Raw genomic sequence first — 143,060 nt, forward strand, 5'->3', positions numbered from 1 at the left:
AACATCCTGGTTTCTTCTGCTTCAGAAACGCAACTTAATTTCTCTTACCCCATTGCTCCCAAAACTCAGTGTCAGCAACCCAGGCTGTTTTGGCAAGCTGGGAAAAGCAGGTCTGGGCAGCTCCACCTTCTCCCTCCCCCTCTCCCCCCCCCCCCCCCCCCCCCGCCCCCCCATGCCCTAATCCTGATATCACTGCAAGGCTCCACCTCCAGAAATCTGGGCCCTGCAGCCCCGCCTGGAGGAAGCCCAACCAAACTGGTCAGCCTGGCCTGGCCTCCACTGGAAGCTTGCAGGCCTTTATCTCCACTGTGACTAAATTTGGATCTCAAACTCCAGACAATCAGCCTGGGAATTCCTGAAGAATTCCAGCAAGGGCTAGCTGTTTTCATCGGTTTTTGCAGAGAAGGGAGATCATTTTTCCGGGTAACAAGTTTAAATGAAAAGTCATAATTCCTCGTTAGAGAAAATTTAGAAAACGTGGTGGGGGAAAGTCAAATAATACCACTATCCAGACACAGCCCCCCTGGAGATTTTGCTTCTTTCCTGTTGGTCATTCCAATGCACAGTCAGGTTTGGGGGCTGTTGGTTGTTGTTTTTAATTCCATGAGATCAGAGTGTATGCACAACTTTATATCTTGATTTTCCCACCATATTTTGACATAACACGTTCCCGTGTTATAAACTCCTTGCCGAGTGCCAGATGCTGTGCCTAGCATATCACCAGCGTGGTCTCAATAACTCCCACCCATCCTCAAATCAGGAGCTCTTCTTATTCTTGCTTTGCAGATAAGGAAACTGAGGCACAGAGACCTTAAGGGTCTTGCCCAATGTCATGGTGAGGACGAGGCTGTCTAGCTTCACATGTATACTAGTAACTGGATCCACATGTATATCATGGTTCATTCAACGTTTCTCAGAGAAAAGCTGGGTTGTTCCTGCCTGCCCCACACTCAGTCCTCGCTGTGCAAATTTCCCACGGAGACTGCGATTCCCAATTCAGTTCTAGGGTAGCAGCGAGGGAGTTGAGCGCATGTCCTAGGTGGCCAATCAGACCGCTGTATTTCCCTGGCCTCTGTGATTGGCTCAGGAAGGGACACGTGATCCAGGTGGGCCCACGCAGGGGAGGCTATGGATTGCGTCTGCGCGCTGTGGCTAGCTGCGTCGAGAGCCTGCCTGAGGGTGGCTCTGGAGGGCGGGGCGAGAAGGGGGAGAGACCTGCTCCGGCGTTTTAGATTCTGGATCCAGTTGTACCTGAAGTGGGTTCTTGGGTTCATGATACTGGACTTTTGAGTTAGCTGAGCTTTTTAATCCCTTTAAACCAGTTCGAGTTTGGTTTCTGTCACTCGCAACCAAGAGTTCTGGCGAGGTCACTCTGGCTGTTGGAAGTTAGGGTGGCTTATGTAATTTTTTATCATTATAAATACTGCTGCAATGAGTATCTTTACATACAGAGCTTATCCTTGATTAGAATTCTTTCCCTGTGATATTTTCACAAAATTAGGTGGCAAAAGGATCAAACATTTTCAGGACTCTATGGGCGTTGTGCAAGATGTTTCCTCAAGGTTGGCAATGCTTTGCATCCCTCACCTTCACTCCCCAACGGTATGTGCAGTTGTGATTTTTAAAATTGAGTACTGAAGAAACTTCCTTTTTTAACAAGCCAAAGTTGTATTTGTTTTTTAAACAGAAAAATTATGTTAATATAAAACAGATAAAAATAGACAAAACCCAAAACACACAACAGGCAAAGCACAACACACGGGACCAGTGCAAACCCTTCCCCAACCACACCCCCAAGTTTTAAAACCTTTATTACAGATTCCCAAAGATTAGATTGTGTTGGAGAAGTCACAGTATTGAATCAGAAAAATAAGAATAAGAGACATTTTTAAAAAGGTCTGTACACAGGTAGTGGGGGGATGGGATGAGAGACGTACACTTTATCACTCCTACATCAAAAACATAATGCAGAAGGGTTTAAGTGATTAGCACATATTTCTAGAACACTACCATGTATGCTAGTCCCTTGCCCACTTTTTAACGTTGCTTCTAAAAAGGATAAAAAGTGCACAGACACTTTCATAAGGCACAGACAGATTGTTGTACAAGTCATTTCATTAGGGCTTGGAAAAGACACACAGTTAAATACTGAGAAATGCCAGGAGGCCACGTGTTCCTGAGCGGGCGTCCCTCTGCCAAAACTGGGGCAGAGATGGGATCGAGCAGGGGGAGGTTATTGCCTCTCATTCTCCAAGATTTTGTGCAAGCCCATTCTCAACTGGAACTGACGGGGTTGTCTGGGGACTCGGGGATTGATTCCAGCATCCCGTCCCGCCTGAAAGGAGCAGGTAGGCCTCTCCCCACATGTCTCCCTGGCGGGACTTGAAGGTAATCATCAAGCAGTGGAACCTTTGAGGGTTCTGCCCAAGGCCATTTTGGCGGCAGCTCACTGACTGCAAGGTGCCTGGCATTTCTAATGCGGCGGAGGCTTCTGGGAGCATGCAGGAGGTTCTGGGTCAGGAGAGCAGTCGTGGGCACTCACCAGGATAAATCCCCAAAGGCAACAACAGAATGGCCAAGAAACCCCAAAGGATTCCGTCCCCAGTGTCTTATTATCCTGTTAATGCCTCTCCTCTCAGCTCTTCATTCCCAGCACCCCACACCTGGTAGGCGCTCAGCAGATGTTTGTTGAATGACTGTGTGTGTGTGTGTGTGTGTGTGTGTGAGTGTGATGTTTTACCAACCCCCTGAGCACTCATAACTTGATTTCTGATTCCTTCAGTAACCTTTAATGAGTACCTACTACGTGCTAGTATAGGCCCCAACACCAGAGGGATCAAATAAAAGTTTACACAACTGTCCATCTCCTGCTCTGGACAATCTGCTTCCTGCAGGCTTTGTCTTTAGTCCCAATTCCCAACACCGCGTCCAGAAGAGGCCATGCTGATGAGTGGGTGTTGAGCAAAGTGTTGCTGCACTTAGGGGAGCAGCTGCCCTGTGAGGCTAAATCCCAGAAGACTCCCAGTTCTGGGAATGGACTAGAAAAAGGAGGTTGTTTTGACTTGGAAATGGCCCAGCTTCTCTGATGGCTCAAAATAGGCACAAGGCCACAACGAACGAGTGTCTTCTGGTCTCCCCCTTCTTACCCCTGGAATCCCTGCTTGAGGGGGTGGTGGTGCTGAGGCCCAGGAAGGTGGCAGAACAAGGCGCTCGTTTGCTCTCCCAAGCTGCCTCACGTGTGTGCTCCTGTGTAACAAAAGGAGGCCTTCAGGTTGGACCCGGGACCTCATGGAGCTCAGCTCTGCCAGGAAAAGGTGGGCAGTGGGAAGATGAGCCTGAAAGGAGGGACACGTGTCCTTCCAGAGTATGGGTGGCAGAGCAACCACAGCCTAGAGCTGGAACTCTCCATACAGGTGCGGGTGCCCAGGCTCTCCCCAGGAACTGCCCAGAGAAGTTTCAAAAAAGATAACTCAAGGCAGTCTCAAGCTCTCGGGGGCTGGGGCCAGGCAGTGGAGAGTGTGGGAGTCAGCACCAGATACTCCTATGTTTGAGTCCCAGCCCCGCCACCTAGTGAGTTTGATCCCAAGTCACTTCATTCATAGGGCCTTGGCTCCCTTATCCATCAGGTGGGCACAACCCTGCGTCTCATCAGTCCTAAGTTGCACAGTTTTTCCACATTTCAAGTCTCTGACTAGAATGAATTGTATAGCTGTGACATCTTGCAGTGAGAATTGGCAGCCTTTTTTTCCCCCTTAGCAGTACATAAAATGGTGTATTTTATAATCAGTGGTGTTTTCGATACGCCTCAATGGGGTAACAAGACCTGCCTCACAGAATTAACGCATGAAGATGCCTCGCTAGCCCAATGCCAAGGCACATAACGATGTGAAAGAAAAAAGTGGGGTTCCCTTTCCTCTTTCTTCTGCCATGTGAGGGCCATGTGAGCAGCTAGTTCCTTTATAGCACTGAATAAAACAGTTTAGAGCATCAGGAAATGTCTGGTTTTTAGAAGATAAACACCCCCTTAATTCCTCTTGGAAACAGGGAGTCTATTTATAGCAGCTGCAGAGCAAGTTAAACAGGCCACTAGCTCTCCTTTTGTTCCAGGTAACAGGTCACCAGGAGCATGGCCTGCTCCACCTCAGGTCCAGGCCCTCGGTCACTGGTTTCCTGACGGTGGCTGTACATGACCCTGGCTGGAACCCAGGGGAGATAGTCAGGAAAGGCAAGTGGCAGGAAAGACAAGCTGCCTCCTGCTAGCTTCTGAGACCACCAGAGCTTGTGAATGGCTCAATCCAGTCAGGGGCATTGCTGCCTGGAGAACCAGTCCCGTAGGGGAGGTCATGAGTCCTCTCCCACATGGCCTGTGCCCACATCACCCATGGGGGAAATGGAAGGCTCCTGCAGGCCAAATTCAGCTGGGCACTGAGTGCTGCCTAGCCTCCCCAGCTCTTATACTGGCAAACTCTGGGGTTCCAGTAGCTCCCCCAAAACTTTCATCACAAAAGTAAAATGTGGGCATGTTTCCCAGACTCACTAGGGGGAAAATAACCAATTAGGGGTTCTTGCAGGAGTAAGAGTGGGCGTTCTGAAGTTGAGATCAGGTCAGAACACTATGACCACTTCCGGGCAGAGAAGCAGGGGGCCCAAGACCTAGAGCATCACGAAGACCACCTGGGCTCATAGGATTTGATTTGACAAGGGCCCAACTGGGGTGGGCTCTGGGTCCCCAGAGCCCCAGCAAACATGTGTCATATGAATGCAAAAACTCCCTGGATGTTCTTTCCCAGCCATCATCTGCTCAGCAGATGAACAGATTAGGAATTGTGATAAAAACGATACCCATTCTTTGCAGGGTGTCTTGGACTTTTTACACGTTATACTGGGCCTCCCAGAGGTTCTGCAGTGGGCAGGTACTGGGCTTCATCTTGGACGGATCGGTAACTGAGAATCAGAGACGCCCAGGGGCTTCCTGAAAGATACAGCACAAGACCGGGCAGAGGTTGGGCCCAGAACTGGGGACAAAAAGGGAAGAGAGGCCCCGGGCCGGCCCATCAGCCCAGAGATGGTCTGGGAGTCTGCAGAGATGGGCCTAGGCAGGGTGAGGGGGGTGGGGGACAGGGGAAATGCCTGCAAAGAGTCCTGGGAAGGGGGAAGAGTCTCGATGTCAGCATTTCAATATCTAAGCTATTAGTTAACATCTTAATGGTCAATTAACATCTTAGTAATCAGCAGCAAAAGAGAAGCTGAGAGTCAGAACTGGTTGCAAGTCTTTTCCTCCTCCCACTTCACCAGCAGGTTGCCCTGGTGATGCCAACAGCTGCTGGTGAATGCCAGGCCCGGGGAGTCACAGCAGGAAATGTGGAGAGCTGTCTGGGAGATGGACTGGCCTTTCCAATTCCAGGTGAGTCCTCTGCCTCCAGGATTCTTTCCCTCCCCCAGGCAAAGAGAACCTGCTGCTTGTCTTCTCCTTGGTGACAGCAAGGGGTGGACCACCAGGTGAAAAGCATCTAGGGACCAAGTCAAGGTGCACTGTGCTTATTATTAGGTTGTCCGGGGTGAAGGGGGTGAAGAGGGTGAAGAGGGTGAAAAGGCTTCTGGGGATGACACCACCCAGAGCTCTCAGTGGGCCATAGCACCCATCAAAACTCCCCTCCAGGACCGAGGAAGAAACTAAAAAAGCAAATTGTTCTTTTATGTTCTCCACCCACCTTCCCCCCCAAGGCCTTGCTGCTTTGGAGCTGTAAACAATGAGCTATTTTTGCCTTCCTTTAGAAAATCTGAGTGTCCCTTTTCTATACCATCCAAGGGAGTTCTGTTTAGGTGCAGGCTTCATACATTCAAAACCAGCTGACGTGACAGCCCCAGAAAGTGAACAATTTCTAGTCACGCTACCGTCTGGGCTCTGGATTGCACATTCCTTAGTGTTAAATAACCTCCTAGAGCCAGGATCCCTGGATAAATACCTACGCGTTCTCTCTCACTCATTCTCTCACACATTCCCTCTCTTCTCTGTCCACTCCCTCCCCTCACCCTCTCTCACACACACTCAGCCCAACCCCAGCAAAAAGCATTGCACAGAGAATGCTGCTTCCCAGCTGAGAGGTCACCGAGGGACAGGGTGGTCTGCTAGGCAGTTCCTGAGCTTGCTCGTGGGACGGCCTTTTTGGGGGCAAAGCACTTTTGAGCCAGAAGCAGCCCTTGCCTGGGCTCAGACCCCCAGGGCCTCATCTCCATGACTGTCACGCCTTGCCCACTATTGGAGAGTGGCAGACGGGATGGCCACTGCCCTTGGATTCCTTGGCGGCCATGGTGGTTGCCTGGCCCAGGGGCCTTCAGAAAGGTGACCTTGCTCTGGCCAAGGCCCACTGGCAGGCCAGGCTACGGCCTGTAGATCTTAATGACATCCTTGATGGGCCTCCGGCAGATGGGACAGCAGGCCCGGGCCTGCCTCTTGAGCCGCAGGCCGCAGCTGTGGCATAGGCACATATGTCCACACGTGTAGATGACTGTGTCCACTTCACCGTCAAAGCACACTGTGCATTCACCATTCTTGCTGCCTGCCGGCTCTGGTGGGGAGAACACGGGAGACACTGGGGGGCTCAGCGGGGAGCTGGGTGCCGTCACTGTAGAAAGGGAGAACAAGACAGACCTCAGTAATGTGGTTTTCAGGTGGGCTCTGCTGGGGTAACCCCAGGAAGGCAGCGCTTATATGGCCGAACTTGTGGGGAAACAATTTTGTGAGATACCAATTTGGGGTTTTTCTTCTGGGCTTTGTTCCCATTCCTTCCTTCCTTCCCCCAGGAAGCAAGTCCCATCATTAGCCTTTGGGATACCAGAGCTCGATTTCTCCTCCCTCCAGGTGAATGTACAGCTGAGACAGGAGAGGATGCAGGGAAGAGGAGGGGGAAAGGTGGCCATCCTTGCTTAGCCTCAGGAAGGCTCTGGCCCAGCTGAAGGAGCCGGGCCGGCTGCCAGCCCCTACCCCCTCTAGGGCTTATACCTCCTTACCCAGGGATGACTCAGATGCTGAGGAGGACTGGTTGACACTGAAGGCCATATCAGAATCACTATCATCCTGGGAGCCGCTGAGGGACCCTGATGGAGACGTGGTCGCAGGGCTGGACTGCAGGGTGCCTGAGACCAAAGAGACTCCATCAGGGGCAGTGTGTGTGTGGGGGGGGTGAGCCCTGTTCTGCCAGTCCCTGGCTCCTCACTCTTGCACCTTACCTTCCCCATCTGTCTAGTGGGGGGATAAGAGTTACCTCCCAGGGTTCTGCTAAGGACTAATGGAATCATACATGTGTGGTGGACATCTGTTCTTTGCCTGCCCAGCCTCCATTCCTGTCTATTTCAGAAACAGTACCAGGATTTTGTTTTGAAGCATTTACTTCACCCTCACTCACATGATTCAGGCCAGGCCAATAAGATCTCCCACCCCTGCGTCTCAATGATGATTCAGTTAAGGCTACCTAACCCAACTAAGGTCAAAGAGGCCTTCACTAAAACACTACAGGTGTTGGGAAGCAAGGCGCCCACCCATTGGGAGGTAAGCCTGGCACTGTAGAGCCTGCCTGAGAGTGAAGCCAAGAGAGGAAAGTGAGCTTTGGGATGGGATCCCGATTACATGCCTTCAACACCTACATCCGGCTGTTGCTGAATCCATCCAATACATTCCCAGACTTTTGAGGTATGTGTAACCATACATTTCCCTTCTGGTACAGGGCACATTGAGTGGGGTTTTGTCACTTGCAACTACAAGATTTCTGCCCAGTAGTGTTCGACACAAATGAGTTTTCTTCCTTGCATTCACAGCTATTGAATGCAATAGCTATTCTTCAGATAATAATGGGTTATTTTTTAGGTGAGACAGATGTTCCTTCCCTTACCCTAACTGAGGATGAATGGACAGATAATGCAGTGCTGGGGCTGCTGTCAGGTAGAAATCAGGAGGGCAAACCCCTGGCCTCCAAAAGCAGTTGTGTCCATTCTACCTTCTCTTCCTGACCACTCAGGGGCTCATCCTGGTTCCTCTAGAGGTGCTGGGGAGGAGGGCAAGAAAGACTGACTCTAGGCTTAGTTCTTGCCAAAGCCCCAGTGGGAACTTAGGCAAACTCATCGCAGGGTAAATGATGACTACGGTCATCCCTTAAACCAACAAATGATGACCACTGTTTCCTCGTTCTTCCTCTTCCTACAAACAGCAGTCATTGTTAATACAACTTATTAATCATGCTGTAGGTGGCAGGCACCTGCTGAAAGCATTATATGCACCTCATCATTTCATCCTCATGACAATGCCAGCATGCAGGTAACTACTCCCTCCCTACACAGAAGGAAATCGAGGCTCAGAGAGGGTCTGTGATTTGCCCAACATCTTCATGGCTGACCAACTATGTGCCTGGGAGAGTCAATCTCTTTGTGCTTCAGTTTTCTTATCTGGAGATGGGATAATGATATTGGTTTCATAGAAGCATCAGGAGTGTAAAACTGAACGAGAAAGCACAAAATGTTCACCGTTTCTGTTACCCTTTGGACCTACTTCTTGAATCATGAAAACGGAGCTGTGCTCTCTGGGAACCTTCCCTGGCCACCACCCCTGTTTCACCAAGTGGGAGAAAAGCCCCTCAGCGGTGGCATACATCACACAGTGCAGCTCTCCATTCAGCTGTGTCTCTAAGCTCCTCCTATGCATGGCCTGCGTCCTGTCCTCTGCCATGCCCCATCCTGGAGCCCAGGGCCTGGCCCACAGCTGGTGGGTGCTCGGTGTCCATTTGTGGCATGAATGAAGGCAAGAATCATTTAAAAGTAAGATGGCTCAAGCCTCCCTTCCATTTTCTGTGGGCAGTGTTATTCTTATAGCCCCTTTTAAGTATAGTTGTATTCACTTTTTCTCCTACACTTAATATGCATTACGTAGGTAAAAGACAAGTAAGTGATATAATAGAATAACAGAAAGAAAAATTGTACCGGTCATTTACCGACTGCATAAAGCCTTCCAGGCCCTGACCCCAGCGGGAACTTAGGTCGGTGGGGGCAGAGTGGGGACTGGGGCGCGGGGGGGGGGGAGGGGGAGAGGGCAGCCACATGGACATCCCTGGCGCACTGTCAGAACCGCATTTCGGGGCCGCCCTACTGAATCAAGAGACTAGGTGGAGGCAGGAGGGCGCTAATGCACGCTCCAGTCTGGGCCCCTGCGGTGGCTAGAGCTGCCCAGCGGTACCCTCGGGCTCCCGGGGAAACCCCGCGCACGCGCGGTCGGTCGGGAAACTCACCGAGGAGGCGCAGCTGGCCCGCGGCGCCGCCGCGCACGGCGAAGAAGGCCCAGAGCGCCTGCGTGGTGTCGACGCACAGCAGGCGGCCGCGCGGGCGCCCGTTGACGCCCAGGAGCACGTCGCCGCCGGGCCGCAGCGTGAAGCTGAGCGCGTCGCCGCCGTTCGGTACGGGCCCGGCGCGCGCCACGACCCAGTACTCCTTTCGGTCGAGCAGCGCGTCGGGGTCGGCCGGCAGCTCGGCGGGCCGGAGCCCGCCCGGGTCGCACGACGTGATGCCGAAGGCTACCGCGCCGGGCGCCGCCAGCCCCGGGCGGCCCACCTCCACGAAGAGGCTCTCGCCGGGTCGCAGCGGGCGCTCGGAGAAGACGAGCGTGCGGCCGCCGTCGGGCCGCGGGGCGCAGGCCACTTTGCGGTCGGCGGACAGGCTCACGTCGGGTCCGCGCGTCGCGTGGAAGCGCAGGTCAGCCTCGAGCAGCGCCGGCGACGACGCGGGCCGCGGGCGCTCGCGGGGCCCGCACGGGATGGCGGCGGCCGAGGCGTCGGCGGGCGGCGGTCCCGGGGCGCGGCCCAGCGCCAGGTGGCCCAGCTTGGCCACCACTTGGTTGTTCTCGAGCTCGTTGTTGTCGAAGTTGGCGGCGTCGTGGCTGCTGGGCGGCAGGCAGGCGCTGAAGCGGGCCTGGCTGAGGCGCGCGGGCGTCAGCGTGTCGGCGAACGCGCTCTCTGCGCCGGGGCGGAAGGGGGGCGGTGAGAGTGCGGGCCGTCAGCGGGGAGTCCCCCCCCCCCCCCGCCGCCCACAGGCCTCGGTCCCCTCCCCCCCCCCCCCGGCCCCCGCACGGCCCCTCACTTTTCTAGTTCACGTGTGTACTGACTTAAGAACCACAGGTGCACGGAATCTGATTAAGCATAACCCTTTTGACTTTGGGATGGGCAGATACAGCCCTTCCTCCGTTTTTCCCTTCTTCGCTCTTTTTTATTCCTCCCTCCTTCCTTGCCGCATTCCAGAGGTTTTCACGTTTTGGAAAATCTGAAACCCCTGTGTTGTCGGCCTCCCCAACTAGAACATAAGCTCCAAGAAAAAGTGAATGCTTTTGCTCTTTATTTGTGGCCTTTTGTGACAGGTGCTACTTTAAGCTCCTTTCACGTGTTATCTCAGTCCTCACACAGCCTGTGAGGTATGTTCCGTTATTACCAGCCATCTAGCAAAGAAGGGAGGTGAGGCACAGAGGGGTTAAGGAATGTGACCAAGGGTCACGCAGCAACTGTGGCAAAGCCACAACAAGAACCCTGGCTCCTCAGCATATGCTGACTCTGAAGGAAGGCAGCACGGAGCCCAATGCCTAGGTGGTGCACAAACATGGAATGTGTAAGAGATGGCCTCATTTTATAGGACAGAAAACTTAAGAGTTTTAAGTCAAAGTCCTGAAAATATTTTTGAATAATTTTTAGTGATAGGGAAAAATGTTCGCCATACTACATATTATATAGTTAAGTAAAAGGAACAAAAGTAGTGTTTCGTTTAGGTAATACAGGTCTTTATACTTTGGTAAATTACTTGTTGATTGTCTCCCCAACTAGAATGGGAGCCCTTGCCTGTCTGTTCACCAACACAGTTGTCAGGGCTTAGCAGATTGCTGGGCAAAGAACCTTCACTGTTTATTGGATGAATCAATGAATGAATGAGGTCTCTGAAAGACACGGATGACCACTCTGAATAACAAATCAGGAGAAGAAAGAAACAGTCATTAAAGTATTGTGAAGTTCTTGTTTTAGTGATGAAAATATTCTCATTAACCATGATAGGTAAAGCAAGAAAGAGTGTTTTTCAAACTTCTCTAACCAGCCCCCTCTGGCTAAGATTTGTTAAATGTTACCATTCTGTAGTTTATATCATGGAAAAAAGGATTTCTTTCTCTTTAGTTTTCCAAACATAAAATTAAGTCATAATAATGAAGATGATTTTTCAAAAAGCATGCCATAGTCCCTAGTGAGAATCTGTTATGTTACTCCCTACCCCACCTGTAAAAATCTACAGGTTTTATAAACTAGCCATCCAAGTTCAGACCATGGTTCATAGACCTGTTTGTGTAGCCTACTGGTGTGTTAACTAATACTTCTACGATAAATATGTATACCACAAAGTTTTATCACCAGAAAACCTGTATTTTAAAAAACTGTTTTCAATTATTAATGTGGCAAAACACCCATTATATAGCATTAAGTGAACAAAAGAAGATCTAAAAGTGAATATATTATTTGATTCTAACTGTGTGGGAAATGTATGTATAGGGTGCATAGAAAAAGTACAGAAAGGATATACATAACAATCTGATGCTGGTTATCTCTGGATGGAAATTTGCTTTTTATAAAGTTTGTAGATTTTTCATTTTTCTCTAATGAACATGTATTGGTTTCGTAATCAGTAAAACAAAGGCATATGTGAAAATCTAAAGTATTTTTTTTGAAAAGGTATTTTAGATAGTGGATGTTTCTGGTGTAGACGTCAACTTCTGGCAGAGCCTCTGGGTGTGGGATGTGATACGCTTTCCCAGGACTCTGCCCCACCCATCCTGCTAGGCTAAGCCTAAAGGCATTGGCTGTGGCAGGCCCTGGGCCTGTGTCCTTGCCAATGTTTGCTTCGTCCTCCACTCCAGTGCTCCTCCTCCTTGCCCCTGACAGCTCCACATAGGAGCCCATCCTTCAGTGCAGTAGTCTGATTAAGAGCATGGCCTGTGGAGATGGTTCAAGTCCTGGCTTCAGCCTTTCCTGGCTATGTGACTTGAGGTAAGTCACTTAACCTCTCAGAGCCTCAGCTTCTTCAGCTTAAAATGGATTAATCCTGGTCTCTGTTGTTACAGAGATTAAAGCAGATGCTTTTATAAGGAGTGTAGCACAGGGGCGCCTGGGTGGCTCAGTCGGCTAAGCAGCCGACTTGGGCTCAGGTCATGATCTCACAGTTTGTGGGTTCGAGCCCTGGGTTGGGCTCTGTGCTGCCAGCTCAGAGCCTGGAGCCTGCTTTGGACTCTGTGTTTCCTTCTCTCTCTGCCTCTCTCCTGCTTGTACCCTCAGTCTGTGTCTCAAAAAAATGAATAAACATTAAAAGAATTTTTTTTAAATAAAGGGTGTAGCACAGAACATGGCACAAAAGTAAGTGCTCAAAACATGTTAATTATTATCATTATTTCTTCAACATTTTTTGATCAAAATGTATAGAGTACTTGCCACGTGCCAGATGCTGTGCTGGGCACTGAGTGAAGAGCAGTGAAGAAGCAGGCATGGCTCCTGTGCTGGTGGAGCTGCTAGTCCAGTGGGAGAGACAGACTTTAGGCACGAAACCGTGTAAGTACAAACTGTGATGAGTGCTACTAAGAGCCACTGTCCTCCATGGCTCTGTAAAATGGGCATGTTTCAGTGGGGGAAACGCAGACTCTGAGATGCAGAGTGAGCTACCCCACGTCATGCAACCAGGGAGTGACAGAACTGGGGTTCTTTGAGACTGTGTACAAGGGAGACTTGATCAGAAGTGAGGCCTGAGAAAGGGTCAGAACAGGCCTCCCTGACGGTGATGATGGAGTGAAGGCCTGAAGGCCAAGGAAGTGGTGCCTAGGAAGTGGGGTGTAGCCATTGCAGACAGAAGGAATAGATTGTGTGAAGGAACAGCATCTCTGAGGTGAAAGCTTAGTCTCCGAGGCTGGGGTGACAACATACGTGACAGCATTCAGCCTGGTACCTGGCACACAGCAGCCCTTCGGAAAAGGTTGGGTCTCCTCACTGTATGCAAGGAGCTTTGTCCCCACCAGGCGTCTCTGAGTGAGACAGTCCCAAGATAGCACAGTGCTGGCCTAGGCCTGACACTTGACAATCCATCTCTCAAGAGATTCTCTGTGGAGAACCAGCTGGTGACAGGCAGAAATGCCACAGTATCTAAAGGCCACCAAGGGAGCTTATCAAGATTTCTAACCTGTGACCCGCTCTCTGGGCCTGATGAAAATATACACAGCCATTTTTTTGAGACACAATCTACCAGATGCAACTCCATGCATTATCCTCATCAATCCTCCCCATTATCCCACACAGCTCTCTAAGACGGGCACTTTTCACAGTGGGAGGCTCTGAGAGGTGGAGTGAATTAGTCAAGGTCACACAGCCAGGGGTGATCCCAATAATGAGATTCCATCTCAGGCTACGTGACTCCAAACCAGACCCCATGACCACTAGCAGTACTGCTTCCAAAGTTCAGCTGTCCTTGTTTAGCTCTTTGAGCTGCCAGCATGTGGACTCAGCCTCAGGACAAGTGGCTCTTGGAGTTGCAGTCCCCAGGGGGCCTAATGTGACCCCCGAGGGGAAGAGTCCAACCGTTCTGTCCCTTCCCCAAACATCTACGGAGCAGCAGTCCCAGGCCAGGCACAGGGACACTGGGGTGACTCGGATTGGCTCCCCAACCTCCCACTCTCCCTGGACCTGGGAGAAAGCTGGGTTCTTGCCTTTCTTTTCTTTCCCTAGCTCTCTCGGCTCAAATATGTCTGGGGCTGGACGTAAAGCAGACTTTATGTCCCAAGAGAAACCCCATCTTTGTGTGAAGACGAAAATGAAGGAAGGCTAGAAGAGTTAGAGACAGAAGGAACCATCCATCAGTCACTTCATTGTCTCCAAAGGACTGATTCAGGACATGCACTAGAGGCAGAAGAGCCAGGACATGCTGACAGAATGGATGCAGGGCAAGGAAAAGAGGAATCAAGGATGACTCATGAGGTTTTGGACCAATCAACCGGGTGGGTGGTGCCCTGCACTGACAGTGGGGATGGCTGCCTGAATGTGTTCAGTGTGGGATGCCTTTTGGATGCCAGGAGATGTGAGTAGGTAGAAGGAAGTCCGGACTTCAGGGGAGGCGTCAGGGCTGGGAATATGGACCTGGGCACCAGCAGCCTGAAGACGGGATTCAAGGCCCCAGTGATGGGCTCGGATCATTGGAGAAAGAGGGTAGGTGGAGAAATGGTCTTGCTTTAGGATGGTTTGTTAAACTCCACAGACGTTTTGTACACTTTTCTACATGCATGTTGTATTACGTGATAGAGAAGAAAGCTGATGATAGAACCCTGGGGCTCTCAGCATATGGAGACAAGCAAGGAAGGAGCCAGAAAGGAAGCCAAGGCGGAGCAGCCAGGGAGGCAGGAGTAAAAGCGGGGGCTTGTGAAGCCAGGAGGCACAAGCAGGTGAGAGAGGCTGGGAGAGATCACCTGTGCTGAAAGTGAAAGGCCGGGAAAGAGGACGGGGCTGAGCTGTGGATCTGGCAGCGTGGAGCCGTCAGAGAGCTTGCAGGCTCAAGTGTGGTGAAATGGTGAGGACAGCTTGGCAGCAGCCAGATTTCAGTGCATGAGGGAGGAACTGGATAAAATCGTTGTGAGGTGGTACCTGAGCGCCAGCCACCCCACTTGCCACTGTTACAGTTGGGAGCAACCTTCTTCAAAGTGTCTGGTGGTGAACTTAACCCAGAAGATGACATTGAAGGACTAAAATGCTGACAGAGATACTGGTCATCAAGATGGAGTCCTGCCAGATTGGGCGATTGCTGACTGCATTGGTAACTGGTAGAGACCAAATTTTGAACCTCTTTAGCATCGATTTTTTTCCTGTACATATTAGAGCCTGCGGAACCTAAGTTGGTTTTGGTTCAACTTCAAGAGAAAGCCTTGTTTGCAGTGCCTAAAAATTACAAGCTGGTAGCTGTACCATCGTCTGAATTGTATGACAGTGCATCAGGCTATCGACCCATCATTTCTTGTCTCCTTCAGCTTCTGATGGGGTTCAGTTTTATACACAGCTGAATTCTGTGCAGTGGAGAAGTGAGCACACAGCCATACACAGCGTAGAATAAACATGGTAGAAAAGTCTTTCTGAGGTTTATCCCTTTCATACTTCCTAAATTGCTACCCACTTTCTATTGTTTGAATAGTAAAGTTAATGTGGAAAACTATATTATATCTGACCATATATATATATACATATATGTAAATGGTGTAAACAAATGTATAATTTACTACTGGTTCTACTCCTACTTTGTACATTAAAGAAAGTGGACCTCTATTTGCATTTTAAATTTCACACTAAACTTTTAAAATTAAATACAGATCACTGGGATGAGCTGAAGAGGGAAGTGGAGAGGGTGGCATATAGATATTTTTAAGAAAATTTTGCTCTGATGAGCAGAGAAATGAGAAAGTAGCTGGTGGAAGAGAGTGTCAAGGGCGTTTTTTTGTTTTGTTTTGTTTTTAATGGAAACTACTGGACCTCTTTTGTGTGCTCATGGGAATAATCCTGTGGCGAGAGAGAAGGTGAGGCTGGAGAAAGGGACAAATGATAGGAGCAATGTCCCCAAACAGGCAGGAGGATATAGGAGCAGAGCTCTTTCAGTCTTGGCCACAGGAGGGCAGGCAGCAAGGCAGGGGTGTTGGGGTTTAACAAAAAAGGGTGTGAATGCCAGGTGTGTGGGCCACTGAACTCATGCTTTTCCAAGCAAAGAAGACTGAACCAGGAGAGACAGACCTGTTGGACCCTGGCCAGTCCTGGATGCGACCTCAGTTTCCATGTGCAATGTAAGGACCCTCACCCCTGTCTCATAGGCCTGTGGGGAAAGTTAATGGTAGATCTGTGGTATAACAGTGTGCTTGGCACTGTGCCTGGCACAGAGTAGACTTTCAGGAGTCCCTAATAGGATATGCCAGTGGCCACAGACTGAAGATCTCACCCCAGACTCGGAAAGGACAATCCTTCAGGCCACCTTGCCAGGCAAATGCCTTACTACTGGGGCAGGGAGGTGGGTGCTGGCCTGGACTGTTTGGAAAGAAAATATTAACTGTAAAAGCCAATTACTTCGTGCTGTTCCCCAGTGAGGCTCTGGATGTAGCCACCTGCAGCCAGTCCCCCCTGCATGATGTGGGGTGCTCACAGGTCCCGTGCTGAGGCAACTCCCAGGGTCTTGAGCCCGACCCCCTTGCCTATCATGACCACGTATCAGCTGGGTGACCTTAGGCAAGTCCCTGCCTCTCTCTAGGCCTCAGTTTCCTCACTTGAAGCATGGGGTGGTACAGTTGATCTCTAGGCCCTGCATCTGGATCCATAAATGCAAGTCCTTGTCAAACACTTTGTTCATAACACTAATAAACCATAAACACCAACTCTAGTACCACCAACTGTTAGGTGACATTGGCCAAATTATCCATCCATGCTGATCTGCAAATGGGGGGTGATGCTACTTCCTGCCTCATAGTGTTCTTATGAGGACTGGAAGATAACACCCAGATAAAGCTGGCAGACGGGGCTCAAGGCTTTCAAGGGTAAATTACTCCCCTACAAGGCCTATACAGAGCTGTTGTTTCTGGTTCCAGCACCCAGCTTTTCTTCTGAGGGAACTGCCTCACACCCACCTCCCACTTCCACAGATTACCTTGAGAAGGAGGCCTTAACTTGACCACTCTGTCCCATGCTTCTGGCCATGGAGAGCAAGGAGTCTAAACCTTGAACTTTAGCTAGACCTTGTGGGAGAGCAGCTCTCCTGCTGGATTTATTAATATGATGGGACATGGTACTGAAGCTGCTGGTGTCCTGCCCACCCCCACCCCCCCTCCGGTCCCCAAAGGAGAGCTCAGCTGAGAATGATGCTAACAAAGATGATAGGAGGGTAAGAAATAAAGGCAGGTCAGTATCTCAGGTGCTGTTCATTGGGTTCCTGCATCAAGCCAGGCTTACAGGCAGGTGTTCCCCTGCATTTTCAGTCATGAGACATCTTGTTTTCCTTAAGCAAGATTGAACCGGTTTTGGCCACTTACAACTAAGATTTCTGACAACACAGCCTTCAATGCCATGGCTTTAGACTGGTGTTGCTTATTTGGTCTGCCACAGCCTTCCACCACTGGGCAGAGGAAGGACAAAGGGACTGTGACAGTGACCACTACTGAAGTGTCTAAAAGAGGGACAGAGCTGCCTCAGGACAGCATGGGGCCCAATTCCAGAGCTCCAGGAAAGAGCTTCTCAGAGGAGCCAGGGGAGGGAGGGGGAAACCTGGCCAAACCTTCCTCTCGTGGGTCTAAGAACTACTAAATTCAACAGAAAGTCACTTGCCTGGGCTCAGCCCCTTCTCTTTGGCTTGGAGGAGTAGAGAAATCACAGGTTCTCAGGATGGGACTGCTGCAGATCTAGCAAGGCCATCCTGGTCTGTCCCCCGGGGAATTTTGGTAAACCCTAGGGCCACAATACAGCCCTGTGGGAGAAGGCACTGCAGTGTAGTTTGCTTGGGGGTGGGGAGGGATGGGGGTAACTGGTGGCACCTAGTCCATCAGTGTGGAAGCTGCTAGGGAACAAGGGACCAGACAGGTACACAGTAGCACAGATAAATCTGAAAATGGGGCAAGTGGAAAAAAAAGAGTAAGATTCTTAGTACAGTCCCATCCATATATACATATGAAACTACGTGTTTTTTAAAGATACATCCAAGGGCTTATACTGAACACCAGAGTGGTGCCTATCTGGGCAGGGGATGGGGTGAACGGGAGTATAGAATGGCAGCTGGGCATGAAGCAGAAAAGAAACAAGAGAAGGGGCTTTCGTGGTCCAGTGATGACACCATGCCTTGAACTGGCACGTCTGAAGAACTCAGCTTGGCACCCAGCCGGGAAGAGGGATAGGCACCAGTGCAAAGGGGACTCTTGTGATCACAACCAGAGCCTTAAGAAATCTAGATGCCTGGGGGCCGCTCCCACAGGTTCTGATTCAACTGGTCTGGTGCACGCTGATAGGTGGGGTTTTCAGAGTGCCCCTGGTGATCACCATGTGCAGCCACAGCTGAGAACCCCTGAACCAAAGAGATGGATGCACCTGGGTTCTAATCCTGGCTCTGCCACTCACAAGCTTGGTTGTTTTAGGCAAGTCACTTCCCTTCTCTGAGTCCTGAATTCTTTATCTAAAAGGACTAAATCACCCTGTCTTGAGGAAAGAGAATGTCAAGAGAGTAGGCACACCAGGGTCTGGTCACATAGATGTAGCTTTTCTCTGCTGCAGTTGGACCCTCCCCCCCGCCCCCCCATCCTTGCAGGAAGAAGCTGGGCTAGGAACATAATTCCATCAAGTAAGAGAACTATGTGAAGCCTATGAAGGTTTTTATTTCTCCGACTTCACTTTAGGTCAAGTTCCAGGGCAAATAAAGGGTCCCCCTACCTCACAAGACCGGGAGGATGCTTCTCAGATGAGGGCTGCCAGATAAAATACAGGATGCCCAGGGACATTCAAATTTCAGAAAAACATTCTTTTTTAAGTATGTCCCAAATATTGCACAGGACATACTTGCACTAAAAAATTATTGTTCTGAAATTCAAATGTAATGAGGTGTCCTGTATTTTTATTTGCTCAATTTGACAACCTTACTCAATGACCCTTTCATTTGTTCGTTTTCAATCTTGTGAGGGACGGGGGAGGGGATCTCTATTCTGGAGTTTTACAGCTGACAGTCTCTAAAGGAACTATGTCACCTCCTTATTCCTTGTGAGGAAAAGGAAATCAGAGAGTTCTGGATTACACAAACACTGGCTCCCTTGTGTTTATCTACTTGTTATCTTAGATACCACCATTAGAAAGCCCAGTTCGCCCAAGAATTGGGAGAGGGAGACCCCATTTATGGTGGAATTTCTGTGGTTCTCATGTTGCCTTTCCTCATGCTGGCAACAGTAGGGTACCTGTTGCCTGAGCTCAAGCCATAAAAAATCATGAAAGCTTAGCTTATTTTCATTATAGCTTTTTTTTTTTCTGATCATGAGTCATTGGTAACTTTGGTGGGGGGGTGGGGAATCACCCATAATCCCTTTACCCAGATGTACCCAATGTCAATGTGCTCTTCCCCTGGGAAGGAAACATTCAGCCTTGATCACATGCCAGAAACTTCCCCATTATCTCCTATAACCTTCCGAAAGAAAAAGAACTTTATTTCCCTTTCTGATTGTAAAAGCACCATAAGCTCTTCACACACGTATATATGTATTTTTAAAGGTAACTCATAGAGGTATAAAGACATGAAATCCACCTGGACTCCTATCACTCAGAGATGGAATTCCTTTGAATCTCATTTGTGAACCTGGTCCCGGGGCACCTGTACTACAGGTGCTTCCTATCAACCAGCACATCTCAGGCCCTACCTGAAGATAAGGAAACTGACTCACGTCTGCCACGTTATACTAGTGTTCCAGGGGGGCTCTCTCCTTTTCCTCCATGGGGCTTGAGGCATTGGAGGGGCTCAATAAAAGTTTGCTAGGCAAATGGGGGAAGAGTCCGTGACTCCTCACAGGTTTATTCAGATTCACTAAGTCACCAAAGGCTGCTTCCAGTTTGTATTTTCAAAAAACCCCAAGCCATTTGCATTGGTTATGGGGTGGCTGCGATTTCTTGGCTGTTACCTCAACACATGGGCTATGTGAGGGAGCAGGTGAATGAGGAGTGATTGTTTCTCTGCTCTGTAGGAATAAAAAAACTCCAAAAAAGAATGACACATCTAGGAGGCTTTAGAAATCTACGTCTCCTGGAGGTGAAATGCAGAACCTTCCATGGAAAAGAGTGGGGGGGAATATGGTTAAAATGCCCAAGTAAGGTCCCAGCTTACAGGGTGGTTAGCTATTCATAGTCTGGTCTGCCTAAGCATGAAATTCAGACATGTGCTTCCTCCTACATGCAAATGGGCAGAGATTCTGATTTCTTAGATGTTATTTCTTAAGTATCTTCTATGTGCCAGGCACTGTGCTGTATCCCTTTCATATATCGTGTCACCCTGCCAACAATGCCATGAGGTGGTGCTACCATGAGCCCATTTTATGGATGAAACTGAGGTACATAGAGGTTCAGTCACTTGGCCAAGCCCACACAGCTGGCAAGTTGAGAGCCAGGTATAAAACAGAGGTCTGTGTGACTCCCAACCCTCTCCTCTTTTTTTTTTTTTTTTCCTTTAAGGAAAATTAATTTATTTTGAGAGAGAGAAAGAGCGCTCATGCACACACAAGCAGGTGAAGAGCAGAGAGAGAGAGAATCCCAAGCAGACTCCTCGCTATCAGCAGAGTCCGATGTGGGGCTTCATCTCACGAACCATGAGATCATGACCTGAGCTGAAATCAATGGTCAGACACAACCAACTGAGCCACCCAGGCACCCCTCAACCCTATCCTCAGAAGTTCTGCTGCCTTCCTCCTTCTTTGGAAAGAGGGCACAGCCGGGATGCATGCATTTTCCCTCCTTGCCCAGTGGTGGTATGGGTGGCAGTGGTGGCCAAGGAGCCCGGGCTGGAGTGTTCGTTCCTTCAAGGTGCAAGGCAGAAAACCCAGAAACAGCCCAGACATTCAGATATACCAACCAGGGTACATCTATACCACAGAATACTACTCAGCACTTAAAAAGGAACAAACTACTGATTTACATGGCAACAACATAGATGATTCTCAAAAATACTGTGCTTTGATGAAGAAGCCAGGTAGAAATGCATGTATACTGTATGATCCCATTTATACGAAGTTCCAGAATAAGTGCAACTAATCTGTGGTAAAAAACCAGAACACAGGCTGCTTTCCAAAAGAGGGGAACTTTCTGGGGTTATGGGCAGGTGTATAAGTCTCTCAAAACTCAAACTTGAGATCTGTGTATTCCCTGCAAGTAAATGATACATAGGGCTACGTCCAGATTCTCTGAGCAAACTGATCTCCCTTTACTGCCCCAGAAATCCAGGCTGGGCTGGCTCACATGTAACCTGTGAGTTCAAGAGCTAAGGTCACAAATAGCAGGTCAGTGGTCTCCAGGGGCTGGAGGTAGGGGAGAATGAGGATATGGGTCTCCTTTGGGGTGATGAAAATGTTTTGGAACTAGAGGTGATGGTTACCAACTGAATGCCACTGAATTGTGCACTTTAAAATGGTTACTTTGACATTATGTGACTTTTAAATCATCTTAAAAGAAAAAAAAAAGTTTCAAGGTAAGGGTTTCTACACCCAGGAATTCTCACCACCAGATTTCAGCATTAGTGGCTGCCTCCTCTGTTAGAGTCAGGCCTATTCTGTCTCGTCTGCCTGCCTCCCCGGTGGACCTTGAGCCCCTGGCAGTGGGCACCGTAGATGTGCGAGGACTGGGCCATAAATTTGATTGCTGAGTAAGTGGATGTGTTAATGACTGAATGAATGAGTGAGCGAGCAAACACATGCATAAGTGAGTGAATGACTGAGTGAGCAAATGAACAGGGAGAGAAGGAATTAGCAAAGGAATGGGTAAAAAAAAAAAAAAATGAGTAAATGCGCAAGTACCTGATGAAGGGGTCTGAATGAACCTGGGCCAGGACATGGACTCTGGACCCAACCCGTGTGGGTTCCAGTCCTGGCTTTGCAACTCAAGTTATTTAACCTCTCCGTGCCTCAGTTTTCCCATCTGTAAAATGAGGATGGTGGGTTGTGGTCAAAAAAATAAAAATAAATAAGAGTGAAAATGCGGCAACTGCTTAGAACAAGGCTTGGCAAAGTAAGCCCTTCGTGTTTGTGAGTATGAAAGAAATACACATCCATGCACACAGAATTACTGCTTGGTCCAGACCGTGACCTACCGAGGAGCTGCACCTCATCCGTGATGCCATAGACGTCGATGAGCGCCCAGAGCGGGCCGCCCACGGCCACGCCACAGTGGAAGAGCACCGGCTCGCCGTCGTTGACGCTGTAGAACACGCGGCCGTGACGGTCTGCCCAGTAGGCCAGCACGGTGTCACGCAGCGCCAGGTTCTCGGGCAGCGCCTTGGCCCAGTAGCCAGGTCGCGTGACAAGGTCGGGGCAGGCGTACTTGGGGATGTCCTGGGCGCTCATGAGCGACGGGTCGTGCGCCGTGAAGCCAAAGCGCAGGGCACCGCTCCAACCTGGGCGCACTGCCACCAGGCGCAGCCGCACCTGCTCGTACAGTCGGATGGGCCGCTGCGTGAACGTGACGCCATTGCAGAAGCTGTTACGCCGGGTGGCCCGCCGCGAGTGGCCATCTAGTCGCACGTTCTTGCCCTTGGCCTGCGCGTGGAAGCGGGGCGCTTCGCCTAGGACCGGGCGCCGCTCCGGCCCTGGGCCACAGCATGGGCGGGTGGCCAGGAGGCGTGCCGGCGGGCTCGGGTCTGCGGGAAGAGACAGGCAGCAGGGTTAGGGCCTCTCAGAACTTTCACGGCCCCAATTCGACTTTTAATAATCATGCCATTTTAAAGTCTATCTTCATTAGACTGGTAATTGATAAACTTTGGGAAGGTTCCAGCTACCACCAGCCTACCTATGACTATCACACAATGTCACAATACCCACTCCACAGATGAGCAAACTGAGGCTTAGTGTGTGTGTGTGTGTGTGTGTGTGTGTGTGTGTGTAGTGAAAACCTTTTCAGAGCTGTTTCATTCCCAGTAGGGCCAACACCAATGAATTTGTCACAACAACCAGGCTGGGGTCAAGTGACTTCTCTGTCCCTATCAAATCTCCAAATCTCGAAGCTTCCTCCAAGGGCCACTTTTGGGCTGTAGAGTCCTTCCAAAGGCAACTGGGGCCTTGGGTTCTTAGGGGAGTAGTGGGGGTCTGGCTGATTTTCTCTGTGCAAATTTTGTTCAAAAGCAAGGCAGAAAAGGCAATAGAAAGAAGGCAAGGCAGTCTTGGGGTCATTCCCCTGACAATAGAATAAAAGGCAATATAGAGTACAGCCTGGAATCCCAGCTCTCTAAGCACTTCCTGGCTGTGTGACATGCACTAGATCTTGCCACTTCTTTAGCCTGTTTCCTTGCCTGTAAAATGGGAACATTGTTTAACCCACACAGCTGCTAAAAGGTCATGAGGATGAAGTTCCTAGAATACTGCCTGGCACAGTGTGATAACATGATCAGAATACTGAGGTTCCAAAGGAAACCCAAGCCAGGATGCTGTGACTTCCCCTCCCATCTACCCTCAGAAAATGAAGGCATTCTTTATAAACAAGGTTAGCTTTTCTAGAACATGCCCCTTTCAAGATTCATCTCTAAGGGAATTTTGCCCAGAGGACCTGGAGAATCTTGGGAAGGTCTCTTTTCAAAGGAGCTGGTTGCTGGCCACAGACCCAGGTGGCTTAGTATTGAGGTGGGAGCTTCATCCCTCCCACCTGTCCTCCATCCCAGGGGCAGTTCCTGCGAGGCTCTGGAAGCCTGGGAGATGGTGGGGTGGGTAATTACTGCACGAGTCTCTGCTTCTCATTCACAACAGCAGCTGAGTACAATTTTCATGGCAAGTGCTTATAAATTGCAGGCAACCCCTAGCACACAATGGTCTGTAGACGTGGGAGAAGAACAGCCTTCCGGGGAACGAGAATCCACTGCAGGGACTAGTCGTCCCACACCCACCCACAGGGTTCACTGTGCTCTGGGAACGTTGCTGGGCTTTCATTAATGCTGAGCCTAGTGGGAGTGAGGACTAGGGAAAATGAAGAGGGAGAGGCGATGATGAGGCAGGCAAGCCGTGGCTCCCCTCCCCAAGCCTGTGGGGAGGGACGCCCCAGTCACGGAGGTAGACAGCCATGCTGGGAAGCTGGAGGCCCCCCTCCAAACAGAAGCCACAGATCCACAGAAGAAAGTATAAGAAATGAAGCCAAGGTCCTGCATAAGGAAAAAAAAAAAACTTAAGGGACTTAAATCATTCATTCATTTAACAAATGTTCAGTGAGCACCTCGTATATGCTAGGCACTGGGAATACAACCAGTTACCAAGGGGGATGAGGCTCCCACTCTGATGGAATGGGCATTCCGGGGGTGGGGGGGGGGAAGCAAAGTTAGGCAACAAGGAAAACCTACTCTACCTGGTGGGATGCATTACAGAGAAAAACGTAGCCAAAGAAGCAGGGAAGAACGAAGCATTAGCACTTCCACGGAGGGCCTCTTTGATGAGTGACTTCTGAGTCGAGGCGAAGGGAGTGAGCCACGAGGGTATCTCGTTCCAGGCAGGAAGAGCGCTCCAGGCAGGGGTAACGACAAGTGCAAAGACCCCGAGGTGGGAATGTGCTGGCGTGGCTGAGAAACAGCAAGGAAGCCAGCTGGGAGGGTGTGAGCAAGCAGGGGAGGTGGAAGCAAATGAGAGCAGAGCTGGAGCCGCGAGGGGGTGGCAGGTGGGGAGGAGATCCCATGGTTGCTGCTTGTTTCTTCCTTCACTAATTTACTCCGAGGGAGAGGGACATTACTGGAGGTTTAGAGCAGAGAGGTGAGACTGCTAGGCTGTTGTGTGGAGAGGGGACTGCTCGAGGGGGGCGGGCAAGGAAGCTGGGGAGGACCGAGGCTACTGGATTATTCCAGGCAGAGATGATGATGGCTGACATCGGGAGGTGGGGAGGACCTGTAAAGGTGGTGAGAAGGGGTCAGATTCTGGTCCTAGAGATTTGGAGTTTTGAGGTTTTAATGAGATTCAATACACTTGCCTTGGGTGTATAAAATATATGCAATAAATGAGACAAATAATGGATACTTAAAGGGGAGGCGGAGAGGCGGTAAGGAGGGAGAGGAAGACACCAGTGCTGGATCCTGGAGGGCGGGGGCTTTTCCATTTCATCTTTGATTCCCCCGTGCTCAGCAGAGGCCTGACACTTACCAGGCACCTGATAAATGCCAACTGTTGCCTCTATTACGTTAGAGCTAGAGCAGACCTCAGAAATCATCTCTGAGAAGTCCATTTTACGGGTGGGGAAATGGGCCCAAAGAGGGAGAGGGGGCTGCCAAGTTGAAGTTCAGTAGGGGTTTGGGCAGGCCACCTCTGATAAAGGACACAATGTCACGGTTACTTCCAGCCGAGGAGGATAAGGAGAGCCCTCTTTTGCTTATAAGCCGGGTTGGCTTGGTTTCTCATATTTGCTGCGGCCCAAACTTCCTTGATTGATAGGAGTTCCTCCGTAACCTTGAATGAGACATGAAGGAAAGGGAGACCTGAAGGAAAGGGAGCCACGAAGGGCTTTCGGCAGAGCAGGCCAGCACGGCCTGCCAGGGAGGGGCCCCCAAGGCAGTGAGGAGGGTGAACCCAGAGCCAGACTGTGGGTCATCTCCAGAGCCACAAGGATAAGAGCAAGAGCCCACTGGAGAGCTTTTTGGAAGACAAAAATGAGCTAAGTAAGGGAAGTACCAGGTGTAAGCCGTCAGGAGAGGCAGCTCAGGGACCACAGAGCCTGCGTCCTCCATGCATGCCGTAGCCTTGTGCGAGCCGCTCGGCCTCTCTGGGTTGCAGCTTCCTCCAGTGCCCACAGGCCGAATTCTCCCAAGGTCCCCACAGCTGGCAAACACTCCAGGAAACATTAAATAGGGCCACACATCAAAAGCCCTTCTGAGCACCCAAGACCACAAGCCACTGTTACGTGATTATTTTTCTCTCCCCTGCCATTGCTGTTGTTTTCCCAGCCTTGTCTCTCGATCCGAGAGTTTCTTTGCAAAACAGCTTGGGAATTCCTTACGTAGATAATCAGTCAGACTGGCCTGGTGGTTGAAATGAACGCTGGCTGGGGAGACCCAGGAGGGGAAGTTTCCTGTAAAACCAACTATATGTTAGGACAAAATCTAGCCAAGTGACCAGCGGAGTTTACAGACTCGTTTAGGCTTGATTAAATGATCCAGCTTCCTTCGGGGAGTGAGGGATAAACACAGTTTCTACCCCCTCAGAGGCCAGCGCCCTGACGTGAGGCAAAAAGACCAGACTGAAGAAGTGTCTAAAGAGGATGTGTTATTTATGCAAATAGAAAATGCTTAAGGTGAAAGAACAGTAATAAGCAATCTCCAAATTGTACACCAACGTCTGCTTTTAGCTTGGCTCGGGGAAAGTGGCTTCTCCAAGAAAGAGAAAAAATGTCAGTGTGGATGGACCCCAGGGGCCCTGCAGAACATCCCAGTTCAGAGAGGTCGATGGAAAAACTGAAGTTTATCGCTTAAATTACTGCAGTAAACACCACGAGCCACATTATGGAAAGTTTGGCAAGGATGAGAAAAATCCCTCCCTTCTCCCTGCCTTCACACCCTAACTCCCACGGCATTTTTCATCGGCCCTGCCCGGCCCCTATCCACGTAAGGACCATTGGCTGTGCCCTCGCTGTGTGCTGTGGCCTGGGCCAGATGTTCTCCATTTGGGGTTGTGGCTGATTCTCCAAATGAATCTTCACCTGCAGAATTGTTGAGGTGAAAAACAAAGCTCCAGGCAGTGGAGACACTTCCCTTGGCTGCAAGAAGCAGTGTTGAGACGTAAACCCAGCAATGTCTGACTCCAAACCAGCGTTCCTTCCTCCTGCCCCAGCTTTCTTCCATAAGCGGTGCGGAAGTACTGAGCACCTTTTCCAAGTTCGTTGCAATCAGAGCCCCCAGCCAGTTTTGCTTCCTGCCTTCTCTTTTCTAACTCAGCATTACATAAAAAGCATTCCTCCCCCCCCCCCCCCCCCCCATGGCTCTTGAGCATTCACAGTGCTTGTGTTTCATGGCTGCAGAATATTCCATCGAGGGCCAAGATGTCCCCCACCGTTCCCCTCCTGGGGATCACTTCAGCTGTTCCCCCAAATGGCTGAGTCTGTGGACACAGAGGTTCCTAGCTGCCAGGACCAGATTCAAATGGGCACACTGTAACTGGTGAGAAAACCTTCTGCCAGGATGAGGCCCCATGCCCCCTTCCTTCTATGGAAGGATGAGTACCCGCCGGCTTGTGAGGGGGGGCCACCTATGGCCAGTGAGCCCCCTCTTCTTCTGGCCAGGAATCAGACCTGGGAACTCTAAGGACAAGGCAGGGCAGAGGGAGTCTTGTGAAGTAGGAGCCCAGGAGACCTCTGCAGCAGCCCATCCCGGGCGTAGGAGGGAGCAGGAAACAGTCCTGGCCCAGCCTCACAGTTGACCAAAGGCTGCTCCAGCCCCGCCAAGGTCAGAGGGGAGGGTCTTTCCAGCGTTTCATCAAGGAAGCAATGCCTGGACTTTAAACGCATGAGCCAGAGATTTGGGTGTGGAGTGAGCACTGAGTGGCTGTGGATGGTTAGGGAGGACGGGACTCCGTTCTGATTAAATGTTGCAACCCCCCAGCCTTGCATGAGTCCTTTGGTGAGACAGGTGGACAGAAGAGCAGTTCTGGTGGTGGCTCTGTGGTCCTCCCGCATCAGTGCCTTAGAACACCCCTCCTGGGCTCCGAGTTCGAGCCTGTGCTTTGCTGCTCGTTTGCCTTGGGTCCCTGGGCAGTCAGGTCACTTCCCAGGGCTGCAAGTTTTCATCTGGAATGGTGTGTGATCTTAGACCCCTGTCTTGGGCAGCTGAGGGGCCATGAGAGCACAGAGAGAGCCTGGCACAAATCCTGGCACACAGTAGATGATCACTAAACATTTCCTTCCCAGTGGGAGGCAGCAGACCCAACTCCTAGGTGAGCCCTCACCTCCAGCTCTCCAGAGTTTTTTTTCTAAATCTCAGTTTGAGAAGCAGTGAAAAAGAACACAGGCTTGCAGGCAGACAGATCTGGGTTTAAATTCTGTTTTGTCATTTCATAGCTGCGTGATGACAGTAAGGTCCATGCTTAATTTCTCTGGGTCTCCCCAACCAGGCCTAGAAAACTGGTGAGAGTCCTTACTGCCCTGCAGGACTGCTGTGAGGAGTTTTGAATTGGTGAGGTAAATTCATCAGACAGTGCCTGGCACTCAGTAGGTGTTCACTAAACACTTGGTCCCTCCAGCCACCTTCGTTCCTTTGACAAGGAAGGGTTTCCGATGTCCTCTCACACCAGAGACATCTACTTGTGGGTCTGGGGGAAAACATCCGGACATGTTTGTCCATGGCGGGCTAGTGGTGATCCTGGCCAGGAAAGGCCTCTTGAAAACCCTGGGGTCACCTTCCCTTGGTGACCAAGGGCAGAGGCCCATTTTTAAGCCATCCTGGCAGCGTCCCCATTATGCACTGTGCCACCCCCTGAATATTCCCCGCTCATCACCCCAGCCCAGCCCCTCCATTGATCTAAAAAGAGCCGGAGAAAATGGCATTTACCGCCAAGAGGACAGCAGGAAGCAACACTCCAGCTTCTCTGGCCGCCGAGATGACAGCTTCCAGCATTGGCAGCTTCCAGCAGATGGCATTCTGGCTGAAATTGTCAGCAGATTCCGCTCCACAGGGAAAGGGAATCGCCAACCGGGAAAGCGGTCTATTCTGTGCCCCTCCTTTCACAAGCAGCCTTTTACTGAGCCCCTGTTACGTGCCGGCACGTGCCTCTGTTTATTTGATTTAGTCTGTGGGACAACCTTGGTTTTACCACCTTCATTTTCCAGTGGAGGAAATCGAAGCTGCCAAGCTGGGCAGTGGCATCCGAGGGCCAGGCTTGGGCCCTTCCTCCCACAGCCCACACCTTCTCCAAGGCAGTCCCTTGTGACCGTCGGGAGCAGGGGTCATGGCCCTTGTTAAGGGTGATGAAAGCTATATGGGCCTCTGTCCCCCCAGAATACCCACCCTCCATGCACACAATTTGGCATTCAATTTCAGAGGCTTCCTGGGTGCACATAACCTCTAACCTTAGACTGTGTGCCTCCAGCAAGAAGTTTCTGGTTCCAGTGACATTTGCCCAAGTCCACAATGTAAACCACCGCTGTTGGCTGTCGGAAGCAACATGGTGCGTGTGTGTGTGTTAGCGTGTGCTTTAGAGAGGAAAAGGCAAGGCTGGTATTTGGCAAGGCTTTCCTCCACCCAAGGCAGGATGAGAATATCTGTCTTTGGCAACAGGAAGTACCTTTGCCATTGGTGGGTTTGAAAGTGGGCTAGAAAAAAAAAACAACCAACCTCCCCTCACCTCTGCCAAATGGGGCAGTGACATGCGCCCAGGAGACAGACGCCAGCGTAATGGGACTTTGTTCTCTGTTTCAGCGGCCTGGGAGGCCAGCACCCAGGATGGAAGGGGGCCAGCTCACATGGGAAACCGCCACCCTGCTCCTCCCCTCCCCTCTTCTTTGCAAACAAAACTCCCTCCCCTCTTCTTTGCAAACAAAACTCGGTCACCCCAGTGCAGCGGGGAAGGTCCCACACTCCTGTCAACAGCTGCAAGGAGCCTGGGGAGGGGAGGGAGGCCAGAGGTCAGGCGACACCGCTTGTTGGGAGAAAAGCCTGCTCCTTCCAGGCCTAAGTGGCAGCCCTCTTTGCTCAAGTGGGCTCAGATGCGCCAAGTTCCCAGGGGGTGAGGTCATCCCAACTCCCCCTCGGGTGCTCAGTGGAGTCAAGATTTCCTGGTCCATTCTGACCCTCTGCCGGGCCCCTGCGCTGGGGTCTCTTCTTGATAAACTGCCCCAGGAGACTCTGACCTTAGAGGTGCCAGCTCCCACAGTTAGGGCCCGGAGTGGGGGATGTGCCCTCATTCTTTCTCAAGTACATCACTTCCTCCATCTGACATTTATGGAGCATGCGCCCCATGTCAGGGCCTACATTGGCTGCAGGGACACGTGCACTGACAAGCAACCGCAGTCCCTGCCCTGCCCTGCCCTGCCCTGTAACTGAGAGACCAGCAGGGGGACGGATGCAGACACCAGGACAGCACGGGGTGGGTGGTAGGGAGGGCTGGGGCCATGGGGACACTTCCCAGAGGAGCCACTCTGCAGACTGAGGCAGAAATGGCTGGAAGGAGGGTAGGGATGGGGAAGTGTGTTTGATGCAGGGGGAATAGCACAGGCAAAGGCCTGGAGGTGAGAATGAATGGAATGCACTTAAGGAACTATAAGGAATATAGGGCAGAAGGGAGCAGGGAGGCTGGAGGAGGGAGTCAGGGGCTGCATCACAAAAGGTCTTAAAGGCCCTGCTGAGGGGGTTAAATTCCTCAGGGGACCACTGAAGTGTTTGGAGCTGGTAGGAACCCTGAAGGATCCACCTCTCCCAAGATCCACCTCTTCAAGCCCAGTTTCTTCCCATGGAAACTGTCCCTGTCTCTCTTCCTGCCTATCAGAATGACCTAGCATGGCGGGAGTAAGAAAACAGTCCAGGTTTCAAATGTTGCTGCCAACTGCTGGTACAGTCTTACCCCTCGGCACCTGCTTCTCCTCCAGGCAGCCCCTGGCACCTGCCTGCTGATAAGCTGGCTGAGTCTGCCAACTTTCTCCTTCTCTGCCTTGAGGGCAGCCACTCTTCTGGCCTGGGTGGAGCCCAGAAGCCTGACTGCTCACTAACCTGTAGGGCCCCATCCTGACTTTGTGGAACAGTAGATCCACTGGTCCTGCTTCTCAGGGTCAAAGCGATGCTAGAGAAGGAGGACTCTCCTTGAACCGTGCTGTCCTGGCTCCTAGAGCTGAGGAAATGTTTCTTGTGAGCCCCACTGCTGGGCCATGTTTGCTGGCCCTGAGGGGCGGGGAGCCCAGCTCTGGCACAGTGAACATGCTTGCCATGTGGTCCATTCACCCCTCACCACCTCCTGCCGGGTGGCTTCCAGAGGAGGAAACCGAGGCCCAGAGAGGTGGACATCCTTATGAGGGCCACCAGCCTGTGAGGGCAGGGTCTGTTTTCAGATCTGGTCCTGACTCCAAAGGCTGCATCTTTCCTGTTTTATGCCTCACTCCACGCCAAGGTCTCTTGCTTCCCTCTGGATATGCCAGAAAAAAGCTAGATTATGTACAAGCAGCTTGAGCCACCTTCTGGGAAAGGAGTGTAGTGATGCCCTGACTTGGTTTCAGGGAGGGATGGGGGTGGTGGTGGATATCATCAATCAGCTTGTTTTGAGCGGCTCAAAGGCCACAGTTTGGCGGAACTTGAGATGAACAATAAGCAGCATCTAAAAAAGGAAAGCGGGTGACTGATTACAGCAGGGCAGCCCCAGTGCCTAATGTCCCCAAGGCCTCAAAAAGGAACTGGGGGTGGGACCTGATGAGCGAGACAGACCTCCCAGGGGGCAATGCAGAGACTGAAACTTGGCCTACATTCACCAGACCTCCTGTGATCCTTCTGGGTGAGGTAACTGCTACCAGACCCATTGCCAGTGAGGCAGGGAGGCTCAGGGAGGTTGGGAGAGCTGCCCAAGGCCACACAGCCAGGAAGTGATGGAGTTAGCATTTGAACCCCTACTAGCCTGGCTCCACAAAGCTAGGAAGAAGAGGCTATGGCTGCTTCAGGCAAAGCGTAGAAGTCGTCCCTGCGGGGAAGGAACAGGGTTCCCGCACGGTGCCCCGCACACAGTGTGGGTCCTCAGCTAAAGTTTCCTTCCCTGCCATGTTGGACTCTGAGGCTCACCAAGAAGTGACTCTGGAGGGTGCCTCTGCCACTCTGCTTCCTTCTCTGAAGATCCAGCTTTCTCCTTTCCCTCCACCTCCTCCATCATGCTGACCATCTTCCGAATCCCCGAGGGCTCATGGGAGTAGGTGAGTGAGGACTGAGGATGCCGGAGGAAGCCTGTGTGGCTCCGGAAAGAGCTGGCTCAGGATTCCACTCAGGTGGGAAGCCAAAATCCATGCATGCCCTTGACCATTACACAGAACTGCTTCTCTAGCCAACCGGTGGGTACTTCAGTGATCTATCACGAGGACCAGAGAGGAACAGGACTAATGGTCCTATTGTTCCTCCCCACCCCAGCCCCCTCAACCCCGTCAATTTCAGGAGCACAGACCCCTTTGCCTTCAGGGAGACTTCTGGAGTCCTTGTCTTGTGTTGGGCTCAGACTTCCCACGCAGTTCCCTATCTGTACCTCATTGCCTGACCGCAAAGGAGGTAGCATCATTATCCCCATCTTAGAGACGAGAAAGTGGAGGCTCAGAGAGGGAAATGACTTGCCCAGGGTGACACAGGGTAGATACAGTAGAACTATTTGAACTCAAGACTGCCTCCAAAACCGTGCTCTTTCCATCACGTCTCTTGGGATTCCAGTCAAAGACCTCATCTGTAATTGCTGTGTGACCCTGCACTCTGGTCCCGGTGTCCCTATCTGCCAAATAGGAAGTAGGTTCCAAGCTCCCTCCGGTCCTAGGAACAGAGTCCCTGGGGGACTTCTCTGCAGGGATGAAGGTCTGGGCCATCCTCAGAGTCAGGGAAATTCCGCTGTCCCATCTCCTGACCTTGAATTGCCCCCAAACCTTGAGGGGAAGGGAAGCTCTTGGGTGGAGTGGAAAGTTACCAGGCAGACCCAGCTTTGGAGATACAGGGTATGCATGTGCCCACCCAGCTCTTAAATCCATCATCCTTGGGGGGAAAAGGAAAGAAAACACGTGCCCAAGGGATATAACTGTAATATAAACAATGTGTAATGTTGAAGGCATAAACAGAATACACTTGTTAATAGCTGTGGGCATCCTGCCAAGTGCCAATCCTGCCCCAGATACCCCCACTCACCCATTTCCCCAAATGGCTTACTCATAAAAGAACTTTCTCCCCACCGCCCAGAGGTGAGGCAAGAGGCCAGCTGAGTCCCAGTAGTAAGAATGCAGAGAGAAAAAAAGAAACAAGGGTGAGCTGGGACTGATGTCCAAGGACGACTGTCCCAAAGCCCGCTCAGAAATATCTGTCACTGAGTCTGCAAAAATGCTGAGGCTGGGAGACTAGGGGTGGGGAACAGACCCAGGTGAGGGCAGGTGGCTTCATCTGTCTGTGCCTTACTTCCTGAGCTATAAAATGGGCGCAAGACCTTCCAAGCCACAGAACTGTCAGGAGGATTATATAAATGAAAGACTGTGAAGGGGCCTGCAGGCGTTCAGCAGATGAACAGTGGATAGCACACCCCATAAGACCCCAAGGTCAAAGGGCACCTTCATGAATGATTCATCCTGGATCCATGTGATGCTCAGTTGCTTCTACAATGTCCATCTCAAGTCCCAGCTGGGCTAAACACCAGTGCCACTCCAGCAAAGGGCACTTGTTCCTCACTGCTCTCATTCCACCTGCAGACTGCTTCCACAGTTAGAAAGTTCTTCCTTTGACTCAGCTGATACCTGCCTCCACATGATGTCCACACACTGGTCATGTCTACATTTGATCCACAGTACCGTTTCCCATCAGGTCTGCTCTCTGACCTCAGGCTATGTTGCCAGGGATTCTTTGCTCTCCCCAGATGACCTGGCCCTTGCTTTGTTGTCTAGAAAGCCCTCAGGACATCACCTGTCCCCTGACCTGCTTTGAAAGGGGGTTGGAGATCTACACAACAGACGTCAGGGAATATCAGCTGGGATCGTCTCAGTAAACCCACAGGCCACCTGGAGACTGTCCCCACCCTGCCACGCCTAGAGGCAGGACGTGAGACAGGCAACTACAGAAGTCGGTGAACGCACTAAAAACCGACCTGCGGGATTTCTAAATGCTTACAGATTTCTGCTCAATACTATGAAGGCTTCTAGTGCAAATGTGAACCGCCTCCCACCTGACCCCCCCACCCTGACTCAGCAGTCACCCTTCCCGCACAAACATCCTCTCCTTCTAGCAGGAATCCTGTGGGACTACCCTTGCTGTGTGCCCTTGGGCAAGTTGTTTCCCTCTCTGTCCTCTTTGTTCCCTCAACAGTTGTAAGGGACTAACAGTAATAGCTCTCTCATGGGGCTTGTTCGGAGGGTCAAGTGCAGGCACCTACTTAGAACTCTGTCTGGCACAGACGGGCTGTGTGATACAAGTTAGCGGTCATTGTTCTTCTGAGTCTGTCTCCCTCAGGAGCACAGGGCTCAGCATAGAGGAGGGGCTTGTGTCCCCAGGAAGCCCATAATCCTAACAGGCACCCCATGTGAGCACTTCCTATCTGCCAGACGCTTTGCATGCCTGGGGCTACGATTAAGAGGAGGACGTGGGACCAGGACCACAGCCTGTGCTGTTACCAACTCTGCTGTGGGTGGATGACAGCACAGCAGGGAGACAGGATGCTTGCTCCTCACCTGCAGGAAAGCCTGGGTGCTGGACGAGGAAGGGTTCTCGCCCTAGCCCCGTGCCCTTGCTGACTGATTGGCGGGGCTGCCTCTGGGCGGGAAGGGCCTGTGAATAGCCGGACTCAGGGGAGAGGGTGTGGGTGCACCGTGACCCCTGCCGATGGCAGGTGGGAGTGGCTGACTGCAGGCCAGTTTTTACCAGGCAGAAACGTCAGGAGCCTAAGCCTGGGGGAAAGGGTGAGGCGCTCAGATTCCCCCTCCTCCAGGGCAGGATTCCCAGAGGTCAGCTTTTGAGTCTCCAGGCCTGGAGGGAGGGAGGGAGGGAGAGATGAGGGGGATGGACCTTTTCCATGGGCAGCTTCATTCTGTCCACGGGAAGGAGAGCTTGAGAGGGGTGGGGCTCAGGATGAGGACAAAGGGCAGCAGCCCCAAGATGCCCCGGGGAGCAGTGCCCCTTGGTGATGGAGGAGAAGGAGCTTTGGAACTGGGCAGGCCTGTGGTCAAATTCCACTCTGCCAACTTCCTGGCTGCCTGTCCCAAGGCAGGTCTCGTTTCTCCTCTGAGCTCAGTTTCCTCATCTGTGAAATGGGAAACTACTTCTGGAAGGCTGGTCCTGACGGCTGAAATAGGAGTGAAATAGATAAAGGGCCCGGTATGGGGCAAGCATGCTGAAGATCTGACCGCTCTACTATAGCCCAGGTGAGCGCTTACTACCTACAGGGCTGCACCCAGGCCTCCTTCCTTTCCCCTCTCTGCTTGAAGCACAGCCCTGGCTTCTGGGCTTCTATTTTAAGCCCTCATAGAGCACCACTAAATACAGAAAACGCTTTGGTCCAAAAGAGGGCAGAGCTGACCCTTCTTGTCTGCGGGGAAGATTAAACAGTCCTTCCAGCCAAGCCCAGTGAAAATGCTATGCCCCTGCTGGCAAACTCGGCACATCATCCCGGCAGGGAGCGTGGCAGCTAAGAAATCTAAGCCTCCTGACTGCGGGCTGGCCTGCAAGATACCATCCCCTCCTCTCACATGGCCTCTGCCCGCCCCTGACTCCACATACCACCCCGGCTTGCACTGGGATCCCCAGAATGCCACAGTTCCCCCCATATGCCCTGCTCTCCCTCCACTTGGGCCTCTGTCTTAAACAGCTTTCCTTCCCTTGACTAACTTCTCTGCTTTCTGGTCTCACTGGACAGCACCTCCTCCAGGAAGCCTTCCTGCCTCCTGTTCCGGGCTATCACGGCCCCCAGGGTCCCCCCCCCCCCACTTACTCTAACTGCTCCGTCCTTGTTGGTCTTTCCCACTAGACCTCGAGTCCCTCAATCCAGACTGTGACCCCAGGCTCAGCACAGAGCCCAGCCTGGAGGTCTGGTGAACAAACGAAAATGGCAAAATGCAACCTGCCAAGAAGATTCTTCTCGTCAGAAATCTGGTGTCCTGGACAGAGCTGAAGAACGCTTAGGAATTGCTGCTGTCAGTACGCATGAAAGGGACGCCTCCCAATCGGGCCCCTGGATTCAAGGCTGGTGGTCACCTGGGACAGAGCTTTCAAGGCAGGAAGTGAAGGGCAACAATAACCATGATAGCAAGACTACCTGCCCTATTCCATTTAATTATCGCCGCCGCCAATTACGAGGGAGCTACCCCCGTCGTCCCCGTATTGCAGTGAGGAAACTGAGGCACAGAGAGAGACCTTGCCTGAAGTCACTCCCCTAAGAAATGGCTGAGCTTAGATTTGAAACCAGGCATCCAGACTCCAAGATCTGTGTTCTAGACCCAGCACCAGACCTCCCACTGCTGTAGGCCAGTGAATGGTCTCATCACAACTCTTAATCACTGCAGCCCACGGAGCCCAACACACACACACACACACACACACACACACACACATGCATACACAACTGAAACAAAGTTCATGAAGCAAAAACACTCCTTACTACCTCAATGCACTTGATGTGTTATTTTTTATTCTGTTCTATTTTTAAAGCTGGTCAGATATGACCCCCAGTCGACAGAGCACTTGGTCTGGTGGCCAGGCCTCATTTGGGGGCACTGGGCACCACCCCTCCCCCCCTGAGGCACAGGGTAGCAACAGCTTGTGCTCTCCATCGAGACAACCAGCTACTTGTCCTATTCTGTTAGTGCATCCTATATCCTCTTCCACTAGAGGCCAGCTCGATGGGGACCTCCAGGGGCTGTCCATCCCATTCAAGCTGAAACCCCAGGGCCTGGGACATGACAGGTGGCTAAAAGATGTCAGCTGAATCAGTGAAGGTGCACACTCCGGAAAATGCAGAGCAGGACAGACCCCAGAGTCCCTCCAGCTTGGGCTCATGGAGGGATGTTGCCTCCCTGTAAAATGGGGTAACTATAGCCCCTCTAAAGGGTTGTTACAAGGGTTTAAGATAGATAATGTGGGTAAAGGCCCTGACTCAGAGTTTGGCACAGAACAAGGTCAACACACGTCCTTCACTCCAACCTCTAGGATGCCTAACTTTTGAACTAACACTAAAGAGGTCCATTGACTTGGTCAAGCACAGACCAACTTAATGATTAAACCCAACTGGCAGTTTGAATTCAGTCTCTTGTCCAACCAGAACTATGAGTGAGCTCCAGAGGCGAGCTGAGGGAGGGGTTGCAATGAACTGGTAGAAGAAGGGGGAAGAGCCCCCCGCCCCGGAATTCTAGTCTCCCCTAACCCCACTTGTTTATACTCTTATTATTTTTCTTTACAAAACCCAGATTAAGGGAAACGGAATCCAGAGAAAAGGGCCAGGGGGTATCAGGAATAAGACAGACCTGGGTCTTCTAACCCCAGCTTTGCCACTGCCTAACTGTGTGAGTTGCATCGAGTGTTGGTAACCTCTCTGTGCCTCAGTCTCCTCATCTATAAAATGGAGACGAATGGCATCTTACTTTGCAGTACTGAACTGCAATGGGTAACGCACACAGTAGGAACTTAGCAAATGTGAATTCCCTTGCTGACTCCTGGACCGTTCTATTTATAGGGCATTCCTCTGAATGTGCCCTTTGTGAAGATTACCAAGGGGCTTCCCTACAGCGATCATAAAGGACCTTCCCTTTCTTTGGCTTGTCATCACTGCACACAATAACATACCATAATTACTTGGGGGGCCCCAACTGATGTCTGAACCATGGGTTGGGGGGATACTGCATGTCAGAGGAAGAATGCAGCCCTTTGGAGCTAAATAAACCTGGATCCCAGTCCTGGACTGGGGTGAGTCATTTTATCTCCCTGAGCCTTAGTTTCCTTATCTGTAGATGGAGATGATGATCTCTACCTTGCAGGGCTGTTGCAAGAATTAAATTCATCGATTCATTCAACAGATATTTACCGAACAGCTATGCACTAGCCACTGCTCCAGGTGCTGAATATACAGCGGTACATAAAACACACAAAATCCTCCCTGGGGAGACAGATGATGAAACAGCTAACTACACATACAGTGTGGCACATGGTGATCATGCTATGTAGAAACACAGAGTGGGGGAAAGTAAGTGGGGCGTGCCGGGGGCAGGGGCAACGCCAGGACCCACATGGGAGCAGGGACCTAAAAGAAGCAAGGGGGAAGCCATGTGGAGGTCTGAGGGAAGAATGTTCCAGGCAGAAGGATCAGCAAGTGCAGGAGCCTTAAGGAGGAGCATGCTTGGCATGTAAATGAAGCCACATATGCAGGAAGCCTGGCATGGAATCCAGGTGCTTAGCAAATGCCAGCTCTCTATTTCAAGTCCCATAGAAGGAACCCCACGCATGTGTCCTTTTCCTGAGAACGAAAGCACCAGGATTTCTACAGGGCAGGACTGAGCCAAGCATTCTTTCAGCCTAGGATGCAGGCAACATGTGAGCTCTACCACCGGTTTTTGAGCCCCTGCCAGCCACTAGGCTCTGGGTTGGGCAACCAGGGATCCAAGATAATCAAGACATGGTTTCTGTCCTCAGGCAGCCTCAAGGCAAGTTGTGGAGAGGGGCGACGGCAATGCAACGTGGTCAGATGGACAAGCAGAGACTTAAGAAGGTATCTAGGTAGCCTAGCGAAGGGTGGGATTGGGTGTGGGTGTTCAAGGAAGGCTTCCTGGATACGGTGACAAGTAAGCTGAATTGTAAGAGATGGACTAGACAAGAAAGGCTATTCCAAGTGTGGGGAGCGGCATGTACTGATCACAGAGTTGTAAAGAATGGCCCGGTGTATGTGAGGGACTAATTACAGAACAGGTTGGAAAACAATTAATGGCCCTTCGTATTCTCAGCGCCAGCAACTAGGAATTCCAGTTCGCTCCCCTTCCTCCAACTCCGTGCAAGCTTCAGCCCCGTGGGGAGTTTTAATTTTTCACACTTAGCTACTGCAGCAGGTAATAACCTTAACCCCCCAGCTCCTTGCCCAGGATGGCCCAGTCCACACAGCAAGAGCCCAGTGGGATGGAGAATATATAAATCTCAAGCTATTTTTAGCCTGCCTGGCTGTGTCTGTCCCTTCACCCACCCTAAAGCTGACCCACAGGTGGCACAATGGTTTTTTTTGTTTGTTTGTTTTTTCTATGACTAGAACAGCATCAGTATTTTTTATTAAGAAATCCTACAAAGGGGCCAATGATGCAGCCAGGTGTCTTTGTGGCCAGGAGAATATCTGCTGCCACCTTTGTCGGCATCCCTGGGTACCTCCGGACTAGGCGGGTGGACTCTCCCATCCCCATCCAGCCAACATCCCTGCTCATAGGAGATCAAGGCCACCCTCCAGTAAGTGGACCTGGGTTCAAATCCCACCTCTGCCTCTGGCTAGCTGACGACCCCCTGCTGGTGACTTCACCTGGCTGAAAATCTTGGGGGTTTTGAGCACAGTGGCCCTCACGCTGCCCAGAAGCTTAGAAAGTAGGAGTTGGCTCTTCTTCCATAAAGCAACCTTGGGAATCCCGAGCACAGCATCACCCATTTCAACCCCCTCCAGGGGAGGAAACAATTATTTTTTGATATAAAGCCTAGAAAGGGGGGCTATATGGGAGTGTTAGAGCACAAACCAGTGACATGTCTCTGCTCCTAAAACCTCACACTAAATTTGCCCCACAGCCAGATGATTTGCTACCCCACTGAGCTGGGCCTTTGTACTTTAAAAATACACACATCTCTCACTTTGTGCCTACAGGATGCTACCAATGCCCAGCCTTAAGCCAAAATAAGGGCTCTTTCTAAAGACTTGGGGTGGGGGGATGGCCGGGCAAGCAGAACGGGTTCAATCCAGATTACCCCCTCTTAGCGGTATGACCTTGGATGAGTCATTTCTCCTCCTCTGAGCCTCAATTTCTTTATTTGTAAATTTGGGATAAATATCTTTATAATGAAAAGCTACTTTGTATGCCGAGCTGGGGTATGCAAAGCGCTGGACACAGAGCCCCCTGGCACAGTGATCTGCTTCCCAAATTACCAGGTATTCTCTAGTAAGGCCCCCTCTGCTCCCCATCTCCCACCCTCCCCCTTCCCCCCATCCCCTTACTCTGGCCCAGAGATTCTATGGTGATGTTAACTAGGGGGCGATGCGCTTTGCAGCGGTGACTCTGAGGGACTAGAGAGCCCCCAGCTGAGCGGACACCAGAGGGGGGCGCAGCCGGGGTGCGCGTGGGAACGTGGCCAAACCAAGGCAGCATGTGCCGCGGGGGCGCTGGCGGCTGGAAATTGGGGTACCCCTGCAAGCGCCCCCCACTTTCAGCAGCTGCAGTCCCGGCACAAGGGCTGGCTTCTGGCCGTCGGAAGCCCTGGGGAGCCCTACTCCAGTCACCCCCCAAGGCGCCCCGGGCTCCCTCCTCAGCGCTCTCGGGCTGAAACAAAGGCGAGGGGGCGCGCGGCATCGCCCCAGCGGCCCCTTCGCGCCTCTGGCCAAGCAGGGCGATCGAGGACTGGGGTCCCCAAGGTAACCAGGACGCGGTACCCGTCCTCCCGGAGCGCAGAACCCCGCCGAGGGGCGCGCGCTAGCCGGGGTGCAGGAGGCACCGGAGACTCCAGCCCGCTGCGCGCCGAGGGCTCCGAGGGGTGGGGTGGCTCTCCGGAAGTCACCCAGCGGGTACCCTAGGGAGAAGAGAACCCCAGCGCCCGCCTCCCGGGCAGGGCTCCCCGGCGTACCTGGCAGGGTCCGGTGCACCGTGTTGCCCATCGCTGCGTCGGGGCGCTGCGTCGGCGGCGGCGCGCTCGGGGCGCACGGAGACTAATAACGCGGTGGGCCGGGCACCCGGGCCGGGGTCGGGCTCCGGGGCATCGCGGCTGCACCGGCGAGCCGGCGGGCTGCAGCTGGGGCGGGCGCCTGAAGGGAGGCGGCGGCAGCGGGAGGAGGCGGAGCCAACCGGCCCGAGCCCGCCGGCTCCGCCTCCGCCTCCCGCCGCCTCCAACCAAGCAGGGAGGGGCGGGGCCGCCGCCGCCGCATCTTTTGAAAGTTTGGACCGGGCGGCGGGAGCAGAACCGCCGAGCCTCCCGCTCGCGCGGCTCCCGCGCCCTGGGCGGGAAGACGCGCTGGCAGCCGGGTGCCTTCGGGGTGCCAGGCCCGTCATCGTGCTGGCCTGTCACTCGTTTATTCCAACACTTAGAAAAGGCCTAGTGTATGCCAGGCCTCTTCCATGCGCTGGGCCACAGGGAGCCAAGCTCTCACCCTGGCGGTGCACTAATGCGGGGTTCGGGGGTGGAGAAGTACAGGCAGGCAGAGGAGGTCGCTTAAGGCAGTGTAAAGATAACCCAGTCGGGGTGGCCGCGGTGGGGGTAGGATCACGGACCCACGAATAAGAGAAACCTAGGCAGTATCCAAAGGTTGGGAGGAGGGAACATAGTAGAACGCGTATTAAGTGTATGCCAGGCGCTGTGCTGGGCACTGTAGATACAAGGCATGCAAATGGTGAAAACAGAAATAACAAGCAATTTAGATCACACAATATTATGATCAGAGTCAGCAGGGAAATAAGATAACTGTGACATTGTAACTTTGTTTGAGGGGCTTAGGGAGAACCTAGTGGCATGCCTGTTCCATCTGATGAAACAGCAAGGAATCGGCCATGGGAAGAGCTGGGGAGAGTGTTCTTGGCAGAGGGAGTAACAGGCATTCCTCATTCATTCATTCATTCATTCACCCCCACAGGTATTTTCTGAGCAGCTCTCCTATGCAAGAACCCAGACCAAACTCAATGGGAAGTGAAGCCTGCCAGTTCCTGCCCTCACTGGGCTCCATTTTGCAGACTGGAACCCTGAGGCTCAGGAGGTGCAATGACTTACCCAAGAAAACCCAATACTAAACCAAGTTGTCTCCCCCCCACCCCAGCTCTACTTTCCATGCTCTAGTATCCTTTATGAAATATGTATTATTACCCCACTTCACAGATAGGGAAATTGAGGCTCAGGGAACAGAAAAGAGGTGCCCAAAGTCTCCCAGCTGGCAAGGGGCAAAGGTGGCCTGGAGCTATGTGAATGAAATGGGGGTATCCAGGGGAGAACCCCCTGGCTCTGTTTTACCAGTGCCTTCTGCCTAGGGTTCCTGACCCATCCCAGAGGGTTCTCATTCTTCAAGTTAGCTCAAAGCCTCCGCCTCTGGGAAGCTTCTCCGTACCCCACCCCCTGACTCCTATATATCTGGACATAAGGTTGCCTTGCATTCAAGTTGCTAGTTTCTCATATTATAGGTGCTCTCTCCGTTACTTAATTTCTAAACACAAGTCCTGTTTGGGAAAGGTACATTAGTTCAAAACACCCTCAATCCATGTGGGTTTGGGATGCATATAGAGGTCAGCCTTATTATAAAAGGAGTCAAGGAAATGTTACTCACGTAAAGCAATGCAGTGTGAATGGGACTTTGGGACTACAAAGGGAAGGTCACAAAGGGTGACTGCCAGGGAGATCAGTGTCAACAGACCTTTTAGAGGTACTTTCAGAGCATCCAACTAGGAGGCTGTGTTGTGTAGACCACCAATGCTTACCTGCAGCAAATGAAGCCTCAGCTGCCCTAATGTTATGCAGATGGTACCCGCGGAGGGGACACAGTGGCCAGTGGCCAGTGACGTGTGTATCTAAAAGGGCTGTGTTTTAGCATCTTGATCCCTGTGAATGAGATGTGCTGTGGAAAACTAAAAAAGCACCCACACCCCCCCCTCCCACCACACACACACATACCAGATGATGGGGACACTGACATCAAAGCCACACACAAAGAATTTGAACCAAATAGTTTCTTGAAATTTGAGAGTGGACAAAGGCAGTCTTTCCAAATTAATATTTCATGTAACAATTATTCAAAATACGTAGGTCACACTAAAAAACTAAACATTGGAAGTAGATATCTATTTCAACTCCACCCTTTAAAGGTTAGACTATTCAGCTTTATGGTGCATCTTCTCATTGGGGGAATAGAGGTTGCCCTTGACCTTTATTTGGGTTGCCTTATATTTGTGCACATATGGTAGCTGCTCACCCCTCCGAGGTACCTCTGCACTTTGTTCTGTCCCTCAATTATACCCTTAGGGCAGGTGCCATAGCTGTTAGCCTTACATCCACTCCACTGGCAGTTGGGAAGCCACCTGTGGGCAGGACCCTGGTAGTATTCATTTATACATCTTCAGTGCTCAGAACAGGACTGGCTATAAGCAGATGCTCAATACACCTTTGAATAAACTGGCCGCAGAAATGCATTGCCCTGAACTGGGAGAAGAAAGGGAAGAAGGAGGGAAGGAAGGGGTAGGAAAGAGTTGTGAAGGAATGAGAATTAGTTGATAGTAGCCCTGGACTCTGGTGTGATCAATAGTGATACGTGTGGGGAGAAACAAACAAAATAGGGATGCATTAACAGAAGTGTAGCCTTAGGACAAAGGAGGGGCTTGCTGCTCCAGTGCATGCTGATTAGACCATTCGAGGAGAAGGTGCTTTGGACTCTGAGCACCGTACTTGAATAGCAAAGCAAAAGTGATCCACAAAGGTGGAGACGGTGGCTCTGGGAACGAGAAAGATCCCTGTCACAGGAGGCGTGCGAACAGAAGCAGGGGCTAGGGGAACATCCTTGGGCCAGGGTAGCAGCCTCTGGCTATAACCTCTCCCGGGGTTTGAATTTCACACCTCACCCCCCCGTCCGTTCCCTTAACCATGCCCAGAATCCCACAGACTAAGCCACCCTCCCTTAGCACCAAGACCTGTGCTTGGGCTGAAGGGGCCCCTGGGTGGGGCTGGCTCTCTTGATCGTGCAGTGTTGGCACAGTCTCCCAGGGCAGTGGGGAGAGGGAAGGCCCTGGCCAGGCTCGTGGGCACTGCTCCCTCAGGGCATGCCCTGGCAGGCCCTGCACCATGCAATCACAGGCAGTCAGGTGCACCTCGTAAAAAGGGCACACACTGAGCTGGGGGGGGGGGTGCGGTGTGTGTGTGAAAAGACCTCTTCTTCCAGGGAGCTGAAGGGTGTTTGCCTACACTCCTCCCCGCAACTCACTCAGGAACAGAAAATCCAGGTTGCAATCAAACCACAAAGCTGGGTTTTTAAATTGCTACAGGAGGGCTCTACTTTCCAGTGAACTCCGCCTATCAAACCCTCAATTTCCAGACCTAGCGGGTCTTCACCCACAAAAGCGACATTTTTCAGTTCCCGGTGACAAAGCGCCTCCCGGGTAGTGGGCACCAGGCTGTGCCCTGTGAGCGACCCTCCTCACAATCAAACAGCGTGGTTAGTAACACAATTCCCATCTTGCAGGAGAGGAAACTGCGGCAGGGAGAGAGGAGGGAACTGCCCCGTTCACAGGACCAGGAGGAGGCAGAACCCTGAGGGTTCTCTGTTCTCCCTTTTTACAGAGGAGGAAGCAGGCTCAGAGCACTGAAGCCACTCGGTGAGCAAATCATGTTTGTGTGGATCCGAATCTGCGGCACAGTCCTTGGCAGCTAAGGCAAAAAGGGCAAGGGACTCATCCCGTGGCCTTCCTTGTCCTGGTTTTTCCAGGACGCACTTTTGGTGCTGGAGCAAGGGCCAAAGGGGAGCTCATCCTTGGTGCATGGGAAGGCTGAGTGGGTGGAACCTTCCTCCGAGTTTGCCCCAAGACACATCAACAACGTTCTGATGGATGGATCCCATGCTGGCCATCAGAAAAGATCAAGGGCTGACAGTTTTCCTGGAATCCAGCGGAGGCAGCTGTGTTAGAGGCTGGGGTCATGGGGGCCCAGAGCTCAGCTTTCTCGCAACACAGGGACAGAGCTGAGACACTCTGGAACACGTGGTCATTATGGTTATGTCACAGAAGCCCGCGGCAGGGGCTGAGCTGAAATTAATTTGTGCTCCCGATAACTTGCATTTACTGTGCAGTTACAATGAAAATTATGACACAGTAACAGCTAACATTTATTGAGTGTCAGATGCCGTTCTAAGTCCTTTGGATGTATTAAGCTCACAACAGCCCTAGGCGGTGGTGATATTAAGAGGCCCATTTTATAGATGGGGAAACCAAAGCCCATAGAGTGCAGGTAGCTTGGCCACCACCATACAGGGAGAGAGCAGCCTGAGTGAACATATGAGGTCCATTTACTTAATCCTCATAACAACCCCATGAGCTAGGAAGGGAGTTAAGGGTTAAGGTGTTGCCTCCCAGCCCTTGTATTCGTTTCTTTTTAAGACCTTCTTCTCCATTCTGTGGGGCATGTCGTGAGGCTCAGAGACGTGACGTGACGTGGTTTGCCCAGGCCTCACAGCCAAGAGGGCAGGATCAGGTTGGAGACCCGCCCCGCTCTGACCTCACCATCTGCGCGCCCCTCCTCTTGGCCCCTGAGGTGGCCAAGAGCTTGGCGAGCCCAGCCCATCCTACCTAGAGCGACCCGCTCCAGTTCTGATCCATTTTTGGAGTCCAGTGCCCAGCCGTGGCCTGGCCCTGGGAGAGCCTACCGTTCCCTGCTGACTTCCTGGAGCTGTGGAGACCCCACCCAGGGGAACAAGGACTTTCAAAGAAAAACTGGAATCATGGACTGTGAAGCACTTAAGAGCCCAGCTTCAAATCCTAGCTCGGTTCTTACTACCTAGGCCACCTTGGGCAGTTTCCATGTCCTCTCTGTGCCTCAGTTTCTGCATCTGTAAAATGGAGCTAATAGGAGTCCATATTTCGTAGGGTATTTGGAAGAGTAGTTCAATCAAAGTGGCCTGGCATATCGTAAATGGTCAGGCTAGGTGAGCTGGGGAAAGGCTCGTCTTTCTCCCTGCTCTCCCACTCCTAAACTCACCCATCAGGCCCACAAGCTGGTTGAAGCCCTTCTTGGCCTCAAACCATTTCTACTGCAGAGAGCATCCAGATAGGGCCAGAGCGGGCTGAGTTCAAGTCCTGGTTCTGCCTCTTCCTGGCTGGGTGGCTCCAGGCAGGTCATTTCACACCTGTGGAGCTTCACCTCCTCCTCTGTAAGGTGGAGAGATCATCTGTAAGCGGGCCAGACCTGGCTGGACACACCAGGTGCACTGCCTCCTGGCCTGGCCTGCCTGCTCATGTTAAGCATGCTCCAGTGCTACCGAGCCTCTCATCTTGCTGGCTGTGTGTCTTTGCAGTTACCGAACCTCTCTGAACATCAGTTGCCTGATCTCGAAGTGGGGAGGGTAATAATGCTGACCTAATACTAGGTGATATAAACTTGCAGTGGGATGGTCTTCAGAATGTGCTTGGCACAGAACAGATGCCCAATAAATGTTTAATGATGGGGCGGATGGGCGGCTCAGTTGGTTAAGCATCCGATTCGTGACTCGGGCTCGGGTCGTGATCTCAACGGTTTGTGAGTTCGAGCCCTGCGTCGGGCTCTGGGCTGACAGTGCAGAGCCTGCTTGGGATGTTGTCTCCCTGTCTCTCTGTCTCTCTGTCCCTCCCCTGCTTGCTCTCCGTCTCTCTCAAAATAAATAAAAATAAACTTTTAAAACAAAAAAATAAATAAATGTACGTATGTATGTATGTTTAATGAATGAATGGATTGATGAATGGATGGACGGATGAGTCCCAGGGGCAGGAACTGGGTCTCACTCACAGATCATGAGGTATTGGCTAAGGGCTCAGGCCCTGGAGCCAGGGGCCTGGGTTCATTGTCTGGCTTCCCTCTCATCTAGTTGTGTGACCTTGAGCATCTTACTCAACTTCTTTGTGCCTCACTTTCTTCATGCATAAAATGGACCAATAGTACTAGCCTCGTAAGATTTCTTTGAAGATTAAATCCTTACCTGTCAAATGCTTAGAACAGCGCCTGGCCTGTGGTAAATACTTAACGAAAGGAAGCCATGATTATTATTGATTATTGTTCTTCCTGGGGTCAGGCACTCAGCAAAGAGGCACGTTTTGCTAGAGGAGGGGAACAGAGTGGAGAACTCTGGCTGGGCGCGGTGGGAGAAGCCTCCTCTCTTGGCTCTGAAGACTGCAGTATGTCTTTATGTCTTGGGGCAGCTCCTCTGGGCCAGGCCAGGAGCAGTCACATCTGGGGAGCCTGCGCAGGGGACCAGAGGCGTCATGCCAGCCTGGGGCTGATGCGAGGAGCGGGTCACGCCTGGCACGCTGGGACCCTTGGATGCCTATTGTCCTGTGGTCTTTCTAGCAGTCTCAGTTGCCCCCAGCCAGCCCTGAACTGGCCCAGAGCATCAAGGGAGTCACAGAGGCACCAGGGCAGTGCGAGCTCAGCAGGAGCCTGAGTTGGGGGATCCCAGGTTGGCCAGGATTTGAAGCAGCCTGGGGTCCCAGGCAGGTGGGAACATGCGTGTCCTCCTGGACCACACCTTGATGTGCTGGGTCATATTTGTTCAGAGGGCAGGGCCGCTTGTACCACGGACACGTTGGGTTCCGGTGGGCTCCAGAGTGGGGGGCAGGCACAGGGCTTCCCCCAGCTCTGGCAGGTGATGCTACAGAGGGGAGAGTCCAGCTCTGGGCCCCTGGCTTAGGCGCATATCCAGCCTGCTACTGACCAGCCTGGGGAGGGGGGGAGGGGTCCCTGAGCGTGTCACGTGCCCACTCTGAGCCTCACCTTCCCCATCTATAGAATGGGGACAACAATACCTGGTGTGGGAATGGGATGAGAAGCAGCCTGGAAAGGGGTCAGTGCAGAGCGGAGCCTCAGGCCCACTGCCTGAGGTTAGAATAGCCTCACATTTAGAATAACATCCAGTGTAAGGCACGCCGTTCCTCCAAAACACACGTGTAGTGCAAAGCAAGATCCGGCTGCATTTCTCAAGGCCTTGCCAGGAGCCGGGGTGAGGCTGTTAAAAGGCCAGAGAGCGGAGGCATACCTCAGTGGGACAAGCTGACTCGGGGGAAGGACGTGAGCCAGTGGGCCACAGCAGGTGCAGCCGTGTTTGGTTTGGGCCCCGGGGCTAGCTGGCTTGGGTTCAAAACCCCCACTCTGCCCTTCCTCGGCCATGTGGCCTCTGGCAAGAGACTTCCTTCTCTGAGTCTCTGTTTCTCCCCTTGAAAAATGAGAAGAGTGGCAGGGTCTGTCTCCCTGGGTATTAGGAAAAGTAAATGAGGCCAGGTGGCCCTTATGTTGCCTCAGGGCCTGGCATGGAGCCTGGCACAGAGTAAGCCTTTCAGCTTCAGGAACCACCATTACTGTCCCAGGAGGAGAAAGGCTGGGGCCTCCGTCTGCTTTCTGTGCTGAGGGACCGCGCTTCTCTTTAGGGACCTGAGAACCCCCCCTTGCCCGTGCTGGAGCCCTCTCACCGCTGCCTGGCTCACGCTCAGAGGTTTCTGTCCTTCATCCCTGCCTGCGTGGCTCAAGGAGAGATGTCTGTGCTGTGTGGCTAGGAGAGCTCAGGCACTGACTGGGACATGGGAAGCCCAGGATCAGCTCGGGGCTGCAGCACTTACCCATGAGGGGCCTCAGGCAGGCCTCAGTGTCCTCGTCTGTAAAATGGCCAAGAAAAAAAAATCAGAGTTGTAGGGTTGTTATGGGGATCAGCTGGGATTCGAGGGGGACCATGACATACAAGCTATGGGTGTCTTAACCCCACAGTTGGATGTACAGGGCCACGTAGGCAGTCCAGGTTTTGGTCACAAAGACCTGGGTTCAAATCCTGACTTTCCTTCTTAACTGCCCCGTGACTTCTGTCTTACGTGCGTTCGTGTCTCAGAGCGACGAGGACTCAGTGACAAGCCAAACTTTTGCAAAACCGGGACCTCCTATAAATGAGGGCCATGAATGCTCACAGAGATCTAGAAAGAGAACTGCCCTCTTCTCTCCCACCTCTCCCTGACGATTTCCGGTCCCTACTTGCTCTGCCGCCACTGGGTGAAATCTCGGGAGGGCTCTTTAAAACTCTATCCCGTGAGCATCCTGGGGTACCTGTTCTGTGCCAGGCCCACCGTCAGACCCTGGGGACCACAGGATGAGCGGCCACTCCTGCTGAGCCACCAGCAAGGATTGCCCATTGCACCCCAGCTGGTTCCAGAGAATCAGTCGGTCAGTCAAGGTGAGGTGGAAAGAGCTGGGGTCCTGGGCTAGTGGGGGTGGGTGCCTGGGAAGGAGCCGCCTTCCTCCTCCTCCAGCCCCCAGAGCTCAGAGCCCCCCAGAGCCCCCAGAGCGAGTGCTTTCTGGTTCACAGAGTCATGTCCCTTTCATGGTCTCTCCGCCCATTTCACGATGAAGAAAATGAAGCTCGGAGGAGTGAAGGATTCACCTGAGGTCACGTAGCTGGGTGTGGTGGACTCAGGCCCATCCCCGGGACCCTACAGCTGGGTGCCTCCCTCTCACTGACCCCTCACTTCGAGAAGGAAGAGCCGCCTTTGGTCAAAAGAAAGGAGCCCATGAGAAGTGGCAAGAGCGCCTCCAAGAGCCAACAGTATCCCCCAGCTTGGGCGCTCCCAGGCTGTGCCGTAGAGCTAGTGATGTGACCTCTCTGTGCCTCAGGTTCTGTATGTGTAAAATGAAGTAAATACCAGAATCTCCCTAAGAGCGTTGTGAGGATAAAGGAGTTAACAGGCCTGAAGCATTTACACTGGTATCTAGCAATAATTAGCCCTCAAGAAATACGCGCCCGAGCAGCCACAGTTGCGGATTCTAACTCTTGCCTTAAACTACTCAAAAGCTTCTATCTACACTCTCCCGGTCTGGAATCCACTTCTAAGACTCTACCCAGAGGATGTAATCCTAGACGGATAGAGACTAAGCCACTAAACGCCCAGAGATGTTCGCTGCCCGCTCCGTGCACCTGCACAAAGTTACAAAATGATTTCTCCTACCTTAGCGTAGGAGTAAATAGGCCTCACGCAACAGAAACTTACAGAGCTTCTGGCCGTGGTGTTTCCAAAGAGTTTATGGAGTCACGGGGAAGAAGGATTGTGTGTTAACGTTAAGTAAGAAAGGCTGAACACACAGAACTGTAAACTCAGAATGATGCCAAGCTTGTAAAAACAAAGTAAGCAAATACACAATGTGTGTAGAAACGGGATGAAAGGAAATGCATCAAAATATGAGCAGCGATTATCTGGTAGTAGGTAATACGGGTGGTGTTTTGTTCTTGTTCTACCTGCTGGCGATTTCTAAATGTTCTCTAATAAGCGTGTATAAAACTTTAACAGGGGCGAACTCAATAAACTGCTTCTCAAGAACAGGGTTTTATCTGGGAGCCGAAACACTGCCTGATCTGTTCTTGGCATGTTGGCGTGGATTGGATGATCAGCTTTCTAGCAGCGAGTTGAACGCTGTGGGATGGGAGTATGACAGGTAGTGTTCACTGCGTCCATATTCCCTAGGCCCCAGCTCTGGGCCTGCTTTGGAGTGTGCACAGGAAGTGGGTGTGGGCAGAGGGCCAGACATGGGCACAGCTTGAAGTATTTTTGATACTAAGTTGGCTGGGGGTACAAAGAAAACATTCTGGGAACATTGCTGTCTTCATGATCTTGCCATATCCAAATGTTGCCTGCACTATTACTCACTTTATAGTTAAAAAAAAATTGGTTGACCTAAAAATACTCAGAAAGCTATAGAATATTATTGAGAGGAATCTCGAAAGGCTATACTAAATGGAGGGGCATACCATATGCATGGATGGCAAGACTCAATATGGTAATAAATTTAGTTCTCTGCAAACTGATTTGTAGATTCAGCGTATACAACCCAGATCACAATCTTAACAAGCGTGTGCGCACGTGTTTGTCTGTGTGTTGTGTGTGTGTGTGTGTGTGTGTGTGAGAGAGTATAACTTAGAAAATAGATTATAAAATCTACGTGGAAACGCAATGGGTGAAGGATAGCAGTTTTTTGAAAAAGAAGAACAAAGTGCGAGCATTTGCTTTACTGGAGACCAATACCTACGATAAAGCTTGGTAAGCAAGACAGCATGGCATTTTTGCAAGGATAGACAAATAGACCAATGGACTAGAAGAGAAATGCCAGACATATATACGGACACATATTTTATGACAAATGTGACATCACAGAGCAGTGGGGGAAGGACGATCTTTTCAATGACTAATGTTGAGTCAATTGGAAATCTATATAGAACAGACGTAAAACTTGATTCCTACCTCACATCATTCGCAGCATCAATTTTAGGGGGATTATAGATCTAAATGTTAAAGGGAAAATATTAAACTTCTAGAAAGTAACCTAGGAGGATATCTTCATGAACTCAGAGTGGGAGAAAGATTCTTTAACGAGATACAAAAAGTGCTGGCCATAAAAAGGATTGATAAAATCACTCGATTAAAATTTTTTCAAAAGACACTACTAGGACAATAAAAAAGGAAGTTACCTAGTGGGCAAAGAGATATCGTACACACATCCCAACAAAGGACTTAACTTGTTTCCAGGATAAACGCAACTACAAATGGGTATGAAAAAGACTAACAACTCAATATAAGGATGAGCGAAAAACAGGTGCTTCACAACAAGCATGTTCCAATGACCAAATAATATCCAAAAGGGCACTGAATCTCATCAATAATCAAAGAAATGAAAAAGTAAAGTCACAACGAGACAACACGGCACCCCAGCCAGACTGGCTAAAATGAAACATTTTGACAAGGCAAAGATGTGGAGCAGGTGATGCTGATGGGAACATAGTGTGCAACAATCACTTTGGAAAAGTATTTGGCAGGATCTTTTATGGTTAAACCTATATCTATCCCCATGATCCAGCAAAACCACTTCTAGATATATACCCAAAAAAACAACGTGTTCACATGAACTTAGATACTGTTTGTGATTGTTCAGAGCAGTTTTGTTCAACATAGCCCCAAACTGAGAACGCTCCAAATGTCCACCAACAGTGGGATGGATCAGTAACTCGGGCTATACTCCTACAATGGAACACCCTACAGTAATGAGAATGAACAGAGCAGACCTGCCTGCTGGGTGACTGGCACCTGGATGCCTCGCCGACTTGATGGTCTAGGAAAGAAGCCAGGCACCGGAGAGTACCTACTATGTGACTCTATCCATGTGACGTTCAAACACAGACACGTACAGGTGTTAAAACTGTGCAGAAAGCAAGGAACGACCTCCTAAGACTCAGGAGAGAGGTCCCCTTTGAAGAGGAAGGAGGGGTTCGAATCAGGATGGACCCAGGGCTTCTGAGGAGCTGCAAATGTTCTATTTCTTGACCCAGGTGTTTGGTTTTTGATAAGTTATCGAACTGCACATTTTAGTTTTGATGGGAGCTTTAGCCACACACAGTGAGTTCTCTCTCTGTGTTATGGTTCGCAATAAAAAGGTTGAAAGGAAAAAAAACAACAACAACCTTCCAGGGCACCAGAGGGAAGGGAATGTGGAAGAGTCTAGCTCCTGAGGGAGCCCCCCTGAGGCAGGGAAGCAAGATGGTGTTAGTCAGCAACAAGAAGCCACCAAAGCCTCGTTTCATCCAGGAGTCACATGTCTTATCCATTTTCCAGTAGAAATAGAATTTAAAAGAGAGGGTTCACACGTACATCAGCGTGTTTACAAACTGAAAAATAAACCCCTAGAGTGTATTGACTAAGAGTCAGGCTGACCTGGCTTCGTGGTTTGGCAGAGAAGGTTGACTTTGCTATTCAGTCTGCATGATGGAGTTTTCTGGAAAATGAATGAGCAGACGCTTTGGATGAGGTTTTATTTAAAGCTCTTGTTCAGTGTGCAGCATGCTGGCAATTATATCCTTTGCAACTGTTTACATTTATGGTAAACACATTTAGATGCCAATGAACAAATGCGCGATGTGTGTAGCTTTGAAAATTCTTGTGAGGGGCTGTGGGAGCCCAAATTTGAAGACCCCTGTCTTCATAGGTGTTCTGAGTGGACTGTCCGAGAGAGAGGGGCAGGAAGGGCCCTATGGAGGCTGAAGAGCATAGGAAAAGGCCTGGAAGCCAGTGTAAGCCGGGAAGGATACAGGGGAGGAAGGAGAGAGGGTCTCTGGCCTGCCAGGGAGCCCTGAAGGGTCCCCCTGGAGGCCTGTAAAGGGAAGGGGAAGAGGCCCAGGACCTGGGGAAGTGTAGCCCACGGGGGCTGGCCAAAAAAAAAAAAAAAAAAAAAAAAAGCGAGGGGCTGGGAGGCTTCTGAGGAACAGGTGGTAAGAGCAGGTGTAAAAGAAGAAAGCAAAGAAAGGAGGGCATCCCTGGCCCCCCATTGTGTGTGGCCACAGCTCCTGAAAAGACCCAACAAAGCCGGCCCCCTATTCTGGCAGCTGCCTTGCAAAGGCCTTGTGCCCACCCATCTGCCACCAGCTCCCATCCCCCACCATTGCCAGGGTCTCCCAGCAACATTGGCCCCATCCTCACCAGATGAGGGGTGGGGAGGGAGGTGGAATGCCACCCTGCCACCTGGCCCTCTGCCTGGGGACAGAGACTGCTGGGGGCCACCCTGTCCTTCACACCTCTCTTCAGAACATTGTCAACACCAAAGATAGTAGCTATAATAAAGACAAAAGGTTCAAATAGTGCCCAAGTGGCAGAAAGATCTAAGTGAAATTGCTCTGTCTAGAAGTCTCCACTGTAGGCAGTTTGCTGTGTATTCTGGTCCTCTTGGTATCTCTTGTCAAATACTTCCCAAGAGAAAATAGCCAGGGCTTCAGAGTCCGCCAGCTGGCTGCACCCTAGATCTGTCACTGCTGTGTGACCTCAGACAAGTTCTTTACTTCTCTGAGCCTTACTGCTTTATCTGCTAAATAGGGTAGGACTGCCACCAATCCTAGAGTATGGATGCAAGGGCTCAGGTCCACCACAGAGGGAATTGCCTTCGCCTATCCCTCCTCCAGCAAATTTGAAGGTGGTAGGGAGGTCCCCACCTTGGGGAGGACAGCAGGACACTTTTAGTATTGTCCTCCTGCGTCACCACCCCCCATTACGCGCGCACACACACACACACACACACACACACACACACACACACTCAGAGGCAGCTGAGGTCCCTGCCCTAAGGAAGGTCCAGCCTGGTGGGCGAGACAGACAGGAAACCACATGTCGAGTATAATGTCGGGGTGATGCGTGGAATGAGGGAAAATAAATCAGCAGTGTGTAGGGGGGAGGCCTTTCTGAGGAGGGATCTGTGAGGAGGGAGGCAGGAAGGAAGCCAGGTGGACGGCTGGGGAAGGTGCACCGGGCAAAGGGACTGCGTGGCGGGGTGAGCTGGGAGGCAGCTCCGTGTACTGCAGATGACAAAGGTCTTCCCTGAGGGAAGGGTGGCCCAGAGGAGGAAAAGCGAAGACGCTGGTTCAAGGCTACCGAGTTGGTAAGTCGCTGAGCTGAGAGGTTTCAACCCCCATCTTTCTGACCCCAAAGTTCTTGACCCTGAGGGTTGCACAGCTGAACACCTGCCTGATGCTCTTCATGGTACCAAAAGGTAACATGCTCCCCCCCCCTCCCCGGGGGACTGGGGGTGGGGTGAGGGAGGCTTCTGAAAGAGGACTTCTGCTCAGCCTGCCTTGGCAGGGCCCAGGGGCCCTCCCTTCCTCCAGATTCCTGTCTGTCCCGTCTCTAGCTGCCCCAGAGCTGCACCCCAGGGGACGGGCTCCAGGACCAGGCGTCCCTCTGACCTACCCCAGCCGCCCCGGGCTACCCTGTCAGACAGCGGGGTCCCTGCCCAGCCCAGCCTAGCTGGGGGCCCTCAGACAGCTGAAGGGGTGAATGGCCCCGGCCTGGGCCTCCTGCCAGCACCGGCCTCTCTCTGGCCTCGGACACCACAGCTGAGAACTTGAACCAGGGCCTGAGACGGTCCAAGAGCCGTTGCCGAGTACTAACGAGTGAATGAATGAATGAAAGAGGGGGCGGCTGTCTGAATGAAAGGGATGGCCAAGAAGACAGGTGATGTGGGGGAGCGTGGGCTGCCAGGCCCCGGGAGGAGGTCAGAGGAGGGTGCCGCGAAGGGCCAGACTCAGGTGGGCCTCCTTCACCCCTGCCTCTCAGGCTGACGCGTCCTCTGTGAAATGGACCCACGGCGGACTCTGCGGGCAGTAAACGCCTCTCCCACCCTCCAGTTCAGTTCTGGCCTCTGGCCAAAGGCAGTCAGGCTCTGAGAGCTGCTGACCCCACCTGAACCCCTCTGCACACAAGAGCGGAGCCCCCGCGATGAGCCTGCAGTGCAGATCCCGGCCCCGTGGGCTCTGCCAGTATTTCGGGACCCATCACATGAGAACAGGCTGAGGATCCCCCTATTTTTAGCAACCAAGCTTCACGTACCTGTTCCTCCCCGCCCCCCACCCCCCACTGGGAACCAAATCTCGGATAAACATCCGCTCACACCCACCAAATAATTCCTTAAATAAAATAGCTGCATTTTGGCATCCCCTGTGCTCAAAATATACGCTCCTTGGATTTTTAATATCACACGTGGTCCGCATAATTTTAACCCAAGTGCATCAGCTGTTGACTGCCTTATTACTCGAGTTGCTGTTTGGGGGCGTCAGGATAACAAGGGCCCATTGGCAGGCTCGGTGGGTGTGGGGGGTCCTGGTGCGCAATCCTGGTGGTCTCTGTGAGGGATCTGGCTCTCCCGATCCTGCAGGGAAGGGCCAGTAATCATAGTCAGGTCTACCAGCTACTGAGCTGGGCTTCCTATATCCATTCTGTTCACAGCAGCAAGTCTCACTCTGTGACATGACTGTGGCTGAACCCTTCCAGTGGTGTCCCCTCCAGTGGGTAAAAGCCCACTTCCTGATGCCCACAAGGCCTACCCGGATGTGGCTCCTATGGACCTTTCCCACCCCCCTTCCCACCAGTCAGGCCTGTGCTGATCATGGTCCCCGCCACACTAGCCGCCTTCTGCTTTTTAAGCGCACCGAACTTCATTGAGCCTCAGGGCCTTTGCACATGCTGTTTACCCTGCCTGGAATGTTTTTTCCTTTAGGTGTCCTAAGTGGCTTCACCTCATCACTCAGGTCTCAGCTCAAGTGTCATCTCCTCAGAGAGACTCTCTAGGTCCTCCCCACCCTGACTAGTTGGACTTAACTTTCCTACTCCTCCTCCCTCAGGCACGGGTTATCTTAGCACTCCGTTTTCTTTTTTTCAAAGACTTTCTGAAACCATCATGATAGGGCTACTCATTTATTGTCTTCCTTCCCGCTGGATGGTCTGCAGCATGAGAGCAAGAATCTCGTCTGCCTTGCTCACTGCTGTATCTTCAGCGTTCATGTGCACATAGTAGATGCTTAACAAACATCTGGTAAGTGAATGACTAAATGATTTCTCACAACAGCCCCCAGCAATTCTATTGCTACTTCTCCAATTGTAAAGGTGAGAAAACTGAGACCCAGAGAGGCTATAGCGGGGTCTAAGGCAAGACCCAGAGAGATTTGCCCAAGGCCACCCAATCTGTTTGTGGAGATCCTCCCAGTGGGCCTGGGGTTTGGAATCCAGCACTGAGCCCAAACTTTCCTTCACTCCTCAGTGAATAAAACTTGAGGGGCATGAGTTGTAAGGCTGAGCAAAGCTTGCCTAAATCCACCAGAGCCAGGCCGCCGTGCAGAGAGGACAGGCCTTTGACCACAGCCCACAGGTGACAGGACAGGACCTGCACCCGCAAGACGATCGTGTCATTCAGGTCAGCTTGTTGTCATAAAATCAGGTCATTGAAGGACATTACTGTCACCGTAAAGGGCCCTGGGATGAAGGTGAGAGGGAGGAGCCTTTTCAGAAACTTTCATGCCAACCCCCCAAATCTTTCACCAGTTCAGAGAGAAAGGAACTCACACTCACTGGACTCCTACTGTGTGTCAAATGCCACACTAGGTGCTCTCCTTACATTCTCCCATCCAGTCTCCCCCGGGACTGTGGGAGGCAGGAGCTGTTGTGTTATGTCAAACCTAGGACGCCATCCACCGTAAAATGCCTTCTGATTTCAGACGCACCCAAAATGTGAATGAATACGCCTCGTGGAATCAACGAAACCTGGAATTATCTTCCTCTTACAAGGATGCTCGGGCTCAGAGAGGAGCCGCGATGATCCCTGACGGTGGCCCTCGTTTCCGTTCTCTGAACTGGTTCCAATTCTCTCTCCCAGAACCGCCTCCTTCCAGTTCTCACCCTCTCCATGGGACTTCCCGTCACCGAGCCATCCTTGCTTTCTTGCTGTTTCTTCTGCCTGGAGTGCCCTTCCCTGTCACTGCCCCGCTTCAACCTGATGAGCTCCCGTCCACCTTGCCCCTGCCCAGCCCAGACGTGACCCTCTCTTTGGCCCTCCCTGGCCTCTGCGGTCTGTGCACCAGTCTCTGGTTGGCAGCTTGTGAAAAGGGGGTTGTCACTTCTTCATGGGCCGTGACTGAGTCTGGTTCCCTCCCGTCTGTCAGCAGCAACAGAGATGGAATCACCTGAAGGCGATTCCTTCCTCCGTGTCTGGGACCCTCAGACCGCAACGGGCACAAGAATCGTGAGGAGCAGTGTGTTTGAAATACAGAGTCCTGGCCTTGCCCCGGGGTTCTTGATTTGACCGGTCTGGGTGAGACCCCGGAATCCGCACTTTGACAACCCCACCCTGTGACTCTGTCGGGGGAGACTTTGCAAACCACTGCTCTAAGCTTTAGTCTGAGGTCATCTTGACCAGCAGGATGGTCCCAAGGGAGCCGCTGCCCCGTGAAATGCGTCATCAGTGCCCTCCTGTTTATAAGGTGGGAAAGCGATACAGTAATGAACAGCCAGTGTTTTATGAGTATCGTTCGTCTTATTTTATTATATGGTCTTATTATTATTTATTGTTGCCCCAAAAGTTCATTACTATGTTGCGCGGTCCCATCCAGGCTGACCTACCTGTTTATTCCCACGTGAGTCAAAACCTAACGCTCCTGTTCCTTGATCCCTTAGGGTTCTTTGTGTTGCTGGCTGACAGCCGGCTCCCAGCCATCGCCGGGTGCCAGTTCAGAGGTGTGCTGTGTAGTTGTGGCCGTCTGTCTGCTGCCCGTTCATGAAAGTTCTCAGGACATAACAGCCTCATGCAAAAGAGTGACGCTGGTGGCAGAGTTCTGGGCACGGCTGCAAGCCGCCGATGGTAGGTGCAGGGACTTAGGTGTAAGTTCCTGCCACTTGCTAGGTGGCCTACCAGTAGTTTCTAGAAAAACTGAAGGGCCTAGACTTTACTCCTGAGACCTCCTCTTTGCAGCCTTACTCGATGCTCTTACAGCTTTTCCAACATCACTTTCCCCAGACACGAGCCTGGAGGGGTGAGTGGGAGCCTGGCCGAGGACAGCCCCAGGCCCGAAGGGTGGGCCACTCATCTGAGGACAGTGGGAGCCACGGAGGGATTCTGAGCAAGCGGCAAGGGGGTTGGAGGACAGAGAGTTTGGGGACATGTACCCCAGTCAGGAGGCTGTTGCAATATTTCATCCATCCAGCATTTGCGGAAGGCCTCCTGATGAATAAGGGAGGTCGCTGCCCTCACGAGCCTACAGCCCAGCCCCTCACGGACACGTAGACATGCAGTTCCTTCAGGCTTTTGCAGGAAACACTAGTTCATTTTACAACTGATGACGAGGCTGGAAGAATCTGCCCACAGAACTCCCCCTACTCTTGTTCTCCCTCTTAGAGGCCAATGACCTGGGACAATTTGATTCTCTGCTTCAAACCTCAATTCCTACCTCTACAAAATGGGCACCAAAATGAAACCTACCTCACAGTCTTAGTCTGAGGAGGAAACAGATATGTGGCCATGCCTGGAATGTGAAGTAAGTGTCCTATATGGATTGGGGGGGTGGGGAGGGGACGAGGCCAGAGGGCACACTGGTAGAATGAGAGGAGCAGACGTTTCTACCAAGTCTGTCAATAAGTAGGAGGTGCAGACAGAGCAGAGGGACATTTGAGAAGGAGGCTGATTTTCCTCAAGACTGTACTGTGTGGTTGTTGCCCCTGTCCTTCTGCCTTCCCATCCAGCCTGATCAAAGCTGTACCTTCAAACTTAGAGATAACCCTGTGCACACTAAAACTCTCGCCTGCAGTAACCTTTTCTTTCCAATACACCGAGAGTCTCTCCTACACAAACCGGATCATGTCACACTCCCACTTAAGTGGTTTCCTATCCTTTGGGGACCCGATACAGCTCCCCTCTGTGGTCCACTGAGCTTTGCACGGCCTAACCCCTGCCATCTTCTGACTTTATCTCTCTCTTCTTGGTTCCACCCATGCGACCTGCTCCTTCCAGGCACCTGCTCTTCGTCCATTCTGTTTCCTTTGCCTTTGGAATGGTGTCCATCACCACCCCCTTCCCTAAGTACCTCCCTCAAACCTCAGGGAAGCCTTGTCTTTACCCCTCCTCTCTCTCACTTTGCTGTGAGTTCATGGATCCCCCCCCACTTTTCCTTTGTGGCACCTCTCATGGGTACCAGTGTGCATTTATTCACAGCATTTAGTTACTGCCTTTCCTCGTAGTCTGTGAGCTCATGCAGGCAGCAGCCATAATAGTAATCCATTCACGACTGTGTTCCTGCCTCCTGGCACAGGGCCAGCACGTAGTAGGTGCTCAATAAATGCTGGCTGGATGGACAAAGGAGAGAAGTCATTGGGAAAGAAGGACCTACCATGTGTACAGAGCTGAGACGAGCAGGGTGGGGGTGTGGATGGGTGTGGCAAGAATGGGGAGAGACCGACATTGGCTTCCTATTACCCCCAAAGCAGGGGACGCTTCCCCATGTCTGAGTCAGAGAGGTCTGGACCCACTTGCTTGGCCCACTCATAACTTGGCTGTGTGACCTGGCAAGTCCCTTGGCCTCTCTGGGCCTCCGATCCCTCATCTTGGAAACCATCATAGCTGTCCTCTGCATTGTTGGAGGTTGAAGTGAGTGATTAGAGGCAGAATGTCAGGCCCTGCGCCTGGCACACAGTAGGTGCTCGATAAACGTGGATTCCCTTCACATTGCAAATAAACATGTAACGTAGTCAGTCCATCAGGAGAACGCGTTTAGATCTCTCTGCATCGGCGAGCAGGCCTTAAAAAACCACATCAACGCCATATTTGTGCTTGAGAAAAGGAAGGGAAGGGAAGACGTTTCTTTGTGAATTCGATCTCATGGGAGACAATGTTTGAGTCGGAAGATTCCTGTCTGGGGCCCGGTAGTATTAACTGTGGGGAAGGCATGATGGGAGTGGCCAGTGGGTGAGGGCCAGCTCGCGCAGCTCAGGGCACCGGGACGCAGCCAGTGTGCCCGCTGCGCCTACAGTTCCACTGTTAGCATCACCCCTTTGCATTAACTGTGCTCAGTCTCTGTGAAAAACTAGCTCTCTGGCCACAATGGGTCCCTGTGGGGGCCGGGCAGGGGGTGGGAGCCGCGTCTGGGTGGGGGGGGATGTTACATGTATGAAGTGTAAACCTCTACCTGAAAGAAGCTGATAGAGAAGCAGGGGAGGGTTTGTTTTTCCACAGCTTGAGTGAGACCGTGAGTCAGCGGGCGGATCAGGAGGGGGAAGGTTCCAGCTGGAGACACTCAAAGCAGCCCTCGGTTCTCTGAGGGAGACTCACGGGGGCTGTGCGTCCCTCTGCGCTCCTCCCACGCCCCAGCCTGACCAAAGCTGCACCTTCAAACTTAGCACTGCAGGAAGCACTGACCCCCTCCCCCTACACCATTCGTGTCACACAAAGGGAGCACCTATCGCATGCCATCCAATGCGACATGCTAAACACTTGCCCGGGCGATGTCTCATTTAATCCTCACAAAAGCCCTGAGAGGTACGGAATATTGTACCTCTTTCACAGGGGAGGACACCGAGGCTCAGAGAGGTGGAGTCACTTGCCCAAGGCAGCACAGGAAGTCAGCGGGAAGCCCTCCGGAGGAGTCTACAAACTTCCCTCAGACGTTTTGATAATGATCTGCAGCCAAAGGCCTCCAAATGCACCTGCTTTTGACCTAGTCGCTCGACTTTAGAACCTGAGGATTATAATGAGACAAGACTCTCAGCAGTTCAGCCCTCTGCAAATCCAAGCAGCATTCGCCACCGTGGTGAAAAGCTGGAAGCCACCGTTCAACCACAGGGAGTTTGTTAGATACGCTCCGGCAACGGAATACGATGCAACCATTAAAAAGAATGTTTGGAAGCTTTTCGCCGGTGTTGAAAACGCTCACAAACGGCGGGGCCAAGATTTGACCCGTCTCTGAAATCCCTGAATTGCACTTTGGGCTCACTCCCTCATCAGCGGTGTGGCCTTGGGCAATCGGCTATCTCTCTGTTCCTTCATTTTAACCCGGGGATAAGGAGTTATAAGAAGTAGATGATTTAATACGTGTAAGCACTGGGAACAGCACCTAGCATGCAGCAAACAACCTGGAAGCGTGAGCTATTATTAGATCTGTGGGTTGGGAAATTTGGAGCCATTATTTCTTCAAACATTTTTCTGTCCTGCAGAATCACACATCTATTAAGCTGCTTGAAAGCTGTTCCACAGCTCACTGATGCTCTACTTTTTTAAATTCTCTTCTCTTTGTGTTTCGTTCTGGGTAGTTCCTATTGTTACAGCTGTACGTTTACTAATCTTCCGCCGTTAATCCCACCCCGCGTGGCTTCTCATATGTTGTAGTCTCCATTTCCAGAAGTTCATGTTCTATCTTCCAAGTCTCTTGTTAACTTTTTTTTTTAATTTTTTTTCAACGTTTATTTATTTTTGGGACAGAGAGAGACAGAGCATGAACGGGGGAGGGGCAGAGAGAGAGGGAGACACAGAATCGGAAACAGGCTCCAGGCTGTGAGCCATCAGCCCAGAGCCCGACGCGGGGCTCGAACCCACGGACCGCGAGATCGTGACCTGGCTGAAGTCGGACGCTTAACCGACTGCGCCACCCAGGCGCCCCTCTTGTTAACTTTTTAAACATAGGGAATGCAGTGAAAATAACTGTCTTAATGTCCTTGTCTCCTAATTCTAACACCTGTGTCAGTTCTGGGTCAGCTTTCACTGACTGCTTTTCTCCTAATTATGGGTCCTATTTTCTTGCCTCTTTGGATGCCTGGAAATTTTTGATTGGATGCCAGAGATTGTGAATTTTGCCTTGTTGGGGACTGGATTATTTTTGTGTTCCTGTGTTCTAGGGTGAAATCGAGTTACTTAGAAACAGTTAAATCCAGGGGCATCTGGGTGGCTCAGTTGGTTAAGCATCCGACTTCGGCTCAGGTCATGATCTCACAGTTTGTGGGTTCGAGCCCCGTGCCAGGCTCTGGGCTAACAGCTCAGAGCCTGGAGCCTGCTTCAGAGTCTGTGTCTCCCTCTCTCTTCCCCTCCCCCACTCACGCTCTGTCTCTCTCTCTCTCTCAAAAATAACATGAGAAAAAGTTTTAAGAAACAGTTTAATCCTTGCAAGTCCTGCTTTTAAGGTTTGTTAGGCTGGACCGAAGCAATGCATAGGAATTAATTCATTAGGGCTAATTATTTTCCACTATGGAAGGTTAAGAGCCTTCTGTGTATCCTACCTGATGCTCTGTGAATCGTGAGCTTTCCACCGTGGCCGGTGAGAAGAGGCAGTCACACATCCGGCACTGCGGTGTTTAATCCTTCCAGGTGGTTCTTTCCCTCGCTCAGATAGTTTGCACACATGTGCACACTGGTGACTATGGGGCTGAATACTCAAGGGGGGGCCCTCTGAGTTTCCTGGGAGCTCTCTCTCTCCGTGCAGCTCTCTCTAGTCCAATACTCTGTTCAGGAATCGCCAGCCACGTTGGCCTCCCTGGATTCTCAATCCAGCTCTTCAACTCAGAGAAGCCATTGGGGTCTGCCTGGTCCCAGACCCCACCAGGGTCTGCCTGGTCCCTTCCCCTCCCTGCACCCTGCACTGTGGCCCGGGAACTCCCTCGAGGCAGTAATCTTGGCCACATTTGTTTTCTGACTCTTGGAGATCACTCTTCTTCCATTGCTTCATGTCCAGTGTCTTAAAAACTATTATGTTTTATGTTGTGTCCATTTTTTGTTTGTTTCAGGCAAGAGGGTCGATCCAGATCCCATCACTCCATTGCGGTCTGAAGCAGAAGTCCCTGCACTAGCTGTGACTCATGGCCATCATGAAGCTTCATGCTCTAGCCCTTTCTCAGGGCCCGTGATCTTTGGAAAGGCAAGACAGAGCAAAAAAGTGACTTGCCCGAGGTTGCACAGCTAGTAAGTGGTAGAGCCAGGATTAGCACCGGGCTTGGCTGATCCAAAGTCCTTCTCTCTATTCAAACTGTTGCCTCTGGGCAGAGAGCTGGCCTGATCCGGGGCTGGCTGAAAAGAAGGAGGCAGGAGGGCAGGGTGCTTCACGTCCTGAGACTCCTGTTCACCAGTGCAGGGTGGGCTGGGACCGAAGGCCAAGCTGAGGCACGACAAGGACTTTGCAGGTCCTGGAGCCCGGGTTAGTTGTTCTGCCCCCTTACTCCATCCCCTGGACCCTGGTGGTGTGGAGGGTCAGCATTTGGTGTGGGGCTGCCCCATGCAGGTAATAATTAGGCAGAGGCAGCGGCAGTGGGAGGGGCTGGGTGACAGCTGCTCTCGCCCGCACCTCTGGGGTAGGATCCCTCTGGGCCCAGCAAGGCTAGGGGGCGGGACAAGGGAGACGGGCCCTGGGTCTCCTCATTCATCTGACCCATTGAGGCGACAGTGAACCCGTCTAAGAGACCCTTTCAGGTGCCTCCTGTGCTTTGGTCTTGGTGAGGCCGAAGCTACCCTTCTTCCCGTGGGATGCTACCACGTTTGCCACCGAAAAGAGAACAGAGAAGGGCACGAAGGGTGAAATTCCAAAGCCGGTTTTTATCACTCAGCCCTGACACCCTGCAGGAGTCCCTCAAGCCTAGAAGGAAGTCACGTTAGGGAATCTGCCTCTGTAGATACACCTGGGCAAATGATTTTCTTCTCCCTGGACGTCAGTTTCCTCCAATGTTAAATAGGGAGTAATTCCCAGGGCGATTACAAGGATTAGCTAGAACAGTTTACATCGAGTTTTTAACCTGGGTCTGCCCGGAAGGAGGTGCCCAGGAACTACCTGTTGAAGGAATAAAGCAAGGAAGGAATGTATTTGATCACAGAGCTGTGTCCTGCCTGTTCACCCCCCAGGCTTGCCAATCCCAATTCTTCCCCAAGGGAGGCTAGGCTTCCCTTAGAATGCTTCTCCCACCCATTATCTGCCCTTCTGCCCTCCCCCGCCACTCTCCATCCACAGGAGGCTGGTGGCTAAGTTCCCTGACTTCAAATCTATCCTGAAAACCCCAACAGAGCCAGGAGGCACCAGCCTCTATTTGAACTCGGCAGTTTTTAACCAGCTCCCCCTTGGGACTCTGGGAGCCGGAAGGCCACTTTTTACATCACCACCATAAAATGTTGTTTTGTTCCAATGGACACCACTGATCGTCTAGAACGGTGACCCTAATTCTTGCAACACCCTCTGGTCCCTGTCAAAAAAGGACGTAGCACGTGAATCAGGCTGCTATTTTCTGAAATATAATATCATAGTCATATGCAAAAACTCAGAAAAGCATGAAGAGAAGGAAACTAAAAGATAGTTAGATAGATATGTCAATAAAACATTAAAAAGTCCTCCTTAGGGGTGCCTGGGTGGCTCAGTCTGTTAGGCGATCGACTTCGGCTCAGGGCATGATCTCGCGGTCCAGGAGTCCGAGCCCCTGTGTCTCTGTGCTGTGCTGATAGCTCAGAGCCTGGAGCCTGCTTCAGATGCTGTATCTCTGTCTCTTTCTCTGCCCCGCCCCCACTCATTCTCTCTCTCTCTCTCTCTCTCTCTCTCTCTCTCTCTCTCAAAAAAATAAGTAAACATGAAAGAAAAATGCTTCTTAGTTTCAGAGACACTCCCCGCTAACATTTTAGTGTATATACATCCAGTCTTTTTTTTTTTTTTCTTTTTTTCCTGTGCTGGAGTTAGAAAGGGGCAGAGTTACGTTTTAAAGAAGGTATTTTTTAAAGGTTTAAGGAAAGCAGGCTCCTAATCAAATCGCTACAGTGAAGAGCTGATAGTGCAGAGTGAGTTTATCTCCCACCCCTGCCCCAGTCTCCCTGTTTGCACTCCCTAGAGGTAACGATGCCATAGCCTCTTGTAGAGACATCCTGACAGTCTGTGCTTATTACGAGCGCACGTATGTACACACGTGTGTGACATCACAATGTACCTACCGTTCTGTACGAGCCATCTTAGCACCCTCAGATGGTGGGTTCCCATGTCAATCAATGCACTCTCCTCCCCACATTGTTCTGGTGGATGGATCGCCTTCACTGATTGAACCAATTTCCAGTTGTTGGACATTTCAGCTTACCAATTACAAATGATCTTGACCGTCTAATGTTGTGAAGCGGACAAACGTTAGGTTCTTTGAGGGGGAAACGGCCCTGATTGGGGGTGTTCGCCATTCCTGTGGTGTAAACGTTCCCACCATGGTTGATTTTAAGCTCCTGGAACATAAAGTCACTGAGCGAGCGCTTTCCCTGAAGGCCCGTGCGAGCGTGTCCAGCGCAGTGAAACCCCACTGATGGCCTTTGGGGCCGTGGTGCACATCCCTAACTCTTTGCAAAGTGAACTGGCTGCCAGAGCATATGCGTGTTCCCAAGGCTTTTGATGAGAACCCTAGATTGCCCTCCAGAGAGATGTTATCAATTAATACTCCCTCAGTTTAGGTGCTGCCTGTTTATCTCACCCCACCCCTCCAACAATGGCTTTTTATCGGGCCTTTTAATCTCACCCATCTGCTAGATAGGGTACTGGCAGTTCATTGCTATTTTCATCTGCGTTGCTTTTAGTGGGGGAATGTAAAAACAATTTTAGAGTGCAGCGAAATTTTACTTGGGCTGCCGTGAAGGGGCACACGGGAGGGGTCCAGGAATCATGGCTTTGGCGCGTTGCTTCGCTCATTTGTGCGATCAAACAGGAGATCCACTCCCTCACCAAACAGCATCAAAGCTTTCCCCAGAAGTCACCCTGTTGTGTTGCTCACCCCCCATCTCGTTCCCATCCCCTACCCCCCTTGCCACCATCACCCTCCGACCTTTGTTTCAGGCAGACGCATCTGGAAATGCCAGAGCGTTCCCTTAGCCTGCTGCGGGAACTGCCGCTGACTAAGAACCGTGCTTAGAAAAAGTCGAGTTGGGCGGTAGGGAAGACCCGAGGTGCTCTACAGATACAGGGTACAGGAGGTGTCCTGGCGGTGGCTATGTGGCTGTAGACAAGTGACTTCATCTTTCTGAGCCTCGGTGTCCTCATTTGCAAAGTGGGGGTGGGAGGTGAGGTCATAATAGTACACAATCCGTGTGAGATTGTGTAGGAATTAAATGAACAAAAGCATCTTGAGTGTTTAGCACAGGGCCTGGCGCATAGTAGGTGTGTAACGAATGACAATCCTCCTCCTCCTCCGCATCACATTCTCAAAGTGCTGTGTAAACCACAGGGGTCTGTATGAACGTGAAGTAGCCACATCATGAGCCTCCATGTTTCCTCTAGCTCCTCTGCTCTGGACCAAGAAGGTCCCTGGAGACCTCACTTGTTCAACTCAAAAGCCAGTCTTACCTGAAGTGGGATGGACCCCGTTTGGGTTCCTTGAATTCAGCACCTTCATTTGACCAAACACCACTTTTCTTAGAGTGGGGTGAAAGGCTTCTTCTAGGAGTTTCCTTCAACAGGTTCTTCCTGACTTTGCCTGGGTGGGGACAGAAGTGCCCTAATGGGACTCCTGCCTCCTGTCTCCTATATCTACCCCGACCCCCAGCCAATTGTTCTGCCCGAGAGAGCCTCAGCAGTGTTTTAGGACACAACCTCTCACCAATCCATCCATCCATCCATCCATCCATCCACCCACCCATCCATGTCATTCATTCAATAAATTGGTTGCTTAGGTCCATTCTCAGCTATAACAAATAATCACAGAAGTCATGCGCTTGCTAGGGAGTCTAGTTCCAAGGAAACTTGAAAATAAAATCCTTACCCTGACCTTCGCCATCTGACCCTTGCCCCTTCTCTCTGATCTCATGTTACCATTCTCCCCTCACCTACTGTTCTGGCGATGCAGTCAATTGCACTTCATTGTGCCCCTAAGCTATTTCCCCACTCAGGGCCTTCTTCCATGCTGTTCCCTCAGCATGGAGGGCTCTTGTCTCTCCTCCTTGTCTAGCCTATTCCTTCTTATCATTAAGTTTCCAGATTAAATGGCATTTCCTCAGAGAGGACTTGCCTTGCCCCACCTCAGCTGAAATTATGCCCCTTTCATTATGCTTCTTTCACAGGCTCGTCATAGCATGTAAAGATGTGTTTCCTTTGTGTTCTTACTCGTTTAATGTTTGTCTTTTCTGCAAGATTGTAAGTTTCATGAGGGTGGGGACCCTGCCTCCTGGGTTCATGGTGGTGGGGCCAGAGCTTAGAACTTTGCCGGGCAACAGATATCCTCAAGATGAATTGTGGAATGAATGAGGCAGTATTTAGCCAAGGCTCAGTGAGAGAACCAGCATGAAGCTGGGATTCCTTAGAAGACAGATTATCCATCTTCCTTTCCAGATACTCTCGAATCTATCCTGGAGGCAGCCAGATGGCAGCTGGTTGGGCAGGGAGGCTCACTGTTGGGACTTGGGTTGTAGACCTGAGACACATATTGGCAGCAAAGAATAAATGTGTGGAAGGGTGGGATAAAACGTGAAGCCCCCGCTGTGTCTACCGCAAGGATGCTGGTTATGACACAGTGTCCACACTTGGGAGAACCCTTGGGGGAGATTCTTGTCTTAGAACAGTTACCAGATGAATTGGAACCAAGGCTCTGAATTTGGATGTTCTGTATTCCAGTCCTTGTGCCACCAGCTGTAGGACCGTGGGCAAGGTGTGAACTTTTCTTTCCCCTTTCGTGAAGAAAATAACAGTGCCTCCCTTGTATAGGTGCATGAGGAGTAGGAAACACCCAGCAGATGCAAACTATTATCGTAATTCTCCTGGGCGGCTGGTTTGTTTGGCGGCACGATCATTGTGGTTTGTGTCACGGACCAAGTTTCCCTTTTCTCACTGGCTGCTAGGAAGGTCAACCAACCTCAATCTTGTGAACCAGCCACAGCAAATTTCGAGTCTGCTTTTTGTGACTAGGCTGTATTCGTGGATCCATTTGTGATCATTTGTTTCTCGCTCTACTACCTACGTGTGTAGCACACAATTTACCTTGTCCTTGAAACTGCCTTTTATCCTTCCAGTGAGACACCTGGTGCCTTGTACGAGTAGCTTCTGCTCGTCTGTGGCTTTCAGCTCTTTTTTTTTTTTTAATTTTTTTTAAGTGTTTATTTATTTTTGAGACAAAGAGAGACAGAGCATGAACGGGGGCGGGGCAGAGAGAGAGGGAGACACAGAATCGGAAGCAGGCTCCAGGCTCTGAGCCATCAGCCCAGAGCCCGACGCGGGGCTCGAACTCCTGGACCGCGAGACCGTGACCTGAGCTGAAGTGGGATGCTGAACCGACTGAGCCACCCAGGCGCCCCTCAGCTCTTAATGAAAATGGTAGGTCCCTCAAAAGCAGGGACTATCTTCGAAGTACTTTTTGACCCTCCCCTCCCCTCCCAGTAAGTAGTGCATTCTAAGCTGAATGGATGAGTTGATGAAACGTTAGAAGGCACGGAACTCGAAGAAGCTCGCTGCCTTAGCCATGAGAGAGGAAATAGCTGACCCAAGAGATCTCTGCTCTCTCAAGTGTACATAAAACTAAAAACAACTCCGTGTGGGAAAGGTCAATGACCAAAGCGCACATTTCCTGTCCTTCTCGATGTCTGGAAGAGGGATGTCTGGAAGAGGAGTGGACAAGCAAGGGGGAGGCTCTGGTCCGGGAGACGCCTCACTGGTTGGCCAACAGGAGGAATCAAGCTCCGTTTTCTGGAGTCGCAGAGATCGCACTGGCTTCCCCACCAACATCTGTATCATCCTCTTCTTTTTGGATGCGCAAAACACAGATCACGTGTTTCATATGTTCTCGGGAAAAATTGCACGTGTGGGTAACTGGGGGCCCACCGTCCCACATGGGAACCATCGGTGCACTCTTCTGATGGGCATAAAGTCTTGAGTGCTGTGCCGATACCAATGCCTGGCCTACCTCACCTACCTCCGCCTGCCTCTTTGGACATCTGAGGCTGAACCCTGATTGATGGTGATGCTGATGATTCTGGGACCCAGGCAGCCTTTCTTGCCTCCTTGGAGACCCTCTGCCATCTTGTGCAAACATGGCGGGCCCTCGTGCTCTTAGGGACCCTGTTTTCCGATTTGTAACCTGCAGTCCCTTCTGTGGCAACTCCACTCCCCTCACGCACCCATCCCTTCCTCACCCCGTTCACCCGAATCTTTCCCATTCTTTAGACTTGAACCATCTCATCACCTCTGGAAGGGCGGCCAGGTTCCCCAGGCCACCCTGCTCACATGCCCTCATGTTGCTCTGTAATTATCTACACATGGCCCTGCCACATACCCACAGACCACACACTAGGGGCTCAGAACACGCTTGCTGAATGAATGAGTGAGACAGGGAATGAACCAATACATAAGCAAGTGGATTCGAGTTGCCTGAGTTGACACGGGCCCAAGAAGCAGAACCCAGGTTTGAATGCAGAACGGAGAAGCCTGTGCTCGCCTACCCTATCACTCTGGCCAGGGCCTGGGCCACATACTGTCCTGTCTCTCCAGTGCTAGGCTGCGGCCACAAAGCCACTGTGAGGCCGGCCACCCTCCATGGGAGGAAGATGTCATGGCACTAGACAGTCACACAGGGTCCCTGAATCATCAGCTGCTTTGACCGAGAGAAGCAGCCTCGACAAGAAGGCTTTCTTTTCTCCTCTCCCGCAGCCCCTCCTGCGGCCGTCCCCTCCCTGCTGCGCGCCCCCCTCACCCAAGCCTCTCTCTTTAATTGCTGTTCCAGGGAGCAGGAAGAATGTCACATTTGTTGCATCTGTTTCTCTGGAAGACTGTGAAGCCGCATTAAAATGTGTGCTCTGTGGGCGTTTGGTAGGCTGGGGCCTCTCTAGCAGCTTAATAATTGGGGGAAAGAGCCAAGAAAGGAAGAAATGGGAGGGACGGACTGACAGACAAGGAGACACTCAGAGGGAAATGGAGAGACAGAACACAGAGAGGGACAGAGATTCAGAGACATCGAGAAAGAGAGAAACAGAGGTGGAGGAAGAAGCTGGAGAGAGAGGAAGAGGGAAAGGGAGGGAAACTGAGTCTGCAGCCATCGCCACCTTCCTCCGATTTCCAGCATTTCTCTAATTGGCCTGGCACAGAGATTTACGAGGGTTTATCCTACACATTTGCAGCGCCAGGCTGACAAGATACACACTGGGGTTATTTTCGGGAGCAGTGGCAAAGTGCTTGTGGAAACCTTGCTGGCCAGGGGCCCTGAGGGCCTGCTGCCCCCCTCCCTCGTCCCTCCCGTTTCCCCGATTTCTCCAAGGAGCCACCAGGGCTCGCTCATCCCCGAGTGGCCTTGGCTGGGAGGTGGCCCTCTGTGTGGGCCAGGCTGGTTGGCGGGGGCAGCCCGTCCTGCTGAGCAGGACGCTGGGCATAAGCCAGGGGTGGCAGGGGTGGGGACACGTGTGAGGTCGAGAAGCCTAGAGGTGGAGGCAGGAGGTTGGGAAAGTCGAGGTGCAGCCCAGGGGCTCTGGGATGGAATGTTCAGTGAATGCACTCTGTTATCACCACTGCCCCATGAGGTGAGAGTTCTCAATCCCCCATTTCACAGGGAAGGGGTTTGCCTGAGGGCACACAGCCAGGGAGCTTTGGAAGAAGCAGAATGGATATTTGACAACTGGCCCCTCAGCAGCCATCTTCCAGCTCCCTCTCCTTGCAACCCCTGTTTCCGTTTAGGAATCTGTGTGGTTTGGGATGCCGACTCCATGCAGGGTGCGGGATGATCCAGTCTAAGCATGGGGACTCATTCTTCCCTTCTGGCGACAGTGGCTAGTGCAGTGGGCAGGAGGCCGAGCCCCAAGGATCATGATGCCTGGCCAAGGGACTCGGACTGGGTCCTATGGGGGCAAAGGTGTCTCAGAAGATTCTAAGCAGGGACTAGAGAGGGGCAGGGGGTCAGGCCAGTGTTGAGGAAACAAAAGGGAGCCTCTCCCAGAGCATCTACAGCAGACAGTGTGTTGGCGACATCTATGCTGTGATACTTAATATCCAGACAAGCATACACATATACGCCCTTTTCTTATACATAGAGAATTGTACTTCTACAACTGTTTTTTTTTATTTTTATTTTTATTTTTATTTTTCAACGTTTATTTATTTTGGGGACAGAGAGAGACAGAGCATGAACGGGGGAGGGGCAGAGAGAGAGGGAGACACAGAATCGGAAACAGGCTCCAGGCTCCGAGCCATCAGCCCAGAGCCCGACGCGGGGCTCGAACTCCCAGACCGCGAGATCATGACCTGGCTGAAGTCGGACGCTTAACCGACTGCGCCACCCAGGCGCCCCTAAACTTTTTTTTTTTAAGTAGGCTCCACTCCCAGCACGGAGCCCAACACAGCACGCGAACTTGACCCTTAGACCAAGACCCGAGCTGACATCAAGAGTCAGAATACCTAACCGACGGGGCCACCCAGGTGCCCCACAACTTGTTTTTTAAAAACAGTTTTATTGGGGCGCCTGGGTGGCTCAGTCGGTGAAGCGTCCGACTTCGGCTCAGGTCACGGTCTCGCGGTCCAGGAGTTCGAGCCCCGCGTCGGGCTCTGTGCTGACAGCTCAGAGCCTGGAGCCTGTTTCCGATTCTGTGTCTCCCTCTCTCTCTGACCCTCCCCCGTTCATGCTCTCTCTCTGTCTCAAAAATAAATAAAGGTTAAATAAATAAATAAATAAATAAAATAAAAAGAGTTTTATTGAAATAGAATTCCCATACCATAAGATCCACCTGCTTTCAAGTGTATAATTCAATGGTTTTTAGCATAGAGCTGTGTAACCATCGCCTCAATCAACTGAAGAATATTTCCAGTGCTCTAAAAACCCCTGCACCCCTGAGCCATCAGCCCCTCTGTAGCCCAGTCCTGCACAAGTGCTGATCTGCTTCCCATGTCTATAGATTTGCCTGTTCTGGGCCTTTCGTGTAGATGGAATCATATGATCTGTGGTCCTTCGTGACTGGTTTCTTTCGCTTAGCCTTGCGTGTTCAAGGTTCATCCATGCAGTAATATGGAGAAATGCTTCTTTCCTTTGTAGGGTTGATTAATAGTTCATTGCATGGCTATACCACGTCTTTTAATCCATTCTTCGGTTGGTGGGCATTTGGGTTCTTTCTACCTTTGGCTCTTATGAATAAAGCTGCTAGAACATTCAGGCGCAAGCTTTGGTGTGGCCACAGGCTCTCATTCCCCACGGGGACTATACTTAGGAGTGGAATTGCTGGGTCCTACGGTAACTCTCCGTTTAACTGTGTCATTGCCAAACTGTTTTCCACGGCAGCTGCACCATTTTACGTTCCCATCAGCCACATATGAGGGCTCTATACGTTCCTCGTCCATGCTTATTATTATCTTTTTGGTTATGGCCATCCTAGGTGTGGTGGTATCTCATTGTGGTTCTGATTAGCAACGGACTTTTTTGGGGGGGGGGGAATGAACACCTCTAGGGCAGGGGAGGGCTCCTGATCAGGTTCTGCTCTGGCCGCTAGGGAGGTATTTGGACGAGACCTCCCAGCCCCTGGCTAGTATCCCCTCGGTGGCATGGAGAGGGCTCCCTCCCAAGTTCTAGCCCCAGTTCTGCCCCTGATATGCTGTGTGACCTTAGGGTAAGGCACAGAACTTCTCTGGGCCTCCTTCTCCACACCTGGAAAACCCGAGGCTTGGACTAAGTTCCCTGCACCCTGCTTTCCTATCCCATCCTGTCCTTACTCGATAATCACCCTTCTCCCCTCAGCAGCTGCCCTGAAAACCTTTTTCCTTGCCATCTCTATTGCAGACCCTTTGCTCTACTTCATGACCTCATTTACCTCTCCCAGCAATCTTGGGATGTAGGCCCAGCTGGGTTTATGGTCTGATTGGAGGGTCAGAAAAGGTAAGGCACCAGCCCATGGGTGCCCAGAAGGTATGCTATGTGGTCAGCCAGAGCCAGGCTTCAACTCTGGTTCTGCACCCTCCTGGGCAAGTGACCTTGGGCAGGGGACATCATTTCGCGCAACCTCAGGTTCCCCTCCATAAAGACAAGATGATAAGTGTTGTGGGAAATCCGCCTGCCCCTCCAGGCCCACTGCCCACCCCGCTCTGAGCCCCAGCATCTGACCTCCATCGAGGTATGGCCCAGGCCCCGGTCCCCTCTGACTCCTGCTTGGGTTGGCCAATAAAAGGCTTCAGTGGCGCTCAGAGGGTGGGAGGAGAGAATATTTATTCCCCTGGCTTCCTCCTTGCTCGGTCGGCAGGGGGTGGCGGTGGCCACTCTCCTTTAAAGAAGGCTACAGCTCCTTTTGCCTCCCGCCTTGCCTTGCCAGGCCTGCGGAGGGAACAGTTCTCCACAGTTGGCAGGCCCAGCGGTCCCTCTTCCATCTCCCCTCTGTTGGGTCCCTGACCGATTCGGGGACCCCCTTCCCACAGAGCTAAGAAGCAGCATGAATGAGAAAATGATCCCCCTTGGTTGGTCCCATTACCTGTATCCAGAGCGCCCTCCCCACCTGACACCTGCCTCTCCTGGTGGCCTTGGGGAAGGTGCTCCTATTGTGGAGCTGGCTACCAGAAAGTTCCAGAACCTGAGGATCCTGCCAGCCTTGAATTTTGGCACCAGATTGATCTCAGCAATTGGAAAGAAACTGGATTGAAGGGCTTGGTTCCAGGGGATGAAACTGCTCCTGGGACTGGGCAGACTGCCCACACAGTGTGTCCCCCACAACAGCCTGCTCATAAATGGCACACACCCTCACACCCACAAACAGCACACACGCCACACCCCATAACCATCAAACATCACACACACCGAACCCGGCATACGCACCTCTCACGTTCTCAATAACATCGCACAAAACACACCTCTGTCTGTGACACACACACCCGGGGGATCATCCACCCTCGCCCCCACACAGGTAGACACCCAACCCTGGCCTCCTGCCAAGGACACCGCAGTGGAATAGGCAGGGGAAAGTCCGGTCTAGATGTCTGGAAAATCAGGCTCAGGGAGATCAGCCGAGGCCACAGGGCTGGTGTGTATTTGCCTGCGTGTGTGTGTGTGTGTGTGTGTGTGTCTGGGCATGTGTGGGTCTGAGATGTGTGTGTACCTTATACCCTACCTGGCAGGGAAGAGGGAGGCCACGGTGAACCCTGAGGCCCAGAATAACTGAGGCAACCTGCCTTCAACCCACCCAGGACAGACCCTCCAGTGCTGTGAGGGAATAAAAGCCTTACCCCAAGAGGCCGTGGTTTCCTCACCTGAGTGCTCCTGTCCCTAGAAGAGAAGCAGAGGGGGCAGTGGACCTGCGTCCGAAACGCGTCGGGCCACCGATTGTGAAGGCTCCCCTCCTCCTGGCTGACAGGTAGCCCGTAGCACACAGCTCGGTCAAAGAGGGTGAGTTGGGCTCCAGTCCCATGGGGCCTGGTGCCCAGGCGACACCGTGGCCCTGACAGCCCCTGCTGGCTGAGTGAGCCTGAGCAAGCCCCTTCATCCTGAGCCACAGTTTCTCCATCTATAAAATGGGGAGATTCACAGAGATGAAGTGAAAAGATGTAAGGCCTGTGGAAGCCCAGGCCCACAGCAGGTGCTCAGGAATTTAGGGTTTCTCCGGAACCCCTCGGAGCTATCCAGAGCACAAAAGTGGAAGGAGGTGGCTGTGAAAGGAGTAAATCTTGCAGTCGGAGTGAAGGTGTCAAGGATGTGGCCTACAAGCTGGGGACTAGGGGCCTAAGCAGCGGAAGCTTCACCCAGGGGCTCCGGCCTCCCTGTTTGGCATTCCCGTCAGCACCCTGGAAAGGAGAAGGGGGCAGAAAGAGCCAACCGTGTGCCAGATGTCTACGGGCACTTGGGCACCATCAGTCACTTCACAAGTGACCTTCACTCCCGTCTTACAACTGAGGAGGTTGAGCCAAAGAGAAGGCAAGTCACGTCTGACCACACAGCTCGCAACTTACCAAGCGGGGATCGGGAGCTGGTTGTGTTAACCAGGTGTTTCTGGTGCTTTGATATCTGGGGCCTTTGCCACCTTGACCCTGGAGAGATCGCCCCTAGCCAATTCCTAGGATGGTAAACCCCTCACCTCTAGTATGCCCTCCATATATATCCAAGCCCGCCAAGCCAGCGCCCACCCCTCCCCCACCTCTCACACTCAGGGCCTCTAGCCACCCCCCCACAGATCCCAGGCACCTAACGCAGCCCCTACACCCAAGGCTTATTCAAAGCAATCTTTATTCTAGCCAGTCCTAAGCCTGCTTACTCGCTTTGCCCATTCCTTCCTGCCAAAACCCCCAGAGAGGCTCTTGCCCACCTTTTCTCGCTCCTCTCTGCCCCATGACAGGCCCTGTGCTCACCCTGCGTGGCACGGCGTGCCCTCTCCTCTTGGGGGCTGTGAGTGACCACCTATCTTTTCAGTGGCGGTCATCTCCTGATGTTGCTGTATCCAAAGAGTAAGAAAACCTATATTTTAAAACACTGATGGGGCGCCTGGGTGGCGCAGTCGGTTAAGCGTCCGGCTTCAGCCAGGTCACGATCTCGCGGTCCGTGAGTTCGAGCCCCGCGTCGGGCTCTGGGCTGATGGCTCAGAGCCTGGAGCCTGTTTCCGATTCTGTGTCTCCCTCTCTCTCTGACCCTCCCCCGTTCATGCTCTGTCTCTCTCTGTCCCCAAAATAAATAAACGTTGAAAAAAAAATTTTTAAACACTGATAATAGCTGATTCCCATGTGATCATCTTACCACACCGCCTGAGTTCCTCTCCCAGGGGCAGGGCCCCTTGACTTTGCCTCTGTGTGAGGTGTGAACGGCTTCCTGCGTCTCTGTCTTGTGTCCTAATTCACCGTGGTTTGGACGGCTGTGTCCCCTGACACTGTCCCCAGAGCCCCGCTCTGGGCATATCTGCCTAATGTCTACCCCCTCCACAGATCATAAACCCCACAGGGGCGGGACATAGTAGGTGCTTAAGAAGCATCTGTGCTATTGCCCGAGTCCATTTCCTCATCCCACCCTCCTAGCCACTCTCTTGAGGCAGCTGGGAATGGATTTTTTGTACCCATTTTGCAGAGTTGGAAACAGAAGCCTAGAGAAGTGACAAGGCGTTCCCATGGCCACGCGGCAGGCCAGAGGCAGAACAGGGATTCGGATCTAGGCCTGGGCCTCTGAAGTCTGTGGATGTTTTCTTGGCAAGTGTGCCTTCGCGATCTTTTTTCCAGCCTGCTCACTGCAGGGGACAGGCTTGTACTCAGCCATTCTAAGAACGATAAAAGGGAGAGGCCAGTCAGGCCACAGGGAGGGGACAGGATCAGGAGCCAGGGCTGGAGCACTGGGGAAAGATGGCCTTTGAAATAAAGTTGAAAAGAAGACCTGATTTATACATTTATAAATAGAAAAATAATCCCGAGTAAAACAACAGCTGTCCTGCTTTTTTTTTTTTTTTTTTTTGGTAGTGTTTGGTGATTCCCAAAAGTAAGCTCTTGGGGGATGCTGTTAGCTTTGGAGTTTCCCTACTCTGCCCCCCCCCCCCCACTTCCCTGGCCAGGGGCCTGGTCCCCTCTTCTCCTTAGACTCACCCTTGGAGAATGTATGCCCCTGGTAGGTCCCAGGATGAGTTCTGCAGCGGCCTCCTTAGCTGCCCCTCCCTGGACATCGCTGCACATATCAGTGGGAGGATGGATGGATGCAAGGACAAACGGACAGGTTTTTCCCAAGTCTCCTTCCCAGTGAGATCCTCCCTGGCCTCCCCATGTAGGATGACCACCCCTCCTCTAGCCTGGCAGCCCCCTCCCCGCTGCCCCCGCCTCTGCCCTCTTCTCTCTCTAGTACCTTCCACATTCCGATAGACTCAGACATTTTCTGTCCACGATTGCTGGTCTCCCACATTTGCACCGAGCCTCGCTGAGGGCAGCGCTCTTGGTCTATTTCACCCACTGGCTAAGCCACAACGAGAATGACAGAATCTGCTTTTGAGTCTGTCCTCCAGGGCATCAGATGGTCATTCCCGCCGAATGTCCTCAGCCACCCCATTCGCCAGGCTGTCTGCCTCTCTCCGAAGCTGCTTTCGCATGCCCCGCCTGGAGAAGGAAGCTGGCTGCCACCTGTCTTGCCTTCCTCTCTCTCTCATCCCACCTCCAAGCCACCATTTGGCCTCCAGGACCTTCCTCCGACAACTTCCTCTCTCCATCCCCACTCACCTCCTCACTAGCCTCCCTCCCTCCAGCCCACCCTCAGCATCCTCTCTGCAGCCAGAGGGCCATTTGGAAGATGCAGATCTGACCTTATCAGTCCTCTGACTAAAACCTTTCTCCCTGCCCAGAAGGAAGCCCAGGTTCCTTAACATCTTTGCAAAGACCTCTGTGGCTGTCCCCCATCCCAAGCTCCAGCCACTGTTCACTCCTGGCTTTGTCTCACTGCTGAGCCTTTGCCCGTGTTGTTCCCCTTCCGAGGGTCTCTGACTCCTTCTTATTCTTGAGTCCAGACGGCTCCTGCTCCAGGAAGTCTCTTCCCCCACCACGGCTCCTCCGTGGTAAGGACATACCTCCTTAGCCCCAGAAATTTACAACCTGTTCATTTTCCTTGGTCCAGCTGTGGGTGCCGTGGGGGCAGGGACCCCACCTTTTCTGCTTCTTCTAAAGCCACTGACCTATCTTGGGCCTGGTGCATCAAAGGGACTCTGGTCTTAGTTACTGATCTACACCAAGGTGAAATAAACTGAACTGAACTGAATGAATCCAATCTAAGTGATTGATTCAACCAGGAATTCAAGATACAGCAGCCAAAGACAGTTTTTAATCATTTTGGAACATCGTGGCAACCAAGACCCTCATTTACAGATGGAGAAACTGAGGCCCAGAGATAGGAAATGTCAGGGTTCAGACTACATTTTCAAACTCAATTCTCCCGAAACAGGACTTTTTCTTTCTTACTTTGAGACTATGGCTGTAAGGATCTGCTGTTCCTCCAAGTCTTCTGGCCGTAGGAAGACCTCAAGGCAGCATAAGGGAGCAGAGAAAAGCTCAGAGAAGCAAAGTAACTCAACTAACGTCACACAGCTAGGAGGCAGTGCAGCTGGGATTGAAACCGAGACCCATTTGACCAGAGTCCCTCCATGGGCTGTAAAACAACAGTCACATCGAGGGGCAGGAGATTGACCTAAAATAGTCTTATTCTGAAATTCTGCCTTCAGTCTGTGTATCCTTTCCAGCTCAAGTCATGTCCAGGTACAGCTAATGGAGTGACAGACTACTCACCTGCTTGCCCATCTGTCAGTTCCTGCTCCTTAACCGTGGGGCTCAGACAACTTCAGAAGCCTCCTGGGTATGCCCGAGGCAGCCAATATTTGTCTGATGTCCCAGTCAGGCTAATTTAGGCCAGAGATGCTTTTTTCTTTTAGCTTTAAATAGATAAAGAGCTCTTACAGACAACCCAAAAGAAAACAGAGCAAAGAACATGAACAGGCAAGTCACAGAATAAGACACCCCAAATGGCTAATAAAAGCATGAAGACAGCATCCATTACACTAATAATTTTGTAGATGTAAATTAAAATTTCAACCAGATGTCATTGTAAAGCCATCAAATCAGCAGAGATTAAGATCAGAGCTTGCAAACTCGGAATCTGCAAAAGCAGGCAGGTCTCACAAAATGGAGCAAGAGCCAGGAAAGATCACAAGGAACCAGCTTCTAGAAGGAGCAGCTTCTCTGGCAGCTGTGATCATCCCCGGGAAGACCCTGGGCAGCCAGATTGCTTTAGTTGTCAACCATAGTCAGAAATCAAATTTTTATGAGGATGTGATTTTTTTTTATTGTTGGCCATTGCTTCAAAGTTAGACACAGTAAATTCTACTTTTAGAAATAATCGGATAAATGCATAAAATTGCATCTGTAAGACAATTTATAGTAGCACTAACTATAACAGTGAAAGACCAGAATCAACTAACGTCGAGAGAGAGAGAGAGGGAGAGAATCCCAAGCAGCCTTGGGACTGTCAGTCAGTGCAGAATGAATGCAGGGCTCGAAATCACAAACTGTGAGATCGTGACCTGAGCTGAAGTCAGGTGCTTGACTGACTGAGCCACCCAGGTGCCCGAAAGAAACTATTTCTAAGTGGCCTCAATACCAGTGTTTAGAATTACCACGTGCATAGATGAGTTTTGTCAGGCCATCTACTAGTAATAAGACAAGGTGGGGGGGCGCCTGGGTGGCTCAGTTGGTTAAGCCTCTGACTTTGGCTCACGTCATGATTTCACGGTTCGTGAGTTCAAACCCCACATGGGGCTCTCTGCTGTCAGCGTGGCACCTGCTTGGGATCCACTATTCCCCCTCTCCCTGCCCGTCCCCCACTCTCTCTCAAAAATAAACATTAAAATTTTTTTCAAAAGATAATGTGAACAAATATCCCTTTGAGAAAAAGATTAAAATCGTCTTTAAAAAAGTCTAAATGAATCAGGTCCGTTGGGGGCGATGACGGGGACACTTCTTAATGCAACGGATGGAGTGGATAAGAAATCCTATCTCGTATTTCCTTTACCCAGTAAATGATGGGCACCTAGGCTGTTTCTATATCTTGACCATTGTGAGTGATGCTGCAGTGAACATGGGTGTGGGGTATCTCTTTGAGATAGTGATTGCATTTCCTTTGGATGTATACCCAGAAGTGGGATTCCTGGCTCATATAGTGGTTCTATTTTTAATTTCTTTGAAGAAACTCCACACTGCTTTCCATGGTGGCTACACTACCAACTTACATTCCCACCAACAGCGTGCAAGCATTCCCTGTTCTCCACATCCTCACCAACACTTGTTATTCTTATCTTTTAGGTCATGGCCACTGTACAGGTGGGAGGTGATAGCTCATTGTGGTTTTGATTTGTATTTCCCAGTAGTAAGCACCTTTCCCTATACCTGTTGACCCGTTTGTATGTCTTCTTTGGAAAAGTTGTCTATTCGGGTCCTTTGCCCAATTTTAAAATTGCTTTTGGATTCCCACCCCCCCTTATTGAGTTGTGTGATTTCCTTACGTATTTTGGATATTAACCCCTTATCAGATACATGGTTTGCAAGCATCTTCCCTTATTCCATAGGCTGTCTTTTCAGTCTGTTGACTGTTTCCTTTCTGTGCAGAAGCGTCTAGCTTTAGCTGCCTATGCATTTCATTTCATATCCAAAAAATCATTGCCCAGACCAATGTCAACAAGCTTTTCCCTATGTTTTCTTCTATGTTTTCTTGTAGTGTTTTTATGGTTTCAGTTCTTTAAGTTGTCGGATTTTTTTTCCTTTTTTTTTTTTTTTTTTTTAGTGTTTATTTTTGAGAGAGAGACACACACAGAGTACGAGCAGGGGAAGGGTAGAGAGAGAGGGAGACACAGAATCTGAAACAGGTTCCAGGCTCTCAGCCGTCAGCGCGGGGCCCAAATTCACTAGCCATGAGATCACGACCTGAGCTGAAGTCGGATGCTTAACCAACTCAGCCACCCAGGCTCCCCATTTTTTAAAAATGTTTATTTTGAGGGGGGTGAGGAGCATAAAGAGAGGGAGCAAGAGAATCTCAAGCAAGCTCCCCACTGCCAGCATGGAGCCTGATGCAGGGCTTGATTCCATGAACCGTGAGATCATGACCTGAGCTGAAATCAAAAGTCAGATGCTTAACTGACTGAGCCACCCAGGTACCCCTGGTTCTTTAGGTTTTTAAGCCATTTTGAATTGATTTTTGTAGGTGGTATAAGGGCCAAATTTCATTCTTCTGAATATGGATATCCAGTTTTCCCCCAGTACCATTTTTTGGGTTGTCTTTCCCCATTGTATGTTCATGGCACTCTTGCCAAAGATCAGTTGAATGTAGATGCGTGGATCTGTGTCTGGGCTTTTATTCCATTACTTGTTATTCTATGTACTTGATTTTAATGCCAGTGCCGTACTGTTTATCAGAGCTTTGTAATATAGTTTGAAATCAAGAAGTATGGTATGTCCAGCTTTGTTCTTCTTGCTCAAGTTGCTTTGACTATCTGAGGTCTTTTGTGGTTCATATGAATTTTATAATTCTTTTTATATTTCTGTAAAAATGCCATTGGGATTTTGATAGGGGTTGCATTCACTCTGTACATCACCGTGGGCAGTAGGGACACTTCAACAACATTAGATCTTTCCAATCTGTGAACGTGGGATGTCTTTTACTTACCTGTGTCTTTTTTTCATTTCCTTCGTCATTGTTTTGGAGTTTTTCAGTGTATAGGTATTTCATCTTTTTGGTTAACTTTATTCCTAAGCATTTTATTCTTTTTGCTGCTTTTCATTTCAGATAGTTTGTTGTTTTTATATAGAAACATAACTGATTTTTGTATGTTAGTTTTGTATCCTGCAACGTTACCAGCTTATCAGCTCTAGCAGGTTTTTCTGATTGAGTCTTTAGAGTTTTCTACATACATGGTCATGTCATCAGCAACATGAGATAATTTAACTTATTCTGTTCCTATTTGAATACATTTTATTTCTTTTTCTTGTCTGATTGCCCTGGCTAGGACTTCCAGTACTATGTTGAATAGAGGTGGTGAGAGTGAGCATCCTTGCCTTATACTTGACCTTAGAGGGAAAGGTTTCAATCTTCTCCCACTGGTTATGATGTTAGCTGTGGGCTTTTAATATATGGCCTTTACTGTGTTGAGGTAAGTTCCTTCTATACTTACTCTGTTGAGAGTTTTTATCATGAATGGATGTTGAATTTTTTCATCTGCTGAGACAATTATGTAGTTTTTATTTTCTCTCATCCTGTTAGAATGGCTATTATCAAAAAAGACAAAAGTGGGGCGCCTGGGTGGCTCAGTCGGTTAAGCGTCCGACTTCAGCTCGAGTCACGATCTCGCGGTCCATGAGTTCGAGCCCCGTGTCGGGCTCTGGGCTGATGGCTCAGAGCCTGGAGCCTGCTTCCGATTCTGTGTCTCCCTCTCTCTCTGCCCCTCCCCCGTTCATGCTCTGTCTCTCTCTGTCTCAAAAATAAATAAAAAACATTAAAAAAAAATAAATAAATTAAAAAAAAAAGACAAAAGATAACAGTATTGGTAAGAATGTGGAGAAAAGGAAACCCCTGTGTCCTGTTGGTTGGAATATAAATGGGTAAAGCCATTATGGAAAACAGTATGGAGCTTCCTAAAAGAATTAAACATAGAAGGACCATATGCAGCAATCCTACTTCTGGGTATATATCTGAAGGAAATAAAATCAATATCTCATGGAGATCTAGGCACCCATCATGGTAGCATTATTCACAACAGCCAAGATGTGGAAACAACCTAAATGTCCATCAATGGATGAATGGATAAAGTACGATATATATTTATAGCATGGAATATTAGCCTTTACAAAGAGGGAAATCTTGCCATTTGCAACAACATGGATGAACTTGGAGGATGTAATGCTAAGTGAAATAAGCCAGCCCGAAAGACAAATACTACATGATCTCGCTCATATGTGAAATCTAAAATTGTCCAACTCGTGGAAGCAGAGAGTAGGATGTGGTTGCCAGGGGATGGAGGGAGTAGAAATGAGAAGGTGTTGGTCAAGGGGTATAAAGTTTCAAGTATGCAGAGTAGGTAAGTGCAGGAGAGAGAACGTGCAACATGGTGACTATAGTTAACGATAGCATATAGTTGAAATTTGCTATGAGCAGGTCTTAAGCAGAGATCACACCAGAAGATACCTATGTGAGAAAATGAATATGTTAACTAGATTGTAGCGATTATTGCACAATGTATGTCTATCAAAATCATCAAGCTGTAAATTAACTATCCAATATTTATTTGTAATTATACCTCAGTCAAGATGAAGGAAAAAAAAACAAAAAACAAAAAAACCTCCAAAGGGCCACACCCTTTGAACAAGCCATCACACCTCCAGGATATGCATACAAAACAGTCAGGAGATGATTCTCATTATTCACAGTAGTTGATGTTCTATGAAGTCTCCATGTACACTGGGTTAGTGAATGCTGAACCAGTCCTTCTAGGGGAAACGCAGGGCTAAGGGTCCTGGGAGCCTCTGGTCACAATATTTTTTAAGACCCATTAATACATAACCTTACTTTATGGATGTTTCTGTTTAAAGACACCTTATTTAATGTATGTTGCTAATTCGTCAACTTCGAGCGCACGGCTGACTGCGCTTTAATTCATTCCCGAACGAAGCTTATCCAACACGTGTATTTTCTCCATAAGGCGCATCCCAGCCTCCTTGCACTTTGGAGCCGTAGACGGCACTCCAGCACCGTGCTGGGGGGCCATTTCAGACAGCAAAAGCGCAAACAAAAAGCATAAAAAGGTGGAAAACTTGGCACGAAATAAACCTCAAACACGACACCTGTTCATAGGCTAAGAGCCGAAACAGGACAGCAGTGTCACTTTGGCCTCAGCTGGGAACATGTGCGTCCGGCGGCTAACATTTTTTTGCGGCTCTGTGCGTGTCCTCGGACCGTGCAAGTGCCACAGGCCTTGATTTTGAGGTTAGAAGTAAATGTCAGTGAGCAGGTGAATTCGAAAATACGGGATCTGTGAATAATAAGGATCAGTTGTACGTCAAAAGGGTGTTGATGGCAACATTGTAATAACAAAACCGCTGGATGTGACCTAAATACTACTTGGTAGAGATTGGTTAGGCCAAAGGTTCTCAACCTCACCACTACTGGCCTTCAGGAACAGAAAATGCTCCGTCACGATGGGGGAGGGGGTGCTGTTCCCGTGCATTGCGAGATATTTGGCGACATCCCTGACGTTTACTCAGTAGTTGCCAGTGGGAGTTACCCCACTCCACGTTGTGACAACTTGGCACTGTCCCCAGACGCTGCCAAATGACCACCTCCAGGTTACAGACAATAAGAGGCAGCCACACAATGATATGCTGTGTGGCCTTTAACAAAGATGGTGTATTAAACGCCTTGGGAAAACTTCCGTGACATTTCTGAGTGGAGGAAAAAAAAAAAAAGAAGACAGGTGCCAACTGGACCTATACTAAAATTGCATTTTTACATCCATGTGTGTTCGGATGCACACACACGTAGAGGAAAGAGAGAATGAGGGAGGAAGAGTGAACAATGTTCTGTTTTTCTGCTGGACAAGCATGTTTGAAGCCTTTGCATCCATAGAGTCTTGAGCCTGAATTTCAGCGTCGACTGGAGACACAGATCTGAGGGCCATGGGGACGTGCTGCCCTAGACTGAGGCTCCTGTCAAGGGTGGTTTGGGATCTGGAGTCGAGGCCTCACCTCCTCCTGGCAGCTGTCAATTAGCCCTTAGCCTGGCACCTAGGTCCCCTCTGTCCTGACCCGCTCCCTACCCTCTCCCTCAAACCTTCAACCTGCCCCCCCGCTGCACGCCCTCAGTCAGGGGGTTCCTGATTCCTGCTTAGCTGCGACCCTGGCCTTCTGCTCAGCTGGGGCCAGTGCCCTCCCCTGGGGGACAGGATCCTGGTCCATACTGCCAGTCCCTAATTGGGGTTACCCTCAATAGGTGAGAAGCCCCGACATCGTGCCATGCTCCCTCGCCTCCCAAGCCGAGCCCTGCCCCCGAGGCCAGATGCCCTTGTTTATCTAGACAGTTGCCCAGCATAGCACAGCTCCTCATGACCATCTCTGGGGCTTGTGTCTGAATCAGTCCAGCCGCACCCCCAGAGAACAGAGCTGGCAGCTGACTAGCTGTCCCACCTGTCCCCTCATGTGTCAACACCTTCCCTCTGCTCCCCCTTTGTGGTGAGCTCCGGAGCTCCACAAACCTGCCTCGGGCGCGTATCACCCGTGTGGCTTTGGGCAACTTACTGGGCCTCATCTTCCTCATCTGTAAAATGGGTTCCTCTCAAAGCCACGAGGAGGATTAGCTGAGCTACTAAGTGTGAAGCCCATAGTAGGCCCTCAATCAGTAGCGGCTTATAGGGTTTCCATTTGGCATTACGAAAAGCTCCGGGACTAGACGGAGGTGATGGTCGCACAACACTGCACGTGGACTTATTGCCGCTGAATTGCACGCTTTAAAATGGTTAAACGGCAATTTTTTTGTTGTTTTGCATATTTTACCACAATCAGTCCGTCAGCGTCCCTAGTTCTTTGCGCGCTGGCCTGTCCAGGTTTAATATTTGCCTTCGTCTCCTCTTCCACCTTAGAACACTACCCTGACCTTGGAGCTGACTAAGACATCTTGTTTTTTCCTCTTCCTGGAAGGCCCAGCCCCCCAGAGGCCTTCCACAGGGCAGTCCGGCAAGGGGATGCAGCGGAGGAGGCCTGCTGGCCGTCCAACCATACTTCAAACCCCGTGGCTACAATTGGCAGCCTGAGAGGGAAGGACCCCACCCAGCGCAGGAGTTTGGAACGAATCCTTTGTTTCTCTGGGGTGGTGCTTGTCAGCAGCCGGGGGTCCCTCTCGGGGCCTGTAGCTAAGCCTGGTCTGGTGAACTCCACTCAATCCCGCCCTGGAGCCTCCCCCATCCACAAACGAGCCCCTCAGGACAACCTGCCTAAACCAAGCTCGTCATTCGTCACTTCCCCCGCCCTGACGGCCTCTTCCTTTGTCCCAGATTCCTACACCCAGGAGCGGCACTGTCCTTTCAGCTGGCCAAGCCAGAAACCCGGAGCTCACAGCCCTCCTGATGAGCCCACCCGGATACCTGGCACCCCAGACCTCTCTGCCACCCTTCCAGGGCCTACACGGACGGCCCGCGTCCATCCTCCCGAGGGTGGACTGTCCCGTTGGTGGGTGTGTGCACTTCCAAGCCTAAGAGGTAGGCAAGGGCAGGTGTTTGTGGCGGGGTGGGACGTCGGAAGAACTACGTAGGGGGACAGATCGAGGGGTACCAGGAGAAGAGGGACAGACCCTGGGCAGCAGCCTGCTTAAGGGATAGGGGTGGGCCTGCTTGCAGCACCCTGAGGAGTGGGTGTTTCCCCCATTCCCGGCTTCCTGAGCGGAAGGCAGAGCCTGATCCTGGTCTCCCAGCTTCCAAAGGGCAGCTTTATGTCAGGTCCTAAGTGTTTAATCCTGTGTTTTCAGTACACCCCCCCACACCACTTAGCTCTCTGCTTTCCTGTGGCCAAGGGCCGGGCTTATCACCAGTGGGGCCTGAGGCTTAGCCTGATGCCCCCTGGGAGGTCTCCTGCCAAGAAAAAGAAAGGATGGCGGGAGATCCCCACTGGGCGGCTGTGGGCTGGGTCTCCCTGGCTCCCCCATCCCCTCCCCCTCCCCCCAACGAAGGCCCAGCTCACACCTCAGCTTCCTCCAAAGACTCAAGGAGCTGCTGTTGATCCTCTAGGCCTGACTCTGCCTTCTCCACCCCTGCTTCCCCTCTTCCCCCTGCCCCCTTTCTCCCTGGCCGAGGTCCCGGCCCGCCTTTCCCATCCCTCCTCCACCCTGCAGCCAGAATGAACTCTCAGAAGCACAGGCTGCCTCCCCGCTGACACATTTTCAGGGGCTCCCTGTTGCTCTCCAGACAAGGCCCAGCTGACCTCTCCCTGCCACGCCCTGCCCTTCAGGCCACACCACAGCAAACAGCACATCTTTTCCCTCCTGCGACGAGTCGGTCAGGCTTTTACGCCCTCGCATCTACCATATCCTCCACTGCTTCTTTGCCTGGCCAATTCTCCCCCGGGCACGTCCCTCAAGACGTGCAAGGTGAATCCTAATAGCACCCCTGACATCATAACGCCTAAAAGCTCCGTTGAAAGAGGCAACTTCAAGTATCAGCGTGTCAGATAGGCCCGGGTGCAAAACCCAGGTGGACTGGTCACTGGCTGTGTGGACCTGAGGCAAGGTAGTCAACCCCACGGAATTGATTTCTTCATCTCCAAGGCGGGCCAATAATACTGACCTCACAGGGTGGTCATGAGGTTCACGTTAACATGAGAGGCGTGTGGACCTGCCCGGCTGTTGCGGTGACCCCACAAACTCTACAGCTGCAGCTGTGACCGTGTCATTATTATTTTCTGCATCCGGAAGGAAACGTAGGCAGTAGATTCCCAGCTGTAACAGGGCAGGTCTGATCCAGGACACGACAAACAGTGATTAGGACAGGCACCGTCAGATGAAATGAGCACATCCCCACGGTGCCTGCAGGACAACTACGTTTTTGCAAAACCGGTAACGTGTTTTTGATGGAGGGAAGAACATCTCGAAGGAGACGGCCCAGGATGTCAGATGCGATGCAAATTTTTAATGATGTTATCTATTTATTTATCACTTACCTATATTTCCTTTTTTTTTTTTTTTTTTTTTTTCCTGTAATGAGTGCTGTGGGTTGGCTTGATATGTTGGCATCCTAACCCCTTGGTACCTGGTATTGCAATCTTATTTGGAAACAATGATCTTTTCAGAAGGAATCGAGTTAAGATGAGGTCGTGTTCGCTTAGGGTGAGGCCTAATCCAATGTGACTGGTGTCCTTATAAGAAGAAAGAAGACGCAGAAACGCACGCAGGAAGAATGCCATGTGACTGGAGGCAGACGTTAGAGCAATACATTGACAAGCCGCGGAGCTCCAAGGATTGCCAGCAGCAACAGAGGCTAAGAGAAAGGCAAGGAAGAAGGCTCTCCTAGAGCCTTCAGAGAGGGCACGGCCCTGTGGACACGTTGACCTCAGATTTCTGGCCTCTGGGATTGTGACAGAATGAACTTTCATTGTTGTCAGGCACCTGGTTTTTGGCAATTTGTTACAGCAGCTTTTGGACTTGTCTCACTTGAGTATTAGAAAGGGCCGAATGTCTTCTGTTTTTTTTTAAGATTTTTTTTTTAAGTAATCTCGACCTGCAACATGGGGCTCGAACTCATGACCCTGAGATTAAGAGTCATATGCTCCACTGACTAAGCCAGCCAGATGCCCCCAGGTTTTTAAAGGAGGAGAAAGAGAAGGAGCCAGAGGAGAAGGAGGAAAGGCTGAGTGAATCTGCTAAGTGAATCTGCTAAGGGCTCAGCCCAGATGTGCAGGGAGTATTTGTTGAAGGAATAAATATGTCTCCGTCATACAAAGTCGTTCTTCTCTGTGTCCCATCTGGCTTCTTGCTCCTTGTGACCCAACCACCCCTTGTCATTGGTCATCCTTCACTCTGCTTCCAGCATAATCTCCCTAAAACACAAGTCACACTGTGCCACATCCCCCTTCAAGACTGTCAGTGGTTCCCAACTCCATGGACCAGCATTGAAGGCCACTGTCTATTCCAAGCCATTTTCTGGGTCCCCTCCCCTGCCCGCCCTGCACAACAACATCCGGGGATCTTGCTGCCCTGGCCTCACCACTCCGGCACTGTCACACCCCTGTGCCACCCAGCTAGCCCTCTCCACCTCTCCAAGCACCAACACTGCTCAGGCCTCTCAGGGCCGGAAATGCTGGTCAGAGGGCCAGTCGAGGGCACAGCTTCATCAGCTCTCCCTCCAGGAAAAGGGAACAGAGGGGGGCTTTTCTGGAATGTTTCCAGGCTTCTCTTTAGCTGGATAGGGACTTAGTCTCCAGCAGGGGAAGAAACAGCAGATGTCTTCTGCTCCCACGAGTGACCCTGTCAGCCTTGAAGAATCACAGGAAGCAGTTCTGGGGACCTGCTAATTAGCCACCAATTCCCTCAGGTCTGGCAGGGGACTGGGAGGGAAGGGCCTTTGGATCCCCCTTGATTACACACTCTGGCCTCTTCTACCTTCCAAATGTCTTCTTCCTTTTCCTTCTCGAAGAGCAGGGACGACAGGGTTCCAAGCAGAGAGGGGAGGCCAGGCAAAGAGAGCCCCACGTGTTCCCCAGTTTGGGTTGGCTGTCAACAACTCTCCTCTTCCCTGACTGGCCACGTTCTTGAGCAGGATTTTCAAGACACTTTAGCTGGGTCAGGGATTGCTTGCTTCTCAGGAACCAAAAACCAGTCAGGATGATGGGAATTAGTCGGAAGCTGGGGAACCACAGGGGACACGGGACCAGGGGCCACCAAGCTGCAGAGGAAAGTTGTCAGATACGAAGGTGGCCACTGTTTCTGTTCTCTCATCTCAGCTCACCTCTCTCAGCCCATCTGCAGCATTCTCTGATTCGCCTTGGGGATCAGCTCCCTCTGTTCTCTCCTCAGGGTCCCAAGTGGCACCTTTTGTTCCTAAACCGTACAGGGCGCCCAGGCCCAGCCAACGAATCCATTCTCCTCATACTTGGAAGCAGGAATTTGCACCCAACAGCAAGCGTGGGTGTCCCAGTTGTGTGCTGGGCACTGACTGGTCTAAGGCCTTTAAGTGGGCTTTCTCATTTAATTTTTAAAATAACGCTACAAGGTGAGTTATATTATTATCTTCATCATGGAAGGGAATAGAAGCTCAGAGTGGTTAAGTAACTTGCCTAGGGTCTCTCAGCATTTGAATGAGGGAAGTCAGTATTTGAACCCAGGCAGTCTCATTCCGAGGCCTGTGTCCTGAAAATGATTGGCCCCACTCAGCTTCTGGATTCATTCTCCTGCATCGGGTGTCCCTTCCTGGCCCAATCGGCAGTGGCCACAAGGACAGGGTGGGTCACATAGCACTTGGCTGTGGAAGGAGAAGGGGACAGGGCTCTCCCCCAGAACGGAAATTCCTCTAGGACAGAAACTTGCGTTGTTTTGTGCCCTGATGTACCCAGTGCCTAGAACAGTGCTTCGCGCACAGTAGGTGCTCACAAATTGTTTGCTGAGTGAATGAGCACAAAGCAGCTTGGACTTGTTTCTGGCTAATGTGGAGGCAGAGTTAGATGTAGCCTTACTTGGACTACATGTGACTACCTCACCCTTAACTACAAGAAAGAAATCCTTCCTCTTTTGCCTCCTTGTCACCGTTTTATTTATTTATTTATTTATTATTTTTTTTTTAATTTTTTTTTTTCAACGTTTATTTATTTTTGGGACAGAGAGAGACAGAGCATTAACGGGGGAGGGGCAGAGAGAGAGGGAGACACAGAATCGGAAACAGGCTCCAGGCTCTGAGCCATCAGCCCAGAGCCCGACGCGGGGCTCGAACTCACGGACCGTGAGATCGTGACCTGGCTGAAGTCGGACGCTTAACCGACTGCGCCACCCAGGCGCCCCTTTGTCACCGTTTTAATCCAGGAACACCAACCCCAGAGTTCTGCCCAAGGCTGTGCAGTGGGATGTGAGCAGCCACAGAAAAAGCAGCAGGCTCTGTGCTCCGTGCAGAACAGTCCAGGTTAAATAAAGTGGGTCCTGCGTCTCCCAGAGTCGTCATTAGCTGGAGCCCCATGACTTGCACGCATTTCTCCCCAACGTTCTTTGACCACGAAGCCTTTTCTGAAGGCGTCTCGGGGGGGCTAGTAGGATGAACAATACATTATAAGAACGGAAATTTCAATCAATTTTGTCGGGCTGATTTCTTTTGATTCAGTCTCTGGCTCTGCCCAGCTCCCCCGGGATGTGAAGGGCTTCAGAGGGAGCCCCTCCGCGGCGGTCACTCTCAGCCCACCCTCATTTCGCCTCACTTGTTGGGAATCTCGTCTGGGAAACCCACGTGCCTCCAGACCTCCTTCTTAGGCTCTGGTTGGTCTGGGAGAGGGACCTTCTCTTCCCACACTTGAGCTGTCTGGCCTCAACCCCTTGTTTCATGTTGTGGTTTCAAACGCAGTTATATTTCCCCCCGCAGGTTCCAGGCAGAATATGAAGCTGGAAAACAATTGCGGTAGATTGCACTAATTATTTCCATTTCATTTGATGAGCCTGAAGGTTGGGACCTTAGATTAGGATAGGAAAATGAAAATTAGGCAACATCTTGTCAGTTAATGGGTTTCTTCAGCGCCGCGTAGGCGGCTCCATGCTCTGAAGACGTGCGTCCTCGAAGCCCTTTCTGGGCTTGCCAGACAGACATGCATCAATCACCCGCCGTGCCCCTCATATGCACAAGGCACTGGGGATCTGAGGCTGCCTGAGGATGCAGCTCTGCCTCTTGGCCCAAGGGCGTATGCCTCCAGAGCCTTTCCTTTCCTCATCTGCAAAGTGGGCATAATACTTCACTAAACAAGGAAAGCACCCGGTACATGGTAGGTCCTCAGTGAATGTTCTCTTTTCTTTGACCCCCTTACCAAGTTCTTTCTTGTGCAATACAGTATTGTATTGGGGTGATAGAAAGATCATGGGCCGGGGCGCCTGGGTGGCTCAGTCGGTTAGACAACCGACTCTTGATTTCGGCTCAGGTCATGATCTCACAGTTCGGGAGATTGAGCCCTGTGTCAGGCTCCACGCTGATGGTGCAGAGCCTGCCTGGGATTCTGTCTCTCCTTCTCTCTCTCTCTGCCCCTTCCACATGCACACGCACTCTCTCAAGATAAATAAATAAACTTAAAAAAAAAATTTTTTTTTAAAGAAAGAGCATAGGCTTATGGACTCTTAGCTAGCTGGGCGATCTTGGACACTTAATCTCCCTGAATCTGACTCCCCCTCTGTGGACTGGGGATTACAATACCATGTGGATAAAATGAGATATTACTCGCAGAGCCCCCAAAAGAGTATTGTTTAAACTTCCCCTTAACAACTCTACTTCTCAGAACCAAAGCCGACTCTCTGTGGCTTCCTCTCAGGGCCAAGCTTGGGTAGAGCAGGGCAGCACGGAGGGAGGCCGCCCCTCCTGGGATCGGGTCTTCCTCTCTGTTCTTTCTCTCTCGTAGTTCAAAGTTCTCTCCCGCACATGCCAGTCCCCGGGTCTCCACCCCAAGCTCTCAGCCGCAGCCGGTCACAGAGAAGGCAGAGACCCCCCCCCCTCCACGGCCCAGCCAAAAGCTGCACCTCAGCCCCCAAACCTCCTTGGCTGCTTCACTATTACGCCTCCTTCTCTGTCCAGCGCCTTCCTGAACCCCTCTTCGGGTGTCACTTTCAGATGACAGTCTTTCTTTATCTGTCCTGCCCTCCTGGGAGGAGGTCTTGCCGTGTCCTGACTTTAGAACCATCGAGGCCCCGTAAAGTCACCAGGACTGTGAACCCATGAGCGCAGGCCTCCCGGACCCGGTGGCTCCAAGAGCTTCTGCTCCCCTTTGCCCTGTGACGTCATTGGAAGCGAGCTCTCCGAGCTTGTGGGCCTCTCAGATCCCCTTCTAACAATCTTTGTTCAGTTTATTCTGTACGTCACAGACGACAAGACAGAAGGGTCACCTCACATCCTCGAGCCCAGGCACTGTTTCCAGCGCTTGGGTTCTGGTCAGGAAATGTTCATGAAAAGGTCAGAGGGGGGTCTTGGACCGGTGGCCTTTGCACAACAGCCAGCCTCTTCTTGTCGCCGGCTGATGTTTCTTTGCGAGGGGCTCCCTGGGGCGGCACTCTCTGGACAGTTCCAGAAACGCATGTGGGGAGTCAGCCTGTGCTCCGGCTGGGAGAAGCATCGTTTGTGAGGCCGGTGTGGAATCCCCGCCTCAGGCACGTGTGCACAGCACTCCAGTGTCCCAGGGCATTGCCGGGTAACAGGCTGGGACCATAGCCCCAGTGGGCAGAGGCCAGTGCCACGGGCTGGCCCGGCGGATGCATCGTAGCAGCTGCCACCTTGGCAACATGCCAGGCCCAGGACCCAGGGCCCATAAGCGCTCTCCACACATTCCCCCAGTGACCCCTCAGCGGAGGTGTCAGCGGAAACTAAAGCACAGAGAGGTGAGGAGATTGCTCCAGGTCACACAGCACTAAGTGCTGAGGATCTGAGCTCGCCTCTGCCTGACTCTCATGTCTGCCCTCCTGACCACATGCTTTGCAGCAAATAGGGCCGACAGAGAAGGGACATAGGACTTCCCACGATGCACGGAGCACAGTTAGGGGTTGGCACACCGTGTTGTTGGCACGGCCAAATCAGAAGAGGGAAAGCCACTGGGAGAGCAAGGCCGAACGGGGCCACAGTGACCCAAGGCCCACCCGATGTGTGTAGGCCCAGCCACAGAGGGGAGGCGAACAGGAAGGGGAGGAGAGCCTTGGGGCTTGGGCTCAGGACGGGCTCAAGCCGGTGCTCTGGGTCCCAGGTGCACCTCTTGCTGGCTGGGTGACGTAGGCGTGTTCCCTCGCCTCTCTGAGCCTCTGTCCCAACATCTGCACAGCAGCGAGGTGATGGAAAGGGAGGAGCCCTCTGTTCAAAAGCGCCTGGCATGGCCCGGCGCAGCACCCAGCTCCCAAAAGCTGATGGGCAAAGAGAGGGAGAGTCACCCAGCACACCTTTGCTCCCCTCTCTGCACGCTTCATTCCCTCCCCCTGTCCTTCCCTCCTTCCTTGCCTCCCTTCCCCTCTCCTTCCTACCTTCCCTCTTTCCTTCCCTCCCTTCCTCCCTCCCTTCTTCTCCTTTCCCTCCTTTCTTCCTTCCCTCCTTCCTTCCCTATACCTCTCTCTCTTCCTGCTTTGATTTTCTCCCTCTCCACACCCCTTGTTGGAAACTTCTCTTCGGAGGCTCTGAAGAGCCCCAGTCCCCCTTCCAGGGCGGATCCCAAAGGCACCAACACACAGAGGCCTTGACTTCCAGGCCACCATTAGCCGGGACTGGGGTGGGAGCGATGCCCCGGGGCCCCTCCTGGGTGCTCTGCCGCCCGCAAAGGCCACCTTCCAGCAGGGCCAGAAAAAGCAGGGCTCCCAATCCCCCACAGACTAAACCTAGCAACAGTCAGGGTTCCTATGGCAACCCAAGATTTATTTTTAGTCTTACTTTAACATTAACATGATGTGAGGGGATCTGAGACTTACATTACTCTCTTTTAAACAGTACCCAAAAAAAGGAAAGAAAGAAAAGAAAGAACTCCTCTTTGTAAGGCAATATGAACCACTGGGATGAAACAAGACGAAGGTGTTTGCAGGCACTCATCTTGGGGAAAGTCAGCGGCCCCTGCCTCCTGTGTTGGGGGGGGGGGTGGTTCCGGGATGGGGTATGGAGGACGAGGGGTTGTCAGCCTAACCGGGTAGAGATAGCTGTGGCCCTTTGTGCCCTGAGCAGCCCAGTCACTTTGTGAAGGGTCTCAGCGCCTCCAATGTAGCAAGTGAGGGAAAAAAGGAAAAGCAGAATCAGGCAAGCTAAATGGCCGTGCGACCTGGGATGCCAGCTCCTGGGGGTTCCAGCCAGATCTTGGGGGTCTCAGAAGGAAGCAAAAGGCTGGGGTCTGCCCCCCTCCAGAAGACAGGGGATCCACATCCCCAGGGGAAGTCAGACCCAGCTGGGCAGAGAGCAGGGGTGAGTTCAGATGGAGGCCGTGGAGAAGTGGTGTGAGATGTGGGTTCAAAACCTTGCTGGGCATCAGGCCACAGAGGTGCAGAGCCCAGTCCTGCCTGGAGGAGCTCCCAGGTGCAGCAGACCAAGCATGGAAGGTGCTGTACGAAGTGCTCCTTCAAGAGGAGGAGTGCCTGGGCTGGTTCTAGAAGGAGAATTGGGGATGCATAGCTACAGAGAACAGGGAAGGCCTTCCTAGGCCTTTAGCTGTATGGCTTGGGTTCCTCTCTCATAAAATTATCCTATATTGGTTGCTTTTTTTCTGTCCAGTGGGGGCTCCTTATCCCTCTTGTCATGGACAGTGGCCCCTGCTTCAACCCACTGTAGGCATGGCCACTTGAAATACTCCATCCCTGACCCGTGTGATTAGTCCAAGACATGGGCACATGACCCCAGCACCGCCAATCAGAGTTCTTCCCTGGGACTGAGCTACGGTCACCAGAAGAAAGCCTCTCTCTATTGGGGTGCTGAGCTGAAGCTTCTGAGAGCCTCAGCCTTGGCCTCCTGGAGACAGCACAGCTGTAGAGGAGAGAATAAAGCTGATGGGCAAAGAGAGGAAGAGACAGAATGTTCGTTGGCCACCACCCATGTTGCTTCCTTTGGTGCTGAGCCCTTTGGAGTAGCCTCTTCAATTCTCCCTTAAGCCAATTCAAACTGGCTTCTGTCTCTGACAGTTGGGCCAGCCTGACTAGTTCGAATGGTCCCCGTAATTTTGTTAACACAAGGGGATAAAAGCACCTTGTGAACAGAGAGAGAAAGGAATGACGTTTCTTGTGCTTTCTATGTGCCAGGCACCACGTCGGAGGATATTTTCAGAGTCTCATAACCATCTTGGAAATTAAATATGAGTTATTACTAGCAAGGTGCCTGAGCCCCAGAGAGGCAAAGAAACTTGCCCAAGGGCACACAGCCAGCAAATGCCAGACCTGGATCGGCACTGAGGTCTTTCTGACTCCTTGTTGAGCTACCCGATCTTTCTTTCCCAGTCCTAGGGCAATGGCCCCAGGGCTCATTGTGTAGATATAGCCTGTGGTTCCCAAAGTGTAAATCACGAACAACCTGCACGGGAAACACACGGGTGGTGATTGCAAACAGATTCCTGAGCTCTCAATCCCAGACTTCCTGGATCAGAAGCCAGTCTCTCCAGACTCCTTTCTGACCCCAGCACCCCCACATCTCCCAACCCCTACCCACGTCCCAGCAGCCCGTGCTCTGGCCGCATATCCCGTGCCCCACCCCCCGCCCCCGAAGCACACCGTGGACTCTGTGGTTGCTGTGCCTTTGCTCATGCGGCTCTCCTGCCTGCAGTGCCCTCCCCTCTCTGGCCGCCAACTCAGCTGACCTGTTGCCTTTCTCGCCATAGCTTTCCATGGCTCCCAACACGCCTCTAACCCAACACACACACGCCTGGCTCTGACCCAGGCAGAATTTGTGGCTCCCCGCCCTGGCTTCCTGCAGCTGCCCCTCACACCCCATCCTGTGCCTCTCTGCCCCCAGCACTTACCTCCCAGGCTGCTATTGTCTCCCTCTGGCTCCCCCACCCCACTGGGAGCTCCTGAAGGGCAGGTGTTAGCACAGCGCCTGGCTGATAGCAACATCCATATGTGACTGGCCTGCCTGGGACTCTGCCTTTGGAAAGGGCTGAAATTCTCTACTCTTGATGCTGTGCTTTTTAAGAGATTAACTTCCTTTGCAGTTTCTTATGATGAATCCCACTGGGGGGCCAGAAGAAAGCTTTGCACGGGGTTAAAGACATAGGAAAAGCAGGCTTCTGCCTTGTATGAGCTATGTGACCTTTAGGCAAACGGCTCTCCCTCTCTGTGCCTCAGTTGTCTCATCTGTGCAATGGAGAGAACAACAGCACCTCCTGGGTTGTGGTGGGGCTGAAGTAGAGATGGTCCCTGTAGGATGTCCGCGTTCATCACCATCACCTGATGCGAGCTGAGACAGAGACAACCGTCAGTCCCCTGCGGCCACACTGGGACACCCCTTTAGACACTACCTCATTTGATCCTCTTGACAGACTTAAAAGGCAGAAATATTACTATAATTACTTAACAGATGAAGAAACGAAGGCTCAGAGGGGTCAAGTGACTTGCCCAAGGCCACACAGCATATAAGGGGACAAAACTGTGATTTGAATACAGGCTTATTGTTGAGCACAAACTGATATTACACAGATGTGACTTCAGAACCCCGCTCTGTTCTTCGCTGGCTTTGTGACTGCAGGCAACTCATTTTACTTAACTGAGATTAATTGAGATCTGCAAAAGGGGGTTATTATCTCTAACTTGAGTGAGATTCGCGGCTCAACGATGACTGCTTTTCCCTCTAACAAGCTACCCTCTCAGCTGGCAGACGTGCAGAAATAGTTTGTTCCCCATCTCCTGGGCCCCCGATGGGTCCCAGTTCCCAGGCTTCCTTCTCAGGAGTTGGGCTGGGAAGAGAGAGAGAGGGCTTCCTCTTTCTGAGCCTCGGCCTCCTCATCTGTAGAATGCAGATGGTGATGGCTTCCTCCAGGCAGCCATATTGTTCCATGAGACGACTTAGCCCAGCGTCACCCAACCCAGTGAGATACCTGAGGGCACTGTGTCCAAAAGCCAGGCCACCGAGTAGGAACACAGACTGCACCCAGAAACACAGCCCGGGATGCATTTTGCTCTGAAAAGAGAGAAAGGGAAATGACAGCGAAGGAATAGGGAGAAAGACATAGAGGGAGGGGAGCCAGAAAGAAGGATGCATGGGGAGCAGGGTTGAAGGGCTGCACTGCCCAGCAGTGAGCTGGCTGCAGATCACCGTCGGGGGGACCCCAATGTTTATTGTGTCTGCATTTCTACAAATAACTCCCTCCTCATATCTGCTCCACAAATGCTTAGGAAGTGTCCCTCACTCACAAATGTTCAGACATGCCCCCCCACACACACTCTGCTTTGACCACATGGCTCTTCCTCCTTCTGCTTCCTGTCAGGTTGGGTCGCTCTCTTCTCAATCCTCCTCCTTCCCTATTGGACCCCTGCCCTCTGCCTTTCCTAGGAGCCAGGGCACACTGGTGAGGGATGCTTCTGATTTCCTCCCCAAAACCTTCATTTGCATTTGAAAGACCAGGAGGCTCAGAGGGACTTTTGGCCATACAAGCGGAGAAGTGGCAAAGCTAGGACCCTGACCCGGGTCGGCCCCTATCCTTAAGTGCTCTGTTCTGCCGCCTCCCTGGACAGGACGGGTCAAGGAGTCCACACTAAAGGGCCATATAGGGCTAAGGCGGGATTTACGTCCCCCATCCCCCTCCCCCTTAGACCCAGAACCTCAGCGTCCCCACGCTGCCCAGGCACTTGGCCACAGTGAAAGATGATCTGACACACTCATTCACTTCTTTGCCTTTAAAGGAAATGCCCAGTAGACAGCCTTTCTGCTCGGAATCGAGTGCAAATGGTAGGATTTTAGGCACTCAAGAGAGAGATGTCTTCGGGTCCGGGTGCCTCTGAGAAGTCTCCCCATCGCATATGATGAGCGCCTACCCTTGAATGGACACAGCTAGCTCACCCCCACCCCAGAAGTGGGGAGAGGGCCTGGCCTCTCGACTGGCTCCAGCTGCTCTGACAGGACAGGTGGGTGGCGCTGGGTGGGGGCCGGAGAGAAAGCAGATCTCTGAACCCGGGGGAGTGTTTCCAGCAGGGCTTGGGCTGTAGTACGCCCGCCTCCAACAGTTCCCTGAGCAAGGAGCTTTCTAGCCAAAAACCAGGGGACTTTTCCATCTGGACAATGTCAGACTCTTGTCTAATTCAAGCTCCACGTAAACGAGAGGGAGCGGGAATGGGGGAGCTCTGGGTGATAAATTGGCAGCTGGGGGAGGGCTAGGCTCCATCCAACCCACCATGAGCAGCACTCCCCAGGCTGAGTCTCAGGGCCCCACCTGGAAGGGGAGCCAGTGGACCAGACCTCGGGAATGTCCCTCTCAGCTCTGCACATTAGGACACCCCTGGTTTAAAGGGCAAGTTTACTGTGGCAGTGGTGGGGGCGGGGGGCGGCACAGGAAGGATGGAGAATGTCTAGCAAATTTCTGATCCTTGGAACCAGGAAACCTGAGGTCTCAATGAAGACTGGAATATGGAGGCATGATAGATGACCCAAAGAAGGCTATCAATCAGCAAACAAGGAATTTAGACGCCAGGGTGTCCTCTCTTCAAATCCCATCAGCCAGTTGCCATGTGACCTTGGGCCACCCAGTTCTGATCCTCAGTTTCTATCTCCTCCCCCACAGCTGGCCCTGCCATTGCAGTCGTCAGGGTCTCGCTGTGACTTGTGTGCACCCAGGGGACTTTTGTCTTCACGGTCATGGCTCTATAAAAATCTATTAAAAATCATAGTTTATGACTGCATTGGCATAAAGATGAAAGTATCCAGAGTAGATGATATTGATTATTTTTATGACTTTATAAGAAAAGAGCACATTTTCTTTGGCCCCTTGAGGCCTTGTGTGCCCCAGGTGCTATATCTAGGGCGCCTGGTGGACGTCAGTCCTGGGTCCTGTGACGTTTCTAACATACAATTATGAAATTTCATATCAGCTATTAAATCAAGCTTAACCCACCAGGAGAATCCCTCTCCTTTGAGTATTTTGGGGAAAGCCCTTTTGGGATCCACATGTCCTACAGCAGGATGGGGCTTGGAGGCTGAGGGTCTCTGGGAGTGTGGATGGGGCTGGATTAGATCGAGTAAGGCAGGGGCCTGCTGAATTGTAGCCCAGTCAGATCCAGGAAGCCAGGCAGCCTGAGTTCCCAAAAACCACACGTCTGATCTGGGCACATGTGGAGATGGGCCGAGGACCCAAGGTCCTGCATGTCTGGAGTGACACCAGGTCTCAGCCTTCACAGGTCAAGTCTATCTACGCTACCAAGTGCCTCATGTATATGACCTATATGTTTGAGGGCAGGACTGATAGCCCAATTTCCAGATGAGGAAGCTGAGGCTCAGGAAGAGCTTACCCTCTCCTTCCACCTTTATCTCCCTGGTTTCTCTTTTAATCTAATAGGTCCCGGTACATCCTGGCAGTCTTGCTTCTGGGCCTTTGCACATGCCATTGTCCCTGCCAGGAATTCCCTCACTCATCCCTTCCATCCCCTACTTCAAGGCCAAGGTCCAATCCCACCTTCTCCAGGAAGCCTTCCCTGGTTGCTTTCGCTCCTTGTGATCGTCCTCTCCTTTGAACTACCTGGACACTTTCCAGCTATACACTCATGCAACCTAATAAATGTTTACCGTGCATCCACCCTGGGCCAGACCCCTTGTTGGGCTCAAGGCGCACAAGAGTAACTCGGTGGTAGGCTGCAGTGAAAGGAGCTCTCATCCTATCCCGTTGTGGGGGGTGAGAGCCACAGGTTGTGATAATGCAGGGATCCAGGATTCAGGTGGGGACATCCTGATGTTGTGAGGGCTCGGGGGGAGAGAGAGCCCCTCCGCCCCCATCTCTCAGGGGGCTGACATCTGAGCTGGGTATGGAAGGATCAGCAGGCATTCACCTGGCCTGAAGGAAAGGAAAGACGAGCGTTCAGCTGAGGCAAGGGGGGAGGGAGGAAGTGGTGATGGAAGGTAGCGTAATAGACAGGATCCACAAGGTAACCTAAGGTACGCTCAAGCTGGGTCATTTGAGGGTGTTTGCAAAGGTGTGGGCAAGGTGTGGGGAAACCAGCACACTGCCGGTCACTGGGAAAGCCAGTGAAACCTCTAGGCAGCTCAAGGGCTAAGGAGACAAGATAACCTGGGTGCAGGGGGCTGCCTGGATGGAAGGCCTGCAGAGAAGCAGTGCCCTGACCCCTGCCAGGCTCCTGCCAACTAGCCTCAGCTGGAGAAACCATTTCATGGGAAAGCTGCTGATGGAGACCATGCAGGCCAGCCTTTTTGGGGTCCAGTCCAGGGAACAAGGGTGGAGAGCAAATCCAGAGAGACAAGGAACGAGTGAAGGGCACTGGGCTCGGCTGCAGAGACCACGGGGCCCCTCTGGAGGCCCCAGTCCCCTATTGTTCAGCGAAAACCCAGCTCAGGGCTACCCTGGGGTTGGGGACACCTCCCTCCCTGCCCATCAAGGCTCAGATCCTTGGTAGGAAATAGCTGTTTCACTGGGTCCTATCTCGTTCCAGCATTGTTAAGATGTCACTGAGTGTCATCTGAAAATAGAAACGCCGCCCAGGCCTACCATGGAAACGCTTTTGCCTCCCCGACTCCCCACCCGCCTGCGAATGGAAGCTGCTGTCACCCGAACGCCTGTTCAGCCACCAAGAGAGAGCTGGTGTTTCCTGAGAGTGCCCATGCACCAAGCACCGGGTCCAGCTCGTTACAGACGTGATCACATCATTTTATAATCACCAAGTCTCGGGAGCAGCGGGATGCTGAGGGTCAGGGTGATGGTAATTTGCTCAGTGTCACAGGCTAATAAGTGAGGGGGTTGGTATCTGAATCTGACTCCGGGAGCCGGTTTCATGAGTTCTCCAGGGAGCGGTTGACCAGGAAGCCGACGAACTCACGAGCCCTTACTTTTTCTTCCTCCATCTCTTCATCCGATCAAATAATCAAGTATAGGAAGAGCCAACATTATTTGAGCTGCCATTGTAGGCCCAGCTCTGTGCTGAGCTTTCTTACACGTTCAGGTCTTACCTCCATTTTATCAGTCACGAAACCGAGGTTCAGAGAGGTTAAGCAACTTGCCCAAAGACACACAGCGATGAAGAAGTTGGAGCAGGACTCCAAGGCCGGAGATCCCCATGCTCACCAGCCAGGCCGTATGCCAGGCTGTGTCAGACAGCCTTGACCGATGTCTAGGCCCAGGGCTCAAGGTGCTCCTAGGGAGAATTTGGTCGTCTTTTTCTTGGAAAGCTGTTTCGGAAAACTCAAGCCTGGTCACCCCTTTCTTCAAAAGAGGCCAAGCCAAGTGGCGGTGGGGTGTCCTCATCTCACTGTGCTCTCATGATGGGCCAGCTCACCTGGCCTCTGTGAGGGCCTCTCCTCCCACTTCAGTGGGGAGAGGGGCCCTTGGGGGATGGAGCTGCTGAGGTGCCCAGCCTTGCCGTCAGTTCCTGGGGAGACTGGACGGAAGAGGCCGGCCTGGTTCCTTCCCTCCCTGGTTGTCCTGGGTTGACCTGTGTCCCCTTGAAATTCATACGTTGACATCCTATCCCTCAGTACCTCAAAATGTGACCTTGTTTGGAGATGGGGTCTTTACAGAGGTAATCAAGTTAAAGTGAAATCGTTAGGGTGGGTCTCCATTAGGGTAGGGAAATTGGGACCGACGGACATTTTCAGAGGGAGGACACACACGTATGACACCCCCCCTCCCCCCACACACACACACTCACACACAGAGAACACCAGGAAGATGCTGGGGAAGAACCCACCAGAAGTTAGGGGAGCGGCAGGAACACATTCTCCCTCGTGGACCTTGAAAGGCATGAATCCCCTCTCCTCCCCCCCACCTCCCACCCCCCACCCCCCCCCACACACACACCTGGATCTCAGACTCCCGGCTGAAGAGCTGTGAGACACTACATTTCTGCTGCTGGAATGACTCCGTTTGTCACGCACATCTAGCAAACCAAGGCATCAGCCTTCTCTGCGAGGGGAGGTCTTTGCTTGCCAGCAGTCTGCGGCCCCCGGCCCCCGGCAGATAAACCACCGAATAAGTGACATCCCCATCCCGTCCTCCTGCCGGCCGCTGAGGGTTACTTTGGCGACTGCGCTCATTTCTCAGGTGGGGAAGCAGGAAGAGGGGCCATCTGCCAGGGTGTGGCAGGCCTAGGATGTAGACCCAATTCGCTCCTCTTTGGGGCTCAAATACATCACTGCCACGCGCCTCTGCTTTCCAGGAGGAACAAAAGTGGCAACCGGGGCACGGGTGCCTTCACTGTCTGGACAGCCTCTGGCCACTGGTGCACCAAGCCTTTGTGGAGCCATCGCCGGCTGCCATGCCAGGGCCTGCTGGGCTCAGGCCGGCCACGAGCCCCACACCCTGGAATTTCACTTCCTACAAGGCACCTGAGCCACCAGTGAGGTGTGCCCTGACCCCCTATAGAGCAGGAAGCCTCCAGAGAGCCTTCAGCCCAGTCTGCACCCCTCTCCCCATCACAGCCTCCTGCTTCTCACCCCCCCCACCAACCCAGGGCGGGAGGAGCAAAGGAGACAACGCGTACAATCCGTTTAGTGCAGTGCTGAACATATAATCCATGCTCAGTAAGTGGAGGCTACCATTATTATTGTTATCATGGTTATTCGTGATTATCAGGCGCCCACATGGCAAGGACGGAGAAGGACAAGATCGCAACCTTGGGTTCAATGACCGGCTCTGTCTCTTCCGGCTGTGTGACTCTGGACAAGTACCCCACCCCTCGGAGCCTCAGTGCCCTCATCTGTACAGTGGGGATAACAGCCCTCACCTCGAAGGTGAGGTCAGAAGAAGTGGATGAGGAAGCATGTACGGAGCTGCCTGGTAGCTGGTTGGAATGAAAAAGCAAACAAACAAAGACCGTCTCCTGCTGCCAAGCTGCTCCCCTCCTCCCGGGGAGCATATCGAACAGAACGATGCAGGTGAAGGCCCCTGGCACAGAGCGGCTGTTCAGTAGTGTTGGAACCTGAACAGACAAGCCGAGTGTTTGTGGAAGATGTGTGTTGGTGTTGCACGGGCGCGTGTGTGTCCCTGTGACGCCATCCTCTGGCCCAGCTCCTCTGGTTCACCCACGCGTATGGCGTATTATGCTTCTGCTCAGGGGACAGATTAGGAAAGAGATCTGGCTTATCTTTCAGGGGTGACAAGGCCTGTCCCAGGCCCTGCCTTGCAGAGGATCCGCTTGCCAACAGCAACCCCCAAGACAAACCTCCGGGGAACCCCTGGGTGCCGTTCTGGGTGGGGTGAAAAGCGGGCTGGTGTTCTCTTGCTTGTTTGTTGGGTGTGTAACCTCCCAGGATGGTCATCTGCTGCTTCTGCTGCCCGGCCCGGTGGGTGATAAGCACAGAAGAGGAGAAGATGTTTGTCAGCACTCTGTCTCTGCCCCTGGTCCTCGGGGCCCTCCCCTAGAAGGGAGCTGGCCCCCTGTCTGATGGGAGCTGGGAGGAGGGGGTGTCCTCAGTGTAATAGATGGTGACACTGAGCCCACAAAGGAGGCACAGTTCATAAGCTAAAGCAGCAAACGGACCCAGGACCTCTGATTCCTGTGCAGCTGGCTTTCTGCTAAACTCCCCTCTGCACAGGGAGGACCAACTGGAGGCCGGAGCTGGGGGTTACGTGCTGTCCTCCCTCAGTTACTACGGGGCAGCAGTCCCACTGCCCCCAGTGGCAGAAACGCCAACCATTTGTGTCTCCTTAGCACCTGAGTCCCTGCCATCAGGGCCGAACACCCTGATGGGGGCGATGGGGGCCAGAAGTTGCTGGCCGGGTGCTCTCTTTGCCCCAGCCAATCAAATGGGTGACCGTGGGCTTTAATCACGAGGGATCCAGAGTCCGGCCCCTCCTTCCGCCCATATCCCCCCGCTGCCGGCACCCCGCTCTTGCCTGGATGGCTGCCAGAGCCTCCACGCTGGTCTCTCTGCTGCCTGCCCTGAAAATCTATTCTCTGCCCAGCAGCCAGTGGGGCTCTTCCTTCAGAAACATAAGGCAGAGCAGGTCTCTCCCGACTCAGAGGCCTGCGATGGCCCCACCAGGGCAGAGTAAAGGCCCTGTGGTGGTCTGCAAGGCCCCTCTCAGACCTCTTTACCCCCACGCCTCCCCCCACTCTGCTCTGGACCCGCTGGCCCCTCTGCTGCTCCGTCAGCCACCAGCTACATCCTCCACTACGGCTGGGCCCTGAGCCTGGATCTTTCTCTTCCCGGCTGCGGGCCCGGCTCCTCCCTTCCCTCTTCCAGGATGCCAGGATCATCCCCGGGCCCCACCGCCTCCTTATTTCATTCGGCGACTGCTCCCTGATCCCTTGCAAGCCGGATCCCTTTATCCTGTTTTTCTGTTGGCGGTTTAGTTTGGCTTTGTTTCGCCCGAAGCCCTTATCACCTAACACGGCACGTAACTTCTTTATCATCGTTACTGTTTGTTGCCCATCTCTGCCAACGCTGCCTCTGCTGCAGTGCCAGCTGCTGGAGGGCAGGGGTCTCTGTCCCGTTCACTCATGTGTCCCCAGCACCTAAAATGGTGCCTAGACCCTAGGAAGGAACTCGTGACTATTTGCCGAAGCAGTCAGCGAATGGCCACAAGAGACAATGTGGCTGGGTGGAAAGAAGGACTTACTAGGAGAGCCCCAAGGCGAGGTGTGACAGAGGCCTCTAGGGGAGTCACTACAGGGTTCCCTCGTGGCTGGAGGCCCAGTCCCACAGTCTCTCCAGAGCTGTCTGCTGCCTATGATGAGACCACCGCCCCCTCGAGAGGGAGAACCTCTGGAGATACTGGTCTGAGAGACGGCACGTGGAAGGAAAAGAACGGACTCTGGAATCGGCGGGACCTGGCCTTGCTGTTGTTGCCTCGCTGTTCCTCATCTGTGAAGTGGGGTGATGGCTCTAGCTCAGGGAGGTGTCAGAGTCGGCACACCCATCATTGCCCCCGTCTTTGCCGGCCCGGCACATGCGTAATCTCACTCGGCAGCGCGGGGGGAGCGGGGGACTCCTGTCGTGTCCATTTTACAGTTGAGGAAACCAAGGATCCGAGGGGCGGGGTCACTTGTCCAAGGTCACACGGCAACGGAGCACACAGGGATGGAGCTGGGATCGGAGCCCAAGCCCGTCAGATTCCAGGGCACCCCCAGTGGTAACGTACCTGGTTAGTGAGGGTAACTTGGCCGGTTCCGCACATACACCACGTCCTCTAAAAATCCTCCTCAACCATTCTGAGGTGTTAAGTAATATCATCATCCCATTTTATAGGTGAGAAAATGGAGGGTGAGAGGCGGGGCAACTTGCCCATCATCCCAGAACTGCCAAGAGGTGGGAGCAGAGTCTTGAAGGCAAATCTTTCCTGAACAGCAACTATATAAGTCGGATTTCCCCGGGATGTGAGGCCATGAGGGGCACTGCTGGGCTAGCTCGCTGCTCTCCTCTCTGTCCCTCGTGGGGTCAAGCGTAGGCCTGTGTGGCTGGCTGGGTGGGGCCCTGGTGGTGGAACTCACGCCCAGCCTCACCTGGTCTAGGTGGCCAGCCCCTTCCTAGCGGCCTTCTCTATTGCCCCTGGAGCTCCCTTGCTGCATTTCTAGTCTATTCTTTATCTTCCTGGTTCCTTGGACCAAACCAGGACGTGAAGGCCACTCCCCTTCTCCCACCAACACTAGCTTAGGCTCACCACCGTCTCCTCAGGATGAAGACTGCCCTACCTCCTCTCTCTTACTGCCTGTTCCGTAGATCCATTTTAACCAGCTTATGGCGGACCAGCAGACTTCTTTGTCACCGTGGCAGAAGAGGGGGAATGTAGCTGGCACAGTGCTTGGCACTCAGTAGGTGCTAAATAAATGTCTGGCCCTGCCAATCTCTACGCCTTTCTTTCCTATCTGCCTCTCCTGGGTTCTCCTTTTAGCCTCACTGTCCTTTTCCCTATTCCTGGGCAACACTAAGCTTGTTCCTACCCCAGGGCCTTTGCATTACTGTTTCCTCTGCCTGGTATGCGTGTCCCTAAGATCTCCACCCTCATTGTCTCCTTTCTGTCATTTAGGACTCTGCTCAAATATCACCTCCTCAAAGACGCTTTCTCTGACCTCCCAGTCTAGGTTGTGACCCCCCAGCCCCGGTAGCTCTCTACCAGCTGTTTGATTTTCTTCATAGTATTTACCATTTTCTGAAATCACAATATTAACATTTATATTTTCTTTGCCCTTCTCCATAAAGGTTTAGCTCCATGAGTTCAGGGACCTTGATACTCACATCTGCCCCTATGTCCCCAGCCCCAGGAGCCATGCCCGGTCGGTAGGAAGCAAGCTCTAAGTATCAGATCAGCACACAAATGAAGAAACGCAGAAACTCTGAGGGTATAATGTTACGTCCGAAGTGGCTGGCCTTGAAAGAAAATAGTTCTTCGAGATTTTACCCTTTATTTTCTTAAAACTTCATGTAAGTTTTTCCCTTTGATGCATTCTCTCTGTGTTTGTGTTAATTTTTTTAATGGGTTTTTTCCCCCTCAAAAAGATGAGGGAAATTATTGAATGCTCTGGGAAGACGGATGTCATTTCTCCTACATCCTTGTGAACCCTTGAGCTGTGCTGGAGAATAATGGATCCAGCCCAAGTCCCGGCCAAGTACACAGACTCTGTGTGGGTGAGGCCGTGGGATAACAGTCCCTCCTGTGCACTGCCCATGGGGCGTAGACTGGACCAGCCATTTGGGAGGACAATTTGGCAGGATCCAATTAAATGGAAAATGTTTCGACTCAAAACTGTGGTGAATTGATTGCAAAAAAATGGCCTCAATGCTTCCCCTCCCCATATCCATATCTTTTGCAATGTGTCTTGCCACTCTTCTTATCAAGAGGTGGATTTTATTTCCCCATCCTTTGAGTCTAGGTGGCCTTGTGACCTGTTTTGGCCAGTAGAACAGAATGGGGTGTGCCAGTTCTGAGCCCAGGTTTCAAAAGGCCCCACTCTCTCTCCTGGACCCCCTCCTCCACCATGAGAACAAGCCCAGCCTGATCTGATTGAGGGAGAGAGGCCATCTAGAGCAGAGATGAGTTGTCTCAGCTATGGCCATTCAAGACCAGCCGCCCCCCGGCTAACCTGCCAGCTGACCTCAGACACATAAGTAAGCATAGCCACAACCAGCTGAGCTGGGACTAGGGCTATGGAACTGCCCGACCACCATATTGATGAGTGAGAAAGAATAATGATTGTTGTTCTAAGTCATTAAGTTTCGGCTTGTTACACAGCATTATTGTTGGCAATAGATAACTGATCCAACAACCTGATGGCTCCACTCCCTGGAATTTGCCTTGAGAAACACACACATGGCAACAAAGGAGGCTGGGACAGGATGTTAGCTGCACCACGGTTTGCAACAGCCAACACTAGAAGCAAACATAAATATCCCACAACAGGGGAATTGATTCACAGACTGACTCATCCTAACAGTGGAATTCTAAGTAACTAAAAAGAATAGGACAGATCTATGTGTCGTCACGTGGCAAGTCCTCTAAGACAGTCTGATGACTGGAAAAAGCGAGTGGAAGAATAATTTGTAGAGTATTATATCATAAATGATATAAATAAATGCTGGATATTTACTATGAGACCATGTCTACAAATATAAAAAAGGGCCTTTGAGGAGAAGCAGGGGGATTAGGAAGGAGCTGTTGGTGTAGTCAAGGGGGTCTCAAGTCTCACACAAAATGGTTGGATATTCTTATCAAATGAATTTATTTATTTACATATGTTGCTCACATAATGAACAATTCAAGTTTAAAAAGTTAGGAGAGACAGAGATTATGGCATATGGTCCTCGAATTCCCTCCCAACTTTCCATGGTCTCCTCATGAGAAAGTCCAAGACCTGGTTCAGAACTCCCCACATTTCATTTTGAAAACCCCATGAAAGGTGTGAGCCTGTGAAAGATGCTTCACATTAGCAAGCACCAGAGAAATGCAAATTTGAAACCACAATAAGATACCACTACCTGCCACCTGAATGGCTAAAATTAGAAAGATTGCCAATACCAAGTGTTGGCAAGGAAACGGGCAACTGAACTCTTGGACATAGCTGATGGAAACGTAAAATGGTACAAGCACTTTGAGAAAAGATCCAGAAGCTTCTTTTTTTTTAATTTACTTTTTAAAATTTTTTTTCAACGTTTATTTATTTTGGGGACAGAGAGAGACAGAGCATGAACGGGCGAGGGGCAGAGAGAGAGGGAGACACAGAATCGGAAACAGGCTCCAGGCTCTGAGCCATCAGCCCAGAGCCCGACGCGGGGCTCGAACTCACGGACCGCGAGATCGTGACCTGGCTGAAGTCGGACGCTTAACCGACTGCGCCACCCAGGCGCCCCTAATTTACTTTTTAAAACTCATTGTTGAAGCATAGTCAACACACAATGTGACGTTAGTTTCCGGTGGACAAACATAGTGATTCAACAAGTCTATACGTTAAGCGACGCTCACCACAAGTAAGGCTGCCATCTGTCACCATACAACACTCTTACGATACCATTGACTATATTCTCTATGCTGTACCTTTTATCTCTGTGAATTTATAGTCTGGAAGTTTCTTAAAAAACTAAGCGTACACGTACCATATGACCCAGCATCTCCACTTCCTGGTATTTGCTCAAGAGAAACAAAAACATATATTCACCTCAAGGCTTATACAAAAGCATTCGTAGCAGCTACAGCCATAAGAGCCCCAAGATAGAAGCAACCTAAAATGGTGAACGACAAAGGAAGGGATAAATCCGTTGTGTCATATCCACATAAAGGACTACAACTCAGCAGTGAAAGGGAATGGACCATCGGCACACGCAACAAGGCCAGCAAGCTTCGGAAGCATCGTGTTGCACGGACACAGCCCTGACGCAAAGGAATCTGTACCAGAAATGTTAGAAATTTTACATGCAGGTGAAATGTTAGGAAAGGTGAAACTAACATATAGAGATGGAAGAAGGATTAGTAGTTATACAGGGGTGGGGGGGCGGTCAGAGGTAGAGGGTATTCACAGAGAGGGGGATGGAAATGTCCTATATCTTGATTGGGTTGGTGGTTTTATGGGTTTATAGCTTTATGGGGGTTTTATGCAAACTAATCGAAGTGTACTCTTACATGCATGCATTTTATTGTGTGTAGATTATTTCTCAATAAAGCTAAGAGCCTGCAAAAGACTTCGCTCATCCGTCCCAGGGCTGCTGTCTCCTTAATCGGGAGAAAAACAGCAAGCAGCGTTTTCGTGCCTCCTTTTTCAGGCTCTTGGGCCAGTCTGCCAAGACAATGAGTAATTAGCCGTGCAAGAGTCTTGGATATAGAGCCAAAAGCAACAGCAGTGTCATATCAAACGCCAAGACATCTCCGGCTGAGAGCTGAGCTCAGCCGCCCCCACCCCCAACAGGGCCACAGCCACCCGCAGAAGCAAAACAGCCCCATGGGGCAGAGCACAATCAGGGGTGCCTTCCTCCACCGAGTGTTGGCCATTCCGGGTCTCCCGCGGCAGACCCAACAACCAGGATGTTGCCAGTGTCATGGTGGCCCACAATGATAACAAGCCCTCCCTGTGTGCCAGCCAATGTGCTAGGCCCTTTCCATAGTCCCATTCATTTTCTCCTCCCCCCATGCCCAGGCTACAGGTGAGGAAAGTGAGGCTCAGAGAGGTGTCTGGCCAATGGAGGAGGGATCCCAAACTGCCTGACTCCTTCCCACCTCCAGCCCCCTAGGGGCTTAGAGTCTTCTGGTACAGAAAACACTCCCCTAGCCCACCTCTAACAGCAGTCTCTAAACTCCCTCTCTTCAAAACAGACCTGAGTCCCCAGTCCCCCAGCCTCCCCTCCCTTTCCCTGTTCGTGGAAGAATGACCAGGCTGGGCTCGTTCTGAGCCCTCCCAGGCCGGTCTGCCATTCTCCTAAAGCAGCATTGTTCTTTCCTCACGCAAATATCCCTCCTGAGGGAGGCCTTGAGGAAGAAGGGAAGGATGCTGGGGATTTCTGGCCCAAGAAGGATGGTGTTGGGAGGAGGGTGTCTGGGGGCCCTGGCGTCACATCCTGCCCCTCTCAGAGGCCCAGAGTCCGGAGGAGAGCACGGCAGGACATGGGGCTGTGGTCTGGGAGAGGCAAGCTTCTTGCAAGTGGTGGAGGCTACCCGGGCCATAGCCTCTAGAAGGAGCCTTCTAGAATCTTCCCCTGCATGCTTTGCTTACAACTTGTCCACTCAATGTCAGGTCCAAGCTTCTTAGCAGAGTCTTCTGAGCCCTGCACATTCTTGGCCAAACTTTCCAACATCTGAGACCAGAACTAGCCCTCAGGGAGACTCTCCACGAAGCGTAGCTACAACATGTACTTTCTGGAGGCAGTAGACCTATTGGTTAGCGACCAGATGTAGAAATCCAAACAGTGTCTCCTGTGTGTCCTTGGGCAACTCTCTCAACCTCCCTGATCTCTGGAAATGAGTACGATAATGGACCTAGGGTGATTGAAGGTATTCAATGGGATCGCATGTACCTTTCTCAACCTGCAACCTGGAAAAACTTTCTACCTGTTAAGTGCTTATTCCCATCAATAAGGCTCAACCAAGCTTTTTTTTTTTTTTTTTTTGTGGAAAGCCACCAGACATAAGACCCCAGACTACAGGACCATACCTCACTCTGACTCTACGACCATCCAAGGGCTGTGTGGAGTTGGTGCATGTGGTGGAGAGAAGCCCAGCTGGGCTGCTCTGAGGTTTAAGTGTGTAAATACTAATGGGTGCTTAAAACAGCTCTCAGCACATAGTGAGTATTCAGGGAAGGCCCGCAAGCCCTTCTAGGGGAGAACGGGGCTTTATTTCCATCAGCATCCCTGTGAGTAGCCTGGCACACAGTAGGATCCTTACTTGGAGGAAGAGGGTCTTGCCTTTGAGACAGGGATAACAACTCTCAGCAGCCCTTGGAGGGTTCGTGATTTAGCCCACATCAGTTGTATGTGTCAACCTAACTCTGGCTCGGCTTAGGCCTGTCAAACACTGGGGTAAGAGGAGCAGACCGTGATCCTGAAAACAGCCCAATCCAAAATCATTCCTATCTCCAGGACACGCACAGGACGGCTGAGATAAATACTGGTGGTTTATCACAGGAAGGTTCAGCTGGGCTCGGGAAGAGTGAGCATACATGCGTATGCAGCCAGCTAATTTATGGTGACCTGAGCCAAGCGCCAGAGTGAGGCCATTTATCTACGTGGTTGGAGGAGAGGTCAAGAGAGAGAAGTCAGAGATTAAGCTAAACACGTGACTTGAGTGGAGACAGGAGCTCAGTGCGTCCGTTAACTCCTAAGGTGTCTTCTTTCCATGTGTCCTTAGGGGATACCATTGTGAGCCCCTTGTGAAGAGAACCCACGTGTCATGGGGAACTCCTTCTTGGGGACAGCTCTGGCCCAGGGCAGCAGCAGAGGCCCAGGACATTCTCAGCCTCCTATAATTGCCAAAGGGAAGCACAGCCAGTAGGAGGGAAGCTGAACGGCTGGGAACAAGAGCTCATAATGGGGGCGCCTGGGTGGCTCGTCGGATCAGCGTCCGACTTCGGCTCAGGTCGTGATCTCGCGGTTTGTGAGTTCGAGCCCCGCATCGGGCTCTGTGCTGATGGCTCAGAGCCTGGAGCCGGCTTCGGATTCTGTGTCTCCCTCTCTCTGCCCCTCCCCGCTCACATTCTGTCTCTCTCCCGCTCTCAAAAATAAATAAAACATTAAAAAAAAAAAAAGAGCTCATAAGGAAGAAGACCAGGCGAAATGGAACCACAGTCCAACTCCTTCACCACTGCTGCCTCAGTGATGCAGACTGTCACAGCTCACCTGAAAATAACCTTCCAAGGGATCTTCCTGCTCCTGTCTTACCCGCCCAGAACGAAAGCTAAAGTGCAGCCATGCCATCATAACCTGCCCCGTGGTGACTTCATGGTCCCCTTCCTCAGCGCAGCTTCTTTTATCATTTTATTGACTTTCAACAACAAAATCTGTGGGGTTTTATACTCCTGCCTATCTTGGATCCCACTTATGGCATCATGGCAAGGTTTCACTGTACCCCCATCATCTCCTCCCTTTTACATCACAACCCTATTCTCTCTCCTCACGCGCTGTGCTCCAGCCACACTGGTCTCCTTGGTTTATCTCTAACATTCCAAGCACACTTGTACCTCAGGGCCTTTGTATTTGCTGTTCCCTCTGCTGGGGATGCTCTTCCAGGTAGACAGGCTTGCTTTCTCCTCAACTTTAGATCTCTGCTCAGATTATCATATTTTCAGTGAGGCCTTCCTGGAGCATCCTAGTTAGACCAGCACTCCCCTGCCCACACATATACGCACACACACACACACACACACACACGCACGCACACACCATCCCTATCACAGTCGATTTCTTCCCCTGCTTTATTTTTCTCCTTAGTACTTAATGCCATCTGACATATCTATATATTTGCTTACTATTAAACCTTTTTGGGACTAATGGCTACATCCCTGTGTGCAGTCCAATGTGTGACACATTGTAGGCACTCAGTACATATCTACTCAGCAAATGACTAATGATCAGTAATATTTCATGTCTGCTTAATATGTATGTAGATAAGCATTTTATACCTAATTTTATTTAACACCTCCATAATGTTACGATGGAGATACTGCCTTTAGGCTCAGAGAGGTGAAGTGGCTTGTCCATGGTCACACAGCTGGAATCAGGATTGAAACCCACCTGGCACCAGAGTCTGAGCTCTCAGGCACCATCAAGAGCAGATACAACCACGGACGTGGTTAGAGAAGAACTATCCATGCCTCAACCCAGGGTATCCCAGGGGAAAGGCACCATGATCTGCAAAGAATGACGAAAAGCAAAGTATAGAAATATGTTTTTCTTGCAATGAAATGATTTGGGGGATTAAAGGGAAACTAAGTATCAAAAGCAAATTCCACCTAAAATGAAATGTGTTTGTTGAGAACTGCTACGTGCCGGGCATCCGCCAAGAGCTTCACATCCATGACCCTGTTTCTTCACAATAACCCTGAGCCGCCCATACTGTTGTTATTACATTACAGTTGAGGAAAGCACAGCTCCGAGAGCGTGAGTAATTTACCTAAGGTCACCAAATTACGGAACAGCCTATCCGTAAGCTTGCATCCAAAGCAAGCTAGCTTCCAAAGCTTGCATCATCTCCTCTTTCCAACTGTAGCCCCTAATACCTCGTTCCATTAGACACGCAGTCAGAAGGTCCTAGATCGTCCCATGCACTTGCAAGGGACAGTCGTTCTCAGCACGATGCCTGGCATAAGGAATGCCGGGTGCTCAGGAAGGATCTATTGGCTGGCTGGCTAGATGGATGGATGAATGAATCAATCAATGAACCAACAAACAAACGAATGATTTGAGTGGAAAGGGAGTGGTCTCCATCTGGATAGCCTGATCTGAGCCCAGGCCGGCATCTCTAGAATACCAAGGTCAGCAGACCTGCTCCCTCGGAAACCTGCAGGCTTTAAATGTTGAGATTCGTGGATCCCTTGGCAGTCCCTGAATTGGAAGACCTGAGGCCCAGGAAACTGAATTTTTAACACATTTTCCAGAAGACCCTGACATTCTCCAAAGCTTTGAGAAGCACGGGTCGAAGGTGAGCTCAGACACCCCAGCTGAGCTGAGGCCCGCTGAGTACACAGAGGCCAGCTGGAGACAGTCCAGGGAGAAGTGAGAGACATTAGCAAGAGTGAGGAAGATAACTTATTAGGAAAGATGGAAGGAATTAACGGGCAGTGTTTGTGTGAGAGAAAGCAGGAGCCACACATAAATCCTGGGGACGGCTGGCAGCCCAGGCTGAGAGGCATCATATATCCTGGTTGTGGGGACATTACTGGGCCTAATGGGGGCAGGAATTATACACGGAAAATTTGAACTCTGTGCCAGGGGGACATTTATAATGGACAGCTTAAACTGCTCGCCCATTATGACTGCAACAATATCCATCAGCTCTGGGCTCAGGCAGTCCTTAAAGAACGTCTCATCCATTTGTATTTAAGCTTTTGAGAAGTGTTGTTGTTGTTTTTTTTAAGGCAATGGATTCCTTTGTTCAAGTGAAATCTCACGCATGATCCCAGCCTATAAGACAAATGAAAATAAAGATGCTTCATCCATCTTCCTTAGGGGCATCTCCGCAGAACCCCGGGGTTCCAAAGAACCCAGCGTGAAAACCACTGATCCGAGCCACGGTCCTCCTCATTTTGCACAAGGAGAAACAGGTTCTGAAAACAGAAGGCATGTTTGCCCAAAGACACACAGCAAGTTGGGTCTAGGCTGCTTGAGATGCAGGGTGGAGCAGACAAGTGTCCCATCCTAGAAGAGCACCGGGCAAATGGCAGAGGCAACAATGACAATGACAATAACAATAACTCATGTGTACAGTGTTTCTCTGTGCAGAGCCTCCCTTTCAGTCCTTTACCTGCGTGACCTCCTATCACCCCCATCACAAGCCCTGTGCTGGGCCATTGCCTCTTGCATTTGACAGATGAAGAAACAAGCACAGAGAGGTCGAACACTGTAACTGGGATCACACAGCTGATAAGAAGTGGAGGCAGAATTGAAAACAAGGCTGTGGGCCTCCAGAATGTGTCCTTTCACCACCTCGACAGGTGGCCATGCTCAAGAGCGTGGAAGTTCTTCACATTGTTCTCCTGAGGGAAGCCAGATGGCTATTTTTAAATATTTATTTATTTTGGGGGGGGGGGTGCGCATGTGCGTGCAAGCAGGGGAGGGGCAGAAAGAGGGCCAGAGAACCCAAAGCAGGCTCCACACTGTCAGCACAGAGCCCAATGTGGGGCTCGAACTCACAAACTGTGAGATCATGACCTGAGTCGAAGTTGGGCACTTAACCGACTGAGAGCCACCTGGCACCCCAAAGATTTCTATATTTTTTAATGTTTATTTGTTGAGAGAGAGAGAGAGAGGCAGAGAGACTGAGTGAGGGAGGGGCAGAGAGCCAGATGGTTATTTTTAAATCTGATTGACCCCCTGTCCTGTTCAAACATCTTCAGTGGATCCCGAGTAGCTTGTTCTGAGCAAACATTTCTAATAAGTTTTAACTTCATAAATGAGCGATGTCTTGCAATACAAGTAGTACATGATGCTGAATGTCATATGATCACAACTGAGCCAATGGTTCCTCTCTCTCTCTCTCTCTCTCTCTGCGGGATTGGGGGTGATTATCTCCCATGCTCGGGTGCCCGGTCTCAGACCACAGTGCTGTCAGAAATCAGTGATTTTTCAGAACGTTGAAAGGTGCCCACAGCTGGCACTTAGTGTGTTTTTTGTCACTTCAAAGCACATGGACAGCCCTTTGCTTTTCCATTCAAGAGTAAGCTTAGGAATGCTTTGCTCCATTCTAGGTCAGGCTGCCTGCAGATACAGACCTTTCCCTCTGCTGCTTTATTGCCAGTTACACTAAACACAGTAGATGACAAGTTTATTAATACTGTACTGTAGTCAACATCCGCTAATAATAGTGAAAGTTGTCCTACACAATAACCCTCTTCTCGCTTGTCTCCCTCACATCACCCAATTAAGTGCAGGTTACTTTGTTTATTTTGGGGGGCTGTAGAACAGATCATCTGAGTTTCCTCTTTTTCTTATGGGGAAATTCAACGTTGATAGACAAATGCTTTCGATCACAAGCATGTTTCCAGAACAAATTATGCTCGCAAACCAAGGTTTCCTATACACGCACACCCACACACACGCGTACACCAGTGGTCTCCAAAGTTTGTTGACATGCATCTCATCCCTTACAATTTTTCAGCACACCCCCAATGTCTGTACCCTTTTTAATTTAAAAATGAGTTCCGTGTACTACTGTGCTAACCTATCGTATGTATCTAAAATATATTCAAATATAATTAAAAAAAATTTTTTTAACATTTATTTATTTTTGAGACAGAGAGAGACAGAGCATTAACGGGGGAGGGGCAGAGAGAGAGGAAGACACGGAATCCGAAGCAGGCTCCAGGCTCTGAGCCATCAGCCCAGAGCCCGACGTGGGGCTCGAACTCACGGACCTCGAGATCGCGACCTGAGCCGAAGTCGGACGCTCAACCGACTGAGCCACCCAGGCGCCCCTCAAATATAATTTAAATGAATTAAACAACCAGATAAAAAGTAAATGGAGATTTTATTTTCTTCCTCCACCCCAAGGAATTGCCTTGCACACTCCCTGGGGTGCCACAGTCCTATTCATGGCTCCCAGCATACGTACTCTCCTTCAGCATGGGGCACTCATCTGGAACCACCTGCTTCCTGCCTGGTAACTACCACTCGGCCTCACGTCCAGGCTGCAACCTTGCTTCTTCCCAGAAGGCTTTGCTTCTCTAGGGCACACCAGAGACCTCCCTTGCAGCCCTGGGTTCACTCGCAACCGTTCAATGGAATATTTTAAATCAGTTGTCATGCCTGTCTCTCTGTCCAGACCGTGTGTGCTCTCCATGAGGACAAAGCGGGGAGCTCCTTTATGTGTGACCCCAGGACCCATCTGTCAGTGGCTAAGACCATTTGTTGACCGATTAAGTGACTGGCATTGGGCTGGGCACCTCCTGGGTGCTCTAAGCTCCAGTCTGGTGGTTTCTACACTTGACCACGCATCAGAATCACCCCCAAGGCCTCTTTCAAACATAGACTGCTCTGCTCCAGGGTTTCTGGCTCAACAGATGTTGCGGGCTGAATTGTGTCCTCTCAAAATTCAAATATTGAAGTCCCAACCCCCCGTTGCCTCAGAACGCGACCGTATTTGGAGACTGAGCCTTTACAAAGATAATGAAGTTAAAATAGAGTGATTAGGGTGGGCCTAATCTAATCTGGCTGGTGTCCTTTTAAGAAGACGAAATTAGGATACAGACAGTGAGAGACACCAGACGTGTGGTCCACGTGCAGAAGGAAGACCCCCCCGAGGACACCGTGAGAAGGGGGCCGTTCTGCAAGGTGAGGAAAAGCCAAACCTGCTGACACCTTGATCTTGGACTTCCAGCCTCCAGAACACGAGAAAAGGAATCTCTGTTGTTTAAACCACCGAGTCTGTGGGATTTTGCGATGACAGCCCGAGTGGACTGACACGGGAGGTCTGGCGTGGGGGGCTGGAGTTTCGTTCTTCTGACAAGCGTGTGCTGATACCAGGGAGGCGAGAGCAGGGACCGCACTGGGAACTGCTGATGTCGACCTCGAGAGATGGGGAAGGAAAGGCTGAAGAGTGAGAGAGGTCTGGAGAGTGGAGGGGAGACTGCCAGCCAAGAATGCTGCCCTGGCATTTCCCGGGCTCTGGGGAGAGAGCTCTCCCCCACGGGTGTGCGCTCTGGAACAGGCCGATGTGTTCTGAGCTGTTACTCACTCTCCCTGCCCTTGGCTGGGGACGTGGGGAAGGAATGGCTGGGGGTGGGGTTTCTCCTCGGACACATGGGATCTCCCAGCTGGGGATCCTCAGGCGGGTCTCAGGGAGCATGCTCAGCCCAGTCCTTTCTCAGAGAGCTAGCAGCCCCTGGCAGGCAGAGGTCCTGGGAAGCCAGCAGGTTGATGATGTGCGGGTTCACTGGAGATGGCCCTGGCTGCAGCCCACACTCCCCATGCGAGTGGGGGTCCCGGCACGGGAAGCCAGGCTCTGCACACATCCTTCAGGGGAGGGTCGAGAGAAAGAGACCATTCCCACGGGCTATTATGAACCTTCTCTGTGCTTCGGTTTCCTCATCGCTAAAAAGAGCACGATAACATCCACCCCAGGGGATGGTAGTCGCGACTTTAAAGTTGGCTTCTCCCTTATGTTTACCAAGTGAGACTCAGTTTTATTTCAGCCTTACAACAACCAAGGGCAGGGCAAGGCCCATTTTATGGGTGTAGAAACTGAGGCTCAGGTAGGTTAAATAAGTTACCCAAGGATTCAGGGCCAGAGAGTGGGGCAGCAAGGATTCAACCCCAGCTGCAGAGCCCACACTCAACCATTCATAACCTTCCCCTCAGGTAATAGCTTAGGACTGGGCCCTAGCTCATGAGGTGCTTGCCGGCTCTTTGTTCCCTTGGCTTAGCTCAAATTCCTACAACTGAAGTTAATTCTTTCCCTATTCTGGAAGAACGGTAAAGAAAGAGATTGACTATGTGCCAGGCACTGCCCTGTGCCAGGCACTTTCCTCCCCCCTCCAGGTAGCAAGGCCTCAAGGCTGAAGACCATGCATTGTTCTCTGCCCTATCTCCAGTTTGTTAAATAAACGACCAACACTTGCCCTATCCCTGCAATAACCCTGTGAACACCACCATATATACCCGCTTCATGTGCACGGAAACAGGCTCAGGGAAGTTGAGTTGAGAGGTTGACAGGTCACACAAGCTCCCCCAGCTATGAGAAATGTCATTATTGGCAGGGGACCGCCCCCCAGATCCATCTGATTCTGGAACCCTCACTGATACTATGCCACACTCCTCTCCTGGTCCTTTCATTCAAATTCCCCCAGCTCTCTTCCTTGGGACAAAAGGCTCTGCCCCAGAGGGAAGACGTAACTTTTTCTCCCAAAGCTCTGAGTCAACTCATAAAGTGTTATCTTGGTGGGCTAAACAGTCAGCCAAGGAAACGACCTTTGCCCATTGTCCATGACAGTCATGCTCTGCCGCAGTTGAGAGAGAGAGAGAGAGAGAGAGAGAGAGAGAGAGAAGGGGAAAGGGAAAGAGAGGAAAGACCAGACCAACACCATTTTGGCTGGTTGAACTTCCCGGAGCCTTCAAGGCACAGTTCACATTCTCTCTCATCCAAGAAGCCCTTTTTCCAGTTGTGCCATTGCCAGTCACACCCTCCCCCCCCTTGGTCTTTTCACAGGGCTCATCTGGTCTCCCGCATTAGATGATACAAGCCAAGATGGTTTGGGTTGCAAATGACAGACACCCAACTCAAGCTGGCTTCTGCCAAAATGGGCATTTATTGGCTCTCAAGACTGAAAAACCCAAAGGCAGAAGTGGCCTCGGGGCTCAGCCACGTCACCCAGACCTGGCCTCTTTGCATCCGGGGCTCTGTTCTCTGTGTTGGCTCCTGCCTCAGGAAGCCCTTCCCAAGGGGGAAAGGTGGCCACCAGCACCCCGGGCCCCATCCTTCCATCTCCACTGCCCCAGCAGACAGAGTTCTTTCCCAGGATACTCCTGGCCCTGCTTGCCTTCAGGCCCCGTTCCAGAAGCAGCCACCAGGGGGTGGGCACTCTGAGCAGCCACGCCCGGTCACAAGAGCAGAGGAGGGGTATTTCCCCAAAGGAAAATGAAGGCTCTGTTGCCAGACAAAGGAAGCAGAAGCTGGGGGTGGGGGTGGGGGGGAGAAACAGAAAGACGCATTCTCTAGGGCTTTATCTGGCTTCCTGGCTCTCTTTCGTCTTTGCTGTGTGAGCTTAGACAAGTCCTGACCTCCGGTTTCTTCATTGGCACAACGGGCGTGATACCCTAACTCTGAGGAAGGTTTGAGAGGACTCAGTAAGTTAAGGCGCAGAAAAGGCCTTGCACAGTGCACAGTACACGGGACGCGCCAAGTCTCTCCCACCCCTTCCCCCTCGGGGCACCCCATACCCAGGCAGGAATGCCTGGGTTTGGAACAATGGTGCCCCTTAGACACTTGGCTCCTCATTTAATTAGATGCTTCCCTCCTCGCAGGCATCTCTGTGCACGTGACCTGTTTCATGCGTCTTTCCTCTCAGGAACCTCTCCCAGGGCGATGAAGCTCTAAATGGAGGCCCCCAGACACGGGTGATAGCAGTAACTATTCATTCAGCACTTGTTTCCGGAGCCCCGTTAGGACCTGTTCTAGGCCCTGGGGATACAGCAGACAAAAGGCAGACCTGGGACCTGTCCTCATGGGGTTTGTGCTCACGCATGGCTGTGCCACACACTGTACGAGGCCTGTGCGTGTCACCCGCTTTTCATCCAGGATTAAGTGCCATCTCACCGAACCCTTCAAACATTAGCAGGCTCATTCCACAGATGGGGAAACTGAGGTCCAGGGGAGGGAAGTCCAGCAGGTAGACTGACCACTCAGCAAGCGAGTGGCAGAAACACGAAACCTCTGCACCCTTCCTTCCCGGATGCAGCCTGAGTCAAGCCCCCTGCCGAATTCAGAGAAGGTTAATTACAGTGACAGCACCCATAAAAAACACAGGACATCTTCCAGGAAGCTGGAGGAGAGAGAGAAGAAAAAAGACCCGGGCGTGCAATGTCAACCCGGGGTCTGGGATGAGCCGTGTTGAGCCCATACATGGAAATCCACATCTACCAAGATGGGCCGCCCGGGAGGCAGGCAGGGAGCCCCCGGCCGGGCCCTCGGCGTCAGGAGGAACGGAGCCATGCAAACCACAACCTGCAGGCTGAGAGCAGCCGACTGGCTCGGCTGCCACCAGGCCCGACCGCACTTTGGGAGAGGCCCGCACTCCCCTACCCAGCCCACCGGCAGCCACCAGTCGGCCAATGAGAAGCCCTGGGTGAGGTCACGTTATACCCCTGGCTCCAATCCCTCAGTACGTTATGAAGGCTGACGGCTAACCTGGCTGGCTGATGTCCGAGGCCGAGGTCGAGGCACAGAGCCGGGACTTTAGAACCCAGGAGAGCTCCTCTCTTGGCTCTATGACTCCGGTCAGTTAACTTGACCTCGGAGCCTCAGCGTCCTCATCTGCAAAGTGGGGAGGGCGAATCCCTGCCTTTTCACAGAGTGAGGAATGAATGAGGCGACGATGCAGCCGCTCTACGACACGCACACCACACGATTAGGAATTCTCGGTGCACGTGAAGACACTGAAGCTCAGAAAGATGAGTGTGTGGCCCCAAAGCACACGGCCGGTCAGCAGCGGGTACAGATTCGGAGCCCTGGTCTGACCCCATCCGTGGCCAGGTGCTGCGCGCCTCCCCCAGCACACAGTAGGCCCTCACCGCGTGCCAGTGCCTGCCCTGCACACCTGCACGGTACCAGTATCCAGTCTAGCCCCACCTATGTCCTGCCGGGGGGGGGGGGGGGTGTCGCTTCTCAAAGTGTTGGCTGTGTCCTCTCCTGGCGTGCTGTGGAAGGCTGGGGCCTTCAAATATACTTGTGAAATCCGAACAAATGCATTTACTAATGACCCACGACCAAGCAGAGCCTGAACAAACGGACGATAAGAGGCTCTCCTTCAGTGTAGGAGAAACAAAGGGTTCTTTCTTGCTGCCAGAGGCTGGGGGGCGGTTCAGCTCTCCGGGGAGAAGACAGGTATTCTCGGCGGACAGCCACCGCTCTGACATCTGCTCAAGACGCAGGGTCCGGAGTGAGAAGTTCTCATCACACCCCCCCCAACCCCCCACAGGCCCTCCCTCTAGCCCCAAACGTGCTTTTTTGGCTTACCTCGCTCAGATATAAGGGCTTCATGGAGCCCACCGGCTCCCTGCCACCGGCCAGGCTTGGAGACCAAAGGTACCAGAGGATAAAGAAGTCAGAGGCTGGGGCGCTGGCTCACCCCCCCTCCCAAATTCGTGATCAGCCTAAAGCCCCAAGCCCTTTACCGATGGTGGGTAAGGAACTGTCCATTAAGTGCTAGGAGGGAGGCAGAAAGGGAGCTGACCGGGGCCCGGCTCTCAAGTACCACGTGGGTGTACTGCCTGTTTCCCCAGAGTGATCAGTTCTTGCGATGCCTGAGATAAAAAGTTCAGAAATAACGAGGCTTGATGAAGTTCAAGGTTTCCCAGCCATGGGCCCTCCACCTCCCACCTGGTGGTTCCCAGCAAAAGGTCCGAGCCTGGCTCCGTTTGGAAAGGGGCATTGTACTGCCAGGATGGCTTGGAAATAACAGCATCTACCTTTCTAGGCCACAGGGGGGATGATTTTAACTAGCCAGTCTCCAGCTCAACCCTTGAACTTTCCCCTGGTGTCCCTAAAGACCTAGGCTCAGATCCCAGCCCTGCCTCTTCTTCCCTGAATACCTTGGGCAGCTTATCTTTCTTTTCTGAGCCTCCTGTGCCCATGTGCAGAATGGGGATCATGATGATGGGGCCTCAATGTACAGGGGACATAGGATGTGTGCAAAGGACCAAGTACAACTCTTTAGGACAACTACCCAAAGCTCCCCCTGGTGAAAAGGACAGAAAGGACCTGGACTGGAGATCCCCCCATTTATATCTCGAGACCGGACCTCTCCCCTCAAATGGATTCATATATCCTGCTGGTCTCCTGGATAGTCCCACCGGATTGTTTAATAAACAAGTCACACTTCACACATATAGGCTAAGCTCACAATTTCACCCCCACTCCCATCAAATCTGCTCCCCCCCACACCCTTCCCCATCTCAGTGAATGGCACCTGCACTCCCAGTTACTCCTGCCAAAAATCCTGAGACCATCCTTGATTTTTTTTTCCCTCCCACCCTGTATCTAGTTGACTCCAGCTCTTCCTCAGAAACGTACCCAGAATCCAGCTTCTTTTTATCACCTCTTCACATCCACCTCCCTGGCCCATGCCTCCACTGTCTTTCTGGGGGATGATTGAAAGAGGCTTCTGGAAGGTCTTTCTGCTTCCTCCTGACACCCCTGTCAGCTTATCCTCTGCAGAGGAACCAAATGGATCTGTATTAGTTTCCTGTTGCTGCTACAACAAAAAACCCCACAAACTTGATGGCTTAAAACAACAGACATTTTTTCTCCTGCGGTTCTGGAAGCCAGAAGTCTGAAATTAGTTTCACTGAGCTAAAGTCAAGAAGTCAGCAGACTGGTTCATCCTGGAGGCTTAGGAATGTGCTCTGTTCCTTGCCTTTTCCAGTTTCTGGAGGCTGCCAACATCTTGCTTTGGTCACCACATCTCCTTCTCTGGAGCAGTCTCTCCTTCTGCCTCTCTCTTTTAAGGACATCTGTGATTACATCAGGGTGACCACCTGGATAATCCAGGATCATCTCACCATCTCAAGGACCCTAACCCTAATCGCACCTAAAGTCCCTTTTGCCATATAAGGGAATTATTTGCAGGTCTGTGGGGTAGGGTGTAGACATCTTGAGGGGAGCAGCTTTAGCTTACCACAAGATCCTTTTTAAATTTAGCTGGGGGAGGGGGAGGGTGCTGGCTGGCTCAGTTGGTTAAGCGTCCGACTGGGTCAGGTCATGAAATCACGGTTTGTGAGTTCAAGCCCCATATCGGGCTCTGTGCTGACAGTGCAGAGCCTGCTTGGGATTCCCTCTCCCTCTCTCTCTCTGTCCGTTCCCCGCTCATGCTCTCTCTCTCTCAAAATAAATAAAAATAAAACTTAAAAAAAATTAGCAGGGTCATGTCTCCTCTCCTTACCCGTTCATTTCCAGGAGGTCCCCATCTCAGTATAAAAGCCACATCCTTGCAACAGTCCCCAAGGCTCTCTGCAGTCTGGATCCTACATTTCTTTGATCTCAAATCCACCCACCCTTTCTCTCATTCACTCTGCTCGGCCTCCTTGCTGTGTTCCGTATATGTCCAAACAGTCCTGCCTCAGGGCCTTTGCACTGGCTATTCCCTCTGCCCAGAATGCTCTTCTTCCAGATCAACTATAAATTCAACTGCCAACCACAGTACAGGAGTGGCCACAGCAGCCACCAGAGAGGTCCCTGCGTTTTACCATGCAGGGAACAGGCTCAGATCAATTCACTGAACAAATATGTAAAGAGTCTGTGTTTGAGGCCATGCCAAGTCAGCTCCCACCTAGGGCACCCATGTGCTGGTCCTGCCACACATGTGGGTTCAGTGTCTCCCATCAGGCAGGAGGCTGTGTCTGAGAACAGTGCTATGGATGTGGAGTCGGCCCCTATGCCTGTGTTTGGTGGGCAGCCAGCTACGCAAATAGGACCTCTCTGTCCCTGCCTGCCTCCAGTCTTGTCCCCAAACAATCTGACTCAGTCAGCACGACAAGGTGGAGGTTGCAAAGCAAACAAGGTACCGGCTGATTTCGGTGGCTTTGGGAGAATAGCGGATAAATTCAAGGAAAATATAATGAATTAATAACTGAGTGGACAAAATATGGGCACCAGAGAAGACATCATGTATCAGACCCAGACAGTGCCTATTCTCCCTGATCCACACCCCCCGCCCCGCCGTGGCTAAGACCTTCCGACATCTGGCCTCACAGGATAGATTGTCTCCAACTCAAAGCCTCCACCTTAACCAAAGTTGATCTCCTTATTCACGAGCAGTAATGATAATGACCGTCTTGTATCTTTCACATCCCAGATTCCAAACCCTGTACTAAGCACTTCATACCAACATTCTCAGTCATTTTAACAGCCTCCTGGGATAGGTATTTTTCCCATTTCATGGGGAAGGAATCTGAGGTAGAAAGAGATAGAGTCTCTTGCGTGAGGACACCCAGCTCTTACGTGGCAGAATCGGGATATGAGCCGAGGTCCTTCTGGCTACAAAACTTGCACTGTTAACCACTCTGCTTAGGCACTGCACACCAGTGACCCAGCCACAGTGAGCCCATAGACCCATGCATTCATGTGTCCCTGTTAACAGTCTACACATGCACACACATGTGCAGGCACACACCCACAGGAAGGTAAGCTCTAGGGCAGCAGGGACTTTGTGAGTTATGTTGCTGGCATATGGTAGATGCTTGTTATGGACGGAACGTTTAGGTCCGTCCCGAATTCGTATAGTGAAGCCCTAACCCCGAATGTGACTATATTTGGGAACAGACCTTGATGGAAGTCATTAAGGTTAGATGAGTTCCTAAGAGTAGAGCTCCAATCCAGTAGGTTTGGTGTCCTTGTAACAAGAGACACCAGAGGGGTCCTGCTCTCTCTCCATGTGTGCAGAGAAGAGGCCATGTGAAGGCACAGGGGGGAGGTGGCCATCTACAAGCCAGGAAGAGAGCGCTCACCACAAGTCAATCCTGCAGGACCTTGATCTGGGACTTCCGGCTGCCAGGACTGTGAGAAAATTGATCTCTGGTGTTTAAGCTGCCCAGCCTGTGGCAGTTTGTCACGGCGGTCCTAGCAGCCTGACCCTGTGCTCGCTACATTGTGCAGTGGAATGCAGATCTGGTTTGGTGCATCTGTTTTTAAAAAGAGGATTTAGGGGCGCCTGGGTGGCTCAGTCAGGTATGCACCCGACTTTGGCTCTGGTCATGATCTCACGTTCCGTGAGTTTGAGCCCCGTGTCGGGCTTTGTGCTGACAGCTCAGAGCCTGGAGCCTGCTTGGGACTCTGTGTCTCCCTCTCTCTCTGCCCCTCCTCCCCTCATCCTCTGTCTCAAAAATAAATAAACATTAAAAAATATTTTTAAAAAGAGGATTTAAATGTCCCAACACCCCTTGGTTGGTCTTGCCCTCCTCACCACTCCTCATTTCCCTGCTCAGCCTCCAGGGACCCCAGGTTTGTGGCTCTGCTCTGAGCTGGGCAGAGGCTCAGCATCAGGCCAGGCCTGAGTCAGGGATCCGTCCTCATGTGCTGTGGGACAGGTCTGGTGCCTTTCGTGGCCCCCAGAGGGCCCCCTCCTACTGCTCCCTGGTACGGAACCCATGGGTGCGCGTGTGAGGAAGGGCTCGCTGGGCCTCAGGCCTTCCCTACCTTGCGGCTGCAAGCAGCTCCCGGCCTTCAGCTCACTCCTCAGGGACAGAGTCTCAAAATTTCCCCGTGGCCTCTGGGGACAGGTTCTCTGAGGCCCTCGTCTGTCCATGGCGGCCCCGGTCGGGGCCACCCAGCTCAGGCGGCACCTCTGGGCCCGGGAGCGGCAGGGGACGGTGACGGCTCTGAGGACTCCACCACCCCCAAACGCCCACCCGGTGCAGAGCCTGGGGAGTGAGGAAATCCAAGGAAGTAACCAGAGTGGCTGCCAATGCCCAGGGGAGAAACGCGCCCCTCCGCCACCTGGCCCAGGGAGCCCAGCTGCTGCACTCGCCACCCCGCCACAAAGCGCAGGCGGAGAGCAGCAGGCCTGCTCGGGTGCCAGCAGGACGGTGGCCTCTGCGACAGGGGGGTGGGGCGGGGGGGGGGGACCGTTAGGGGGAGTGTGGAGAATGACGTCCTGCCCCAGCGTGGGTGCCAGCTGCACCTGGGTCAGGAGGTGAACCCTTCGCCTGACGGCACCTTGCTTTGCCCCTCTGTAGAATGGAGAGGGCAGGCCCTCGCACCTCACTTGGCTCGCCCCAGCCCTGGCCCCGAAGAACGCCCCCGAACTGAATAGGGTGCAAATGTGGAAGCTAGAGGAGAGACAGCACAAGGTGACGGACGGCAGAGGGACAAACAGTGAGGGAGCACTTAGCCCGTGTTGGGTGTTTATTTCTGCCTTAATCATCATAGCTGGCTAGGCCCAACAATGGCCACTGGCCGTACGTCCTCCCTTAATCCTCCCAGGATGTCTAAGGGCAGGTGGCAGTGTCCTTGTTTAATGAAGGAGGAAGGAAAGACTCTGAGAAGTAATATGACAGCCCAAGGTCGCACGGCTAATGAGACCACGTCAGGGCTCCCAACCCCTGTTATATGTTGGCAAATAGGTAATAATAAGAGCTCAAATTTATAGAATGCTGACTGTGTGTCAGGCGATCTTTTAGGCATCTAGGTACATTAATTTATTTAATCTTCGCAGTAGCCCTTTAAAGGAGTTACTCCTATTATCCCTATTTTATAGAGGAGGAAACTGAGGTGCAAAGACGTTGAATGACTTACCCAAGGTCTCGCAGCAGCTAAGAATGGTACCAGCAGGATTGGAACCCTGGTGCCTGACTCCAGACACCACAATGAAACACTTCCTCTCACCCTGCCCTCTGTAACTGTCACGGAAACCCCTGCTGGAAAGGCCCTTTTATAGAGTTAAGAATTTTGTTCAAGGCCACTCAGAGAGCTAAAGGCAAAACTGGGACTTGCAGCCACCTGTTGTTTTGCTTTTTGTTTTTTTTTTTTTAGTTCTTTTCTTTTAAATGTCTGTTTCTGAGGGCGGGGGGAGAGCGTAAGTGGTGGGGGCAGAGAGAGAGGGAGACAGGCACGAACGGTACATGTACCTCACCTGGAACCTTCACAACCACCTTGGAAAGGAGAGATTTGCATCGGTCAGGAGAGGCAAAATTATGCTGTGGTAACAAACGGCTACCCACGATATGATTGGCTGAAATAAAAAAAGCATTTATTTTTGCTCACAATATGTACGTTACCTAGGGGGCTCTGTTCTCTGCTGTCCTTACTCAAAGACCCAGGCTGAGGGAGGCCCCGTCTCCGTACGGTTTGGCCAAGACACAGAAAAGAAGACAGGATTCAAGCAGTTAAAGATTCCAACCTGAAGGTGACACATGTCACTTCTGCCTGCACTTTTTTGGCCACAGCTAGTCACGTGGTGCCACCGGATCACAAGGGGGCCAGCACATGCAATCTCACTATGTGCATGGAAGGCAGCGAGCCACACGACCTGACCACTCTACCATTATCCCCATCTTACAGAAGAAAACCACGGTTCCAGCTAGTAAGGAACAGATTCTGGAGCCAAACCAACCTGGAGCCCATTCTCTTTTGACCACACCTGCCCTGAGACACAAAGCAGACCCATCGATAAAAACGCATTTAACCTTACGGTTTGCACACATTATCTCAGTATCTCACTCACTCAGCCCTGGTGCAAGGGTCAGAAAAATCCTTCCTAGTTTGCAGCAGAGGAAACTGAGGTTTAGAGGAATGTGGTCTTGGTCAAAGTCAAGCAGATTTTTTTTTTAACGTTTATTTATTTTTGAGAGAGAGACGGAGCTTGAGCAGGGGAGGGGCAGAGAGAGAGGGAGACACAGAACCCGAAGCAGGCTCCAGGCTCCGAGCTGTCAGCACAGAGCCCGATGCGGGGCTCGAATTCACAGAGTGTGAGATCGTGACCTGAGCCAAAGTCGGAGGCTCAACTTACTGAGCCACCAGCCGCCCCAAAGCTATGCAGGTTTTTAGAGTTGGGACACTAATAAGAACTTGGTTCTCCTGGCCTCCAGCGTTTTGTGTGATGTCAGCCCTCCTTCCCCCTCAGCTCACGGACGACAAATAGAAACTTAAGAGTCCTTTTCCTTTCTCCCTCCCACCGGGGGAATTGAAGGGACAGAGTTGATGTCAAGATGAAGACACAAGCCAGGCACAGACTAAGGTCAGGGAAGCCGACGGTTCTTCAAAGGCCTCCACTCACGACCAGGAACCGGCAGCGATACAGCCCTCGCTGAGCTCTCATCAAGCCTTTGTGTTCCCAGCACCTTCTCCAGTCCCCACAATAGGCAGGAGCCATAGGCATAATCATTTGGCCCATTCTAGAGATGAGGAAACTGAGGCTCAGAACCTGACAGAGAGCCTGACACAGAAGAGTCAACAAAAGTTTTGTGGTCAAGTGGCCTAATGGATCAGAGGGGCTACAAGATTAGCCAAAAGGTGGCCAGCTCCTGAGGTCAGGAATTGGTCCAGAACTCTGGTCAGTTTGCCCAGACCTTAGGTTTACTGAATGAGAGGGAGGCGTGACAAGTGCCACACTGCCCAGGGCAAAAGCCTAGCTGTGCCCTTGGGCAGATTACTTAATTTCTCACCTCCAGTTTCTCACCTACAAAATCGGGATCAGAAGAGAGTCATGGAGCTGTCACCGAGCTCAGCTGTAAAGCACAGTGGCTGGCACACAGGACAATCTCTATGCAGGTCAATTCTTGCTGATGTGGTGATTATCAAGTTTCTAGTCTAAAGAAAAACACTTCAGAAGTCAAAAGAATAGTATACATGAACTAACAGTGAAGACAATTCATGTGCCGGAAACAATAGACAGGAAATATAGAAGTTCAATTAGACGACAATGTTGAACAAAGAGGGTAAGTATAACTATTGTGACAGAGGTCAAATGGCTCTTGGCTTTCTCCAAATCTCTTAAAGCACACATCGTTGTAAATGGGCAGGGTTGCTGGGGTTGGTAAACAGTGGCATACCAGTTCTGGGAAACATCTTGGCAACATAAATAAAAAGCCATAAAATTGTGACTGCCTGTTAACTTGTAATCCCACTTCTGGGAACTATTGATTATCTAATGATAATCTTAGGAGTTATTTCCTTCCATTTTACAAATGGTGGAACGGAGGTTCAGAGAGGTTAAATAACATGCCACAGTCACACAGCCGGGAAGTGAAGGGACCAGAATCGAACCCAGGCTAGTCTGACTGCAAAGCCACACTCTCAACAGCTATGCTTTGTGTCCTCAAAAGAATGAGTCTACAGGAGTATCATAATTGTTCCCATTTGCGGAGATGCAATCTCTATGTGAAAATCCCAAAGAACCTGTGAAAAAGCAATTTGAATTTAGTAGGGTCACAGGACCCAAAGTCAATAGATAAAAGTCAATTTAACTTCTCTACTTTGGCAACAAACAATTGAGATTTGAATTTTTTTTTTTTTTTACAATTTTTTGTAAATTTTACAATTTAAAATAGCATCAAGGGGCTCCTGGGTGGCTTAGTCAGTTAAGCATCCAACTTTGGCTCAGGTCACAATCTCGAGGTTTGTAAGTTTGAGCCCCACATCAGACTGCACTGATAGTGGGGAGCCTACTTGGGATTCTCTCTCTCCCTCTCTCTCTCTCTCTCTCTCTCTGCCCCTCCCTGCTTGTGCTATCTCTCTCTAAATAAATAAATAAACTTTAAAAAAATCTTTAAGGGGTGCCTGGGTGGTTCAGTTGGTTGAGCGTCCAATCTCAGCTCAGGTCATGATCTCATGGTTCGTGGGTTCGAGCCCCGCATCGGGCTCTATGCTGACAGCTCAGAGCCTAGAGCCTGCTTCAGATTCTATGTCTCCCTCTCTCTCTGCCCCTTCCCCACTCATTCTCTCTCTCTCTCTCTCAGAATAAATAAACATTAAAAAATTTTTAATCTTTAAAATAGCATCAAAAAACATGAAATACTTACAGATAAACTTAACAAAATATGCACAAGATCTATGTACTGAAAACTATAAAATGATAAAGTATTAAGAGACATCAAAGAAGACCGAGATAAAGAAAGAGATATACTGTGTTTATGGGTTGGAAGACTTAATATAGTTAGATCTCTTTGAATTGATCTATAGATTCAACATAGTATAAATTTATATCCAAATAGCCTTTTTTTTCTGAGAGGCTGATTCTAAGATTTATATGGAAGGCAAAAGAACTAGAATAGCCAAAATGATTTTGAAAAAAAGAACAAAGTTGGACAACTTATGTTACCTTGTTACCTGATTTCAAGACGTCTTATAAAGCTCTGGTAATCGAGGCAGTGTGGTCCTGGTATAAAGGTTAGACCCATCAATAAATGGAAAGAAGAGATAGTTCAGGAGTCCAGAGCCCAACAGTTTAGCAGAAGTAAATCCATAGGTATGTGGCCAATTGATTTTCAGCAAAGATGCAAAGGTAATTCAATGGAGAAAGAATAGTCTTTCTAACAAATGATATTGGAACAATTGGACATACAAAAAAATGAACCTCAGTCCCTTTCTCACACCATATACAAAAAAAAAAAAAACCTTGAAATTAATCATAGACCTAAATGTACGAAACTTAAAACTGTAAAACTTCGAGAAGAAAACACAGAAAAACAATCTTTGTGAGTTTGTTTTAGGCAACGATTCCTTAGGACACAAAAAGCACAAACTATAAAAGAAAAAAAAAATAGGTAGATTGGATTTTATCAAATTTAAAATTTTTGCTCTTGAAAATTTATTATTAAGAGAATGAAAAACAAGTCACAGGCCGGAGAAAATACTTGCAAAATACATTAGTTGATAAAAATTTCTATCCCAAATATATAAAGGACTCCTACAACGCAATACTAAGAAAAGAAACAATCCAATGTTTTAAATGGACAAAAGATTTGAACGTGTACTTCACCAAAATGAGGTGATGTGACTGGCAAAATAAGGGTGGGAAAAAATGCTCACTCAACATCATTAGTCACCACATAAGTGTGCATTTCAACCACAATGAGGTGGCACCACACACGTATTAGAATGGTGAAAAATGTCTTTAAATGCTGGCAATACCAAGTGCTGGCGGGGATACGGAGTAACCGGAACCCTCGTTACTCTGCAGCCGCTTTGAAAAACAGTTTAGCAGTTTCTTATGAATTTCAACACGTGACCAGAGTCTGTTACTCCTAGGTATTTAGGAAGAGCTACCCAAGAGAAATTAAATACATCCACACAAAGACCCACATGCAATGACTTATAGCAGCTTTATGAATAATAGCCCCAAACTCAAAACAACCCAACGTCCACCCATGAAGATACATTGACACAGCGGAATACTACCCAGCCGTATTACAAATGATTTACCAACGCATGCAGCAATGTGGATGAATCTCAAAGCTTTCACGCACGCGAAAGAAGTCAGACACAAAAAAGCTACATTCGGTAGGATTCCATTTCTACAATATTCTGAAAAAGATCGACACCAAGGTACAGTGACAGAAATCAGGTCAGCTATTGCCAGGGGCTGAGGCTGGGCACGGGACTGCTTGCCGAGAAACAAGAAGGTACTTTTGGCAACGATGGGAAATTCTCAATATCTTGATTGTACTGGAGGTTACACAACCATACAGGGTTGTCAAAACCCATCAAATGGTACAACTAAAAAGTGTGACTTTTACTCTAGCTGAATTATGCTTCTATAAACCTGACTTAAAAAAAAAAAAAGAGGGGCGCCTGGGTGGCTTGGTCGGTTAAGCGTCCAACTTCGGCTCAGGTCATGATCTCACGGTCTGTGAGTTTGAGCCCCGCGTCCGGCTCTGTGCTGACAGCTCAGAGGCTGGAGCCTGTTTGAGATTCTGTGTCTCCCTCTCTCTCTGCCCCTCCCCCGTTCATGCTCTGTCTCTCTCTGTCTCAAAAATAAAACGTTAGAAAAAAAAATTAAAAAAAAAAAAGATGTACACCATACAAAACGTGCATTTGACAACAAAAACGTATTGGGTATCTTCTGTGTCCATCAACAAGATGAACAAGGGTCTTCCTCCCACGAAGCTGATGTCCCTCTGTCATGCGTGCGTGTGCGTGCGTGTGTGCATGTCTGTGTGTGTGTGTGTCACAGTCAGTACGTTTACTGTTGTCATGAGTTGAAGTCGCTAGTTTCTGTCCGCTTTTGTTTGCTCTCTGGCATCTTTAAACTGCTTTAAAATTTTGTCCAGAGTTTATAGTTGCTGTCTGTGGACGGATGAGCCTGATACAAGCTACTCCAGCAGGACCAGAACCAAATCTGGAGTGAGACCAGAATGAAGATACTAAGAATCCTGTGATGACCCTTGAGACATATGGCAAATAAGTCCACAACAGGCACGTGTGACTGATGAGTAGATGTATTACTCAGACGTTCTTGCGTTTCACAACATGCCGGCGATCCTGATTACAGACGGCGCAGTCCGGAAATAGAAAATAATGGTGTGTTCCGCTTTTTCATACAAATATTTATTTATTTAGTCCTTCATTCAACAAACAAGAGCTATGGTGGGGCCAGTGTAGGATGCAAATTCAGAGCTCCTTGTTCAAAGAACAGGAAAAAAGTGCTCATAAAAAAAAAAAAAGCACATCAGGAGTTTCTTCTTTTCCACCATGGTCTCTCTCTTGATTTCTCATGGGCTGTTGCTTTGCTATTTGGTGTCATTCTAAGTAAAGAAACATACAGATTTTAAATGATTAGCATGAATTTACTGTTCATCTGTACACTGTTCAATTCCAGTTCTAAATGTAAATACCAGGGCATTCAATTCATAAACAAAATCACTAAAATTGCACAATTTGTATTATGTGGTTCATCCCAGATGGGTGCCTAGAGCTAGCCGCAGGAGATGAACAAGTCAGACACAGGAAGGTTGAAAGAAGGAGAGGCGACAGCCCGCCCCCCACCCACCCCCCCACCCCTCCAGGCATAGAGCCAGCTGCGGGAGCACTCTCAGAGGCCTGGAACTCGCAAGGAGAGCGCAGAAGCTCACAGGCGCCCATGGGTCACCCCTGTTAAGTGCCTACATTCTTATTTGATGAATGCTGGGTTCACCCCCCAGCCCCACCCCAGTCACTAGCCCGACACCATGCTCTAACCCAGGCAGGGTCTGGGGAAGTCCAGCCAGGCATCTCTCCTTCCCACAGTCTGCTACCCAACCCACGGCAGATGAGTGATCCTCGAGGATCTTTAAGCCTTGATGCTAACATGGGCTTGGAACCTGGATCAGGCTTGACCTCTTTGAGACACAGCCTCTGGCTGGCCACCCACCACCGTTTTACTTAACCCAGGGTGGGGACCATGCCAGTTACAAGATGTTATCAAGTGTCTAGGCCTGACCACAACCCTCCATACGCCTGTGCTCATGCCCCTGCAGGGCAGAGGGCAGCAGTGCTCATGGGCGGGGAGTGGGGGGGCGGCCGTGTCCTGGGCACCACAGGGCAGAACAGTAAGCGTCCAAGAACCCATCCTGGAAGGCAATGGAAGGCAGGACTGCACCTGAGCTGAGGTTCCAAGCACCCAGGGCATGTCCCATCACACTTCACTTACAAAACGCAAATCAAAGATACAATCATCAAGAATTTCAAGATGATGAACACAGAGCATTAAAACCCAAGCACAAGGCCCTTCTGAGCACAGGGCCCTGTTTGACTGCGATGGTCACAAGTCCATAAAGCTGGCCCTGGCTGGAGCCCAGGTGCAGGGATGATTCAGGCACAATCCCCGACTTCCGTGTATTCTCGGGGTACAAGCAAATGCCAGGCACTGTGTTAGGCACTAGAAGGAGAGAAGAGACCTCCAGGAAAGGCGTCCCTGCCCTTGGCAGGCTCGCAGCCTAGTCCTTCGCTTGGTAAATGGGACCCACAGAAGCCCAGGAGGAGGGGCTCTGAGCCCAGCCTCGGGGGTCCACAGAAGCCTGTGAGAAAAGTGGCACTTCTGCTGAGACCTGGACGATAAGGTGGCCAGGGGAACAGATGGAGAAAGAGCTTGTCAGGCAAAAGGAATTGGGTGTGCCAAAGCCCGAGGCTGGAGCGAGCCTGGCATGCCGGAGGTACTGAAAGAACGCATCATTATTCAGATAGGCACCGTGCCATTCCAAGGAGAAGTCCAAACTGGTTTTTTATTGTAATCTCAGTCGCCTGTTTATTACCGTGACATGAAATGCCGTTGCCGATGACCCACCTGGAACACACTGTGTCTGCAAGCCTTGTGGGCGGCTATTACTGAAAGTACAAGTAGTGCCTGACTCTCCCGTTTCATTTACAGCGCGGTCTCCCCCACAAATGGGCTCTGCCTGCCGGATTCAGTCAAGGGCACTGCCGGCCACCAGATGCCAAGCTAGGGCTGAGGCTCCTGACCCACTCCCAACTCCTCACATCCGTTGGGCGCATCGGGTCTCCCACCCCCTACACCTGCAGCCCCAGCGCCCAAGACCACGGCCACAGCGCCACCCACATCTCCTCCACAACCAAAACTTCACCCCAGTGGCCCAGCCCCCTTCAATCGCAGGCAGGACTAAGGACTCCTCCGACAGCGCGGCTGCAAGGCTCAGAAGTCACTCGGATTGGACTAGTTTGGGTCACGTGCTCACCTCTGAACCAATCCTAGAGCCAGGGAGAGTCCGTGTGCCAAAGGGCAGGTCGGGAGCAGGGGGCGGGTCCCTTTGCTGTTAATTTCCCGCTCTAAGGCTGGGGTTGTGGAAAGAACGCCGTTTGGGGATGAGACAAACCTAGGTTCTGGTTCTGGCTTTTCTTTTTTACTGTCTGTGGGTCTCCGGGCTACGCCTTCCTTGAGCCTTATGTCCTTCTTTTATAACAATGCAGATAAGATGAGGATTAAATACACGTAAAGCGCCTGGAATGTGGTAAGTGCTCAATAAATCCTCATTAACAGCTGCACAAACAATGTCTTGCACCCACACAAAAATACAACCTCTGAAAACGCTGTTTCATTTTTCTGGAATGTACTCCTCTTTCTTATGAGCACACCCCCTCAAATCCCATTTTCCACACTCACCCCCACCGGTTGCCCGCTCTGTGCACCGTTAAATACCAGAGTGGTTAAGAACATGGGCTTAGCATCAGAAATGACCAAGTTCAAATCCATTGAACTTCTTTGCATTCCACTTTCTTCATTAAAATGGGCATAACAATACCCATCTCACAGGTCTGCTGTGAGAATTCAGTGAGATCATTCAGGCAAAGCCCCCAGCACGTAGGTGCTCAAGGAAGATGAGTTTTTATTTTACGCATCCCACCATTTTGTAATTTTTCACATGCCAGCCTCTTATAATAGAATGTGAACTTGTAGATGGCAAGGGCTCTACTTGACTCACCTTTGTTTCACTTTTACCTGTGACCCTACCCCCGATACCCAACCAGGGACTGGTTCCAAATTGGTGCCCTAGAAATGTTTCTAGGATGCTTGGATAAGAGCCAATGCTTGCTGCAGAAAAGCTGCCTGCCTGCTGCAAAGAGGATGAGGTAGACCATTCTTTTTCATTCCCACTCACCCCCTTTCTCGCTTGCCAGCTGCTCTTACTGACTGTTCCGGGGTTGGGTGGGCACAGCAGGGAGAAGAGAGGAGAGGTGAGCAGAGAGGAAAGGGCTCATTTGACAGTTCTGCCTTAAGCTGCCCTCTACTCGTCTAAAGATGACTCTTGTGAGGTGCTTTTGTGAATTCTTCAGAGACCCGCCCCCAAAAACTAATTCCTCAATGTGGGGGGACATTCTATCTTGGGGATCATTTCTTCCTCCATCTATAGCCTTTTGGAATCACTTCCAGCTGTTGAGGGCCTACCCTTTTCAGGTGGTCCTTTTGGACAGACCTAGGATGGTCTCATACCAGCCCTCTCAACCAGGTGGCCCCATTTAGTCCATGGGAAACACTCATATATATGCCTTCCCTGAAACACTTGGGGCGTTGGCCAGTCCCCGTGCAGTATCCACCTTGCTTCCATGTCTGTGTCTAGAGCAGTCAGCAAGATATTCTTACCTTGTAGATTTCCCAGGCCCTACCTGTATCCCTGAACTGCAAGGGACAGAGGTCAAGTCCATTTGTCACACAGGAAGTGGCGGTTCAGCAAGGTTAAGTCATTTGATCATATAGCTAGGAACTGGTAGAACCGAGATTTGAAATAAAGACATCCAACAAGAGATCTCCCTTTTACATAATACCCTTTGCTGCCTGGTGACATGAAATATGCACTTCAATTGCAAGATGCGTCCTGATCTCAGAAACATAAAATCCCACACCATTCTAAAATACAGTATATACACATAAAGCCCTTCACTCTGGGAATTTGCTGGCGAGACACCTCTGGCAATAAAGGCTTTTAGCCCACGCTTTCCCCCTCACTCCTTCTGCCTCCTGACCAACCCTGGTGCTCCCCTCTGTGGCCCTGCATGCTGAGCAGTGCCTCCTGTTCTAGGGATCTGTGAATATAAAAACTTCTCCCTTCACGACCATCATTTCCATGTCTGTGTGTCGTTACCGTACCTGACTGAAACAAATTGTGGGTACATTTAAAACAGAAGGATTGGGTTCAAATCCCTGTCTTGCCACTCACCTGCAGTGGGACCCAGGCCAATAACTTCTTCTCTCTGAGCCTCAGTTGCTGCACTGAGAAAAACAGGGGTGAGAAGAATAGTAACTCGTTCATGGGGTTGTTTGGAGGAATTGTAAACCCCAAACAAAAGATAACCCACACACTCAACTCAAAAACACTCTGTCCATATGAGCTATTATTGTGTTAGTCCTCACTAGGGGTATGTTAGTGCATAAGGAGCAGGGGGGCTTCAGGTCAAGGCCATAGATAGAGACTGCTTTGATGGAAGCACACTCCTTAGTCTTTGAAATTCAGGCGGGAGAGCAGTCATGGAGACTGGGAAAGCAAGGAACATTCCATAGAACCACAGGTAGGGGGACAGCACTCCCAAATGAGAGCCTCAGTTTGTTCATCAAGCTCTCCTCCCCAACTCTGGCCTAGCTGAGGACTTCACCACAAGGAGAGAGGGAATTAGGGAGAGGAGACAGAAAATCAGACTCTAAAATCATTACATCAAATCCCAGAATTCAGCTACCAAGGAGAAACTTACACACTTAACTCTGAGCTTTCCTGGCTATTCTCTGCAAGTACTTTCAAAAATCTTCAAAAAAAAATTTGATAATATCCAGTGTGAGTGAAGGAGCAGAGAGCTGGGCCCTCCTGTGCCCTGTTAGAGGTTGTGTAAATCAATGTGACTTTCCAAGTGGCAATTCAGCATTGAGAATCAAGTGTCCTAAACAGGTATGCGATTCTTTGGCCAAGCAATTCCACTCTTAGAATTTATCTTAAGGATTAACTCCAACAAGTGCGCTAAGACGTATATACAATGATATCCATCACAGTAGTGTTTATAACAGCAAAATACTGGAAATGATCTAAATATCCATCAATAAGGGATTGTCTAAATAAAACGTTACATCCCTACTATGGAATGTCGTGAAGACTTCTACAAAGGATGTTGCAAATCTCCATTTGTTGACAGTGGAAAGATACCCATGGTATGTTGTTGAGTGGGGAAAAAAAAAGTTGCGGAACAGCACGTATAGCATGAGCATATTTCTGTCAAATTACACACATCTGTAAGTCTACGTGTAAACATGCAGAGAGAGAAATTTGGAGGGCAGACATCCCAAATGCAGACAGTGGTTGTCTCTGGGTAGTGAGATTTGGGGGATTTTTGCTTTCTTCTTTATACTCTTGTTCGGCAACAAGATATATGCCATTTTATTCAGCAGAATTCCTAGAATGGTATTTCTCAACCTCAGCGTTGGAAAATTCTTGGTCTGGGAAGTTCTTCGTTGTGCGGCACTGTCCTGTACATCGTAAAATGTTACAGCATCCCTGACCTCTACCCACTGGATGCCAGTAGGACTTCACCATCCCCCAAGTTGTGACAACCAAATGTCGTTACCAAATGTCTTCTGTTGGGGAGGAGGGGGGCGGGGGACAGGATCATGCCTGGCTGAGAACCACTCTCTTACAGGAAGGGGAGGGCAGGCTACATGGCAGGGCTGCTCCCAAGAGAAGACTTGGAATGGGAAATCTGGAGACATTGCCCAGCAGGCAGTGAGGAGAGAGCCCAGGGATTTCTGGGAAGGGGCCTGAGCAGGATGGCAGAGGGCCAGACGTGATTCTACCCTACCACCCCTCAAGTCTACTATGCAGTTCAAAATCCTGAGCGAGGCTGGCTATACTGTGGAAAATGGTACCAGGCCAAACCAGAATGGTAGGCTCAGTGCAGGAACAGGGACTTGGGGACCAGTAGACCTCAGCTGGGAGCTGGCTCCAAATTCACAAGGGCTGGGGACGTGAGGTTCTGGGCCCATGAAGTAGTGGGGCTGCTGACAGAGAGTCTGAATAACTCACTGGGCCTTTAATGACGCTGTGCCGCACAGTTCCTTAGCTGTCGTGTGTGAATGGTGTACCCACCTGAAACAGGGCCGTCTGGAGTTTGTCAGGGATTGGTGCCCACAATAGATCTCTGACTAATAAACATGACTAACACTCGCTGAGATTGTAACTATATGCCAGGCACTGCTCAGGGGCCTTTACATGTTACCTCACCCTCAAAACAACCCTGGGTCGTTGTGACCATTCCCACGTTACAGATGGGGAAACTGAGGCACAGGGCAGTAAAGCAGGTCACCCAGAACAGGCTCAGTCAGTCTGGCTCCAGAGCCTGTGGGTTTAACCACCCCCACTATTCTGCCTCTGAGGGGGTACAGGTAGGGCCACTGGAACCCGCAGCAAGAGTGACAACATTCATGACCACTCTTTTGAACTGTCTCTTTAATGTGGACACCAGCCATTAGTCCAAGGCCCTACCTGTGCGAATATGATAGGAGCTTTCTACACACTATCTTTATTTCTGCAGCAGCCATGTGAGACGAGCACTGGTGTTCCTACTCCCATTTTACAGATGCGGAAACTGAGGCCTAATTTCTTGTCCCCGCCTTTGTGCTAAAGCTGTGGCCCTTTGATTCCCGTGTTGCAGTTGCTCATGCATCTGTCATACCACCTAACGGTAGGGCCAGACCTGCCCTCCTCTGCGTCCCGCAGCCGGTGGGTGACGACACAGCATGTCTCATCACTTTTTTGGCTGCCCAGCATCTGAGCCGCCTTCCTGGGTTTGGGGAAATGGCCACTGTGTTAGTCCTGAGGGGCCCTGCCTCTCTTTGCAGAGGACAAAAGACCCAGACGGGTGTTCTCCCAACCCCTGTGGTTCTGCCAGCCTGTCAGATGACCCCATCTGGGACACAAGTCTGGGTGGGGGACGGAGAGAAACAGAAGTCCTTCAGATTTCATTTCACCACCAAGGCGGTGGCGTCTGGGTGGCAGTGGCACAGGGTTGAGACGACATGACAGCCGGGGCGGCAGCCTCATCATGCCCAGAACACGCCCTTGGCACGACCCATCTGTGCTCCTGCCCCAGCAGCCTCCCTTTCAAGCCCGTCTGCGAGCTTCTACCCAGTACCCGTGCAGGAAACCCCTTTTCCTGATTAAGGAAGTCAAGATTAATTTCTGTCAATTGCAGCTAAGAATTCTAGTATGGACCAGGGGTCGACAAAATAAAGAGGGAAGGAGAGAAGCATAGGGCATCACCCTCACCCCGCAAGAATCACTAGGTCAAGTAAAACCTCCCCAGCCAGTCCCCACGTTTGCCACTTGAAGCGTCACGAAGTGGCCTGCAGATGGTCTAGCTGGAAGGACTCACTGGTCCAAACTCCCGGACCAGCTGCAGATGCGGCCAAAGCAGATGCAGGAGAGGAGTAGATCAGGCCATCTATGGAGAACCGAGCTGAAGCCACTGCTGGAAGATCCAGTCTCTGCTGGGGTGCCTGGGGTGGCTCAGTCGGTTGAGCGCCCGACTTCGGCTCAGGTCATGACCTCACAGCTCGTGAGTTTGAGCCCCGCATCAGGCTCCGTGCTGACAGCTCAGAACCTGGAGCCTGCTCCGGATCTGTGCCTCCCTCTCTCTCTGCCCCTCCCCCACGCACAATCTGTCTGTCTCTCTCTCTCAAAAATAAAATGTAAAAAAGAAAAAAAAATTACAAATTTTTTTAAATAAAAAAAATTAAGAAAATCCAGTTCCGACCAAAACCCCCCTCCAAGTCGACCTCATTATAGAAATAACCTGAGATCCCTTCATCCTAATGGCTCCCTCAGCTCAGGTGTTATGGGTGCCGCTTCATTCGATCCACTTAAGAGGATTACCCTGAACACCTTCAGTTCCGTGGCCTGTGGATTCCATGGCTCCAAGCTTGCAGTGGGTCGGCCAGCTGGGGATAAGGGCCATGTGATACTGAATATGGGCACCCCGGCCCTGAGGACAGGCCGAGAAGGTCCCCAGCACTGGCACACTGGGGCCAGACAGTACAGGCCAAGATGGTAAGGAGGGCCCTCTTCTCTCCTCCCTTGTTCCCCCGTCATCACCCCCGTTCCTTGGAACCTTGTCTGCCCTTGGCAAAGAGCCGTCGAGGAAGCCTCAAATTGTGGGTGGTTGCTAAGGCTCACCCTGGCGTCAGAAGTTCCCCTTCTTGCTGCCCTGGTTGTTCATTATCATGGGCAGGGCCTTGACTCATCCAGATATAGAATCTACCCAAAGCCTCCTTGTATTTCGGGGGGAAGAACTCTCTCCACGTGGACAACAGGCTGAGTAGGGTCTCCCGCTGGAAGGAGAGTCACGCCCTGTTTTGTTTCATAGTGTAGACACCCAGGTATACCTCCCTACATAAAATTGTTCGTTTTGCCTGTTTCTGCATATTTTTATAAATGGAATCATACCGCATGTATATTCATTCGTGTCTTACTCCCTCCCTTTGCTCAGTATTATGTTTTTAAGAGCCATCCAAATGGTTGTGGGTATTTATAGTTTGTTCACTTGAATATGCCACAATTTATCCATTCTACTCTCAGTGGATATGTGGGTGGTTTCAGACTGGCGTGGTACAAAGGGTGATCCTGCAAACATTTGTGCGTCCCGAAAGGCTATTTGATAGGGATTTAATATAGCTACATCACTTTTCTCTCAGTCAGTACTGCACTTTTTCCATATTTTTATCTTCTGCCATTCTGTATCCTCATGCGCTAGGTGCGACCCTTATAAATAGCATAGATTTTGTATTTGCCCTCCAGTCTGTTTTAATCTTTTAAGACAATTATCTAGTCCATTTGCATTTAACATGATTACTGATCATTTTTTATCTGTCTATACGGTTTTCCTTTTGTGTATTGACTTCTTTGGAAGCATTTTTTTTTCTCTTCTATTTTGGAAGTCCTGTACTTTTTAGTGCTTAGCATGTATCCTTGACTTGTTGAAGTATTGATTAGTACCCTCATCTTCCTCACAGACAACATCAGATCACACTTTAACTCCGTGAACCCTCCTCTTGACTTTTATATCATAGTTTCCGCGTATATTCATTCTCTCTATATTTTTAAAGCTCTGTGATGTGTTATTAACATTGTTTTTATACTGTCAGTGTTCATTTAGATTTATACTCATATAGATCTCTTTCTTCATATAGATCTCTTCGCTGTTCTTTCCTTCTTTAATTTCATTTTGTCAGTGCTAAGGTTACAATCATCGTTTTAGAAACAGCTTTAGTTGTAATTTACATACTGTACAATTCACCCATTGAAAACGTACACTTCTACGGATTTTAGTATGCAACCATCATCACAGCCGATTTTAGCATATTTTCATCACCTTAAAAGGAAATCCCAAACATTTTAGCTATCACCCCCTACCCCCTTCATCATCTTCCCCTCCTCAGCACTAAGCAACCACTAATATACTGTCTCTATAGATTTCCCTGTGCGGGGCTGTTATATTAAAGGAATCATATAATATATGGACTTTTGTGAAAGATGGCTTCTTTCACTTGGGAGAATGATTTCAAGGACACCCATGCTGTAGCACATCTCAGTACTTCATTCTTTTTGTTGCTATTAATAAATTCTCTTTTTCAGAGTAGTTTTAGGTTCACAGCAACACTGAACAGAATTTATAACTCAGAATTCCTGTATACGTCTTGTCCCACACATACACAACCTGTCCCACTGTTGACACCCTGCACCAGCATGGAGCATTTGTTACAGTCGATGAAATGACATTGATCCATCATTGTCACCCAAAGTCACATTAGGGTTCACCGCCCTAAAAATCCTCTGAGCTTTGCATATTCATCCCTCTGTCTTCCCTAACTCGTGGCAACCACTAATCTTTTATAGTCTTACCTTTCCCAGACTGTCATAAAGTTGGAATCTTATGGAATCTTGAGATGGGATTCCTTTTACTTAATTATATGCATTTAAGTTTCCTCCATGTCTTTTCATGGTTTGGTAACCTCGTTTCTTTTTAGTGGTAAACAGTATTCCACTATCTAGATGTACCACAATTTTTAAATGTTTATTTATTTATTTATGAGAGAGAGAGAGAGAGAGAGAGAGAGATTGGGGGAGGGGCAGAGAGAGAGGGAGAGAGAGAATCTCAAGCAGGCTTTGCACACTACCAGCGTAGAGCCCAACTCGGGACTTGAACTCATGAACTGAGTCATGACCTGAGCCAACATCAAGAGTCAGATGCTTAACCAACCAAGCCACCCAGGTGCCCCATAGATGTACCCAATTTATTTATCCATTTACCTACTGACAGACATTTTGTTTGTTTCGAAATCTTAGCAATTATGAATGAAGTTGTTTTAAATATCGGTGTGCAGAGTTTTGTGTGAACATACATCTTCAGTTAATTTGGGTAAATATCAAGGAGTAAGATTGCTAGATCATACAGCATGTGTATATTTAGTTTTGTAAGAAACTGTCAAAGTGGCTTCCAACGTGACTGTGCCATTTTGCCTTCCCACCAGCAGTGAATGAGAGTTCCTGTTGCTCCTCATTCTTGGCATTTGATGTTGTCTGTGTGTTGGATTTTGGCCATTCTAACAGATGAATAGTGGTATCTCATTGTTGTTTTAATTTGCAATTCTCTGATGACATATGCTGTCGAACATCTTTTCATATGCTTACTTACCATTGTATATCTTCCTTGGGGAGGTGTCTGTCAAGGTCTTTAGACCAGTTTTTTTTTAATGGGGTTGTTTGTTCTCTTACTGTTGAGTGTCAAGAGTTCTTTGTATATTTAGATAACAGTCCTTTTATCAGATGTCTTTTGCAAATATTTTCTCCCAGTCTGTGGCTTGTCTTCTCATTCTTTTGACATTATATTTCACATGGCAGAAATTTTTAATTTAAATGAAATACAGCTTATCGATGATTTCTTTCACAGACGGTGTTGTGTCTGAAAAGTCATCACCATATCCAAAGTCACCTAGATTTTCTCCTGTTGTTGGAGTTTTACAATTTTGTGTATTACATTTAGGTCTCTGATCCATTTTGAGTTAATTTTTGTGAAGTGAAGGGTATAAGTTTTGTGTCTATAGTCATTGCTTTGCATGTGGATATCCAGGTGTTCCATTTGTTGAAAAGACTGTCTTTGCTCTATTGGATTCCCTTGGCTCCTTTGTCAAAGTTCAGTTTACTATGTATGTGAGGGTCTATTTCTGAGATATTTCATTCCATTGATCTATTTGTCTATTCTTTTGCCAATATCACACTGTCTTGAATACTATAGCTTTATAATAAGTCTTGAAGTCAGCTAGTGTCAGTCCTCCAACTTTGCTCTTTCTCCTTCAAAATTGAATTGGCTATTTTGGGTCTTTTGCCCCTCCATAAAAATTTTA

At 51.0% G+C, this 143,060-nt stretch overlaps 1 protein-coding gene across 1 annotated transcript; it reads right to left on the reverse strand.

The window, feature by feature from the left end:
- Positions 1-1,772: 1,772 nt before the first annotated feature.
- On the reverse strand, positions 1,773-40,410 carry NEURL1B (neuralized E3 ubiquitin protein ligase 1B). The gene is made up of 5 exons (XM_043595954.1): positions 40,231-40,410; positions 21,886-22,431; positions 9,276-9,995; positions 7,012-7,137; positions 1,773-6,626 (listed from the first exon to the last, which is right to left on the reverse strand). The coding sequence occupies exons 1-5, from the start codon at positions 40,259-40,261 to the stop codon at positions 6,382-6,384; spliced, it is 1,668 nt and encodes a 555-aa protein (XP_043451889.1). The 5' UTR covers positions 40,262-40,410; the 3' UTR covers positions 1,773-6,381.
- Between the last annotated feature and the right edge of the window lie 102,650 nt (positions 40,411-143,060).

This window comes from Prionailurus bengalensis, chromosome A1, assembly GCF_016509475.1.
Source record: "Prionailurus bengalensis isolate Pbe53 chromosome A1, Fcat_Pben_1.1_paternal_pri, whole genome shotgun sequence".
NCBI lineage: Eukaryota > Metazoa > Chordata > Mammalia > Carnivora > Felidae > Prionailurus > Prionailurus bengalensis.

What these genes read in the sequence shown, in the direction of transcription:
- NEURL1B (XM_043595954.1), bottom strand. Translation starts at nt 40,261, where the DNA reads ATGGGCAACACGGTGCACCGGACCCTGCCAG. An exon ending in GGATGAGGTGCAGCTCCTCG is followed by an intron (nt 9,996 to 21,885) that starts GTAGGTCACGGT and finishes GCCCCGGCGCAG; the next exon opens with AGAGCGCGTTCGCCGACACG. An exon ending in AGCATCTGAGTCATCCCTGG is followed by an intron (nt 6,627 to 7,011) that starts GTAAGGAGGTAT and finishes CCCTTTCTACAG; the next exon opens with TGACGGCACCCAGCTCCCCG.